At 43.7% G+C, this 142,481-nt stretch overlaps 7 protein-coding genes and 1 long non-coding RNA gene across 17 annotated transcripts in view; 4 read left to right on the plus strand and 4 right to left on the minus strand.

Annotated features, from left to right (window-relative positions):
- tbl1x (transducin beta like 1 X-linked) overlaps window positions 1-7,948 on the plus strand; it is a 32,652-nt gene extending 24,704 nt beyond the window's left edge. For 2 of the 3 annotated variants that reach the window (XM_037539010.1, XM_017723592.2), the window contains exons 8-15: window positions 15-112; window positions 195-255; window positions 1,005-1,126; window positions 1,861-1,935; window positions 2,397-2,524; window positions 2,888-3,053; window positions 4,356-4,457; window positions 6,247-7,948. In XM_037539010.1, the coding sequence (XP_037394907.1) occupies window positions 15-112; window positions 195-255; window positions 1,005-1,126; window positions 1,861-1,935; window positions 2,397-2,524; window positions 2,888-3,053; window positions 4,356-4,457; window positions 6,247-6,273 (779 nt within the window). In that variant the 3' untranslated portion in view covers window positions 6,274-7,948. The remainder of the gene's footprint in view (window positions 1-14; window positions 113-194; window positions 256-1,004; window positions 1,127-1,860; window positions 1,936-2,396; window positions 2,525-2,887; window positions 3,054-4,355; window positions 4,458-6,246) is intronic. The other variant, XM_017723591.2, reaches the window with a different exon arrangement.
- Window positions 7,949-9,191: 1,243 nt separating this feature from the next.
- On the plus strand, window positions 9,192-10,890 carry LOC119263566. Its single transcript, XR_005130357.1, has 2 exons — window positions 9,192-9,371; window positions 9,863-10,890. It is a non-coding gene; the product is annotated as an uncharacterized LOC119263566 (long non-coding RNA).
- A 1,545-nt stretch (window positions 10,891-12,435) lies between these two features.
- Window positions 12,436-16,021, minus strand: LOC108443139. Its single transcript, XM_017723590.2, has 2 exons — window positions 15,691-16,021; window positions 12,436-13,904 (listed from the first exon to the last, which is right to left on the minus strand). The coding sequence occupies exons 1-2, from the start codon at window positions 15,982-15,984 to the stop codon at window positions 12,531-12,533; spliced, it is 1,668 nt and encodes a 555-aa protein (XP_017579079.1). The 5' UTR covers window positions 15,985-16,021; the 3' UTR covers window positions 12,436-12,530.
- A 7,017-nt stretch (window positions 16,022-23,038) lies between these two features.
- On the minus strand, window positions 23,039-43,607 carry gpr143 (G protein-coupled receptor 143). 4 transcript variants are annotated; one of them, XM_017723588.1, is made up of 10 exons: window positions 43,566-43,607; window positions 39,216-39,472; window positions 35,482-35,591; window positions 33,638-33,732; window positions 31,485-31,577; window positions 30,625-30,734; window positions 29,376-29,484; window positions 28,715-28,832; window positions 27,562-27,817; window positions 23,039-23,619 (listed from the first exon to the last, which is right to left on the minus strand). In XM_017723588.1, exons 2-10 carry the CDS (start codon window positions 39,469-39,471, stop codon window positions 23,516-23,518), a joined length of 1,251 nt encoding a protein of 416 aa, XP_017579077.1. In that variant the 5' UTR covers window position 39,472; window positions 43,566-43,607; the 3' UTR covers window positions 23,039-23,515. The 4 variants fall into 4 exon arrangements, with proteins under 4 accessions (XP_017579077.1, XP_017579078.1, XP_017579076.1 ...); XM_017723589.2 differs by lacking the exon at window positions 43,566-43,607 and adding an exon at window positions 42,719-43,547; XM_017723587.2 differs by lacking the exon at window positions 43,566-43,607 and adding an exon at window positions 40,449-40,565 and having other exon boundaries at window positions 39,216-39,716.
- A 347-nt stretch (window positions 43,608-43,954) lies between these two features.
- Window positions 43,955-50,460, plus strand: LOC108443132 (ankyrin repeat and SOCS box protein 9). 2 transcript variants are annotated; one of them, XM_017723575.2, is made up of 5 exons: window positions 43,955-44,068; window positions 45,126-45,390; window positions 46,833-46,912; window positions 48,565-48,672; window positions 49,980-50,460. In XM_017723575.2, the coding sequence occupies exons 2-5, from the start codon at window positions 45,321-45,323 to the stop codon at window positions 50,088-50,090; spliced, it is 369 nt and encodes a 122-aa protein (XP_017579064.1). In that variant the 5' UTR covers window positions 43,955-44,068; window positions 45,126-45,320; the 3' UTR covers window positions 50,091-50,460. The 2 variants fall into 2 exon arrangements, with proteins under 2 accessions (XP_017579064.1, XP_017579065.1); XM_017723576.1 differs by having other exon boundaries at window positions 43,967-44,068; window positions 45,136-45,390.
- Window positions 50,461-63,229: 12,769 nt separating this feature from the next.
- Window positions 63,230-95,586, minus strand: mospd2 (motile sperm domain containing 2). The gene is made up of 15 exons (XM_037539009.1): window positions 95,469-95,586; window positions 95,333-95,390; window positions 89,987-90,142; window positions 88,904-88,990; window positions 86,993-87,147; window positions 82,156-82,216; window positions 81,065-81,103; window positions 80,820-80,944; window positions 77,623-77,796; window positions 70,183-70,301; window positions 67,301-67,394; window positions 67,016-67,112; window positions 65,209-65,338; window positions 63,987-64,089; window positions 63,230-63,750 (listed from the first exon to the last, which is right to left on the minus strand). Exons 1-15 carry the CDS (start codon window positions 95,499-95,501, stop codon window positions 63,619-63,621), a joined length of 1,563 nt encoding a protein of 520 aa, XP_037394906.1. The 5' UTR covers window positions 95,502-95,586; the 3' UTR covers window positions 63,230-63,618.
- Window positions 95,587-96,327: 741 nt separating this feature from the next.
- fancb (FA complementation group B) lies at window positions 96,328-116,641 on the plus strand. 3 transcript variants are annotated; one of them, XM_017723581.2, is made up of 10 exons: window positions 96,328-96,573; window positions 97,683-98,650; window positions 105,643-105,792; window positions 106,018-106,110; window positions 108,780-108,908; window positions 109,346-109,521; window positions 112,192-112,574; window positions 113,718-113,958; window positions 114,851-115,247; window positions 115,956-116,641. In XM_017723581.2, the coding sequence occupies exons 2-10, from the start codon at window positions 97,763-97,765 to the stop codon at window positions 115,959-115,961; spliced, it is 2,463 nt and encodes an 820-aa protein (XP_017579070.1). In that variant the 5' UTR covers window positions 96,328-96,573; window positions 97,683-97,762; the 3' UTR covers window positions 115,962-116,641. The 3 variants fall into 3 exon arrangements, with proteins under 3 accessions (XP_017579070.1, XP_017579069.1, XP_017579072.1); XM_017723580.2 differs by lacking the exon at window positions 96,328-96,573 and adding an exon at window positions 97,302-97,405; XM_017723583.2 differs by lacking the exon at window positions 96,328-96,573 and adding an exon at window positions 97,315-97,385.
- Window positions 116,642-125,534: 8,893 nt separating this feature from the next.
- Window positions 125,535-142,481, minus strand: part of glra2 (glycine receptor, alpha 2) — a 36,020-nt gene continuing 19,073 nt past the window's right edge. For both annotated transcript variants that reach the window (XM_017723578.2, XM_017723579.2), the window contains exons 5-9: window positions 141,553-141,635; window positions 141,151-141,288; window positions 139,131-139,345; window positions 131,165-131,314; window positions 125,535-128,549 (exon numbers count right to left, since the gene is read on the minus strand). In XM_017723578.2, coding sequence (XP_017579067.1) covers window positions 128,274-128,549; window positions 131,165-131,314; window positions 139,131-139,345; window positions 141,151-141,288; window positions 141,553-141,635 — 862 coding nt within the window. In that variant the 3' untranslated portion in view covers window positions 125,535-128,273. The remainder of the gene's footprint in view (window positions 128,550-131,164; window positions 131,315-139,130; window positions 139,346-141,150; window positions 141,289-141,552; window positions 141,636-142,481) is intronic.

The raw sequence follows: 142,481 nt of genomic DNA on the forward strand, positions 1-142,481 counted from the left end.
TGTGTGCTTTGCAGGTAATCTCGCCAGCACTTTGGGTCAACACAAAGGCCCTATATTTGCACTGAAGTGGAACAAGAAGGGGAACAGTATTCTGAGCGCAGGAGTCGATAAGGTGAGGCCTCAGCTCCGCCGCACCTTCCCTTACAGTAAGCGCCGACAACCTGCCAGCGTATTCACACCTGCTTCTGTTTCAGACGACAATCATCTGGGACGCACACACAGGAGAGGCGAAGCAGCAGTTTCCCTTCCACTCAGGTGAGCTCGCCACCACCACCTGCGCAGAGACGCTGTTTGTAATCAGCGCGTTTTCCTGCGCGGCTTCATTAAACCTGTCGTTTATACGGCGGAGCTGAGCAGCCGAGACGTAGTCTTAGGTTTCCTTCTTCAGGTTATTGCTGGAGCTACGGGGCTAAAAAGTACCCCAATGCCAATCTGGCTGAAAATGAGCAGCCTTGTTAGGCGTGGTCTCAGACAGCGGGACAGAAAAATATCCTTTGGCTTTGTTTTTCTCCACCGTGGAACAAAGTTTTAATCCAGCCTTTATTTAAAACGGTGTTGTGTGTCCCTGATTTTGTTTTACCGTTTGAATAGAAAGTTTAGTTTAGTTGCTTTTGTTATGAAAAGAGTTTATTATGATTGCTGTTTAAATTCATTAAATTACACTTGGATGGTTCTTCAGGGGTTCTGTAGTAAATAGTTCTATGTAGAACCATGAACACTCATTCTTGCATAATTTTTTGCATTGGTAAATTGGTCTTCAGTGTTCTGCAGTCGTTATGATGTCAAGCCTGTAAAAACGGAACCCTTTTTGACTATGTAGAACCGTAGGCAGCACGATTCCATCCATGTGAAGAACCACGCATGCATCAGTGTTCATGGTTCTGTATAGAACCATTTTCTTTACTAAAGATCCCTTGAAGAACCGTCTTTAACCTGGCTGAGCTCAGTTATTAGTGCTGGGTTTCTATTGGTCGTTGATCCTGTGCTCTTTTCCCGCTGGTCAGCTCCGGCGCTGGACGTGGACTGGCAGAACAACACCACCTTCGCCTCCTGCAGTACAGACATGTGCATCCACGTGTGCCGGCTGGGCAGCGACAGGCCGCTCAAGACCTTCCAGGGACACACGGTAACAACCCCCAATACTCACCCCGACTGCCCTCTCATCACCCACCCTGACTGCCCTCTCATCGCCCACCCCGACTGCCCTCTCATCGCCCACCCCGACTGCCCTCTCATCTCCCACCCCGACTGCCCTCTCATCTCCCACCCCGACTGCCCTCTCATCGCCCACCCCGACTGCCCTCTCATCGCCCACCCCGACTGCCCTCTCATCTCCCACCCCGACTGCCCTCTCATCTCCCACCCCGACTGCCCTCTCATCGCCCACCCCGCCTGACCTCCCATCACCCACTCCCAACTACCCCATCACTCACCCCTGTCTACCCTGATTACCACCAACACCCACCCCGACTGCCCTCTCATCACCCACCCTGACTGCCCTCTCATCGCCCACCCCGACTGCCCTCTCATCGCCCACCCTGCCTGACCTCCCATCACCCACTCCCAACTACCCCATCACTCACCCCTGTCTACCCTGATTACCACCAACACCCACCCCAACTGCCCACTCATCACCCACCCCAATTGCCGTCCCATCACCCACCCCAATTCCTCCCATCACCCACCCCAATTCCTCCCATCACCCACCCCAATTCCTCCCCTCACCCATCCCAATTCCTCCCCTCACCCATCCCAATTCCTCCCATCACCCATCCCAATTGCTCCCATCACCCATCCCAATTCCTCCCATCACCCATCCCAATTACAAGATCTGATTGTAAATCCTCTTTGCTCTTTCAGAATGAGGTGAACGCCATCAAGTGGGACCCCAGTGGAACCCTGCTGGCCTCCTGCTCTGACGACATGACGCTGAAGGTGAGCGGTCACTTCAGGAATGCAGAACTGACCTCAGTATCTTTGTTGATATACTTCTGTTTCTACTCTGTCATACTTTACTCTAACTTGTCTATCTTTTTATTTCTGTCTAATATGTGGAAGTTTATGTGCAGTTATAAGTACTAACATGGCAATTTTCAGTATCCATCCATCCATCCATCCATCCATCCATCCATCCTCCATCCAACTAACTAGCTATCTTGATAACAGTGCCTTGTGGGCACTGCTGAAGCCCAGTATTGCAGTAGAGGGCATGGTATAAACTGTACATTATGATTGTTATTATAATTCTAAAACCTGGATATTGATTATACTGTAGTATTATTATTATTGTATTGTATACTAGTATAATAACGTATGTTTTGTTTTGCTGTATTTTTAATTGGAATTATTTTTAGTTGTGGGAATTGATCCGTGGATTGTGTGTTGTTTGTCCTCAGATTTGGAGTATGAAGCAGGACTCGTGTGTTCACGACCTCCAGGCCCACAGTAAAGAAATCTACACCATCAAATGGAGTCCTACAGGCGCAGGCTCCAACAACCCCAACGCCAGCATCCTGCTGGCCAGGTGACCCTTCAGCCCAGTTCACACTCAGTCGTCTGACTGATGGAACACAAGCGCCTCTATTTCAGTCCATGTTTCTGTCCAGTAGACATGGCAAAATGTGACCGTCACGTTGTTTTTGATATGTTTCCCCCCTATTGCCAATGAATGAATCTAAGCCTTATTATTAATCCATTATTATATAACATATATATTATATAATATATTTATGTTGTTGTAAACTGTATAGTTTAGCCCTGGAGCTGTAAAAGTTGCAGTGTTTTTAGAGGGAAAATGACATTAAAACAGCACCTTAAGTATCCAAAACCCTCGTTGATCAGTCCTCCTTCTCGATGCTGTGTCCTAATCGCGGGTTTCTGTTCTCAGTGCGTCCTTCGACTCCACGGTGCGACTGTGGGACGTGGACAGAGGCGTGTGCGTCCACACTCTGACCAGACACCAGGAGCCGGTCTACAGCGTGGCCTTCAGTCCGGACGGCAAGTTCCTGGCCAGTGGCTCCTTCGACAAGTGTGTCCACATCTGGAGCACAGCAGTGAGTACAGCGTCCACTGACCATCAGAACCAATGGAGCAGAATTGGGCAGAAAAAGAGTAAAAACTAGCCAGAAACATCTGGACACACATTCAGACTGAAGGTTAGGACGTCCGTTACGTCTCAGCTACGATGATTATGTGAATAATCTCTGACTCGGAGTTCAGTGCAGCCGAACAGGAGAGGAAATATTGTGCAGATTCTAAATGTTCAGTCCAAACCACGTTTTGGCTTTTTAATAGATTTTTTGAAAAGATGGATTATTAGAATTTGAAAGCTGTCGTCTTGTTTTGCAGAAAGAAAATCTATTCTTAATAATTTTGCTGCTTTTCTGATTTTTGACGTCAAAACAAACAAATGCAGAATTTATTTTTTCTAATGTGTGATTGTAATTAGTTGTGAAATTAGTCATTGGCCATTTAAATGTTTGGGCCTAAAAACTGATCATTAGAATGTTTAATATATGTAACACCATTCGCCAGACGTGTCTGATCTTCAGAGTCGGACCAAATCAGACTGAGCCGTAAAACTGACCCAATATCAGGTTCAGCTCAGTTTGGTCAGTTTGTCCAGATCAGTATTAATGTTGTTTTGTTCCAGCCGGTCTGTGAAGCTTCTTACAGCCCGTTTAGTTTGGCGAATGGTGTTGGGTTCATTTCTGGCTGATTCCAGGTTGTTCAGCTGTTCTTCTGTCTCAGCTGCCGACTGAAAAGCTGCTCAGTGGAGACGACAGTTTGGGAATTTAGCGTCGTCTCGTCTTCAGAGTCGGACCAAATCGGCTGTCGGTCAGATGTGACCTTAACAGTGTCCGTTTTCTGTTTGTGGCAAAGTGAGAAGTAAAAACGTTCAGATGGCTCGAGCGCCTCCTACAGCTGTCAGAGTGGTTGCTTAGCAACAGCGTCTCAGTGGAGTGATACAGTGTTTGTGATGTTATGGTGAAATAACAGCAGTTAGAACGCTTATAAATGAATATAAGTAAATATAGTGGTTGTATATGAAAAAACAATACCTTCGCCTTCCTGTGTAAAACGATCAAATTGTAAGTTGCTCTGGATAAAAGCGTCTTATAAACGGCTTAAATGTAACTGTAGGTATTTTGGTGCAGTAACTGAGCGTCACCTGCACATTCTGCTCTTTTAAAGTACAATAAACACCTCGTTTAATATCAGTTTGAAGCGTGAACAGATCTAAATCTCTCTGATGCTGCTGGTTTTTAAAGCGGTCATCTGACGATGTTGATATATTGATATTATTGCGCGTCCCTAATCGCCGATATTGTGTGATGTTTGTTTTCTAATGTCAGAGTGGAGCTTTGGTGAACAGCTACAGAGGAACTGGGGGCATTTTTGAGGTCTGCTGGAACAGCACTGGGGACAAAGTCGGCGCCAGCGCATCAGACGGCTCGGTAAGTCCACTTTGGGCTGCAGTCACTTACCGTTTGTAAATTGTTGCTGCAGTTTTTAAGAAAAAAGTTTTATGACTGTAAATTTTAAGGTTTTTATCATTTTTATCATTTCTCCGCTGTTTGGGAACTCATGAAACACTCCGGTACATTTCCAGAACTTTCCAGCCACCGAATACACAGCATCACTTTCTCTCTCATGAGCCAAACTGGCATTTTAAATAATTCAAATCATTTTTTTATTTGAATAATGTGAATCAATGAAGTGCTGTATTGTAAGTAAGACTTGCTGTTTAGCACAATGAGTTTGATCAAAATGAGAAGAATAAATTGGCGTCTTGTTCCGCTTCTTTTAGTCTCTGTAACTTTGGCTTTTGCCGTCATACATTTGTTGCAAAAGTTTGAACACCCCTGGTTAAATCGCACGTATTGTTGATTTTCTAAGCGAAAAGTGAGTTGACACGTCCTCGACACTGAACAGCTTAAACAGACATCTTTTCTGCTTTTTTAGTGAAATATTTCTTTTTTTTTTTGTTTATTTTTAATATGCAGGGTGAGAAAATCACAGGACACTTTTATTTTATTTTTTACATCTCAAACAAATTGTTTATGCTGAGAAAATCTGCAACAAACACCACCTTCAGCAGCGCATCGTGGAGGCCTGTGACAGCATAAAAAATAAGATAAAACGGTGTCCTGTGACTTTTCACCCTGTATAATAGTTTAATATCAATTAATTTCAAAATAAAATCTAAAATGCACCGTAACTTCTGCAGTCAGTGTTTTGTGTTTTATTTTATTTGAAAACAAATTAACAGAAATTGTGTATTAAAATGTGCAGAAATGTGCACAAGCGTGTTCTCTGAGGATGTGTTCACTTATTTTAAGCTAAAAATCACCTCTACGCTTGAGCAGTGTCCCTTTTGGCACCAGAACAGGTGCTGAATGTTGGTCATTAATATGCATTAGCTCAGTAAAATGTTAGTTTTGATGGGCATTTAACCCAAATGCAAACGTAAAGCAGCTGTAAATGTGTCTCAGTGTGTGCTGATGTGCCAGTAGAGACTAAAACATAATATTAATGAAAACTCAGACTGACTTCGCTCTGCTTTGAGCTTCAGCTCAGCTACAGCTGCTTTTCTCGCATCTCCAGCAGGAAACTTTTCCTCAAAAGTGGAATAGTTTCTTAAGTAAAGTTGAAGTAAGACTTGAAGTCGCTTCTCATTCACCAACGTCTTGTTTGCATTTCCTCTTCCGGCGCCAAGATGTAACTGTATCATTTAAGGTGGAGTCGACTTCAGTTTTGTGACTTTTTAGTGTTCGTCAGTTTCTCGTTGCAGATTAAACGTATCAGGAAACCAGCTGGAGTGACTATAAACACTAATGAGTCCATTCGTCTCCAAATTATCGACGTCCGTCTTAAATCTCTCTCTTTGCCGTTTCGTAGCTACTAGCTGGGCGAGACTGTTGTCTGTGTTGCTATGGTGACCAGCCGTCTGCGCTGGTCTTCAGGGTTAAAGGGTGAATCAGCAGTTCTACATTAACTCCAGCGTTTAAGACCATTTACTGTTAAACTGTGTTGAAGGATCAGCAGAGCTTTATTTTACTGTAGAGGAGGATTATTTTATTATCACCTGCTGATCTGATTCAGCTGTGGAGCCACGACAGGGCAGTAAACTTAGACCGTGTAAAAATACCGCAGTGCGAGTTTTATGAATCTGGCCCAACAGTCAACCTGTCGTTAGTTGTGGGAGTTTCCACATCATTCACAAATTCCACGTTTCTTTTCCAGGTGTGTGTTCTGGATCTGCGGAAATAGACGCCTGCCGGAGCGACGATGGATCTGGAACCTCGCAGCTAAATGCCTTTATTACATCCGAACTCTACACGATCGCACACGACCAAGACGGGGCCATGAAGCAGGAACACGACTACGCCAGGAAGAGAAGAATCCCAAATGTTTAAAACCAAATTGGAAGCAGAAGGGCTCGGAGCAGAGGGTGACCGATCAGACCAGGCCTTGGTCAGGGCCTGAGGGACGGAACCGGCGTCAGTTTGGCTATGATGGCGAAGCTCAAGGAGGTGTTAACCCTGACGTCTCCAGGCTCGTCGGCCCTGCTGTCCTCTGGCAGCGGCAGATCAGTGAGCTATTAGCCAAGCATCTTATTTTCCCCACAGCGCAAGAGGGCAGGAGCGCAAGAGGGCAGGAGCGCAAGAGGGCAGGAGCGCAAGAGGGCAGGAGCGCAAGAGTGCAGGAGCGCAAGAGTGCGCAAGCCGGTTGCGCTGGTGTTCTCGCTCTCGAGCGATTCCTCCTCAGCGGAGAGTGGAACGTGTTTGGAGAGACTCTGGCGGTTTAACCGAGCTGTTCTCCATCTCAAGCACATCATTACTACTGAGATCAGTGAAGAAACTCAGCTGCCGAGTGCTTTTTCAAACTTTTTAGTGGGGAAAAAACTAAATATGTGGTGCCCTCTGGATGTAAATGAAACGAATGTATAGATGTGTAAATTAGAGGAATACACAGATTTTATATACTGTGTATATATGTTTATATGCCGTGTACGTAGTCATCGTCATCCTCCTCCTGAAGCCTCGGCCTCGCGCTTTTGCTAACGCTGCGTTTCTACTGGGTCCGAATTTTGTCGATCCCGTCTGCTGGGCTGCTGGTGAAGTTCATAGCGCAGAAGCTGAAGACGTGTACTGTATTTTATGTGCCTCTGAATCTTGAGAAAACCGTAGTTCTCAGCCCAGGTTCTGTTTCTCACACTGGTTTTACAAGTGAAATAAAGCCTTTTGGGAATGTAGATACACAGATTAGAGCCCTAGATGGCCAACAGGGGGCGCCAATAAAGGAGCCCAATAGACCCACAGCATTGATTTTCACTGATTTTGAAGTTTTTCTTTAAGATGACGTGACCAAATCGGATTGTTTTTTTGTTTTGTTTTGTTTTCTGCAAAGAACATCTGCTTTTTTCTTAATATAATGCATTTTTGTTTGAAATTTGAAATAAAAAATCCAAAGTCTCACCATCCGAGTCCACCATACACCTAGATTCGCACAGCTTTACTGTGTGTATAAACACACTGAGGGTCAACACACTGTTGGAAAACGATGCTCCAAACTAACGACTTAGTCAAAAACGTAATTCACTAGAAAAGTTTGGGTGAAATAAAAGATTTCAGCTCCAAGTTTGGCTAAATTAAGGCAGTAGCTCATCATTTTTAAAGCAATGAAATAAAACTTTGACACGGGGGCTGCAAAAGTTTGGGCACCCCCGATTTCCGTAGTTTTCTGAGTGAAAATAATTTAAAGTGTCCTCTGTGGAGAACAAGCTTCCTCACATTTTAAAACACACCTGCTGTTTATTTGCTGGATTTAAAGTGAAAACATTAGAATAAAACCTGAGACGTGGACTGGACGGGTATCAGAAGATGCACCAGGTCTCAGTCCTTCATTTATATTCTTAATAGATTACAAAAATCTCGTTAAATAAATAAATCAATAAGAAAGATGAAAGAAATGACAAAAATATATAATAAATAAAATTATTAAAAATCTTTATACGTTACCAAAAAAACATTTTTCTTTAAAGGTGGCAGTTTAAATATAAATATATGGCGTTTTTATTTAATATTAAACTCAATAAAGTAAATTTAAATTTGAAATTTGCAGGAAAAATGCAGTGTTTACGTTTCCCTGTTGAGGCTGTATTAACTTATTTTCACTTATTATTATTATTATTATTATTATTATTATATTATCATTATAATTATTATTATTTTTGTTGTTTAAATGAACAAAACCGTTACAAAGAACCTTTCTGAAAAGGGTTCTATGTAGCACCAAAAAGCATTCTTCTACTGTTACAATGTCAGGCTTGTTCCAACAGAAGAACCATTTTGATGCTGTGTAGAACCCTTTTCAAAAACGGTTCTACATAAAACCATGAACGGTCAAAGAACCCTTTGCATGATTGTGCTGTAGATGGTTCTATAGAGCACCCGAAAGGGCTCTACTGTTATTACAAGGTTGACATCGTAACAATAGAAGAACGCTTTTCAAAAAGGTTCTATTTAGAACCATCTACAGCACGTTCTCTGTCAGTGTGAAGAACGCTTTTATCGTGGACAGGGTTCTTTGAGTGTTCAGGGTTCTATGCAGAACCATTTTCTTTACTAAAGAGCCCTTAAAGAACCATCTTTTTTAGGAGTGTAGAAGATATCATGATAGTTCTCTGCAGACGTCGTCCAGACTGAATATATAAAGCCCTCAGACGCTGTGTGCATCGTAAAGAACCCGCACAGAGAGCCGTAAAGAACCCGCACAGAGAGCCGTAAAGAACCCGCACAGCGAGCCGTAAAGTGGCGTAAAGTTCATGAAGGTCACACAGCAGCGTCGGTGACCACGTAACATCACGTCATTACGGTAGAGGTGGAGGAGAACCCTGAAAGAATAGGTGCTTTATAATGACACCGTTAGAATTGGTCAAATGGTTGGTTGAAGTGGTCTGCGAAAGTTTTGGTGCCTCTGGTCAAATGACGTTTTGTTTATTTTCTATGTGACAATCAGTCGAAACATCCTCCTAAAAAATAAACAAAATCTGGTGGAGGGTGGCGCCGTTGCCTCACAGCGAGGGGGGCCTGGGTTCGATTCCCCGGCCGGGCGACCGGGTCCTCTCTGTGTGGAGTCCGCATGTTCTCTCCATGTTCCTCTGGGTTCTCCGGTTTCCTCCCACAGTCCAAAGACATGCAGTCAGGCCTATTGGACATGGTAAATTGCCCCTGGGTGTGAGTGAATGTGTCTGTGATGGACTGGCGACCTGTCCAGGGTGTATCCTGCCTTCTGCCTGATGACCTCTGGCATCACCAGACCAGATGACCACCCCCTGCGACCCTGAAGGAGAAGCGGCTTAGAAGGTGTGTGTGTGTGTGTGTGTGTGTGTGTGTGTGTGTTCAGTAGTTTTTCTTTATTATTTTCTACATGGTAGATTATAGAAGACATCAAAGCTGAAGAGACAGAGCAGTAAGCAGTAAAGTGTTAAACCAGAGCCTGTTTTATACTTCACTTTCTTAGTAGCCACCTTTTGCTTCGGTGACCGCTTTGCACACTCTTGGCGTTCTCTCAGTCAGGTTCATGAGGTGGTCAGCTGGAGTGGCTTTGAGTATCAGGTGTTAATTAATTTAATTAACAGGTGTGCCTGGTCAAGAGTTCTGTACAGAACTCGTAGCTGTTTTGATGTCAGTATTTCAACGTATCTACAATGTAGAAAATTATAAAAATAAAGATAAACCATTGAAGAAGGTGTGCCCAAACTTTTAACTGGTGTGTGTGTGTGTGTGTATATATATATATATATATATATATATATATATATATATATATATATTATATTATATGACCTGTCCAGGGTGTATCCTGCCTTCCGCCCGATGACTGCTGAGATAGGCTCCAGCACCCCCCGCGACACTCACGGAGAAGTGGAAAATGGATGGATGGATGGATGGATGGATGGATAAATATACATGTCCAGTTTTGTTGTTTCCCAGTTTTTGACATAAATTGAAAATGTCTGTTGTTCTTTACATTGTGTGTAAATTTCATGATGGTTGGACCAAAAGAAACGACCCAAAATTGCTTGGAAAAAAATCTGGTTCCATTGACTTCCATTAAAAGTAAAGTAGGTATTTTCCTTCTTCTGTAAAGTTCCCATTTTGGATGTCAGCGGTCTGCATTCTGGAAGCAGCTTGCTTATTGGCTCCCTGACACTGATAAGACTGAATACTCATGTACTGAAACCTGGTACTGGTGTCTGCTGTGTCGATACTCATTATTATTGAAGTAATCTGATTGGTACCTCAAAAATTACTGACTTTCCTGACCCAGCCTTAGGTGTGCCCACTGTCCAGGCAGCGTCCATCTACTGATCTCTTCTTGAACAGCTGCTGGAACGCAGTTCTCTGGATCGTGTTGTTCTGATTGGCTGGTTTAAAGTCCTGCTGTAGCCTTTAAGCTGTGATTGGTTAGTTAGTAATTCTGCCTCTTTTTGGCATCACTGGTCAGATAAACAGCCCTCGCCTGACCTTGGAGCGCCTGAAAGATGGGCTTAGACTTAGCCTTTTCTTTCCGTTTCTATGGCAACGGGAATCTTTTTTTTTTTGTCAGGAGGAGCCGAATTTCCTTTGGATCGCACTAAAACAGCAGTGGTCGTCTTTTTATTGGATTTTTATGTGTTGCTTTTTCGCTGCAAAGTCACTTTGTCCTTTGGCCAGGAGCCCTTAGCGTGTGGGCCGGACTTAATGTCCATTAGTAACTGGACGCCAGCAGGTCAGGATGTGGTGTATCAATCTGAAGGGGAACGTCTGTTTCCAAACTGAACGTGTCTCAGTGTCTCACACTCACTGACTCAAATAAATCACTTTATTTTGGTATTACAAACTGCTGTCTGTTATTATTATTATTATTATTATTATTATTATGATATTTCCCACTGTTATGGGAATCAGAGCCTGCTATCAATATCCAATATTTTTTTGTGTGCACACTTAAAGATCGAGGGTTCTTTAATAAGGAAAATGGGTCTATAAAGAACCATGAACACTCAAAAGAACTTCCGAATGGGCTGTAGATGGTTCTATATAGAACCTTTTTGAAAGGTCCTCTTCAAGTGTCTGCAATATCAAGCCTGTCAAAATAGAAGAACCTTTTTAGAACCTTTAAGGTTCATAGAACCATCTCCAGCACATTCTCCATCAATCTGAGGAACCCTTTCATGAAGCAATGAACCTTTTAATCATGCAAAGTCTTTGACTGTTTATGGTTCTTGATAGAACCATTTTCGTTACTAAAGAACCCTTGAAGAACCATATTTTCTAAGAGCGTCCATATCTGCTGATACTGATTCATGAACATTTATGAAATGTGGAAAGTGGACCTGAATCTGCCGGATTTACAAACAGATATAATATTTAATTCTCTGTCGGATTACGAATCCAGTGAAATCATTTAAATAATGCCTACATATGAATATGTATGAATATGTATGAATATGTATGAATATTCGTTTTTCATGAGCAGATTTAGAATGAAGTCCGTTTCCTCCAGGGCTGGATTCGGCCTCCCTCATTTTTGTATTGATAATATCAATAATTAAGCCCTTTAAGCCAACCATCTAAATCAGGGGTGTCGCTAGGCCAGTTTTAGGGGGCTTTAGCACCTCCTACTTGCTATTTAACCCAATCAAACATATGTACATTATTCATTCAAATCATCAATAGGTTATTCTCATGTTAAATGGTTTAGCTGTGCCACTATGTGTCTAAATTCCATCCAAATCACTGAGTTCAGGAGTTCCAGTCACTTCCATGGCCACAGGTGTATAAAGCCGAGCCCCTCGGCCTGCAGACTGCTTCTACAGACATTAGTGAAAGAATGGGTCGCTCTCAGGAGCTCAGTGAATTCCAGCGTGGTGCCGTGATCGGACGCCACCTGTGCAGCAAGTCCAGTCGTGAAATTTCCTCAGAACCATTAAAGCATGCATAAGGTTCCTTGAGTACCGGTGTCTTTACTAAAGAACCTTTACAAACCACCTTTTTGAGAGCGGTGCATCAGCTGAATGATGCTGTGTGTTGTTTTTAGAGGATCGAGGCTTCATACCTCGTTCCATGGTTTGTGTAAGTCAGATTAAATTAGACTAAAACCAATTAAAAACATTAATCAGTGAATTTGAACTGTGCAGGTTTTATTGTCATTAGTATGGGGACAAAAACATGTTAACTGATAGAAGTACAGTGTACGTAGATTAGCATATGTAAATCAGCTTTGCAAATCGTTGCCGTACATGTTTTTATGTAGCGTAAGCATAAAATGATTACGATGCTATTGGTGATAAATGTATGGATTACTGTAGCGGTAAATGTAAAATCAGAGAGATGAACGCTGTTGAATTGGTGGGGTTCTCCTGATGGTGATGGTGCTCTCCTGCTTACTGCTGTTCACATTGCTTGCAACAATGACCCCAGCTGTCGTCAGTGGTTCTGCACCACAGGTAGCTTTCCCCGTGGTAGCCACACGGGTGGTCAGGCTTGCAGGTTGCATTTGCTCCAGTTGTTGTGATAATCAGTGTAGCACCAGGTGTAGCTTTCGCCATACGTGCCACAGGCGAAGTTGGGACGGCAGGACTTGCCATTTACAGCAATGGTTTTCCAGAAAGGGGAGCTGCAGTAGCCCCAGGATCCTGCCTCTGTGTAACACCAGTAGTAGCCGTAGCCGTAGGTGCCACACGGGTGGTTATTCTTGCACTTCTCACCTTTAGTTGTGATGGCTGAGTACTGGGGCGAGCACTGGATCTGAATTTTCCCTGAGAAACACCAGTAGCCCTTGAGGTCTTCCTGAAAGAGGCAGGGGGTGGTGCAGGAGGGCGTGTATCCGCCCTCCGTTTCACAGAAGTGCTTATCACTCAGACAAAGGTTGCCATTTGCAGAAATCAGTGACCCAGGGGTGGATTTCTCTGGAACCTGCCGACACTGAACCGGATAATCATCATGCAGTTGTTGTCCCGCTTTTTTTGACTTTGGATCATCAACTTTAATCAGAAGACAAGCAGTTTTAGTCTCACGCTTCATTCTCTCTGACTCCTGGAAAAAACTGAGTATATTGTCAAAGAACATTAAATTGCTGTCGTGCTGAACATCTGCAATAGTCTCGCGTTTGGTGGACCTGAATGGCAGTCGAAAGAACTTACTGACCTCGTCAGACAATTGTTTCTCTGACAGCTTTTCCATAACGTTTTTCGGCCTTTTGTCTATGTTACAGTCACCGGTAAAAATATTAATTTCCGTACGGACTTCTGATCCCTGCTGACCTGAGGCCGTGCGATATAGTTCTGTCAGGTCAGAATTCAATTCAGGAACAGACCTCACCGTTATGGTGGTCTCTGGCCTGTTCACACCTATGTAGCCAAAGGAAAATAAATATGGATTATCTTCATCGGTGCGGTCCTCAAAACAGACAGCCGTCCAGATGTGAGTGGGCACGGTCACCCTCTCAAATCCAAGTCTTTCCTCTTGATCAGCTTCCTCTCTCTCTGGTATTCGGTAATTTGGATGGGGGACGGTACCTGTGATGACATAGGCAGTTCCTTTAGGATGATGCTCAAGCTCTTCCTTTAGAAGTTTCTTTAACTCGGCTTCCCAGTTCCACCAGTGGACACGGTTTAAACACGGATCCATGGGTACAGCATTGGTCAGAGTAAATGTTGGCAAACGGTCTTCACTGGAATGGAAACTGGTGGGGTTTAGGTGCCCACAGTCATATTTTGTATATTTGTAGTCACTTTCGACTGCTTGGTGGGAACCTATTTCTCCAGAAACCTGAAGCTCTACTTGCATTTCTTCTGGGCTCAGGTCGCCTTTGATCATGTCAGAACCCCAGGAACCAGGACTGAAATTGAGCTATAAAGGAAAAAGACACCGAAATGACAGTTTATTCACAGTATTTTCTCTTTTTCGTCTCTTTGTTCTCTTTACTTTTCAAAAGACAGTGTATGTCAGTATTACTGATCCTTTTAATCTTTCATTCAATACATTAACAGACGATCTAACCTTTTTTGAAGGATGAAGGAAAAAAAAACTTTAAATTTTATCAAGAAATAAACATTTGATCAAAGCTGTGTTGTTGGCACCCCTTTATTTTCCAAAGATAACAGCTCTGAGTCTCCTGTACACATGGAAACGGACCATTCTTCCATACAGAACCTCTCCAGATCTTTCACACTGTGGACTCTCCTGTTCAGCTCATCCAGCAAGTTTTCTATGGGGTTCAGGTCAGAGGACTGGGGTGACCGCCAAAACCTCAATACTGTGGTCAGTGAACCATTTTGGTGTTGATTTTGAGCTGTGCTTTGGTTCATCGTCCTGCTAGAAGTTCCAAGCTACGGCCCTGTAGGAGCCAAATTAGGCTTATGAATAATTTTGTCTTTATAAATACAACAGAAGCTGGGACACTTTGCAGAATGTAAATAAATGTAAGTAGTAACAGAACGCAATGATTTGTAAATCTCACAGACCCTTATTTTATTCACAATCCAACATAGAACACATACCAGAAGTTGAAAATGAGACATTTTATCATTACATGAAGAGATTAACTCCTTTAGAAGTTGATGGTAGCAACGCATCTCAAAAAACTTGGGACAGGGGCAACAAAAGGCTTAAAACTAACTTTAACTCACATGACTGGGTATAAAAAGAGCATTCAAGAGAGTTTCTCAGAAGCAGAGATGAGCAGAGTTTCACCAATCTGTGAAAAACCGTCAAAAAATAGTAAAACAATTACAGAAAAACGTTTTTGTTCGAGTGTTGCTTACCAATGATTTCTGTTTAGTGAGTCGCAACCGAGGGTCTGAATTGTGAAGGGAAACATGAATCGGATGCTGCACCAGCAGCTTTATGGAGACAACATCTTTATTCCAAACTAAGATCAGATTAACTGGTTATTTCCAGCTGGTACAGACAGCTGGCGTATCACAGCCTTGTGACGAGGTGCTGGGGGTGTTTAGCTCAGGGTGGGTGAGGGTGGTTCTCTCCTCACTCTCGGCTCCTGTGCGTTCATATTTATGAGTGAGGAAGGAGTTGGGGGTCATCAGGGAGCGGTGGCGGTGTTTGATTTGCATACCTTGGTTCAAAGACACATCATCTGCGCATATAGCAGAGTTGAACCAGCGGGGGCGCTGCAGAGGCGGGACTGGCCATGATTTAAAAATGATTTTTTAATGTTTGGAAAGATACGTTCACGTTTTCAGCTGGTATATTTCATTACTACAGAGCAGCATTTCAGCTGTTAATTAAAATGTCAGGGTTAATCATTGATCAATACTCAGAATCAATTTTAGGAATCTTTTTTTATATGAAAGTGCCAGTTTTCAAATCTCAAGAGCTACTTTTTTAGTGTTTATATCAAGTGTTTTAACAAGCTTTTTTCTCTTCAGAATAAAAGAAACTGCATTGAAATATTTTCCTGATCTTAGTAAAACAAACCAACACAAAAACAGAACTGGTAACATTTCTGAGGGCTTTTGTGAAAAGGACGCCTTGTTTTCTTCTGGATTAAGAAAAGTTGTTTGCACTTGCTACTTCATTGTTTTAGTAATTATGATAAAATCAAGTCTTCAGTTAAAAGAAACTTTTCACTTTGTAGTGAAACGTAGAGACAGAGTACTGAAAGAGTGATATGTCTCACCTGGGGCTCAATGAACCATTGCGATGGTTTGCTGAACCGGTCTCCATCCTGTAGGTTGACCTTGTTGAAAGTGTACGCGCTGTACAGGGGGATTCTGTGGTGAGTCGAGTAGAGAGTAGCGTAGTAAAAACTACCTTTATATTTCTGACAGATTTTCTTAGCAGTCTGATCCATCCCGCTCGGCTCGGTCGTCCTGTAAAAATTCACATTACACTCAGCAAAGTCTGTGACGACTTTGGCCTGAGCACCGAGTGCCCTCAGCACCACGCAGACCAGCAGAGGCAGGAGGACCATGTTGCCCAGATGTGTGAAGACCCCACTCGCACGTTCGCTTTAAATACACCGAACCTCTGGGATGGTTTAGTGGGTGTGTATCAGGGGAGTGGCTACACAGGTGGCCCGGAGTTGTAGATGGCACCCCTGAAATAAATCTGCATTTAATTTGTGAAATGACCACAGGGCAGCGCTACAGTGTCATAGTGGGGAAACTCAGCCTCGGGATTCGGGGGCTTGGGTTGGGTTACTTGGGTTTATTGTAGTAATTCAGCAGCCACACATGAGCACCGCAAGCTAATTGTCTTAATTGTCTTATTCTTACCCACATGTGAAAAAACACATATAAGCATAAGATTCTAATTGGATTAAAGCATCACTCATAAGTTGGAACTTCTGAGGAGGACTTGAAGGCACCATGAGCATCGTGACCGTAACTATGCATTTTTTGGTGAAAATCTGGTTGACTTCTCTTTTTTGTAAGTCTTGCACATTTCCACTGAAATATATTTCAGTCAGTGTTATTTAATAAAAATTACAACACAGCATTTTCACTTCTGGTTTTTACCAGATAAATTTTCAGGTTTACACAGTGCAAATACATGCTGTGTCTGATCTACTCAGACCAGCACAACACACACTAACACACCACCACCACGTCAGTGTTACTTCAGTGCTGAGAATGATTCACCACCCAAATATATATATATATATATATATATATATATATATATATATATCTCAGTGGCCTGGTCTTTCAAAGAGGGGAAGCTCATTGTCGGCTTACATCATAAAATGTGTCAATTTATTTATACATAAATTCTGCCCTCCGTCCTATCGTACCAAGTAGGTGTCTTTTCCAGGGACTTGACCAGTGTCCTCTCAATGGCCAGCAGAGCTAGGCTGCTTAGATGACCTTGGCCCATTGTGTTGCGGGTGTAAGACTTCAGCCTTTTGAAACAGGAGAAGCTCCTTTCTACACCCGCAGATGTAGCTCCAACTGTTGCCACTAATGAAAACAGTTTGTACAGCTGAGGCATTGCACCAACTTTGTCCAACTCCATGTCTTTCAGAAAAACCAAGGAATCACACAGCTTTCCCCTGTTAGCCTGTAAGTCCTGATTTGAATACAGGACTTGAAGTTCAGACCTCAGTCTCCCTGAATCAAAGTATTGGCCATCACTTTTCAGGACACTCTGGAATGCCTCCTCTGGAAACACTTCTCTCATGTCATCAAACTTCCCTGGATTGCCTAATTCTAAGAAGCTTTTCCTAATTTTCCTAATTCCTAATCCGAACCTGCTCCATGACATTATCAAGGATGGCCATCTACAGATTTCTGTAGCGCTCCTGGGGATCCTGGAATTGGGAGAGACGGCACTTTCTCACGGGCTCATCTCGTGGGTCTGATGTGAGACCTGCTGCTTTGGCATAAACAGCCTGGAAAGCCCCTCTGAACTCTTCTGCAAAGGGGGACCACCTCCATATTAATACCTATGGATTTAGAATGGGATTAAAAAAACTCTGGTAGGTGTGATGTGTAAGTGTCCTAATACTTTCCATATAGTGTATTTTCAGACTGTAATCTTAAGAATACCTCGAAAGAACTGCACGTCTCACTTGCCTCAGTTAAGGTCAATGTACACGATTTCACAAAAAGAAAGACACTGGACAAAATGTTGCAAGGTGCAAACAACTGCTGACCAAAAAGAACCAAAACGCTCATCTCATATTTGCCAAAAACATCTCGATGACCCCCAAGACTTTTGGGATAATATTCTGTGGACTGATGAGTCAAAGATGGATCTTCTTAAAAGACATTGGTCCCGTTACATCAGACATAAAGCTAACACTGCATTTGACCATGAGAACATCATACCAACAGTGAAACATGGTGGTGGTAGTGTGATGGTCTGGGGCTGCTTTGCTTCTGCAGGACTTGGATTACTTGTCATAACTGATGGACTGATGGAATTCTGCTCTCTATCAGAACATCCTGAAGGAGAACGTCCGCCCCTCAGTTTGTGACCTAAAGCTCAAGCGCAGTTGGGTTATACAGGAGGAGAATGATCCGAAGCACATAAGCAAGTCCATCTCTGAATGGCTCAAAAAATGCAAAACAAAATGAAGATTTTGGAGTCAAAGAGCTGACTTCAGTCACACCGTTGAGATGCTGTGGCAAAGCCTTAAACAGGCAGTTCAGGCTCAGAAACCTTCCAACATAACCGAATTAAAACAATTCGGCAAAAAACATCATCACAAGTTTTCACAAACGTTTGAACGCAGTTATTGTGTGAAGGGTGGCACAACCAGTTAATTAGGTACAGGGGGAAATGGCTTTTTCATGAGTGATATAGGTTTTGAATAAATCTTTATTTTAACGAATGTAACGATCATTTAAAAGCTGCATGTTGTGTTTACTTGTGTTTTATCTTATATTAAAATGAGTTGGATGATCTGAAACATTTGAATGTGACAAATTAGCAAAAACAGAAGAAATTGTGTGTGTGTATGTGTGTGTGTGTGTGTGTGTGTGTGTGTGTGTGTGTGTGTGTGTATTTATTTGCTTTGAACTGGGTAAAAACCAGAAGGGAAAATGCTGTGTTGTAATTTTTTATTAAATAACACTGATGAAATATATTTCAGAGGAAATGTGCAAGACTTACAAAAAGCAGAAGTCAACCAGATTTTCACCAAAAAATGCAGCTTAGAAAATGTGTGTGGGTGTATTTATGGACATACACTGCTCTCAAAAAAATAAAGGGAGCACTCAAATAACATCCTAGATCTGAATGAATGAAATATTCTCATTGAACACTTTGTTCTGTACAAAGTTGAATGTGCTGACAACAAAATCACAAAAATCATCAATGGAAATCAAATGTATTAACCAGTGGAGGCCTGGATTTGGAGTCACACACAGAATTAAAGTGGAAAAACACACGACAGGCTGATCAACTTTGATGTGATGTCCTTAAAACAAGTCAAAATGAGGCTCAGTGTTGTGTGTGGCCTCCACGTGCCTGTATGACCTCCCTACAACGCCTGGGCAGCTCCTGATGAGGTGGCGGATGGTCTCCTGAGGGATCTCCTCCCAGACCTGGACTAAAGCATCCGCCAACTCCTGGACAGTCTGTGGTGCGATGTGCCATTGGTGGATGGAGCGAGACATGATGTCCCAGATGTGCTCAATCGGATTCAGGTCTGGGGAACGGGCGGGCCGGTCCAGAGCTTCAATGCCTTCATCTTGCAGGAACTGCTGACACACTCCAGCCACATGAGGTCCAGCATTGTCCTGCATTAGGAGGAACCCAGGGCCAACCGCACCAGCATATGGTCTCACAAGGGGTCTGAGGATCTCATCTCGGTACCTAATGGCAGTCAGGCTCCCTCTGGCGAGCACATGGAGGGCTGTGCGGCCCCCCAAAGAAATGCCACCCCACACCATTACTTACCCACTGCCAAACCGGTCATGCTGAAGGATGTTGCAGGCAGCAGATCGCTCTCCACGGCGTCTCCAGACTCCGTCACGTCTGTCACATGTGCTCAGTGTGAACCTGCTTTCATCTGTGAAGATCACAGGGCGCCAGTGGCGAATTTGCCAATCCTGGTGTTCTCTGGCAAATGCCAAGCGTCCTGCACAGTGTTGGGCTGTGAGCACAACCCCCATCTGTGGACGTCGGGCCCTCATACCATCCTCATGGAGTCGGTTTCTAACCGTTTGTGCAGACACATGCACATTTGTGGCCTGCTGGAGGTCATTTTGCAGGGCTCTGGCAGCTCCTCCTGTTCCTCCTTGCACAAGGCGGAGGTAGCCGTCCTGCTGCTGGGTTGTTGCCCTCCTACGGCCTCCTCCACGTCTCCTGGTGTACTGGCCTGTCTCCTGGTAGCGCCTCCAGCCTCTGGACACTACGCTGACAGACACAGCAAACCTTCTTGCCACAGCTCGCGTTGATGTGCCATCCTGGATGAGCTGCACTACCTGAGCCACTTGTGTGGGTTGTAGAGTCCGTCTCCTGCTACCACGAGTGTGGAAGCACCACCAACATTCAAAAGAGACCAAAACATCAGCCAGAAAGCAGAAAGGTGCTGAGAAGTGGTCTGTGGTCCCACCTGCAGAACCACTCCTTTATTGAGTGTGTCTTGCTAATCGCCAGTAATTTCCACCTGTTGTCTGTTCCATTTGCACAACAGCTGTGAAACTGATGGTCAGTGTTGCTTCCTAAGTGGACAGTTTGATTTCAGAGACGTTTGATTTACTTGCCGTTATATTGTGTTGTTTACGTGTTCCCTTTACTTTTTTGAGCAGTGTGTAAATTTGCTTTGAACTGGGTAAAAACCAGAAGTGAAAATGCTGTTGTGATTTTTTATTAAATAACACTGATGAAATATATTTCAGAGGAAATGTGCAAGACTTACAAAAAGCAGAAGTCAACCAGATTTTCACCAAAAAAGGCATAAGCTAATAATCCTACAGTTTAACTGAAAGTGACTGCAAGGATTTCAGGTCTCAACTTTTTTGCACAGTGTTAAAGAGGTGAAATTATTCGTTTAAAACATTTTAATATCTTTACAAAAAACAAATAAAAGTTCAGAAGGTAAAACATCAGGTACCATGTTTTTGTACAGTTTTCAATTTAATACAGGTCGAACAGAATTCACTAATGCCTGGTTTCTGTTTAGAACTGATAATGAATCATGACACTCCAAACTCAGCTGCACTAAAATATCTATGAACCCATCAAACAGCATCTGATCCAGACACTAACAACAACATGTACACGTGCATGAAACGCCGGTCAGCTCTGCTTTGGTATAGGATAAAATCTTGATTTTAATAAATGTAACGATCATTTAAAAGCCGCTTGTTGTGTTTACTTGTGTTTTCTTTATCTTATATTAAAATGAGCTGGATGATGTGAAATGTGACGTACAGTGCGTTTTCACAGCATCACACATTTCACTCACCGGCCACTTTATTAGGTAATAATTCAGTTGCTTGTTAACACAAATAGCCAATCAGCCAATCACACGGCCGCACCTCACTGCATTTAGGCGTGTAGAGGTGGTCAAGACGACCTGCTGAAGTGCAGACCGAGCATCAGAACGGGGAAGAAAGGGGATTTAAGGGGCTTTGAACGTGGCGTGGTTGTTGGTGCCAGACGGGCTGGTCTGAGTATTTCAGAAACTGCTGATCTGCTGGGATTTTCACACACAACCATCTCTAGGGTTCACAGAGAACGGTCAGAGAAAGAGGAGTAACAATTATGTGCCAATGTGCACATAATCAATATAGAAATCCTTCCTGGTGCCACAAAGATTTCTTGAAGGAGTTTCAGCCAAAATGACCCTTTTCTGCCCAAAATATATACAATACTCTGTAAAAGTCACCTGAGAAAATGATATTTAAAGCTGTTTATCTGGGCAGTAAGTGTTTATTTGCTCTGAACTCTATCACTAGAATAAATACGAATGGTATTAATACAGTCTGTAGTGATAATGAAACAGTGCTCTCCTTGAGGACGTCCAGTATTAACTGTATTTATCCAACACCTGGTTTGTCTAATCAATACTTCAAAAGATTTAAAGTAAATCAGGTGTGCTGCTGATCTGTGTGATGGCTGGGAGCATCGTGGAGAAACTGTGCTGGACATTGGCCTTCGAGGACCAGGTCAGATTTGCCCTGGTCATATTCTCAGGAGAGAAAATAAGGACAAGAGGCATCTTAGCTCTGTAGTTACACTGGACCAGGGGTCGCAACCCAAATGTTAGCAAAAGTCAAACCACCCCAGGAGCCACAATAGTGTCTGTATTGGCTGTAAATCGCTCTCAGTGTGTGCCAGTGTGCCAGTATAGGCTACCAAATTTATTATGAACGAAGATGTAGACTAACGTTGCTCTGCTTTAAGCTTTAGCTCGGCTACAGCTGCGTTTCTCGCATCTCTGGCAGGAAACTTTTCCACCGAAGTAGATCAGTTTCTTGTAAAAGGTCTCTTCACGTTTGATTTTTACGAGGCTGAAGTCGCTTCTCATTCGTCAGATTCTTGTTCGAATTTTCCTGTCCCACCTTAAATGTTGCTGGAGGCACCAGAATGTAACTTCTGCATCATTTAAGGTGGAACTGGACAATTCGAAACAAGAATCTGGTGAAGGAGGTTCAGGCCTTCGACCAGAATATCGACCTTTTTCTGACTTGAGGCTCGACCCCTGAACGTAGTGTGCCAGTAAGTTGGGGTTGTGATGTCAGAACACATGGAGGTTTGGTTGCCTCCGATTGATCTGCCTAGTCCACAATCTCTGTGTTAATACATTCTTTAAAAAGAGGGTTCTTCAATGTTCTTCAAAGGTTCTTTAATGAGAAAATGGTTCTACACAGAACAATGAACGCTCAATGAACCTTTCCACAATCAGAGGGTTCTTTGAAATGGTTCTACAGATTGATGGAGAATGTGCTATGGTTCTATGTGGAGTCTTTTTCAAAAGTGTTCTCTATAGCACCAAAAATGGTTCTGCTGTTGTGACGATGTCGTGCCTGTAACAATAAGAGAACCCTTAACACATTCTCCATCAATCTGAAGAACACTTTCATTATGCAGAGAACCTTTAGATCATGCAAAGGGTTCTCTAGGTGTTTATGGTTCTTTATAGAACAATTTTCATTACTAAAGAACCCCTGAAGAACCATCTTTTTTAAGAGTGTATATAGAATCGTTTTAAAAAGGGTTCTATATAGCAACAACAATGGTTCTATTGTTACAAGCTTGACGTAGAAACAATAGAAGAATCCTTTTCAAAAAGGTGCTATATAGAACCATCTATAGCACATTCTCCATTCGTCTGAAGAACCAGTTCACCATGCAAAGAACCTTTTAACTGTGCAAAGGGTTCTCGTAGTGTTCATGGTTCTTTACAGAACCATTTTATTTACTAAAGAACCATTGAGGAACCTTTATTTTTATACTATACTAAAGCTGTTCTACCTCCATGGCTTTACCCCTAGATGTGACACTAGTGGGTGTGTCTGGTTTGGGTGTCGGCGTCTTCCTGAATAAATGGAGGAAACTGACGCACCAAATTCAAAATGTGCTCTTTAATGACAATATAAATGTAAAAAATAAGTGACATATATCTTTACAGTCTTTGTAAATGACACTCTTTGGTGAAGAGTTCTACCAACATCTTCTCTACGTTCTCATATCTCCTAACACTGAATGATCTACGTGTTTAGACCTGCGTCTTCCAGCCCAGCTTTAACCTGAAACCCCTGAAAGTCACAAAACCTAAACTGAAACGTCTCGTATCAAATTTACATGAACGATTTTACTCAATGAGCTGTCTCTGAAGATGTTTAAAGGGCTTCCCGACTGCACTTAAATCCGCAGCGTGGTATTATATACACCTCATGTAGTAAAACACAAATGAAAACACTGTGAAACTGACATCCTTCTTGTTGAAGCTGCTGCAACCGAACTAAGCCTGGATATATAGTGAAGGTCTGTTGGACTGAAGAGAGGAGAGGCTGGCGGTTGGGTAGCGTTGGGTTTTTAGCCCTTTAGTGCCTCGCTGAGTCCTCCAGTGACTCTCCTTCTGCGTCTACCTCCTCACAGTCTCGCAGCTCACTCGATATGTGGATCTCAATTGTACTAGACTCTGAACCTAGCAAAACAGAATGGAGGGAGATGACTAGTTAATTTGGAAAGCGTTCATCTCTGGGTTCTAGATTCTCATTGGCATGTTGCCAATTATCTCACAATAGAGTGAACAAAAAAAAACGTTGCAAGTCTGATTTGGCCTGTGAACGTTTTACCCCCAAAACATCACCAGATCCTCTGAAGTTCGAGACCGGTTTGTATCACACTGCAAATATCGCGACACACAGGCTGTCAGTCCTGCACACTGTAGTGACATCACATGAAAGCAGAGCTGCTATTTAACTTGTTATAAACCAGCACCAACTGCTCAAACTGCAGCCTAAATCTGGCAAAGACTCTGAACTACCACACTGGATGGAGCCTCCTGGTCAGCCTCGAAATTCAGAGGATCTGGCAACATTCAAGAGAAAATTGTCCATACAGGAAAGTTCTGAAACATGTTTGTTTACCACATTATGAGATTCATTCATTTTTCCCATTGAGAAAACCAGCTTAGACCAGATACAGATGCACTCAGTGAGCATTTTATTAAGTCCACCTCCTCGTTTCTGCACTCACTATCCATCTTACCAGCTCCAATGACCGTAGAGTTCCACTCTGTAGTTCTACAGTTACAGAGTGTAGTCCATCTGTTTCTCTGATACTCTGTTACCCTGTTCTTCAGTGCTGGTATGAGTAGATCAGACACAGCAGTCCACTCACTGTCCACTCTGTTAGACACTCCTACCTTGTCGGTCCACCTTGTAGATGTAAAGTCAGAGACGACAGCTCATCTGCTGCTGCACAGTTTGTGTTGGTCATCCTCTAGTCCTTCATCAGTGGTCACAGGACGCTGCCCACAGGACGCTGCCCACAGGATGCTGCCCACAGGACGCTGCCCACAGGACGCTGCCCACAGGACGCTGCTGGCTGGATATTTCTGGTTCTCACTCCAGCAGCAACACTGAGGTGTTTAAAAACTCCAGCAGCACTGCTGTGTCTGATCCACTCGCACCAGCACAACACACACTAACACACCACCACCACGTCAGTGTTACTGCAGTGCTGAGAATGACCCACCACCCAAACAGTACCTGCTCTGTGAGGGTCCATGGGGGTCCTGACCAATGAAGAACTACAGTTGAACTATAGAGTGCTCTTATATGGTCAGGGGAGCTGATAAAATGGACATCGTGTAGAAACAAGGAGGTGTCCCTTATAAAATGCTCGGTGAGTGTATAAAGAAAAGTACACTGGATCAAAAATAATCAGAAAAATGAAACTAATAAAGTTTCTGGTGAATTAGTTCCCTAAAACTCTTCAGGTGGTGACGAGACAAAGTTTCAGGTCCAACAATGTTTTGAAAGTTCTCCCTGAAAACTGTACTGAGATTCAATTGAATTACTGAAAACAAAGAAATAACACAACATTTACTGAACCAAACGTCTAAAATCTTTAACTGTCATCATCTTTTAACTTGTTTTAATGGAAAACAGCTGTAATAAACTGTGTGACTCAGACATACATGGTGTAGAATTAGTTTATTGTGTATTTAAGGTGTACAGTTTTACTGGGAGAACCGCATTCATCAACTGATTCTGTTATGACATGTTCTTCAGTGATGCCCAGCCGGTCCTTCATACTTTAGAGGAGCTACAGCCCATTAAAGGTGCAATGTGTAAGGTTGAAGTGGATCTATTAGCAGAAAAGTTCTACTACACGCTTAGAAAAGGAGGGGTGAGGGAGGTGCAGTCAGTCTGCAACCTCACCACTAGATGCCACCAGGTCTAACACACTGCATCCTTTAAGGCAAAGGCTGATTGTTGTAGGTATACAAAGTCACCACATCTTCAAAAAAAGAGTACAAAAGGTTCTAAAATAAAACATTGAAATATGCTTGTAACCCATACCAACCAAGTGGAAAAACAATCGAATGCACTTTAGGATTAAACTTGACCAGACTAAACCAACCATGACTATGACTCCCACCTGTGGTCACTTGTAGTATTTTAAGATCTCCAGACACTTTTAGATGGGTCAAAGATCGGTGCGGCTGCACCCACACCGGCCCACTGAAGAACAGGGTAACAGAGCATCAGCGAAACAGAAGAGCAACCGTAGAACTACAAACTTTCCTTTTAATGAAAATCAATGGAACCAGACTTTTTGTCCAAGTCATTTTGGGCCGTTTCTGTTGGTCCGTTGTTTATGAAATTTCCATACACTGTAAAAAGCAGCAAGTATTTTCAAACTACATCACAAACAACAAATGGACGAAGGTTTTGGTGACTTTTTATAACCACAGCACATCAGTTAACCTCCCAGAGTACAGAGCACAGCCCACAACGTGCTGCAGACAGTTTTGATGGCAGTGCATTAAAAAGAAAAGAAAATGAAAAACCCTTGAAAGATAAAAAGCTCTGTAAGCCCTGTTCACTCCCACGCTTGGCGATAAATCTCACTGATGGCTCGTCCCTGAAAAGATTTATAAACACCAGCGCACGTTAAACAGGGAATAACAGCAGATGCGACGTCGTCGTCTTCCAAACGAACCGTGTAAATTTATTCTGAAAACTGTGAATCGGGAAAATATTCGGCTGATTTTGACCCCCTCTAATTTAACACCCCTTTATGATATTTATGATCATCTTTCTCTTGCAGTTCCAGCATTATGGAGCAGGAATCTGCTGTTCCACAGTGAGAAGCACGGATTATATGCTTTCGTGAGTGTGAAATATCGTCCGAATGCGCTCTTTTGTATTTGGTCCCTTGTAAGAGTCTCGGCAGGATAAGCAGCTTTGGAGTAGTTTTGGTCACGAGACTCCGAGAAAAAGGCCGATTTGTCACGGCTGCTTAGTGTATCCAGGCTTTTAGGAAAAAATAGCACAACACCGATAAAAAGCTTCTGAAACACTGTATAAAAGCAACTTTACACTAACAGGCTGAAGCATGAATACGGATAAAATCACCTGATTATTTTGGCTCCTTCTTTTCTAGCAGCAGTTTGTTTTTCACTCATGTTGAAATAATATGTCAAAGTAACAATATACACACGTTTTCTGACTTATCTTGAAATTATGAGGCATCATACGGCTCTGACGGTTGGTGTACTTGAAATTGAATTGAATAACTCAAGATAATGTCAAAATTGTGTGACAATAAGCCAATATTTAATTAATTAATTTATTTATTTATTTTTACAAATTTTCAAATAATAAGTCGGCTTTTTTTGATACTGCTGCCAAAAGCCTTTCATAACTCCTACATCTAAACCCTTAAAAATGCTACACACTTAGTTGTTTAGAGAAACATTGTGCTTCTGCTTTTTATATATCGCTGCTGTCATAACAAAAACCTCGTACCTCCAAAATGGGAACTTTACAGGAGAAGGAAAAAACCTACTTCACTTTTAATGTAAGTCAATGGAACCAGACGTCTTTCCAAGCCATTTTGGCCCATTTCGTTTGCTCTGTTCATCATGAAATGTACACACAATGTAAAGGGCGATAAATATTTTCAAATGATGTCAAAAACTGAAAAATGACAAAAATGGAGATACAAGGTTTTGTTACAACAGCAGCGATATTTTATATTTTATAGGTTTTTATTGCTTGTTTTTCGAAAGCACAGCAATGTTTACTGTTCTCTAACAGAGCCTTTTCAAACTGGATGAGTTAAAAGCACCATATCATCAATCAGACCTTGTACTGAAGGAGATCTGAGAGCAGAACATCTGTACTGGATCAGTTTGGCCCTCCAGAAAGATCTAAAACAAACCCAGTGGACCTTCATATTCATATATAGCGCTACACGTATTTGGAGTGAGCAGTTTGATCAGGACAGTCCTCGACACCTCAGAGAGCAGCTTTGTGGATAGGCAAATAGGGGAAAGGGAGGAGGGGGTCCCAGTAAGTTCACCAGCCCTTGTAGAAAGGTGAGCCGTGGCTGTGTAGCCACGGGTCGTTACCTTCAGACAAGACGCTGACGGCATCGGACGGCTGGTGGTGTCCGTTTCCCGTCAGCTTCTTGCCCTCCTGAACGTGGCTCTGGTACAGCAACGTGGAGGCCACCATGGTGTTGTAGCCTCCGGCCGTCACCAGCGAGGTGGAGGCCGAGTCCCAGGCCAGCTCCCGCCGCGGCTGCAGGCTCAGATCCACGTCCAGCCCCGTCCAGCCGTGGAAGGCCAGCGTGTTGAGGAAAGCCTGCATGGGGTTCAGGATGCCCTGCAGAAGCACAACCAGCAGAGCTGTGGGACCGTGAAGGATTACACTGCACAGGTTCACGTCCTGGCAAAGTAAATCATTTTAATCTAGTCAAAATATCTGATACTTATGATATTGAATATTTCTCATATGTAATATTCCTTAAATCTGTTTCCAACATTTTGTATTTCTCATATCTGATATTTTAATCAAATATTCAAATAAAATGCGGATATTTGTGTTGTAGTCATGGCGACGCCTGGTTCCCATCACCACCACTGTAAAGACATCTGAACCACTTCACACCAAACCCTCTGAATCTCTCTGTTTACACCTCAAGGATTCTGTTATACACAGAATTTGAAAAGCCTTTGAATATGTGTAAATAAGAGGCACATTCAGCAGTGACTTGTATTTAAACCCTGCCGTATTAAATCCACACAATGGATTACAATGAAGTCTTCTACACGTGTGGCTGCTGCAGCTTGGTGTACACAACAATGAAAGATGTTAGAAGAAGTCTTTTTAAGTGTTAGGCCCGTATTTAGACCCACTTCATCAGGCTCGGGAAAGCCTTCAAACAGAATTAGCTCAGCTGCTGCAGTTACACCACAATGTTCACCACTGTTGTCATTTATATTTACATTCATGCCATTTGGCAATCTTGTCCAGAGCGACTTAGAATTTCTTAATTGTTCACACAGGAAGGTGAAGGTGGTGTTAGGAGTCTTGCCCAAGGACTCTCATTGGTATAGTGTAGGGTGGTTACCCAGGCAGGGATGAACCCCAGTCTACAGTGTAGAAGGCAGAGGTGCTATCCACTACACTAACCAACCACCGTTGGTACGTAAACAAACATTTTGGTACTAAATCTGATCCAGTCATTTAAATGAACCCAGGCTGCCAGGTGGGACCCACCATGATGAACCAGGTGATGAGAGCTACGTTGCGTATGTTCTTCAGCTCGCTGGCTTTAATGTCTGTTTGCATCTCCAGATAAAAGAGCAGGCTCTCATTGATGAGGTTGGGCAGCCAGCTAACAGGAGAGAGAGAGAAATGAGACACTCATCTGCCAAAAGCAATTCGCTGTTGTGGGAGGAAAAACCTCGCATCTCCAAAACGGTAACTTCACAGGAGAAGGAAGTAAAGTATTTTTTTTAATGTAAGCCAATGGAACCAAAAGTCTTTTTTGGGCCATTTTTTTGGCCCATTGTTCATGAAATTTACACACAATGTAAAGAACAAGATGTACTTCCAAAAACTGGAAAACGTCAAGAAATGGAGATACAAGGTTTTCTTCCAACAACAGTGAATTGTTTAGCATCAAACAATCCACTGATTGAGCAGAACGTTGATGGGTATCTTTATCAATACTAACTTTTTGAATACATACATTAACTTTATTGATGCTGACTTAAACATCACCCAAATACTGTGATACGTTTGGAAAATATCATGATGGCAGATTTTTTTGAGTCTTTGGCAAAGCAGAAGCCTTTAGAGTCCATCCACTGAAGTGTGTGTGGGTGGAGAACTGGAACGTAAACATTAAGGACATTCTCGACTGTAAAGGTCTCACCAAATGAAGAACACCAGGAGGATCTTGAAGAAGCGTATTTTGATCTCGGTTCCGAGGCGCCGTTCGTTCTCAGTGTAGATCCCCTGCCGGCCCTTCAAGAGTGATGTAACTGTGGAGAAACGAGAGCAGGCGTAGTCGCTAGCGGCGTGACGGGCGTTTGATCACAGCGCTGTGGTCTAACCCAGATGACGGGGGGCTCTGTATGCAGCTTGGCTGGTCTCACCACTGTCCAGTCAAATCTCAGGGCTGCAGTTACCAGTACTGACTGAACTGTGAAGCCTCTTCTGAAGTTCTCAGATCAAACCCAGGAGGAAAAGAATGCTTGCTTAGTAATTACATCATCAGGTGTCACTTAATGGAAGGGAGATGCTGATGAGGTAATTAGTGAAAGATAGTAGCCTGAGTTTCAACACATTTGAGAAGTTACGACTCTGTTTCGGAGTGTTTGGAAGAAAGTGCTGGACCATGTGGCGTATTAAGTATGGATACGATATTAATTTACATAATTGGGTATGCGAATAGAGGTGTGTAGAGTACTGCATTAACAGTGTCGTTAACGGGGCTCCCGAGTGCCGCAACCATACGTAAACATCTCTTAGATGCCGCGTTGTCTGTTGTTCTCTATCTGAGGTGATACGTCTGTGCGTCCGCCATGTTGGAGAGGTCAAGATCCGCTTGGGAACAGATTCACTCATGTTGAGAGACAAAGAGTCTCAGGATTAAATCGGCCACGACTTCCTTACTACTCCACCAATTTTCACCGAATCTGTTTTGTTGTAAACCTCAGACTCAGACGGATCTGCTCTCGGGAGCTTTTATCACTTTCATAACTGATCGTGCTAATTAGTCGTCCGGACCAGCAGGACAGTGTTCAGTCTGGACCTGATGTGAGTTTAGCGCTCTGGTAAAAACTCAATCAGCAAATCCATCAATGAGTGAATCACTTCTAATATTAATACACAGAGGGACGAAGCTGAAGTTGGCTTCCTATCAGCCGGCTTCTTGTTAGAGTTTTCCCATTCCACCTTAAATGGTGCAGCAGTTACTTTCTGGTGCCTGAAGCTGGAACGGGAAAATTCAAACAAGAAGCTGGTAAATAAGAAGCTGACTTCGTGTTAATGTTAATTTATTATGATTATCTACACAGGTTAAGGAATGTTATAACTATAAAGCATTAACCATCACTGTAAATAAATAAATACTACACAAAGCTGCATGGATTTGTTGTGAATTTGTGGGGTCAACTCACCTGCAGATACAGTGCGAGTGAACAGGATGGGGTTAACCAGGAGAACCAGCAGCAAAGGCGTGTAGGTGGTGACATAGTGTGGGATTGCGTGCTGAAGGCCGTTTTCACAGCTGTGAACAACAGATCAGATGATGGAGCTGACAGGAGAGCTAACACCAGGACAGGAGAAGATGCCCCAGTCATCTGTTAGCACTATTATTGTAAAATACGGTTCCCAACTGTTCCCAACTGGAAGCAACATCAGTACAAGAACTGTGTTTATATTTCTTTTCTGAGCAGCTGCACACCAGCCTAATATCACTATGCGCAATGCCAAACGCTGGCTGGAGAGGTGTAAAGCACTTCTCTATCTGTCAGTCTGATGAACGAGTCTGGTTTAGGCGAATGCCAGGAGAACGTTACCTGCCTGACTGCACTGTGCCAGCTGTAAAGTTTGGTGGAGGAGGGATAATGATATGATTCTGTTTTTCAGGGGTTGGTCTAGAACCCTATATCCAGTTCCAATGAAAGGAAGCCTTAAGGCTTCAACAGAACAATTTTGGGATGCATTCAATTGGAGATTGTGAGCCAGGACCTCTCGTCCAACATCAGTGTCTGACCTCACAAATGCTCTTCAGGATGAATGGGCAAAAATTCCCAACATTCCCAACAGACTCTAACATCTTGTAGAAGCTTCCCAGAAGAGTGGAAGCTGTTAGAGCTGCAAAGGGTGATCAACTCCATATTAACGCCCATGGATTTAGAATGGGATTCATAAAAGCCCCGGGAGGTGGGATGTGTGGGTGCATGTGCAGGACCTCATAGCACTTTGATCTGAGCTCTTTAGAGTGACGTAGAAGTGAAAAAGCCATTGTCTGTACCTGGAGATGGAGGGGTAGTAGAGCATAGCCACGCCTTCCACACAGAGCAGCACAGCCAGCCCCCAGGTGATCATGTGATACAGCACGATGGTGCTTGAGGAAGTCACGTTGCAGTCATGAGAGAGAGAGAGACACAGAGGGAGAGAGAGAGAGAGGGAGAGAGAGACAGAGAGAGAGAGAGAGAGGGAGAGAGAGACAGAGAGAGAGAGAGAGACAGAGAGAGAGAGAGAGACAGAGAGAGAAAGACAGAGAGAGAGAGAGAGACAGAGAGAGAAAGACAGAGAGAGAGAGAGGGAGAGAGAGACAGAGAGAGAGAGAGAGACAGAGAGAGAGAGAGAGAGAGAGAAAGACTATTCAGCCTTCAGCGGAGAGATGAACACAGCGTCTCCCTCGTCTTGTTGCTCAGTACAAAGAACCATTGTGGAGCAAAGACGCCGTTTCTGACGGACTCAGTGATGTCATTTAATTTAAAACTAAACCTGCCTAAAAACAAAACCATCCAACCCAAAAGCTGTATTATAGGTTATTAATAGAGAAAGGATAGAATATTAGTAGTGCTGTTTTTGGTATTTATACTGATAAAATTAATTTTTTTCCCCCAAACATATCACAGAATCACAATAGCAGGGCATGTTTAAGTTCATGACCTCATACTTTATTAAAGTTAATATGTTTGCATTAATAAAGTTGCAAACCTTTGACATATTCTTATATCTGCTAAGCTGGTCAGCCTCAGGTGAGGGCATCAGTCTTTAAATTACTCACTAATCATTATAAACTATTCAGTATCTACTATGAATTATTCAGTATATAATATAATATTCAGTATCTACTATGAGTTATTCAGCATATAATATAATATTCAGTATCTACTATGAGTTATTCAGCATATAATATAATATTCAGTATCTACTATGAGTTATTCAGCATATAATATAATATTCAGTATCTACTATGAGTTATTCAGCATATAATATAATATTCAGTATCTACTATGAGTTATTCAGTATATAATATAATATTCAGTATCTACTATGAGTTATTCAGTATATAATATAATATTCAGTATCTACTATGAATTATTCAGTATATACTATGAGTTATTCAGTATCTACTATGAATTATTCAGTATATACTATGAGTTATTCAGTATGTAATATAATATTCAGTATCTACTATGGGTTATTCAGTATATAATATAATATTCAGTATCTACTATGAGTTATTCAGTATATAATATAACATTCAGTATATACTATGAGTTATTCAGTATATAATATAATATTCAGTATCTACTATGAGTTATTCAGTATATAATATAACATTCAGTATCTACTATGAGTTATTCAGTATATAATATAATATTCAGGATCTACTATGAGTTATTCAGTATATAATATAATATTCAGTATCTACTATGAGTTATTCAGTATATAATATAACATTCAGTATCTACTATGAGTTATTCAGTATATAATATAATATTCAGTATATACTATGAATTATTCAGTATATAAGTTATTCAGTATCTACTATGAATTATTCAGTATATACTATGAATTATTCAGTATATAAGTTATTCAGTATATACTATGAATTATTCAGTATATAAGTTATTCAGTATCTACTATGAATTTTTCAGTATATAATATAACTTTTTCAGTATGTACTATGAATTATTCACTACTTTCAATTATTTAATATCTACTATGAATTTCTCAGAATCTACTTTAAATGATTAAATATTTACTATTAATTTTTAAATAGCTACTGTGAATTATTAAGTACTACTTTAAATCCGAATTTGTTATTAATTATTCAGTAAATAGTGATTACTAGTGATTTTTTTCAGTATCTACCATCAGTTATCAGTAACTGTTATGAATTCATTACTAAATTACTAAATAACTACTAATATTTTTTAGTATCTACTACAAATCACTAGTAATTACTATAAATTCAACTTTTATTTAAAATTATTCAGTAGCTACTTTGAATTTATTCAGTATCTCTTACTAATTAGTCAGAAACTACCACATATTATTCCGTATCCAGGAATTCTTATTAATTACTTGCATCTATTTTTTGAGACCCCTCTTTGTAAATTTTGGCTGTGAAAATTCTCAGATGGCAGTTCGAGCTCCTGTACAGACCTGATCCCCGCAGATCGCTTGACCACTAAGAAGACGTCCACTGCATAGCAGAACATCCACCAGAAGGAGGCGCTGAAGAACAACTGGATCCACATCTGGTGGACATGAGAAAAACTCGTATTGAGCTCAGTTCATAAACACAGTGAGGAGAGAGAGAGAGAGAGAGAGAGAGAGAGAGACAGAGAGAGAGAGAGAGAGAGAGAGAGACAGAGAGAGAGAGAGAGAAAGAGAGAGAGAGAGAGAGAGAGACAGAGAGAGAGAGAGAGAGAGAGAGACAGAGAGAGAGAGAGAGAGAGAGAGAGAGAGAGAGAGACAGAGAGAGACAGAGAGAGAGAGAGAGAGAGAGAGAGAGAGAGACAGAGAGAGAGAGAGAGAGACAGAGAGAGACAGAGAGAGAGAGAGAGAGAGACAGAGAGAGACAGAGAGAGAGAAAGAGAGAGAGAGACAGAGAGAGAGAGAGAGAGAGAGACAGAGACAGAGAGACAGAGAGAGAGAGAGAGAGAGAGAGAGAGAGAGAGACAGAGAGAGAGAGAGAGAGAGAGAGAGAGAGAGACAGAGAGAGAGAGAGAGAGAGAGAGAGAGGTTCAGTCTGCTGTATATAAACAGCCCTACATACATTAACATACACACTAACCTATATACACTTAAATGGGGTTCTTCAAGGATTCTTTAGTAAAAAAATGGTTCTATCTAGAACCTTTTTGGAAAGGGTACTAGCTATCACCAAAAAACTTTTTTATTGTTACAGATTTGACATTGTAACAACTGAATAACCCCTTTTAGTGCTATATAGAACCCTTTCCAGAAAGGTTCTAGATAGAACCATTTTCTTTGCTAAAGAATCCTTGAAGAATCATCATTTTAAATCATCAGCTCCACTGACCGTTCAGTTCCACTCTGTAGTTCTACAGTTACAGACTGTAGTCCATCTGTTTCTCTGATACTCTGTTACCCTGTTCTTCAGTGGTCAGGACCCCCATGGACCCTCACAGAGCAGGTACTGTTTGGGTGGTGGGTCATTCTCAGCACTGCAGTGACACTGACGTGGTGGTGGTGTGTTAGTGTGTGTTGTGCTGGTCTGAGTGGATCAGACACAGCAGTGCTGCTGGAGTTTTTAAACACCTCAGTGTCGCTGCTGGACAGAGAACCAAAAACATCCAGCCAACAGCGTCCTGTGGGCAGCGTCCTGTGGGCGGCGTCCTGTGGGCAGTGTCCTGTGGGCAGCGTCCTGTGGGCAGCGTCCTGTGGGCAGCGTCCTGTGGCCACTGATGAAGGACTAGAGGATGACCAACACAAACTGTGCAGCAGCAGATGAGCTGTCGTCTCTGACTTTACATCTACAAGGTGGACCGACAAGGGAGCAGTGTCTAATAGAGTGGACAGTGAGTGGACACAGTGTTTAAAAACTCCAGCAGCACTGCTGTGTCTGATCCACTCGCACCAGCACTACACACACTAACACTGCAGTGCTGAGAATGGCCCACCACCCAAACAGTACCTGCTCTGTGAGGGTCCATGGGGGTCCTGACCACTGAAGAACAGGGTAACAGAGTATCAGAGAAACAGATGGACTACAGTCTGTAACTGTAGAACTACAGAGTGCAGCTATACGGTCAGTGGAGCTGATAAAGTGGACAGTGAGCGCAGAAACGAGGAGGTGGTCATAGTTTTATGCCTGATTGGTGGTTTCCATGCTTGTTGAGCTGTGAGCCAGAAAACAATGTAAAGTTTCAGCTTTCAGCAGTTTCTTATCGCCTGTGCTAAACGGTAGGAAACCCTTTACAGATGTTTCAATTGAAAAATAATAGTGGAAATGTGTGTATTTGAGTGGAAGATGGACGTACAGCACTGCCCACACAGAAGACCTCTGGCCAGACCTCGCTGGTGTTGGCTGTGGAGATGTCCCCTACAAGGCTGGGCAGGCCGAGCCAGACGGACGATCTAACGATGATTCCTGCACAAACACCACAGCCCAGTTACTGAACACAGTAGCAGAAGTCCTTTCACACCGTAGCCTCTCTTTGCAGGCCCCCTGCTGGATGAATGGAAATCAACATGGGCCTTTTGAATTCATTTAATTAATTAAAATATTTTCCACTGTAACCTGCTATCAGATGAACTAGTAAATGTAATTAGTTTCTGTACTTTAGTATTTTTGGTGTATCTGTACTGAAGTTTCTCCGTTCTGGGCGTCTTTTTCCTTTCACTCCACTACATTTCAGAGTCTAATATCCGACTTTTTCCTCCTACATTTTGAGAAATCTGTCGTTCCTTTTGGTTTCTGTGTGTATAAAAACGTAACATGTCAAAACGAAAGAAGCGCAAAGCCAGAGCGCCAATCAGGGCCCAGCGGTCACTTTGTTTAGAGCTGGTTTTGACCTGTTGGTCATACCGACCCAGTGCAGCACGCGGTTCAACGTCAGCGCAGCAGCGTAAAACTTTGGGAGAGTCTGTTCAACATAAATGATGAACTAACCTAACTTTGTGTAAATAGAGCTCAATATAGAAATATGTCCACATATGCAGTCGAGACTGACGCGGCTTTTTTCTGAATTTCTACAAACACCATTTCATTTTATAGTAAATGAGTTTGGGCTGGTTTATGTTTATGAACAGACGCCTACAGATCAACATAGTAAAGGAGCTCATCTGTGATCCTGAGTTTAAAGCCAGTTTTTATTCAACTTAAACTTGGAACTAAGTTGTAAATAAATCTGAAACTGAAACTTTGCTTGTGTGTAAAAAGTGATTTCAGAGCCACTCGGTTCTCCCTGATGGAAACTGTTTACCTTCAGTGTTTTGTGCTTCTGATCATTTTAATAGACGTCAGCGTCACTAATTAATGACCTTCTATTAAAAGACTGGTTTACCAAGAGAGACGCTGGAGGACTTTCACCTGAAATGAGTTCATGAAGCCAGTCTGGTTATAAAAATGATAACAGGACATCAGAGCCAGAATTCCTCTTTTAGTACTTTTACTTTATACTTAAGTACATTTGAAGGGAAATACTTTAGTACTTTTACTCAAGTGGAGGTCTAAAGGGAGGAACTTCTACTTTACTGGAGGAATATTTTACCTTGGGGGTCTCGACTTTAACTCAGGTACAGGGTTTGTGAACTTTGTCCACCACTGTTGGCAGCCATGGCCCAAAAATAGCTAGTCTAGTGTGGCTTTGTGGTCAGAAACCAGCCATGTGCACAGACCACAGGAGAGGTCATTGCTTCAGCCCAAGCCCCATTGCCGTCAGACAGTTCCTCCGTGGTTGGTGTGTATTTTATATCACTTTCATCTTTCTTCAAGGTCTGGTTCAGCGAGATGCTGGAGTAGTAGAGTTTGTGGACTGGTTTGGTTTGAGATCCATCGCTCTTGATCGCCCTCCTCATCCGGTCAGGACTGTTTCTGAAAATTTGGGGGGCTTAAGCGACACGTCTTCCCCACCCACCCCGGTCACATTATTTGGTTTGCGAGAAGTGAAGAAAAAGTAATTAATAATAACATTAATTTCTCATTAACCCTAATTTTAATCCTAATCCTATCTTAACCCTAATCTTAGCCTTTGGGGAGCACCACAAAATAAAGTATGAAAGTATGTGAAGTGCTTTTAACTTTTCTTCTTATTTATTTTCTTTTTGATTAAATGATTTTAAAAGTATTTGAACATTTTATTTCAAAACAGATTCATTCGATTTTTTGGGGGGTGTAAACCTGTGGACAGGTCATCTGGAAGTGCCACGAGTGCAGGTGTTCTATCTGAACCCGTATGTGGGGCGGACAGACGCTGAGAAGTGATAAACACAGTTAATCCAAAATGTATCTCCTTAAACTTTGCACCGTGAACAGGTTCTTCAGGCTGATGGAGAAGAACGTGCATGAATTCGCAAGAGAAGGTTATTAACTGTTACAAGCTTGACGCCAAAACAATAGAAGAACCCTTTTGGGTTCTATATTGAACCATCCACAGCACATTCTCCATCAATCTGAAGAACCCTTTCATCATGCAATGATCCTTTTAATGATGCGAAGGGTTCTTTGAGCGTTCATGGTTCCATATTGAACCGTTTTCTTTACGAAAGAACCCTCGTTTTTAATAACGTAGGAGTGGAACCTGTGAATCAAGAACACTTATGATGGTCTAAGAACAGGGTATTCGGGGTGAATCTAGAGAAATACATCTGATGTGAAAATTCTCAAATGACGTTGCTATGGCAACGCGAGAAGATGAATCAAACCAAGTTCTACTGGTAGTACATTTCAGCCCGTGTCAGTTCACGGCCCCACATTAAAATCCATTCAAACACGTTAAAACACGCAGGACGAAAGTCCAACAACTAGAAAATCAACATTTTTCTCTTTCACTGCACCTCAAATGTGCTGCGACTGACAGGAAAGCACACTGTGGACCAAACAGGCAGCACTAAGTTAGAACCTAGACTGTGGAACGTTTGGCCGTGTATGGACCCTTGCCTGTTTCTGTACTACGGTTCTGGATTAGCCCTGATTAAACACTCTAACCACAGCCTATCACACAGATATTCTCTTAAGATAATCTTACTTCTTTTTCTAAGATTTAAAATTCAAGGCCTTAAGTGACAAAAATCCTATTATTTACCATCCAGAACCACCAGAGAACCTACACGAGTCTTCTGAGTTCATATGGAATGCTGATGATGGAAAACAGTGGAAAATCTGGAATAATGAGTTTTCTTTGGGGACTATTTTGCCGCACAGCGCCCTGCATGTCTCCCTCCACCATGAATGGAGTTGAAGTTCTCTAAACTCTCATAAAACAGCGTCTCAGTCATCAGGCAGTGAATTCAGAACCAGTTCATGTAGGAACTTTCTGTAGGAGCTTTTAGAGGGACGTCTGGTTCCCATCACCACCACTGTGAGCAGCTCTGACTCTGTAAGGTTATCTAGAACAGAACGTTTCACTCCAAACCGCTCAGAACCGCTCTGATTACATCTCAACCAGTTAATTATGCAGATTAGTTTTCTAAGATTTTCTTAATAAATCCTCATTGATTTCCTATGCAGGCTTTTCAACCCGAACCGTAAATGACGCAGTTTGACGTTGTAATAAATTATTTCCATTATCAGTTTAATCCAATTAGAAGAGCAAAATGGAGGGAAAACACCAAACCAAGCATTTAAAGCAGATTTAGCTAACAAGATCTGAAGACGAGGATGAGGAGCAGATAGACTGGTAAATGTAGGTGCTCACCTTGTCAACTCTCACGGCTTAAAACGTCAACATGAAATTTTAACGAATGTTTCTCAGAATTATACTTTAAAAAGTCCAGAAAAGTTTAATCATTCTTAAGAAGTTATTTGAAGAATGTAACTTTCTTCTTGAGAAGGAAAACACATTTAAGAAGATCTTCTTTCTGAAGACTCTTTCGTGAGTCCGGCTCCTGAATCGCACCGTTTCATTAAGTGGCAAGCTAGAAGTCTATAAGCAGAGCAGAAGCCAGATTAAGACCAAGCCTAGACTGAGAAAGCTTTTCAGTAGTATTTCACCAAGAGTGGAGGAACCTGACTGTTAAAAACAGACAGAATTGAGAAGAGCATCTCCCTCACCTACACATCCCAAGATGTCGCAGATGCTGATGATGAAGAGGATCCTGGACGACGAGGCCGGTTTGGGGAGCGGGTACTGGCCGAGCCGTCTGTAGCCCCTCCGCTTGGGCAGGATCTGCAGGATGGAGAAGAGGAGGCTGACGCTGGCGCTGCCGATGCAGATGGCGCCGAAGAAGACGGGCTGGAAGTTCACGATGAAGTCGGTGGCGGCGTCTCGGTTGGGGCAGCAGAACGTCTCCAGACGTGGTGAGGCCATGCTGTAGGAGAGGACGGGAGAGCGAAGGGACGTTCATTCATTGGGCACGGTCAGAGCATGAACAGGAGGATCACGGGTTGGCCCGTCATGTGCTTCTGCTTAATCCCCCTCCAGCCACGGCCTCAACCGTGCCGCGATTGTAAGCGGCGCTCCAAGAATGCGGCCTGGCATTTCCCCATCCCTCTAATGCTGCTCAAATGCTGCTTTTTTGGCAGGGATCACTGATATTCACCGTGTTTGAAGGCCTATGCAAGGACACAGGCATAAGCAGTGAATAACAAAGTCATAAAGCAACACCGAAGCATTTATGACCAGCTTTTGGCAGTAATGACAAGCTGACAAGATGTTTTATGAAGTAAATAACATCACGTTGGCATGAACTGAAGTGACGGATGTTTGTTCTGTTCATGAAACTGTTTTGAAGCATCTTTGGAGCTTATGAGGCCGAAGCCATGTTAAAATGCCTCAGTTCTGTCTATTATATATTTCTACTTCAGTTAAATTGAGTATATTTCTGTTAAGGAGAACATTTGCATGCAGAAATGCTCATCAGAATATTATAATAACTGTAGTAACTCACAGTACATACATTTTGTACATTCGAACTCAGATAGTGCCAGAAATATCTACTTTTACTGGAGCTGCTTTGACATTTTAAGGCTAACATAGTACTAGAATCTCATAGGGGCGCTAACAGAAACTAGCATTAGAGATGTTTTTGTGCCTTGTTGCTGAGTTTTAACATTTATGGCCCAAAAGTCCAACTGTAACAGTCGTATCCATCACTGGTACTAGCCCTCCTGGTACTTGTCCTCTGGGGGCCGCTACAGATGAAGAAGACTGACCTGAAGTGGCTGGATTATGTTTCCCAACACAGTCCCACAGGTTCTCAGTGGGATTTAAACCCACAGCCGAGGCATCTTCTTAACTGTACGGCATGTTTTATTGTCTTGTTGGAATATTTTGGTCTTTTTCACCTGTAAGTGAACAGAAGTGACTGATAACGCATTAAACGGTTGCTCTACTGCGCACGGCCCATCTGCTTGACCACATGCTTGTCTTTACATGATCCAGACATAGTTTAGACAGTTTTCCTGTAAATATAAAAATAACAACAAGATTAAACACAGCACAAAGACGCTGGGGAATGTGGGCATGAGGCCGGTTTCCCAGATATGGTTCAAGCCTAGTGTTAGACTAGATTGCCGTGCCAATGCCATTTAAAATTCCTTGAAGTCTGGGTTTAGGCTTAATCTGGGTCTGGACGTCTTGTACGTGGAGTTATAGGTCACAGCCAGGCTTTAGTAAAGCAGGGACTTAACCTTCTTCTGCTGTCTGAAGTCAGCCTGAAGCTCCAAGTTCACCTCTAACACCAAAACCGTCTTTCTTGCACCATCTAGTGGCTCAAAGCAGAAACTGAAGTCATAACATGAGCACACTGGGTTAAGATCTGTGCTGCACTTTGGTCTAAGGTGCTCGTCCAGCAACGACAGAAACAAGTGAGAGAACTTTTGTATTGGGTTTGAGCCCCGGTTCTCGGTACACCGGTACCCCGGTGCTAGAGCAGGGCTGGAGTGGGGCTTATGGTCAGACCAGCCCACCTGTAGCTGTATTTCTCCTGCGACACACATATGCCTTCATGCAGAATAACCTTCTCTAAAATCTACACACCTTCGTCTTTTTTAACTCTTATTTATAGGCTAAACTGAGGAACTCAAGAAGGCTTCCCTGCTGGAAAAGGCCCATTGGAAATTCTCTGTAGAGAATTGGCTTCACGGTTTACAGTCGAGACCACTAGCTTTCTATCGAACATCCTCAGATCCCATTAGAAAACCATCAGATGCATTTAGAATCAGCCACTGGTCACCCTGTTAAAAACCATTAGGATCCTTTACACTGTGATATCAACCCACTAAAAAAGTCAAAACACATTACAAGCCCATCAGGAACCAACAGAAACACTTAACGGTTTCTATGGGCTTCCCCAGCAGGTCGCTAGAGATAAAATGAAAACTGGCACAAGGTTTTATTTTGAAAGTGACGGTCAATATGCCACAAACTAACGCTAGTGAGTAAGTAAGGTCAGCATTTCTCACTGCTCGGATATGTCCTCATCCTCTTTAAGTAGCCTTTTCATTCTTCTTGGTGCCACCTCGGGCTTTTGGGCAGTTCTTGCTGCTGCTCTCCACCTTAAATTCTGCAGCAGCTACAGGTGTCTGAATGTAACTGCTACATCATTTCATATAATACTATTTAAAAAAATCGTCTGGAAAATATGTTTGTTTTGCACTCCGGACAGTGCTTGAAAACATAAAGTGCTTCTGAATTAATGTTTAAAAACCTGTAGTTCTGCGCGTTTTTGTTGGGGGGGCTTTTAGTCATATTAAAGAGCCCATATTGTGGGAAACTGGACTTTCATCACCATCACCATCATCCTCACTTTTACTCCTGTAGCATCTTTCCCATGCGTTTCCCCAGCGTTACAATCTATACATAATCAACAATGCATAACACACACACACACACACACACACACACACACACACACACATACACACTCCACGGTTCCCACAGCTAGCGGAGGGGATTTCACTGACCACAGTAAAGTTACCTAACTAGCCTGGAAAGAGTCCTTAGCCATAGAGAAAGTCACACATCACAACTACAGTGCATCACGCAGGAGGCCGGCCGGGAAGCCTCGAAGGCCGAAGATTTCCTCAGCCACAAAGGGGCAGCATTTTCTGGAGCTGAACACCAGCAGTCCAGTCCAGGCAGCTTCATAGCTGTAGTGCGGCAACACCCTGGCGGTCAGCCCAGGCAGCCATGTAGCTGTGATGTAGTGTTGCTTAGGCAGCCGGGCCGAGAGGCCTCGCACCTGCAGCTGAACACTGCCAGTCCAGGTAGCCGCACAGCTGCAACGCAGCTTCAACCAAGCAGCTGGTCCAGGCGTCCAGCGTCCAGCTCAGGCTACATCATTACTGTTTGGCCAGACCAAGAAATCTCTTAGCCACAGCTAGAAAATCACTCTCCCACTACATTGGTGGATATGATGGCAAACTCCATCAACAGGGAAACATCAAAACACACACAAACAACACTAAACAATGGACAGTCCGGACAGTCCGGACAGTCCATACCAACACCTTCTTATACACCTTCCCATTCAGCCTACAGCACTTTAGCCCCGCCCACTCACACTGCAGTTATAAGCGAAGTTGAAAAATGAGCATGTAAAAAATAATTTTACCTTTTTTTTCTTTTGGCGCATCAAACAACTTTATAAGTGAACCTCAGCCGAAAACATAAAATGCAAGAGGAATGTAGGATGAGTCGTTTAAATGTTGTGACAGGAGGGTATTTCATTTTGTAGCCATCATGTATTCAAGAGCTGTTTGTTCATCTAATTTTTGGGTCTTCAGTGGACTGTTGGCCCCCCCGGACTGAGGCCCCTGGTCACTAGCCCGCTGGCTCAGTCAGTAATCCGTCCAAGCTGGTATTGAGACAGAGGTTTAGGAATCGGTTCTCCTCGTCTTTGTGTTGTTTGTACATATCAGACTTGCTCCTGCAGTGCAGTTCAGAAACACTGATGTGTCTTATTGCTGCACAAGTCGAGTCAAGTCAAGTCAGGCCTTGTTATTCCAGATCTATACAAGCTCACAGTGAAGCAAAACAACATTCCTCTGGGACCAGCCCAGGAGCACAAACACAGAACAATGCAACACACAGTGCAGACAATACAGTGCAGTAAATAAATACAGACTTCAAATAGATTCAAAACAGAGCCAAGGGATATAAGAGACAAGCCATAAGAGACAAGACTGAAGTCGGAGGACTTTTCTGTTGAGCAAAACAGATCATACTCACCATTAGAGTCCCCCCTGAATAAACTGAACACCCCACCTGAACAGAACACCAGCACTAAGATAACCACAGCATAATACGCTTTAGAGCTATGGAAACCAGTGATGCTTTAATGGGGAATTCCACTAAATCCTCACATTTGCTGCATAATTAAACGCTTAAGATATAAAATCACTCATTGCTAAGGTTTCAAAATGCTCTGGTGTGAAACGCTCTGTTCTAGATAAACTTACCTAGTCAGAACCGTTCACAGTGGTGGTGATAGGAACCAGACGTCCCCCTCTAAAAGCTCCTCACAGAAAGCTCCTACATGAGATGGTTCTGAATTCACTGCCTGATGCCTGGGACACTGTTTCATGATAGTCTTGGGAAGATGACGTCATTATTTCAGATATAAAGTCGATATTTTGTGAAAATGTGAGATCCAGACGTCAAGTTGTTGAAAACTTGTCATGATTTAGGAACAGTAAGGCTGAAAAACAGGTACCTGGTGGGAACTGCAAGGTTTGATGTACACATGATGAGGAGGAGCAACTCTCGAGTGCTGGTGGAACCGATAGGTCGATGGGCGGGGCTGGGCACTTCTTCAACAAAAAGGTGCAGGAGGAGTTTCACAGGAGCACTGGATGTTCCGGGTAAGGTGTGGCTGCAGTTCCTAAACCGAGGTGCAGGGAGCTGAAAGCGCAGGTTGGACTGTGTGAGGCCTGAAGCTGCAGTGGGATGCTACTGACTCCAGGTGGGTGTCGCTGGTTTAACCCCTAAGCTACTACAGCTGGACCTGTGGATGTAGCAGGTGTAGCCTGTTTGAGAGTTTTTGTGCTTATATCTCCGAATTTATACTTCAGCTCAAAGTAACCGGCCTGAAACTCGACCTCCTGCCCTCAGATGTTCTCTCGACACGCCAGCATTCAGAGACATATCGCGGTCTGAGGAGGCCTAGATTCTAATAATAACGCAAAAAATAGCAAAAATATAATAAATCTATAAAATAGTGTTAATGTGCAGTAAGTGTTTGTTTACCTGCGGCTCAAACTGCACCGGAAAAAATGTAAAGTAATTCATTCTGAATTCTGAGGGGGGCTTTTAATTATAATAAAAAATACCTGCATAACCCAGAGAGGGTTTGGAGTGAAACGGTTCAGACGTCTTTACAGTGGTGGTGATGGGAACCAGGCATCACCATGACGACAACACAGATATAGACACTTTATTTACCATCCAGAACCTCCAGAGAACCTACACGAGTCTTCTGAGCTTATATGGAATGTTGATTATGGAAAACAGTGGAAAATCTGGAATAACAAGTTTTCTTTGGGGACTATTTTGCCGCACGGCGCCCTGCATGTCTCCCTCCACCATGAATGGAGTTGAAGTTCTCTAAACTCTCATAAAACAGCGTCTCAGTCATCAGGCAGTGAATTCAGAACCAGTTCATGTAGGAACTTTCTGTAGGAGCTTTTAGAGGGACGTCTGGTTCCCATCACCACCACTGTGAACGGTTCTGACTCGGTAAATTAAACCAAACCACTCTGAATGACTTTGTTTACATCTTCATCATTTAATTATGCAGAATTTGGTAAAATCATTGTATTTCTTCATGCAACTGCTAAATTATGCCACGTGCACCCAGTTGCCTGAAAGCTTCACCAGGTGTTACACTGAGATCTTTATGTCACGGTTTCTCTGGGAGAGCTTAAAATCTGCAGCCCTGTTTCTAAGCAGACAGCAGCAGCACTTCTGACTGTAACTCTGAGTTTATTTATCTCGGCGCTGCCGGCCTCACTGTGCTAAAGCTTCCTGCAGGTCGGACCCATTGTCTACAGAGGACGTGACATCACTCCCACCGGGCACAGAGCGTAAGAGCTGAGAGCAGACAGAAACCCCGAAAGTCTCCTTGGAGTTTGGACCCTGCAGAGACTCCACGCTTCAGCGGCTCTCGGCCTGTCGTGCGCTAGAGAGAGAGGAGTTTGTGATAGTCGTCGAGCAGGATGTCGGGGCCGCCTCAGCCGAGAGATGGACAGGAAGCTGCTGTTTACTTCTCCAATCCTCTAATGAGTGGTGAGAAACCAGCCTACCCTTCTACTGTGTCTTTAACGGCGGCTCAGTCTGACTGAACTTCTCCATTTGCAAAGGGTGTATAATTAAGTCTGCCACCTCAGTTCCGGAAAAACTGGTTAGAAAGCTGATCAGGGACGTTGGTGTAGCGTAGTGGGGACCAGCGCTGCCCCCCACGCAGCACACCAGTAAGTGTCCTTGGGCTAGACTCCCAATGCTGCATTCAAATAGATCCGTAATGTGATTAAACATTAAGTGGAAAGTGGTGCCCACAACATGATATTAACCTTCGTGGCTTGAGAATTAAGATTACGAGACCCTTATTAGTCCCACACCGGGGAAATTTCACCGCCGCATTTAACCCGTCTGTGCAGTGAAACACCACATACACACTAGTGAGTACACACACACTAGGGGGCAGTGAGCGGTGGGCAGCCCAATCCGCAGCGCCCGGGGAGCAGTTGGGGGTTAGGTGTCTTGCTCAAGAACTCCTCAGTCACGTGCTGTCGGCTCTGGGGATCGACCCGGCGACCTTCCAGTGACGAGGCCGGTTCCCTGACCTCCAGCCCACGTTTGCCCATGAATGACCTGATGATTCACTGTTTATAAGTAGTAAGAAACGCTAATGTATGGAAATGGACATTTTCTGTGCTGGAGTGAAATGAATTGTTGTGCTGCATTCCAGGAAAATCCAGGGGGTGTCCAGGAAAATACAGAGCTCCTGAAGGGATGCGGTGTATTTTTTATTTTTTTAGGTAAAAATTTGGTGAGCACCAGATACTATAAAATTAGCACCTTATATATATATATATATATACATATATATATTCTTCCTTCATCATTCTGTTGAGTAACAATACATGGCGACTTAAATATGATATGTATTTATTATTTATTATTATTATATAATATATTAATTATTATGATTAGTATGAGTAGTATCTGGCGCTCACAACATAGTATTGGGTGCTCACCACATAGTGCCTGATTCTCTCTTGATTGTATTGGGTGGTCACCAAATAGTATCTAGTGCTCATCACATAGTATCTGGAGCTCATTTGATTGCGTTGGGTGCTTACCAAATTGTATCTGGTTCTCACTTGATAGTATCGGGTGCTCACCACATAGTATCTGGAGCTCACTTGGTTGCATCTGGTACTCAACACGTAGTATCGGGTGTTCATCTGATAGTATTTGGTGCTAACTTGATTGTGTTGGGTGCTTAACAAATAGTATCTGGTGCTCTTCACATAGTATCTGGTTCTCACTTGATAGTATTGGGTGCTCACCACATAGCATCTGGTGGGCAGCAGATTTTACACCACGTCCTTTCAGGAGCTCCGTAAGAGAAGACCAAACAGTCAAAGAGGAGAAAAGCTCACTTCAGACCTGATGCTTGATTTGTTTAGTAGTGACGGTCATTTGTTTCCATCTTTCGTTGACAGACACTGAGGCCGACTGGTCACCGATACACGACGCTGCTTTCAACGGGAGACTTCTGGCTTTGCGCAAGCTGATCAACCAGGTCGGTGTTTTAGCCGAGTCAGCACCTGTCCCATACGCTGCCTGTCCAAAAGTTTATAGACACCAGCGTTCCTGCTAAAATCCATGGTATTAATAGGTAGTTTGCAGCTACTTTGCTGCTACTCTTCTGGGAAGGCTTTAGACTAGATGGTGGAACATTGCTGTGAGGATTTGATTGAGCATTAGTGAGGTCACTGATGTTGGATCTTCAGTTCTGTATCACTCCAGCCCATCTCAAAGGTAATGGAGCCCCATCACTCCAGAGAGCACAGCTTCACTGATCTACAGCCCAGTGCTTGGGTTTGGGCATGGTGACCTCAGGCTACTCCAGAGCTATTGGTCAGTGCTTTTCTATGGAGACTGGCCTTAAAGTAGCTGAATGAGAAGAGCTGTCTGGATGCTTTTGGACATGCGGTGTATGTTTGTTTTCAGTGCAACAACACAAGCAGCACAAGAGTTAATGTTTTCCTTTTGGAGAAGGACCAGCAGTAGACACAGCACAGTGGTCAAACACTGACCTTCTGAACCGCATAACTTACTAATTCAATTCAAGAACTGTTACGTAAACTGATCTCAAGTCTAGTCAACATATCAAAACTCCCTCACCATAAGATTGTGTGAGGATATTTTAAGATTATTCTCGTTGTTTCTGTTGTTTTAAGTTGTATGTAGGGAAAGTGTTCATTTCCACAGGCAGATACGTTTGCTTGTATTGAGACAGTACAGATTTGCACTATCTGCTAATGAAATAAGGCACTTTCACACTTTTCACTGGACACAAAGACTTAATAACATTTTTATTGTTGTTAGTAGTTTGTTCTTTTTTCACTTTTGATATTTATCTGGTTTTATGTCATTAAAAACTGCAGTAATATATATATGTATGTATATACCGCTGTTGTCGGAAGAAAACATCGTATCTCCAAAATAGTAACTTTACAGGAGAAGGAAAAAACACACTCTACTTTTAATGTAAGTCAATGGAACCAGACGTCTTTCCAAGTCATTTTTGGTCCATTTCTTTTTGTCCATTCATCATGAAATTTACACACAATGTAAAAAACTGAAGGCATTTTCAGATTACATCAAAAACTGAAAAACTACAAAAATGGAGATACGAGGTTTTCTTCCAACAGCAGCGATATATATATATATATATATATATATATATATATATATATATATATATATGTGTGTGTGTGTGTGTGTGTGTGTGTGTGTGTGTGTGTGTGTGTGTGTGTATTTTTTTCTGTTTTTGACATAATTTGAAATTTGAAAGTGCCTCTTTCTCTTTACATTGTGTGTAAATTTCATGATGGATGAACCAAAAGAAAAAATTCTGGTTCCATTGACTGACATTAAAAGTAGAGTAGGTTTCTCCTTCTCCTGAAAGTTATCAATGTGAAGATATGATATGCAAATAAGCTCTGTTCTGATTGGCTGTCCTGTATTGTGCCGCATTCCGAAAGCAGTCCATGATAAAACACTCCTTATAACTTCAGTGTCAATGGGTGACGAATATGTCGCTGTTGTCGGCCCAAAACCTCGTATCTCCAGCACGGTAACTTTACAGGAGGAGGAAAAGTACGACTTAACATTTGGAATGGAATGGAATTTACATTTCAATGGAACCAGACGTCTTTTTGTTGGCAGGGTGTGACAGTGAATCTGACCACTCTGGACGGAGTGACCCCTCTCCATGCAGCCTGCCAGCAGGGACATACCACATGTGCCCAGCTGCTGATTGAACACGGAGCCAACGTGAGTACTTCAGAGTAACGGGTCATCCTAAACGAACACCTGTCTACTTGTAATCTAACTGCACTCAGGTGAGGCCCAGAGGAGGAGAGGGTCCCCTTTTGGTTCCTCTTATTGGTTCTTCTTCATGCTCTTAGGGAGGTTCCACTTTGGAGTCTTGGACACTGTTTACACCTGGTCACTTCGTGTGTCTGGTACCTGGATGGTGTCCTGATAAGATTTTAGCCACATGTATTTACACTCTGTAGTCAAATTCATCTCCGGATAGTGGGACTGACATCCAGTTGCTGTGGGACGGAATATGCAAATCAGCTCGTTACACGGCAACCAGTTACCGACTGTTTATCTGTTCAGCCTCTTCGTCTGCAGGGTGCTTTGTACAGTCGTGTCTCTCCATGTTGATATTAAGCATTTCATATCATCCCCAACCATGAGAGTCTTCCTCGCCCATCTTCCTCACAGACACGGATCACGAGTTTTAGTTGTTCTGGGAGGAGTTTCTGTTGTAATGGGAGATGTTTTCATTGTGCTGGGAGGAGTTTTAATTATACTGGGAAGACTTGCTTGTACTGGGAGGAGTTTTAGTTGCACTAGGACTTGTTTGTTTGTACTGGGAGGAATTTTGTTTGTTCTGAGAGAAGTTTTAGTGGTACTGGGAGGGATTGTATTTGTACTGGGAAGGGTTTTAGTTGTACTGGGAGGGATTGTATTTGTACTGGGAAGGGTTTTAGTTGTACTGGAAGGGGTTTTAGTTGTACTGGGAGGGGTTTTACTTGTACTTCGAAGAGTTTTAGTTCTACTGGTAGAGGTTTTAGTTGTACTGGTAGAGGTTTTAGTTGTACTGGGAGGTGTTTTATTAATACTGGGAGGGGTTTTATTTGTACTGGGAGGAGAATTCACTAAATTCCTGAATCGCTTCGCTCCGATATGGAGGCATCGTGATTTACCCGTTTAACAAGCTGGTTTTATTCCACAGCTCTATAACCTCAGAACAGCTCCATTAGTTTGCGTTGAAGTGCCTGTAGACCCTGAACGATAAGCCTTAGTATGTAATAAACCTGGAACAGCAACAATCTAGAAAAGGCCCAGTGGAGTTTTAGCCTCATCCATTCCGACTGTTTAAACAGAACTTCAGAGCATGTAAATAACAAACAGAAATAGTTAGAAATCCTTTAACTGTTGATGATTCATGCTCTGCTGTCCAGTTTGGAGCGACTGCGGTTGGACAAAGTTCTGTATGAGTCTCACTTTACAGCACAAGAGCGGTAATGTTGTGATATTCCTCTGCCTGTACCTTCCTCTGTCTCCAGGTGAACGCCACCACAGTGAGCCACAGCACTCCTCTCTCCGTGGCTTCAAACAGAGGCCATGAGACCTGTGTGAGCCTGTTACTCCAGAATGGAGCTCCACCTCAGGGATGATTAAACTCCCCAGAGCAACGTTAAGCCCAAACAGCTCAGTTTGTCTGGGACACGTGACGGGTTTCTGCAGCTAAGGGGAGAGAAATGGAGCTGCGGTCTAATCACGCACAGGCTGCTCACTGTTTAATATTCATTACTTCATCCCGCGTGCTATAAGCTGAAGTCACTGGTTTCCAGGAGCTTCTTTCCGATTTCCTCTAAACTTCACTTCATTGTGTTTCGCGTGTAGTTTAGGTGTTTTATCTGCTAACACAGGAGTGGGAATTTGTGTTATTCACTCATTAAAAGGGGACATGCTTGATTATGTAAAGCCCATTTTCCGTTTTTCTGATGTCTAAATTAATGATATTAAAGTCAAAGTCAAAGTGAACTTTGTCATTCAGAATATGTGCAAAAATATACATATATAAATATATATATATGTATATGTATGTATACTGTATATACACACGTCACTGTCCAAAGGAAAACCAGTATCTCCAAATTGGTCACTTTACAGGAGAAGGCAAAAACACAGTGTAAGTTAATGTGAAGAGATTTTAAATGAAAGTGATTTTAGAGCATTTCTATTGGTCCATTCATCATGAAATTCACACGACCTAAAGGACAGGTGTGTTGAAATTATGTGGAAAAATAAAAATCAATGAAAATGGAGATACATGCTTTTCTTTGGACAGTGACTATATATATATATATATATAAATTTGTAAACAGTTGACCTCAGCAGTGAGTTTATCACAATATACATTAGAATAAAGTCATAATCATAATCATTAGTAATTAATATTCTATAAATTTTGTTTATTCAAATATTAACATTTTTCTTAGCAAATAAACACAAACTACACAAATAAATGTGAAAATGTGTCTTGGGTGCCAGGACTTTTGCACAGTACTGTATATATATATATATATATAGTTTCAAAAATATTGCAGTGGTATTCCTGCGCAGATTAACAGGAGCTGTGAACCTGACGCTGGTGAGGACTGATAAAGTGCTCGAGTGATGAGAAAACAGCTGCATTATTTTAAGAAGTTGATATGAGTTCATATAAATGTTCAGACTGTGTGTTTGTGCATGTTCAGGAGTTCAGGGGAGTCAGGAGAAGCAGTTAGTGACGTTACGGGTGGCCGTTGGTCTGGCTGGTAATCTGCTGAGGCAACAGCGTAACATGAGCTCAGCTGCCGAGTTGCTAGAGAGACAAAGACAAAACACACCCCAAGCTGCCGTGGAGGTAAGCCTGGAGGACGTGGGAGCAGCCCAATGCACCCGGAGCCAGCCAGTCAGACCACGTCTGTTCATGGGACTCCAGCCAATCACACTCAGGAGTAGGCGAGTTCTTAATGAGAGAGAGAGAGAGAGAGAGAGAGAGAGAGACAGACAGAGAGAGAGAGAGAGACAGAGAGACAGAGAGAGAGAGAGAGACAGAGAGAGAGAGAGAGAGAGAGACAGAGAGAGAGAGAGAGACAGAGAGAGAGAGAGAGAGAGAGAGACAGAGAGAGAGAGAGAGAGAGAGAGAGAGAGAGAGACAGAGACAGAGAGAGAGAGAGAGAGAGAGAGAGAGAGAGAGACAGAGACAGAGAGAGAGAGAGAGAGACAGAGAGAGAGAGAGAGAGAGACAGAGAGAGAAAGAGAGAGAGACAGAGAGAGAGAGAGAAAGAGAGAGAGACAGAGAGAGAGAGAGAGAGAGAGAGAGAGAGAGAGAGACAGAGACAGAGAGAGAGAGAGAGAGAGAGAGAGAGACAGAGACAGAGAGAGAGAGAGAGAGACAGAGAGAGAGAGAGAGAGAGAGACAGAGAGAGAGAGAGAGAGAGAGAGAGAGAGAGAGAGAGACAGAGACAGAGAGAGAGAGAGAGAGACAGAGAGAGAGAGAGAGAGAGACAGAGAGAGAAAGAGAGAGAGACAGAGAGAGAGAGAGAGAGAGAGAGAGAGAGAGAAAGGCAGGGAGAGAGAGAGAGAGAGAGAGAGAGAGAGAAAACGAAGCAGGAAAAAAGCAAAACCAGTGTCCTAGGAGTTAACATACTGAACGTATTCCCTCTTCTGTCCTCAGTCTGGAAGTGGAGCAGAGACGGTCTGAGAGCTCAGCGCACCATCTTGTAGTGATATAACAAACAGATTAACATCTAAAATATGAACAGACAAGCAAACCTTCCCTGCTCCAGGATAAGAGCTCAGGAGGCCAATCAGCACCCAACCAACCTACTCCTGAAGATCCAACTTCTCCAGGGTATCTACTCTCTTCTCTTCAGTTGATCTAACCTTAGAGTCATCCATTCCATTAATGGAGAATCATTCTCCTTTTATGGATCCACTCTTCTCCCAGAGACCCATGCTATTCCTGAGGATCCACTCTAATCCTGGAGATCCAGGTTTCTTCTGTGAACTCCTAAGGGGTCCAATTTTCTCCTGGAGATCCAATTTCCTCCAGGGTATCTACCTTACATGGAGAGATCCACTTCTCTTCAGTTGATCTAACCTGCTTCCAGGGAATCCAACCTTATTATGGTTATCCATCCTACTCATAGGGAGTCATTCTTCTCTTATGCATCCACTCTGCTCCTGGAGATCCATGCTTTTTATGGAGATCCAACCTTCTCCTAGAAATCCATCCTACTCCTAGAGATCCAACTTTCTCCTGAAGCACCCAAGGACCCAACCTTCTTCTGAAGATCCATCCTAATCCTGGAGATATAAGCTTCTCCTGGAAACCTGTTATATTCCTAAGGGGTCCAGTTTCCCCCTGGAGATCCAACCTTCTCCTGAGGATCTGCTTTATTTCTGGGTCCAACCTTCTTTGAAAGTCCATTCTGATCCAAAATACAAGTCCAAATACATCCTGGAGATTCAATCTGTTAATGGGGTGATCCACCAGGGTCCAGGATTTCTTGAGAGATCCACTCTACTCCTGGAGATTCATCCTCCTGGTGACCTGCTTTCCAATCCTGACCCATCAGTGTAAAACGTGCTGTGGTAGCAGGAACAGTCCAGCAGAGCCACACACTTGTAGTTGGTGGATGGGCGGAGCCTGATCAGCAACAGCACAATAAACAAGTGATTAACGACACACAAACATTGTTTTTTGCATTGTGATGGTGATGAACTGTAGACCGTAAACCTGATTTCACCTTGAAGAAACGGTCACCTGCATTTTACACGTGATCACAGGTTCACAAGTAAAATGTGAAACAATATTGATCAAATGTGACGAGATGTTGTTTCTCCACGTGATCAGTTACACCTGTGGTGTTACATTTGATGTGATTACATGTAGAAATCTACTTTGACAAGTTACACGAAATTACCTGCATGAGAAACAGAAATGAAAGAATAATAAGAAAATAATAACTGATAAAAATAAAACCATGTGAGGAAAGATAAAGTTATTATCGAGGGTCGACTCGAATTGGTGGTTTTTCCACATATTAAGACAAAACATCTGAAAATCACTATCTCTTTATAATGTTTTGGCTCCGCTTCCTCAGCTCAGCCCCGCCCCCTTGTTATCCACAACACCTGTTTCTTGTTGTGTTAGTTTGTCTCTAGTTTTGTTCTTGCCAGGTTTCGTGTAATTATCACCCGTTTCCAAATGTGTCTCATTGGTTGCAGCCCGCTGACCTCACCAACTGAACCTCATTGAGATCAGGACCGCCGTCCTTCTGCTTTACACAGAATGTTCTATAATAGAGCAGGGAGGACAATAAAAAGCATCCAGTCCAAGACCGGAAGCTCTGGTGAAGCCAGCATCATTGCTCTGGGGCCGAAGTTGCTGTTGTGAGGACGGTACTGAAATAACCGCTTTCTTCTCTGGAAAGCTGGCGAGACGTTCGGCTCCTCCCAGCGGTGAGGTTTCTGACAGCAGAACATGACCCTCTTCTCTGGCTAGTCTTTGCTGATCCTGCTCAGATCCCCTCAGGTGCTGGCATCCTCCTGGGCTACACCGGAGCGTGGCTAGCTTCACCACTGGAGCATGACGCTTCGTTTCTTCTCGGGGCTGCGAGCTGAGGCCTGCGCTGGGGTCAGTTTTCTCTGAAAGATGCCTGAGGGCTTCTCTCCGGGGTTCTCCAAAGCTGGGGCTGTGAGAGAGGAGGACATGAGGGAGAGAAGGAAAGTCTGAAACCTCCCACCAGCTCTGTCCAAGAGTCCTCCATCAACACTCTTAAAAAAGAAGGTTCTTCAAGGGTACAAATAAAGAAAAAGGTTCTATATAGCACCAAAAACCCTTTGTGTGGTGGAATGGTTCTTCAGATTGATGGTCAACCTTTTTGGGTTCTATATAGAACCATATATAGCACATTCTACATCAATCCGAAGAACCATTTCACCAGGCAAAGAACTGTTTAATCATGCTTTACTTTGAGTGTTCATGGTTCTATATAGAACCTCTGTCTTTACTAAAGATCCCTTGAAGAACCATCTTTTTTACGTGTGTCTAAATACAGCACTAGAACTCAATTGGCTCCATTTAAAAAAATGTCAATAACAGGTTCATTTGTTGGAGGATGTACTTTTTACGTCAGATTACACAAAGTTTCATCTTTGAAATTTAATATTTTTAAATATTTTAAAATATTTCATATGTTTCCAAAACTGTTGTTGCACAATGGTTTTAAGTACATGTTCTTCTTTTCTTGTAAACATAATTATCATCATCTGTCGGTCAGTTTTAGGGGTCACAGAGGTCTTGATGCTGGTTAAGCTGAAGTAGTTCGTCCTCCGTCACCAACGTTTGTGAATATGAGAACTATATTGGATATAAACACTTTGACACTAAGTCAAACTCTTTGACTCAGAAGTCTTCTTCTAAGGAACGTGTTGGTTCCAGAGCTCCAGCACAGTGCAGGTACGACGGCTTTCCTTCTAACACGGCATAAATTAAAGCGATAAACAGACGTTCAGTAGATCTGAAACATTCTCAATACCTGCATTCATGCACTTTACTTTTGCCCCAGTTGGGAGGTTCAGTGTTTTATTATCTACTATTATATTAATTTAGAAATACTTTTTGAATATAATAGTGGTGGATGCTTTTTCTGCAATATAACTTTACAATTATAGCAAAAATATAAACATTTAAAACCATGATATGAGCTTTAAGTGCTGTTTATCTGATGGGGGCAGTTTCGGTGTCTAGCAGGTCTTCCAGGTGGTTCTTAGGAGACACATTTTCTCTGTAGATTTTCGTCATTTTTTCTCGTTCCCTATGCGAATGGATGATCTTACATCTACAACCCCACTTCACAAAAAAACGTGATGCTGTGCAAAATGTAAATAAAAACAATATTCAATAATGTGCAAATCATTTAAACCCTATATTGACTTAAAATAGTATATGGTGTATGGATAATAGTATACCTGGTGGTTGATTTATAACAGGTCAATAACATGACTGGGTATAAAGAGCATCTCAGAGAGGCGGAGTCTATCAGAAGTAAAGATGAGGAGGGGTCACCACTCTGTGAAAGGCTGCACCATCAAATAGGGAAATAATTCAAGAACAACAGAAATCACTGCATGGGCTCAGAAACACTTCTGAAAACCAGTCTGTGATGCAAATGCATATTAAAACTCTAAAACACAAAGAAGAAACCAAATATAAACAGGATCCAGAAACGCTGCCACCTTCTCTGGGCCTGAGCTCATTTAAAATGAACTGAGGGGAAGTGGAAAAGTGTCCGGCGGTCCAACGAACCAACATTGGAATTTCCTTTTGGAAATCATGGACACTGTGTCCTCTGGGCTGAAGACGACTAAGCTTGTTACAGGGAGACATTAGTCACATGGTATGAGTGATGTGCACATCTGTGGAGGTGCCATTAATGCTGAAAGATATATACAGGTTTTGGCTAAATACGCTGCCATCCAGATGACGTCTTTTTCAGAGAAATCCTTATTTCATCAAGACAATGCCAAACCACATTCTGCATGTATTACAGCAGCATTGCTGTTAAAATAGCCCAGGCACTAAACTGACCTGCCTGCAGTCCAGACCAGTCACCACTGAGAACATTTGACAGGTTATGAAATAAAAAATACGACAAATGAGCTCCTGAAACTGATGAGCAGCTGAAATCCTGCATCAAACAAGAACAGAAAACATTTCACTGTCAGAGCTGCAGCAGCGTCTCCTCAGTTCCCAAACACTGACAGAGCTGTTAAAGACGAGGTGATGAAGCTCAGCGGTAAACAGACCCCGTCCCAACATTTTTGGAATATGTTGTGGACGTAAAATTCAAAATGTGCCTATATTTTTCAAAAAAGCAATAGAATTTCTCAATTTCAACATTTGATATGTTTTCTTTGTAGCATTTTCCTTTAAAAATATGGTTTACTTGACTTGCAGATCATATTTATATTTAAATTCTGCACATCGTTCCACCTTTTTTGGAAATGGGGTTGCAATCTCAGAAACATCACCTGAAAAATGAAATTAAACTTAACGGTCATTTTGACAGGAAATTAACTAAACGAACAGGGGTCTCTGACTTCTGCACAGCACTGAATTCTGAACATCCTTAATTAGAAAGTTACAAAAACATGAATTAGACCACAAAGAATGTTCTTCACTGCATTTCCTGCAATTTCTACCAAAACTCTAATCACATTGTAATCATAATTGCTTGTTATGACGGCGCAATCACAGAAAATAATTAGTTCTCTCCGTCTGCATAAACAGCTGATAGTACGATAATATTTCTGCACCCCTGGACCCCGTCCCAAATCAAAGCTCAATCAAGCCGTTCCTGGAGAAGTCATCTCGAGAGTCACTTCAGGATGGAGATAATCAGAGGAAACAGAAACCAATCAATGGAAGAGAGGCTGAAATGGGAAGGGGTGTCTGGGAGGCCTCAGCTGCATGGAGTCCCATTTCAGCATAATAAAAACATTTATTAACTTATCAATGTTCTCATCTCAGCCACAACACATTGAGAGAACGTTCATCATGATAATTCCGTGAAGTAATATACTCCAATACAAATCTGTATATGTGACGTCATTGGCAACAGCATAAATTAAACCTGGTGTCCTGGTTCAGGAGGTCTGTGCCGTCCACAACAATACAGTCAGTGTCCAGCAGGTGGTGCTGGTATGCAGCAGTTACATCCAACAAATCTTTAAGAAGGCCAGTGAGTCGGTGAGTTAAAGCTCGTTAGGTTCCTACAGTCTGCTGTAGTCCAGACAAGAATGGTCATGGGTCCAGCAGGAGTGTTTATAAGAAGTGGATCTGTTGCTGGGCTTAGGGGTCCAGAAGCCTTGTAGAAACTGGACCTGTGGTTATTGGGCTTAGGGGTCCAGAAGCCTTGTAGAAACTGAACCTGTGGTTATTGGGCTTAGGGGTCCAGAAGACTTGTAGAAACTGGACCTGTGGGTATTGGGCTTAGGGGTCCAGAAGACTTGTAGAAACTGAACCTGTGGTTATTGGGCTTAGGGGTCCAGAAGACTTGTAGAAACTGGACCTGTGGGTATTGGGCTTAGGGGTCCAGAAGATTTGTAGAAACTGGACCTGTGGTTATTGGGCTTAGGGGTCCAGAAGACTTGTAGAAACTGGACCTGTGGTTATTGCGCTTAGGGGTCCAGAAGACTTGAAGACACTGGACCTGTGGTTATTGGGCTTAGGGGTCCAGAAGACTTGTAGAAACTGGACCTGTGGTTATTGGGCTTAGGGGTCCAGAAGACTTGTAGAAACTGGACCTGTGGTTATTGCGCTTAGGGGTCCAGAAGACTTGTAGACACTGGACCTGTGGTTATTGAGCTTAGGGGTCCAGAAGACTTGTAGAAACTGGACCTGTGGTTATTGGGCTTAGGGGTCCAGAAGACTTGTAGACACTGGACCTGTGGTTATTGGGCTTAGGGGTCTTGTGGTTCCTTTAACTGAAACCAGACATGTGGGATGAAAGGTTCTGTTGTCTGTCCATTTGTTCCAACAGCAGATAATAGGAGATCAGAATGGGCTCAGTGGTCAGTATTTACATCATTGACTTTTATTCAGTCAGTTCATGGATATGTTTCGGGTGATCCAGTGTGGCCTCAGGTTGTGGACGGCTGCCCAGATTGTCTCAGCCGATGCTGATTGATAGTGACAAATCACCCTGCAGTGCCTGAACTGCTGGAGGCCTGAAAGACTGAAGAGTCGTAAAACAAAGCCCAAGATAGCTGTTCACGGCTTCTTCTCCGCAACACGACGGTTAAATAAAGCTCCTGAAATTCATAAATAAAACAAAGCTGTTTACCAGCACAGTTCAGATTTTTATAGGAGTGAGGGAAGAAAGTTAGAAATGAATCAATAATCTTTGTTATGTTCTCCGATGTCTGGAAGGTATGAACTATGATAAGAATAAGAACGACCCACTGTGACCTACTTCTTGCAAAGAGGTGGTAGAAAACAAGAAAACAAGCCATCCTGCAGCATCAATACCGGCATGTGCAGCTCTTATTAACTCTATTGATCCGTTTGCTTCCTCTGAACTAGCATCTAATCTGGCGTCTCCTGAAACCTCCTCCACTCTCGGCTCACCGAGCTGAACACGCAATCAGCCTGAGCTCCACTGATTGAGAACATTGAGATGGTCTATTATAGATCAAGTGGATCTTCATCTGCTTACAAACAAGGCAGTCACTGTCAGCTGCTGAAAATTTGTTCATTCATCCGTTCGCTGTTATTCATTTTTCAGCACCACAAAAAAAAGCAGGAAAGATATATTTAACAGAAAATTACACAGAAGCTTCAACAACGAAATAGAAGTTCAACTCATTAAACAGTTCCACCCTCCAAACAGCTGTGCTCCCAATAAAAGCTGATCCCAAATGTGACCCTGACATTAGGCTTCAGACAAGCAGCTACCGTCTCACACATGAGCATCTGAAAGAGCTAGAGTTGATATTTCTGAGCAGGTTAGATGCAAGACAACGCACTTGAATCAGGAACGAGAAAGTAAAAGGAAAAACAAGAGTTTCTAAAACTGGAGCCCAAAAAAAAAAGTGCTTAAAAGCTACAGCAAAAACAAGGCTCCTAACAATCACCTGGAAGAGCTGGTCGACCCCAAAACTGCCCCCAACAGATAAACAGCACTTCAATCTTTGATCTCTGAGAGAGAGGAGAAGATCAAGCTGCTTCAGATCTGAAAACATCCACAGGTGTTTCTGTCCATCCTTCCACTGTGAGAAGACCACTCAGCGCTGTGGGTCTGAAAGGACGTGTAGCTGATCAAGAAGAACCTCACTGAGAAAAGGAGACGGACACATCAACCAAAGAAGCTGGACGATGGACTGACCGCCCCAGAGTCCAGACCTCAGCACCACTGAATGGGTTTGATTAGTTCAGAAAATCATCAACCAGCTTCTCAGACTGAGCTTTGGAGGCGTGTCTGCAGGTTCTTTGAGGAGCTGAAAGTGAGGCTCCTGAGAAGAATGAAAGCTAGAATGAAGAGATTAGATTTAGTTGTTGAGGCTTCTTGTTCTTGTACTTAATGACTGTTATGGCTGTAAATAAAGGGTGGTTGGTGACTATTGTACTGTACTGTGTACATCCACATGGGGGCAGTCGTGGGCTGGAAGTTCGGGAACTGGTCCTGTGACCGGAAGGTTGCTGGTTCGATCCCCAGCACCAACAGTCCATGACTGAGGTGTCCTTGAGCAAGACACCTAACCCACAATTGCTCCCCGGGCGCCGTGGATAGGGCTGCCCACTGCTCCGGGCAAGTGTGTTCACTGCCCCCTAGTGTATGTGGTGTTTCACTTCACGGATGGGTTAAATTTGGAGGTGGAATTTCCCGGTTGTGGGATTTAAAAAGTATCACTTAACCTGCCACTTCATTAGGTCCACCTCCCTTCATCCACACTCATTTGATCAGGTTTATGCACTTTGTGTTTCTACAATGCGGCTGTAGTCCGTCTGTTTCTCTGGACCATTACTGAGCAAGCATTATTAGGGTGGTGGCTCATGTTCACCCCAAAGTGCATCTATATGGTAAAAGGAGCTCATTAAACAGCCGATAAATGTGGATACAAGGTGGGTGGACCTCATAAAGTGGCCACTGAGCGTGAGCTGTACACATACACAATGGGCCACGAAGAATTAAGGCAGCTCTGAAGGCAAAAGGGGGTCCAGCCTTTTACTAGCAAGGGGTACCTAATAAAGTGGCCAGTGAGTGTAGAAAATAAGACTAATAATTGTGCAAATGGTAATTCAGTACAAAAGTGTGTGCAATTACTTTACTAATGCTTGTTGATATAAAAACGTGCAGCATTTAACGATACAGTGCACTGCGCTTTTATTTTATACTGAACTCACAAAAAAATAAATATGGTGGGTCGCGCTGTCGCCTCACAGCAAGGAGGGCCTGGGTTCGATTCCCGGGCCGGGCGTCCAGGGTCCTCTCTGTGTGGAGTTTGCATGTTCTCCCCGTGTCTGCGTGGGTGGAAAAATAATCACACTAAACAATTAAGCATCACACTTTACTGTAGGGCACTGTCCATAAGGCTACATGACAACTACGTAAGCTTGACATATCAACTGATAGAACCCTACATAAAGGTTTATATATACTTATTCCAATAGGCGTCATTCGTTATAAAGTTTACATTAGCCAGTTTTGATCAAAGTTAGCTAGAGTAGTGTTTATGACCTGATGCCTATTGTAATAATCATTTATAAACATTTATGTAGTGTTATGTCAGCTGTCAAGACAAGCTTATGTATGTGTTATGAACAGCTCCCTACAGTAAAGTGTCACCAGTTAAGTACATTTTATTCTTATTATTTGTTGTAATTTTAACACTATAAAGTTTGGTCAGTAGGTAACCGCTCAATCTCCACCTACAGGCGCTCTGAACGCTGTCGCTTTAGTGGCTCCCTTCTGAAAGATCCGCAAGAATTAGGGCGTGCTTCATGTAAATGATATGTAAATGAGGCGCTGGTAGGCCGGCGCTTGAACGGATTCACCGTTTGAACCAAAATCTCTGCAGGTAAGAAAGAAGCTGAGATTTTGGCGCAACTAATGAATCCGCTTTGGTGCGTGAAATCAAGCGCCGGCCTACCAGCGCCTCATTTACATATCATTTATCATTTACAGAGCACAGATTATTAAAATCAATTCTGTGTTTTCTTACGCCACTTTAATGAATAAGGGCCACTGTGTGTGTCCGATACTTCATTTATTCTTTCTCTTTTATTTTGTGACCGCTGGACCTTCTGCTACCCAGGAACAGCTGAACTGGCCCCCAGGGGACCAATAAACCTTGCTGTACTCTGAGTGGGCGGAGTTCATGTCTCTGTTGTGCAATTAGCAGCTGATGTACTGCTTTTCATTATGCACTGGACTTAGATTCAAACACGAGCCACAGAAACGATGCCGGGCTTTACAGCGACGGTGGAAAAGGCTCCGAAGTGACCTTACTTAAACTCAGGGCTGGAGCTTTTATCTCTACATCCTTTCAAGAGGCAAAAGGGTTCACTGTGGTCCACTTATAGAGCACTTAGAGCCCAGACAGCGGCGGCAGCACCTTCTGATGGAACCCAGTAACGCATACGTTGTGCACTCTTACGAGCAATTTCCTCTGAAAGATCTGGTTCTCGATATAAAACGCTGTGCGCTGCTGAAATTGCGCGCTTGAAGGAGGCCGAGCTGGATAGAGATGGTGATCGATTTTGATCATGTCTTGCTGACGGAGACAGAGACTTCAAAGGAGAATCCCACCAACCTTTCAAAGAATTATGCACAACTCAGTGTGAGGTGTAAAGAAGATTCAGAGCAGTCTGGTGTGAAACAGTTCAGATGTCTTTACAGTGGTGGTGATGGGAACCAGGGGTCGCCATAACAACACAAATATAAACATTTTTAAAGTCAATTCTTAACAGAGCATTTCACTCCAAACTGCTCTGAATTATTAAACCATTTAATTATACAGAAAAGTACCTCCCTTGTGCTTCCACTCACTGGCCACTTTATTAGAAACACCTACCTTGTGCTTCCACTCGCTGGCCACTTTATTAGAAACACCTACCTTGTGCTTCCACTCGCTGGCCACTTTATTAGAAACACCTACCTTGTGCTTCCACTCGCTGGCCACTTTATTAGAAACACCTACCTCGTGCTTCCACTCACTGGCCACTTTATTAGAAACACCTACCTTGTGCTTCCACTCGCTGGCCACTTTATTAGAAACACCTACCTCGTGCTTCCTCTCACTGGCCACTTTATTAGAAACACCCACCTCGTGCTTCCACTCACTGGCCACTTTATTAGAAACACCCACCTCGTGCCTCCACTCACTGGCCACTTTATTAGAAACACCTACCTTGTGCTTCCACTCACTGGCCACTTTATTAGAAACACCTACCTCGTGCTTCCTCTCACTGGCCACTTTATTAGAAACACCCACCTTGTGCTTCCACTCGCTGGCCACTTTATTAGAAACACCTACCTTGTGCTTCCACTCACTGGCCACTTTATTAGAAACACCTACCTTGTGCTTCCACTCACTGGCCACTTTATTGGAAACACTTACCTTGTGCTTCCACTCACTGGCCACTTTATTAGAAACACCTAACTTGTGCTTCCACTCGCTGGCCACTTTATTAGAAACACCTACCTTGTGCTTCCACTCACTGGCCACTTTATTAGAAACACCTACCTTGTGCTTCCACTCACTGGCCACTTTATTGGAAACACTTACCTTGTGCTTCCACTCACCGGCCACTTTATTAGAAACACCTACCTTGTGCTTCCACTCACTGGCCACTTTATTAGAAACACCCACCTTGTGCTTCCACTCACTGGCCACTTTATTAGAAACACCCACCTTGTGCTTCCACTCACTGGCCACTTTATTAGAAACACCCACCTTGTGCTTCCACTCACTGGCCACTTTATTAGAAACACCCACCTTGTGCTTCCACTCACTGGCCACTTTATTAGAAACACCTACCTTGTGCTTCCACTCACTGGCCACTTTATTAGAAACACCCACCTTGTGCTTCCACTCACTGGCCACTTTATTAGAAACACCCACCTTGTGCTTCCACTCACTGGCCACTTTATTAGAAACACCCACCTTGTGCTTCCACTCACTGGCCGTGATAACGTACTTAATATCTGCATATGAGCTGTACAAGTGCACTGAACATTACACATAACGACTGTGCAGTGAAATAACAAAAAGAGCATTTTATTTTTTTTATAAACCTGCATCTTCAATTTGTACAGTTGATCATAAAGTTCTATTGCTAAACAATTACTATACAAGCTACATTACATCTGATATAAATTACGCCGTTACTTCATGATGAATAACAAAAATACATTATTATGCCTTCAATCACAGGTAAGCTCTGCTCTCTTTGGTTAGCTCCGAGCACAGAGCCAGAGGATGCTGTTTACCCAGCATGCCCGGCGACATGTGGCAGTGCGTGCACGGGAACGGTCTCCGTGATGGTCTCCATGGTGACACAGGCATCCTCGGTAGCTGACTGGCCAGTGTTTTAGGGCGAGCTCGTATTAGCTGAGCGTGAGGTTCTGAGGCCTGCCGGGGTTACGATGTCCACAGCGAGTAGATGGTGAAGGCCATCAGGATGGACACCAGCACCAGGAGAACCTTCTGCAGCCACAAGCACGCGTCCAGCTTCTGCTCCAAGCGGGAGTTACTGACCATGAGGCGCATCAGCTGTGACAACAAAAGGAGAAGTGAAGGGAGGAGCTTCTGAGAGATGCAGCTAATATTGTACTGCAAGGCAGTAGTCGGTGCACATCTGGAGGCCTACATCAGTTACAGTCCTTACAGCACATCCTTCAAATCACACATGACGAGTCTAAAGGAGACAGATAAAGCCTGCAACACTACAGCGGGTTACGTAACGGGGCGCTGTACGCTCCTGCGGTCAAAAGCGTCAGTCTACTTACTGCTGTCTGAAGGTCCTGGGTGTCACCGGTAGGCGTGCTGGACAGACTGTCGCTCGGACTGCTCAAAATAGACTTGGGACTCTCGAGAACATGACACCGGAGCCTGGAGCAGAGAAACGTTTCAGCAGAACGTCAAACAAAACCACAGGACGGTCCGTCAAGGAAACTCCACTGAATCACAGTTTAAAGAAGCATCGAATCAAATTTACCAGCCCCCCCCAGTGGTCAGGACCCCATGGGCCTTGACCGAACAGGCTGTATTTGGGTGGTGGGTCATTCTCAGCACTGCGGTAACGCCGATGTGGTGGTGATGTTAGTGTTGTGCTGGTGCGAGTGGATCAGACACTTCAGGAGTTTTTAAACACTGTGTCCACTCACTGTCCACTCTATTAGATGCTCCTACCTTGTCAGTCCACCTTGTAGATGTAAAGTCAGAGACGACAGCTCATCTGCTGCTGCACAGTTTGTGTTGGTCATCCTCTAGTCCTTCATCAGTGGTCACAGGACGCTGCCCACAGGACGCTGCCCACAGGACGCTGCCCACAGGACGCTGCCCACAGGACGCTGTTGGCTGGATATTTTTGGTTCTCAGTCCAGCAGCGAGACTGAGGTGTTTAAAACTCCAGCAGCACTGCTGTGTCTGATCCACTCAGACCAGCACAACACACACTAACACACCACTGCTGAGAATGACCCACCACCCACACAGTACCTGCTCTGTGGGGGTCCATGGGGGTCCTGACCACTGATGAACAGTGTAACAGAGTATCAGAGATTGATGGAGAATGTGTTGTAAACAGTTCTAGGTAGAATCTTTTCTACACGGCATCCAAAAGCTTTTATTGTTATGATGTCAAGCTTGTAACACTAGAAGAACCCTTTTGGGTGCTATTTAGAACCCATTTCAAAAAGAATAGAACCATTTGGAGCACATTTGTGCACATTTTCATGATGCAAATAACCCTTTAATCATCCTGAGGGTTCTATGAGTGTTCATGATTTCTAGAAAGAACCATTTCCTTTACTGAAGAACCCCTGAAGAACCATCTTTTTTAAGAGGGTAGTGTGAACGCAGGGTTAGTAGGGCAGTTCTACTTTTTCCAGTTTATTAACTGTATCTGTCAGGAGCTTCTGCCTTCACTTCCCGTTTTGTTCTAGGTGGCACCAAAAAGGGTTCTTCTGCTGAGCTTCCAGCTGTTGTTTGGCCTGTGGAGAACCTCACCTGTGCTCCATGATCTTTGCTTTTGGGACGTCCTTCCAGAACTGAGCGAGTTCAGGGGACCCGGCACCAGCACCCGGCTCCATCTCCGCAGCCATGACCAGGAACCGGTCCTGAGGGGACGCCTGGAAACCTGCCCACACAGACACGTACACGTTTACATATTAGTTCAGTATTAGTTCGAGAATTTTATTCAGTATTTCATACATTTAGAGAACAACAAAGTCATTAAATGGTCGATAAAATATTGTTACCTTGACTTTTAATCTGTACTTTTTAAAGAAAGATTTATATTCATTAGAGAGAGATTAATATTAATTAAAGAGAGATTAATATTCATTAGAGAGAGATTAATATTAATTAAAGAGAGATTAATATTCATTAGAGAGAGATTAATATTAATTAAAGAGAGATTAATATTCATTTCATTAGAAAATTTGTAGACATTCCTCTGATTTTAAGCAGCAGTGTTTTTTGCGGATCCTCCCAATCTAGCTTTTGCTCACAGGGCCGATTTGAACTGGAAGCTGTTCTTATCGGAAATCTTGCGGAAGGAATTAAAAGAAGCAAAAAAAGACAAAAGCTTTGGAATAAAACACAGGAGTGATCTGAACTCCCAACATTTCAGTAGGTTTTCCATCCTGCATCAGCGGCTGCAGGGACGGGTTAAAGGGAAACCTCTGATGTCTCAATTCCCTCGTGAGAGGAGCAGGTTATTTACTTTAGGCGCTGGACAGGCAGATGATTATTTTATCACTCTTAAATTATTAATGAAAAGAGAAAAAAAAAAAAGAGAGAGAGTGAGAGAGAGGGAGGGAGGTAGGGAGAGAGAGAGAGAGAGAGAGAGAGAGAGAGAGAGAGAGAGAGAGAGAGAGGAAGAGACAGAGGAAGAGAGACAGAGAGAGAGAGAGAGAGAGAGAGAGAGAGAGGGGTAGGTAGGGAGAATGAGAGAGGGAGAGAGAGAGAGAGAGAGAGAGAGAGAGAGAGAGAGAGAGAGAGAGAGAGAGAGAGAGAGAGAGAGAGAGAGAGGTAGAGGTAGAGGTAGAGAGAGGCAGAGAGAGAGGTAGAGAGAGGTAGAGAGGTAGAGAGAGGTAGAGAGAGAGGTAGAGAGGTAGAGAGGTAGAGAGAGAGAGGGGGGTAGGTAGGGAGAGAGAGAGAGAGAGAGAGAGAGAGAGAGAGAGAGAGAGAGAGAGACAGAGAGAGAGAGAGAGAGAGAGAGAGAGAGGTAGAGAGAGAGAGAGAGAGAGAGAGGTAGAGAGAGAGAGAGAGAGGTAGAGAGAGAGAGAGAGAGAGAGAGAGAGGTAGAGAGGGGGAGAGAGAGGTAGAGAGGGAGAGAGAGAGGTAGAGAGGGAGAGAGAGAGAGAGAGGTAGAGGTAGAGAGAGGTAGAGAGAGAGAGGTAGAGAGAGAGGTAGAGGTAGAGGTAGAGGTAGAGGTAGAGGTAGAGAGAGAGAGAGAGAGAGAGAGAGGTAGAGGTAGAGAGAGAGAGAGAGGTAGAGGTAGAGGGAGGGAGGGAGAGAGAGGTAGAGGTAGAGGGAGGGAGAGAGAGAGAGGTAGAGAGAGAGAGAGAGTTAGAGATTTAGAGAGAGAGAGAGAGGTAGAGAGAGAGAGGTAGAGGGAGGGAGAGAGAGGTAGAGGGAGGGAGAGAGAGGTAGAGGGAGGGAGAGAGAGGTAGAGGGAGGGAGAGGGAGGTAGAGGGAGGGAGAGGGAGAGGGAGAGGGAGGGAGGGAGGGAGGGAGAGAGGGAGGGAGAGAGGGAGGGAGAGAGAGAGAGAGAGAGAGAGAGAGAGAGAGAGAGAGAGACTGTTTGTACCTCCGTGCAGTGAGACGATGATGTCCACACTCGCTCCCGCCTCACAGCTGCTACTGCTGGGTTTCACGCGGTATTTCTCCGGGGCCGTAGTCCGGACCTGGACACAGAACGGGTCAGCGTTAAGGGGGTTTACACCAGGGCCGATCCAAATGGTAGCCCTGACGTCACTACTGGACAGCACTCAGCGCTGTGTTGGTATCGGAAAAGAAAACGGTATGTGCTTTGATATCAATCAGCAGAATCGATCATATCCAGCTGGGGGCGGAGCCTCCACCACATGCTCACCTTGAACGCCACCTGGTTTTTGGTCACATTGTTGAGGATGATGAGACATTTCTTCTCTGTGTCTCTTGAGCCAAAACTGAGCTCCTCAGCTGGACTGAGAGAGGATAGAGAGAGAGAGAGAGAGAGAGAGAGAGAGAGAGAGAGAGAGAGAGAGAGAGGAAAGAGGAGAGAGCGAAGAGAGAGGAGAGAAAGAGAGAGAGAGAGAGAGAGAGAGAGAGAGAGAGAGAGAGAGAGAGAGAGAGAGAGAGAGAGAGAGAGAGAGAGAGAGAGAGAGAGAGAGAGAGAGATAAACATGCATAACAACATACATTAGCTTATCGCTGCTGTCAGAACAAAACCTTGTATCTCCAAAATGGAAACTTTACAGGAGAAGGAAAAAACCCACTTTACTTTTAATGCAAGTCAATGGAACCAGAATTTTTTACAGGTAATTTTGGTTTGTTTCTTTTGGTCCATTTTTCATGAAATTTACACACCAAGAAAAGGCCAACAGGATTTTTAAAATTATGTCAAAAACTGAAAAGTGACAAAAATGGAGATACGAGGTTTTCTTCCGACAGCAGCGATGCATTCATACGTGTATATGAAATGGCCTGGTTTGACAGCAGATGCAGAGGCAGCAGGGTTTTGCTGCAATAAGATCTGAATCGGAATCCCATTCTTCCAAAAAGCGGTCGTAATGGAATTATTCACTAGATTTTGGAGGGGGAAAAGCATCTGGCCATCACATGAAAGCTGACCCAGAACAGAGGCAAATCCGACAGCTAAGAGAATCGCTGAGAGGCCCTCTCTGAACCCTTCACACGCCAACGATGCATTCTGAAAACTCCTAAAGCCTGGCGAGAGGATTAAAATTCCTGCCTGCTGTTTGTAAGAACTTTCCAAACGCCTGGAATTCCTGCAGCCGTTCCAACTTCCTTCTTCCATCAGGCTGTCGTGTCATATTCATGGCGAGAAGCCTCTCTGTTGTTCCGGACAAGCCTAATTAACAATCATGCAAACAAGCTTCTCACTTTAAATCACACCTTATCTACAACAAGCACTCAGCAGATAACATCATACCTTTGATCACATCAGTGATGATTATTCCACTGATGATCGATCAGGTGGTCCTTATCGCTTTTAGTCTTCTACTAATGATTTCAATAAACTCCACAGTATTGACTGTTCTAACCTTACAGGCTTATTTTTTATTTATGACTGTTTATTTTCATCACTTTGAGTGGCTGCTTGTAGATTTCTCTCTTCTGTGAAAGAGCTCTACTGATGTGTGAGCAGAGCAAACTGCATCCCCCATCAAACAAGTCCAGACTGTTTTAGAAGCAACATCTTACTACTTACGGAAAGTTGCAGCAACTTCCTTAACTCAGCACCCAAACCACGTTCAACTTCATGCCCACAAACACTACAAGCCGTATGCTTATTCCATCTCTACAGCCTGTCCACTATCCCAACATTCTCAAGGCTTGAATTAATATTCATTAATAAAAAACGCGACCCGTGAAACCGCCTCCCGGTCCCCGCGACCCGTGAAACCGCCTCCCGGTCCCCGCGACCCGTGAAACCGCCTCCCGGTCCCCACGACCCGTGAAACCGCATCTATATATAGATGTACACTACCTATAGCTTGTACACTACGCTTTTCAGTCTGTAGACTACCTTTTCCCCCCTACAGCCTGTACGGTACCCACTGATCTAAAAAATGTATACAACAGCAAACTCTCCTCCATCCTTACAGTCTGTACACTAGCCCTCTACCCTGCATCCCTACAGTCTGTACACTAGCCCTCTACCCTCCATCCCTACAGTCTGTACACTGGCCCTCTACCCTGCATCTCTACAGTCTGTACACTGGCCCTCTACCCTCCACCCCTACAGTCTGTACACTAGCCCTCTACCCTCCACCCCTACAGTCTGTACACTAGCCCTCTACCCTCCATCCCTACAGTCTGTACACTAGCCCTCTACCCTCTACCCCTACAGTCTATACACTAGCCCTCTACCCTCCATCCCTACAGTCTGTACACTGGCCCTCTACCCTCCATCCCTACAGTCTGTACACTGGCCCTCTACCCTGCATCCTTACAGTCTGTACACTGGCCCTCTACCCTCTACCCCTACAGTCTGTACACTAGCCCTCTACCCTCTACCCCTACAGTCTGTACACTAGCCCTCTACCCTCTACCCCTACAGTCTGTACACTAGCCCTCTACCCTCTACCCCTACAGTCTGTACACTAGCCCTCTACCCTCTACCCCTACAGTCTGTACACTAGCCCTCTACCCTCCACCCCTACAGTCTGTACACTAGCCCTCTACCCTCCACCCCTACAGTCTGTACACTGGCCCTCTACCCTCCACCCCTACAGTCTGTACACTAGCCCTCTACCCTCTACCCCTACAGTCTGTACACTAGCCCTCTACCCTCTACCCCTACAGTCTGTACACTAGCCCTCTACCCTCTACCCCTACAGTCTGTACACTAGCCCTCTACCCTCTACCCCTACAGTCTGTACACTAGCCCTCTACCCTCCACCCCTACAGTCTGTACACTAGCCCACTACCCTCCATCCCTACAGTCTGTACACTAGCCCTCTACCCTCCATCCCTACAGTCTGTTCACTAGCCCTCTACCCTGCATCCCTACAGTCTGTACACTAGCCCTCTACCCTCCATCCCTACAGTCTGTTCACTAGCCCTCTACCCTCCATCCCTACAGTCTGTACACTAGCCCTCTACCCTGCATCCCTACAGTCTGTACACTAGCCCTCTACCCTCCATCCCTACAGTCTGTTCACTAGCCCTCTACCCTCCATCCCTACAGTCTGTACACCAGTCCACTGTCCATCACCCTCATACTCAACGCCCTTTGTGGCTGCTTACCTCACATGTAGTAAAGTGCCTTTAAAAGTAGTCAGGGGTTTCCTGGCCCCCCTCAGCCGACTGGAACTGTCCTGCCTTTCCAAATCGTCTGGCTTCACTCCATCGTCTACAAAGTTGACCTGCAACACAAACGAGGGCAGAATGGTCAGATCTGGCCACAGATCACAAATTTCCCCCTGTATCTCCTTCAGTAATAAAGCCCATACTGTATACAATGTTCGGGGTATTTTGGGTGAAGATGCCACAATATGGAAACATTACTCAAGTAGACTGTAGGTAGGAACTCAAGGCCAAAATGCCAAGAGGACAATTCCATATGCTTCTCACCGAGTCCCACAAACGACATGGTAATCCTAAACACAACAGTGCCCTCATTCAGAGAACGGCTGTCAGTACCAGTTGGAGAAGTTTCACTTCAAAGGTCCTCAACAACCACAACAGTCAGGAGGCCCAGACCAAAAGCGCTGAACACGCACTTGCATTGTGCTGCAATAGCAGAAGTAGGACAGATGAGGGTGAAGTGATACTTAGATGCTGAAACGTAAGAGGGTGGAGGAACAGATGGCAGCTGTGCCGGGGGGGAGGAAATGTGCCATAGGGAAAAGGTCAAAGGTCATCCGCGCCAACGAGTCGGCAGGCGTGACCGCACTGCGGCCGTATACAAGAAACCGTGCTTCTCTTATAATCACCCAGTTTGAGGGACTCTCAAAACAAAGGCTCCTAATTTGGTTCGTGGCTTGGGCTTGCAGCTCTAGGGAAAATCTTTGGTACACAACTTCTGTATCACATGGAGGTTCTCAACACTTTCATATACCTCATTCATAGAACCGTCCACGGACAGGTTCTTCAAGAAACCCAAAGCGGTTCTTCAGTGGCGCTGCTGTATGGCAAAGCAGCCCTTTAGAACTAACAGGTGCCGAAACGTGTGGGACAAACAAAAACAAAGCCATTCGAGTTCAAAGCCATCAAGGATTTTTATTCAGCATTTGATTCCAGTCAAATGCCAATGTTAAATATAGCAGGAAATCACTTCTTCATACAAACTTTCAGTTAGAAAAGATCACAGGTTTCATCCATACAGAAAAACGTGTTTTACTCAATCAAGTGTTTTAATTATCTGAATTATTAGTGTTCTGTAAAGAGAGATTAAGCAAATCATCAGTAGAGCACAAATCACTTTCTGTAGTCTTTGGTACGTCAGCATATGAGATTCCATTGCAGCATCGATTTGAGGAAAATCAACAAGAAGGAAACAAAAGAAAAGTCCCTGTTGCATAAATGGTGGTCCAGACATGAATAATCCAAAATGAAATGGACATAAAAAACAAAACGCTTAAAATAGATGAACTAAGTGTTACATGGCACTAAACTTCCCTTCTTTGACGACAAAATAAAAGCTCATGTAGAGTTTTAATGCTGAGTTGGAGTGTTAAAACGAAGATGTAACACTAAATAAGCAGCTGGAGTGTCTAAAACCTTCATACTTCCCTTTGTTAAAAAAGGCAATTTTTAAAATCTGGAAAAAATAAAAAAAATAAAAAAAAGTTGCTGAACTTCAGCATTTAGCAGGAACAAACAGGCATCATCTCAGATCCCTTAATAGGAAAAAGACACTTGATTAATGAAATGAATAATTACTTCATCAGAAACACCTTCGTCAGTACATCATTTGCAGAGAAATGCATTGATTCATAAACAATCAAATCTAGGACTTGAGGTTATTGCTTTTAAATCATTAGCTTTAAGCTGCTACATTTGAATCAGCTCTTGAAATGGAGGACAAAAAGTGAAGAAAAACGTGAACGGTAGGTAGACGTCCTGCCAGGTGTGGTGAAATGAGATGGACGCTGGAGACGAAGGTGGTGCATTCACGACCCAACAGTGCGGAACATCTCCGAGGCCCTAGCAGCCCTTGTTTCAAAACAGAGAGAGATAAAATTAGCTTGAGAAAAATCGGCCAAGGGTGATGCATCTAAATCTTACGGCATTTGTGCTGGAATCTCCCAGGAGAACTCTGCAAAACAAACAATTCATAAAGCACCTTAAAGGGGAATTGCTCAGATGTAAACACAGGCGTTCAGGGTGGTTTAGTGTGAAACGCTCTGCTCTAGAGAAACAGAGTCAGAATCGTTCACAGTGGTGGTGATGGGAACCAGACGTCACTGTCTTGTGATAGTTTTGGTTTAAGATGCATTTTAATTCACTTATTTTCGTGCATCCGTGGCAAAGCGTACATGAAGGGCATTGTGAGGCAAATAGTCCTGAAAGAGGACGCATTTACTCAGATTTATGCCTACACCATCGTACCATACCATCGCCAACATCACTCGTGTAGGTTCTCTGGTGGTTCTGGATGGTAAATAAAGTGTCTATATCTGTGTTGTAGTCATGGCGACGCCTGGTTCCCATCACCACTGTAAAGAAATCAGAGTTAGTCTCTCTACATTTAACCATTTCGTATCAAACCACTCTGAAATGACCAACATCTCAAGGAAAATTGGTGGATTTGATGTGACCCAGTATTTCGCTGCTGTTGTAAGAAAACCTTGTATCTCCATTTCGCCGTTTTTCAGTTTTTGACATTATTTGAAAGTACCTCGTCTTTGACACGGCGTGTAAATTTCATGAGGAACGGACCAAAATAAACAGCCAAAAATGACTTGGAAAGACGTCTGGTTCCATTGACTTGATTATTAAAAGTAAAGCAGGTTTTTCCTCTTCTCCTGTAAAGTCACCATTCTGGAAATACGAGGTTTTCTGAACAGCGATTCACAGAAAACAAAGCATTTAGGTTAAAAACTGGGTTCGACATGAACATACATGTTTTGTTTTCAGTGCAATCGAGGTGACCAAGCATCTACATGAACGTCTAGATAACTGGGAGCCCACATGGCCTCTTTTTCCTCACCAGAACATAAAAAACTAAACAAAAAAAAAAAAAAAAACAAAAAAAAAAAAACACAACAGTATTAGCAGGACAGTGGTGGTGAAACCCAAAAGCTTCTGCCACAGCTGAGAAACTTCAGAAGGAGATTGGAAAATTTCCCATTTTGAGATAAAACCCTGAAAGGAGATGCTTTCTTGCTTCCAACTTTGGAATTTAAGCAAGACTGGAGATTTTCCAACTCTGAGATGCCTGGATATTTTCCAACTTTGAAATTTAATCCAAATTGGAGATTTTCCAAATTTCCAACCATGACATTTAGCCCAGATTGGAGATTTTAAAACTCTGACATTTTGAACTTAAACTGGAGGTTTTCCAACTTTATTTAATCCTGATTGGATCGACTGAGTTACCCATTTTTAAAATCTTGTTCAAGTATAGCTGCCATGCGTTGGTGTCTCTTGATTAATTTAATCTACACTGTAAAAAGTCTCATCAGATCTGCTTAAACATTCTTTCATGTGGTAACAAGTAAACTCACTGGTTTTATTCAACCTAAGCAAATACACTGAATTAGTAGTTGAATAAAACTAGTTAAACCGATGGGCCACTTCTTACAGTGTAAGCTTGTCTTTCTTTCCTGAAATCCTCATCCGAGAGTTATATCCAGTGGTCCCAGTGGTCCGGTGGTCCCAAATGCACCACCTACTCTTCGTCATCGTAGTTGTGATCAATGTATGTTGGTTCTGAGGCTCAGAGTTCATACTGAAAGCATGCAGGCGAGTTTTCATCAGCTTCATTTTGTGGCATGACGAGCACAATCAGAACATGTGACTAGCTCTGTGCCAAAGAATCACACATAAAACCCCACACTGGACGTTCCTCATGACGGCTGCGAGAGCTTCACTAACAGCTTACAAGCTCAGCGATGTGTCAGCTTCACCCTTCACACACAAACACAGTCACACGAATGGACACCTCATCGTTTCTACACTCACTGTCCACTTTATCAGCTCCACTGACCGTTCAGTTCCCCTCTGTAGTTCTACAGTTACAGACTGTAGTCCATCTGTTTCTCTGATACTCTGTTACCCTGTTCTTCAGTGGTCAGGACCCCCATGGACCCTCACAGAGCAGGTACTGTTTGGGTGGTGGGTCATTCTCAGCACTGCAGTAACACTGACGTGGTGGTGGTGGTGGTGTGTTAGTGTGTGTTGTGCTGGTGCGAGTGGATCAGACACAGCAGTGCTGCTGGAGTTTTTAAACACTGTGTCCACTCACTGTCCACTCTATTAGACACTCCTACCTTGTCAGTCCACCTTGTAGATGTAAAGTCAGAGACGACAGCTCATCTGCTGCTGCACAGTTTGTGTTGGTCATCCTCTAGTCCTTCATCAGTGGCCAAGGGTCGCTGCCCACAGGACGCTGCCCACAGGATGCTGCCCACAGGACGCTGCCGGCTGGATATTTCTGGTTCTCAGTCCAGCAGCGACACTGAGGTGTTTACAAACTCCAGCAGCGCTGCTGTGTCTGATCCACTCAGACCAGCACAACACACATCAACACACCACCACCACGTCAGTGTTACTGCAGTGCTGAGAATGACCCACCACCCAAACAGTACCTGCTCTGTGAGGGTCCATGGGGGTCCTGACCACTGAAGAACAGGGTAAAAGGGGGCTAAAAATGTTAATAGTTAATAGTAATTTAATAATTAACTGAGCATAATAAATATAATAAATAGTGACATTATTAGATTTTAAATACATTTTTTTAATTCTTGAAGCCCAATTCACTTTAACTGTGCCTGACCTTCACTGCTACTGCTAGCCTGTTAGTTTCCAGACTGCATTTTCAACACTACAACCTCCTCCAGTCTGCAGGCAGTGTTTACATCACTGTAATCCTTCCTGCAATTATAGTCCCTCACTGAGGTCAGTCGTACTGCCCTGCCTGCCTCCAGCCTACAGAGATAACGCCAGACTGGGTCAACAGTCACAGCACAGCCACACGTCAGCACAGAGGGGCTGAAGGTTCGAGCTGAAGGACAGCAGTGATGATGAGGTTTAGGGCTTTAAAATGTCACTGGACGTCATTAAAAGCTGGAGTGGCTCGAATTGACTGCTTCCAGTACAAACCGCACAGACTAAACTCTAAATTACTGGACACGTCTTTTCCACCGGAGTTCATTACACAGCTAATCATCGCCTAATCGCTGAAGCCTGCGCTGCTTCCGTGGCTTAAACTGAATAATTTACCATGTTCACCGTTCAATGTAAATCATATTTGGGCAAATTCAGGCTTTAAGTTTATTTAGAGTTTATTTTTCATGAGGAATTTCAACTAAACTGTACATCTAGAACAATCAGTGGGACGGCTTCCTCACAATCAAGACACACACACACACACACACACACACACACACACACACACACACACACACACACACAAAAAAGAAAAAAAGGACAAACCATCCGCCGTGTAAAAGGACCACCCCCACCCCTTCGGATCCTTTAACATTTCTATTATCGATATTTTCCTCCCATCTGTACACGAGACTCGCACACAACAGGAGCTCATGGTCAACCAAACAAGCTGTGAGCAGAGCATGTAGACCTACAGAAGAGGTGGGTCTATAAAAATCACGTGCGCTGTTCACTGCTGCGGACAGTTTAGCGCCAGGTTTGCGGTCGTCCTGCCACATTGAGCTGGTGTGAAATGCAGTCGTGGCACAAAACAGTAAAGTTTCCGCTTCTGGTGGGTTGGGTGGCTTTTAAGCGAACCTTGGGCTGGAGGTGTCTGCTCGACCTGGCAACGCTGCTCACCCAAGATTTTATAAATAAATACATACCAAAAAAATAAAAAAATAAAATATAATAATAATAATAATAATAATAATAATAATAATAATACAGATGACACCGATACGTTGAAAACAGGTTTGATCACCAGAGAGGGGTTTCAAGTTAATGCAACCGGAAATTAGATCTTCCCATCTGCACCACTATAGAGTTGAAAGGGTTTATCTACGTGGAAACGTCCTAAAACTCTAGTTGCACTCTTGTAAACAGCAACACTGCAAGTTTCCTAGTCTTCACAAAATCACCGGCTGTGACGGTCTTTTAAAGTCTTTTCAGTCTTCTAGTGTCTGCTTAGCATTAGATTAACTTCTTGTACTACAACCAAGAATTTCTTCCCTGTGCCGTTTTGAAGAGGTTACTTGTTGTATGGGGGTGACAGGCTTAAAAACAGGAAAACTGGGCACTGGCCACCAAAAAACAAAACATTTTCCATGTGTGGCTTTAAAAAAAAGATAGTATGACTGCTACATCGCTGAAGATGAGCTGATCACGTGCTGTCAGTTTTAACAGAACCAAGTAAAAGAGGAATATAAAAAAGGGGAACTCCAAAATGTCTTTATCTTAAACATGCACAAAAATATTTCCTTATCTGGCTCCACTCGCATATGAACCTGAGTGAGCTCCCATTCTTAATCCATAGGGTTTAATATGATGTCGGCCCACCCTTTGCAGCTATAACAGCTTCAACTCTTCTGGGAAGGCTTTCCACAAGGGTTAGGAGTGTTTATGGGAATTTCTGACCGTTCTTCCAGAAGCGCATTTGTGAGGTCAGACACTGATGTTGGACGAGAAGGCCTGGCTCACAGTCTCCACTCTAATTCATCCCAAAGGGGTTCTATGGGGTTGAGGTCAGGACTCTGTGCAGGCCAGTCAAGTTCTTCCACACCAAACTGGCTCATCCACGTCTTTATGGACCTGCTTTGTGCTCTGGTGCTCAGTCATGTTGGAACAGGAAGGGGCCGTCCCCAAACTGTTCCCACAAAGTTGGGAGCGTGAAATTGTCCAGAATCTCTTGGTGCTGAAGCTTTAAGAGCTCCTTTCACTGGAACTAAGGGGCCGAGCCCAACTCCTGAAAAACAACCCCACACCATGATCCCCCCTCCACCAAACTTTACACTCGGCACAATGCAGTCAGACAAGTACCGTCTCCTGGCAACCGCCAAACCCAGACTCGTCCATCAGATTCCCAGACCGAGAAGCGTGATTGGTCACTCCAAAGAACACGTCTCCACTTTGTTATAATCCCACTGACAGTGGACTGTGGAATATTTAGTAGTGAGGAAATTTCACGACTGGACTTGCTGCACAGGTGGCGTCCGATCACGGCACCACGCTGGAATTCTCTGAGCTCCTGAGAGCGACCCATTCTTTCACTAATGTCTGTAGAAGCAGTCTGCAGGCCGAGGGGCTCGGCTTTATACACCTGTGGCCATGGAAGTGATCTGGAACTGAGTGAATACTTTTGGAAATATTGCGTATCTGACCAAGAATGCTAAAACAAGTGTGGGACGTGAGCAGCCAGACAGCTCAAAACTGAAGCAGGAATGGGAAAAACCCACTGTGACTTGACTGAACTACATTCTAATGCGATGTCAGATAATCTGGCGCTAACATGGCTTTCAGTGACTGGAAGCTAATATTAATAGTCTGGGGAAAAAAGTCCAGGCTGGTTCTGGTTTGTGAAGCAGCTCGTACCTTTTTGGGTCGGAGGGCTAGCTCGGTGTTGAAGCTGGACTCCAGGCTTTCCTTACACTCAGACTCCGTATCCTTCACCTCGCTCTCGTCTTCGCTCACGATCGGCCCATTTTCGCTGATTGGCGACTGGAAGTCGTCGTCCGGGAGGGGAGGGTAGCTGTACTTGAACTGGTCCTACGACACGAACAGGACACTCCAGTTAACACTTCACTCACAATTCAAATCAGTTATAATGCATCAGCGTCTTCAGTCCCGCTACAGTGATGTTCTACCTGGTCCAGCATGTTCAACAGGCTTTACTGTGAAACCTACACTGATGGTTCTTCAAGGGTTCCTTAGTAAAGGATGAGCATAGGAACCACAAACACTCAAAGAAACCATGTCTTGATTAAAGGTTCTTTACGTGGTCAAAGGTTTCTTCAGGTTGAGGGATAAGGTGCTGTGTTTTTGAAAAGGGCTCTATACAGCACCAAAAAGAGTTCTTCTATTGTTATGATGTCAAGGCTATAACAGCAGAACTCTTTTTGGGGCTAAATGGAACCCTTTTTAAAAAGGTTCTACATAGAACCATGTAAAAAGTCTCCATCAATCTGAAGAAGCCTTTAATGACGCTAGGAACTCTTTAATCACGCAAACGGTTCTATATACGGTGTCCATGGTTCTATATTCAACCACTTTCTTTAATAAAGAACCATCTTATCTTAAAAGTGTGTAGGCTAAATATGATTAATAGTAAAACGACCACCATTGCAGTTTAATCAGGAAAAGATTTTTCACATGTCCAAAAATCTATTGATTTTTATAAATATTTATTTTTTATATAACCATTTATTTACTTGCTTTAAGATCAGGCATATTATTCTAGAATAAATAACATTTAAATTCAATTTAAAAAGTAATTTTATATATATATATATATATATATGCGTGCTTTGGTACTACAGTACGGACTCTAGCAGCTGAATGTTGAATACGCTGAAGTCTATTTAGAGCTTCTCCAGGAATACCAACGACAAGGGAATTGAATCCAAGCATGAGGTTGTGAACGCAATTCGGTCAGTACCATAAATATACTGAACTGTCCTTGTGGTTGAAAAGCAACCACTCCTTCCAGAAGCCTGGGCAGAAACGAGAGTTAAGAAATCAGTCAATAGTTACTGTTCATTAAGGTCAAGGCCACTTTCTAGAGACCTGGACTGATTGCTGCATTAATCTGTGGAAACTGTTACTGGGGTTCCACAGGGCTCTCTCCTTGGGCCAGTGCCTTTTACTGTGTATATTAAGGAAACAATTACAACTAAAACCATTTTGGATGTCTAAGTAAACAGATTTTGTACATTAACAATAGTGTATTATTCTAGGATGTCCCTAATATGAATATAATCTAATAAGAGACAATTTTTTAAAAATATATTGTCACCAAAAATATTTTTATTGGCCAAAACATTGAACAATACGTAGACATCAATACTGCTTTTCAACACTAACAAGATAAAGCTGAGTGCATGTAAAGCCCACAGCAGCTTCTCTGAGGCTGGAAAAAACTGTGCTGAATGTTTTTCATCCAAGTGTCATTCATCTCATATGGGAGTCTCTTTCACTCAAGCTTTCGGCTGAGGCAGTCAGATGCTGCTGAAACTTGGTAAACACCAACAACGAGGGAATTGAATCCAAACATAATTTCAGTCAGTACCATAAATATACTGAACTTTAATACCCTGTCCTTGGGGTACGTAGCTGAAAAGCAACCACTCCTTCCAGAAGCTTGGACAGAAAAGGGAGATCAGAAATCAGTCTAAAGTCACGGTCCATTAAGGTCAAGGCCAGTTTCCGGAGAACTGGACTGATCGCTGCAGTTTGACAGGTCAAAAGAACAAATCCAGTCTCAAGGGATTTTCTAATGCGGGACGACAGAGGAGAGCAGACCTTGAGAACTGAGGTTGGGGAAGGGGCAAGATGGGGGAGGGGTTTATACTGATGCTGCATATGATGAACGAAAAAAAACCCCAACACTGCTGAACACTCAGCTGTTAATATACCCAAATAACGTGAGGTACGTGTTGTGGGACAAAACCTGTGTGTGGAAACTGAATGATTGTGCCGTTATGCTGTAACACTGGGGGATCTTTCAGATTTAAGGAGTAGTGGTTTTTGCTTGGGGGGGGGGGGCGGCACGGTGGTGTGGTGGGTAGCGCTGTCGCCTCCAAGCAGGGCCTGGGTTCGATTCCCCAGCCGGGTGCCCAGGGCCCTTTCTGTGTGGAGTTAGCATGTTCTCCGGTTTCCCCCCAGACAGTCCAAAGACATGGTAAATTGCCAATAGGTGTGAATGTGTCTGTCTGTCTGCCCTGCGATGGACTGCCGACCTGTCCAGGGTGTATCCTGCCTTCTGCCAGATGACCGCTAGGACTGGCTCCAGCATCCCCTGCGACCCAGAAGGAGAAGCGGCTTGGACGATGTGTGTGTGTGTGGTTTTGATTGGGAGCCTCAAATCAGTACATCCATCTTACCCAAAAGGGTTCTTTTGCTTTCAAACACCTTTTTTTGGTTTCTATCATTTTTAGCTACATGCCTCAGGCTTCAAGACGTAATTAATGGGTAGGCCGAACTGCAGGGCTCTTAATACGTTATGGTAGCTGAACCAGACTTCACTTACTTTATGCCATATTCTAGTTGGATTAGTTTCACCAGAGGAGAAATTGGTTCGGCCAGTTCATAAAGAATAAAGGGTCTGTGTAATTTCCCAGACTTTATCAGCTCCACTTACTGTATAGCTGCTCTCTGTAGTTCTACAGTTACAGACTGTAGTCCATCTGTTTCTCTGATACTCTGTTACCCTGTTCTTCAGTGGTCAGGACCCCCATGGACCCTCACAGAGCAGGTACTGTTTGGGTGGTGGATCATTCTCAGCACTGCAGTAACTCTGACGTGGTGGTGGTGTGTTAGTGTGTGTTGTGCTGATATGTTAATTATTACCATCACTAATATTAATTAACCCTAACTCATAACCTTTAATAATGCAAACACTTTGACTTGCCTAATGTTAAATTATTTATTAAAGCAAATTAAATATCATGATACTGTGATATTTGTTAAACACAAATATTACCAAGTCTTATTTTTGTAATGAAATTTTACCAACACTAAACGAAGCCTTTCAAAATATTAAGATTGTATTGTTCATTTTTTATTTTTCCTACCGTTCCTCCCATGTGGGGGGGGAGGTGCTCAGGGCTGATGAAGGTCTGGATGTCAGCTTTGGACACAAACTTCAGCTTGCTGATGGCTTCCGGACCCAACCACGTCTTTACTATCTTCCAGGCAGCTGTTAGAGAAAGATATTCAAGTCACAACAGCTGGATGGAGGAAATATTAAAATGAAAACAGAAAAAGTTAAAATAGGAGAAATTTAGACTCAAATCTGCAGAGAAGAAACAACTCTTACCGTTCATAATCCACGGCATCTCGACAATGATCATTTTGGCTGAAAAAGGACAGAATGAAATCAAGAAATAACGGTTATACATCATCAGTTATGCAGCATATTATAATCTGAAATCTGAATTTTTTTTCTTGCTTAATTTTTTTACATTTTGTTATGTTTAGCAACATTTTCAATTTTTTCCCCCATTTTTCACTTATTTTATTTTTCTTTTAATGTTTTCTTTCATTCATGCTCGTTTAATGTTCACTCTATAGTGAAACACTTGTGTAAATATATATTTTATTATATAAACAGCACCATTAATACTTAGCAACACTTCATTTTGTTTTAAAAATCAGTTTTGCCAAATTTGTAACTCTATTTCACCACAAGTATTTTTTTTTCACATTTTAAAACACCTAGAACCCAATTTATTCTTATTAAATTGTTAATTAACTAATAATAATAATAATATTAATAAAAGTCACTTTTTCACATTTTAAAACACCAAGGATCAAATTTAATTACCAAAAAACAATTAAGTTCATAAAGTTTATGACGGAAGTGTCATTTGGAGACCGGCTGTAACCAAAGCAGATGAATAAGGTGGTATAACGAGCACGAAACCAGAAGCTGGGAGCAGAGCGAAAGCGCCGCGGCCTGAAGGGTCATTATTTTCTCATTGTCCAGCTGCAGGAACAGCTCTATGAAAGCCAAATGAAGCCTGCGACCCACACCGTCCGCACTCCGCGGTTAAAGAACGTTCCAGGTCCAATCTTCTGGAAGAATTTATCGTGAAGGCTGTTCCAGCCTGAGGAAATACATTATTAAAGCGTCATCGTCTGATTAGGCCGATATATTCTCGTACGGTTTGGTGTTTCCATTATTTCGCTCACTTGTTTATTACAGTGTTTTTCATCAGTATGTAAATTGGCACTGCGGGAAACAGACGGAGTTCCTGGTGACCTTGTTTGTTTTAATGGAGCAATCTCGCACTTGCGGTGCCGGGATAATGAGGAGGAAAGGTGGCAAAGGTCACTCTGGAAATGAAACATTCCCACCGTTCAAAGGAAGACGGCTAAAGTATGAGGAAAACAAGTGAATGCACTTACACAGAAACTTCGGGTAGTACACTTTGAAGCAGTTAATGATATACTTCACAAAGTCCATGTCCTGCGAGAGAGAGGGTGGGGAGAGAAGAGTGAGAAGGAGGTGAGTGAGAGAGATAGATAGAGAGAGAGAAAGAGAGAGAGAGAGAGAGAGAGAGAGAGAGAGAGAGAGAGAATAGAGAGAGAGAGAGAATAGAGAGAGAGAGAGAGAGAGAGAGAGAGAGAGAGAGAGAGAGGGGGGGGAGAGAGAGAGAGAGAGAGAGAGAGAGAGAGAGAGAGAGAGAGAGAGAGAGAGAGAGAGAGAGAGAGAGAGAGAGAGAGAGAGAGAGAGAGAGAGAGAGAGAGAGAGGGGGGGGGGGGGGGGGAGAGAAAACAGAGAAGACAGAGAGAGAGAGAGAGAGAGAGAGAGAGAGAGAGAGAGAGAGAGAGAGAGAGAGAGGGGGGGGGGGGGGGGAGAGAAAACAGAGAAAACAGAGAGAGAGAGAGAGAGAGAGAGAGAGAGAGAGAGAGAGAGAGAGAGAGAGAGAGAGAGAGAGAGGGGGGGGGGGGGGGGAGAGAAAACAGAGAAAACAGAGAGAGAGAGAGAGAGAGAGAGAGAGAGAGAGAGAGAGAGAGAGAGAGAGAGAGAGAGAGAGAGAGAGAGAGAGAATGAATATGAGTCACATGCTGGCTCAGAGCGAGTTTTAACGATGAAAGGTTATTTTTTTTGTTATTTATTTATTTTTAATGGCCATTCAGTGAAAGCTCCGTTTGGCCAAGCTGTGATATTCACTGCCTCAGGCTGTGAAATGACCCACTTCACACCAGCAGAAACTCTGTCACAAGTTCGGCTGAACTGCCTTAGGACCGTTAATCCAGCGACTTCGGTCACAGGAACAGAGTTTCGGCTTCTGGCGCAACAGGAAGTTTCAAGGAAGTAAGCCAGATACACCAAAGCGAGCACACCATGCAGTGAAAACCACAAAAACAGGCTATTTTTGACACCGCCTGTTCGGATCACCAGCTACAAGGTCATTCCTACTTCTGGGACAAAGCTGCCCTTGTATGCAGACCTACGATTCAAAGCCCTGGCATTAAAGGATCCGTAGCGCTGTGGTCGGACCAAAACCTCGTATCTTCATTTGAGTCGTTTTTCTGGTTTTGACTTATTTTGAAAATGCCTCTTGCTCTTTACATCGTGTGTAAAATTCATGATGACTGGACTAAAAGAAACGAGCCAAAATGACTTGGAAAGACGTCTGGTTCCATTGACTTCCATTAAAAGTAAAGTACGTTTTCTCCTTCTCCTGAAAAGTTCCCATTTTGGAGATACGAGGTTTTGATCCGAGAGCAGCGGTATCCTGATTTTTCCAGTCCATTTGTGACATTTCTGTAATTTTATGTGCCAAAAACAGTCATAACTTACTTCGACATGACCTTTCTCTGTCCCTTAGAATTAAACGAGCTGTTTGCTAATGCGCCTTTAAGACCGACATATGTAAATGAGGTATGTTTTGATTGGCTGCCTTGTATTGTGGCTCATTCGCGCGGAAACACTCCTTATAACTTCAGCATGAATGAGTGGGGCTAAAATGTAAAGTGAATAGTTAATTTTTACACGACAATTTTTAACCGTTTTGACCCCTTGAATTAAACGAGCCATTTGATAATGTGCCTTTAAGACTGAAATACGTAAATAAGCTCTGTCCTGATTGGCTGCCTTGTATTGCGGCTCACCCGGGCTGAAACACTCCTTATAACTTCAGCATAAATGCAGCTAAAATGTAGAATGAATATGCAAATTTGTCAGGTTTCCAGAATAACTTCAATATAGTAAGTACAATATTTTAAAAAAAATTAAAATTTGTATAAAAATGGTAAAAAGTCCTGCAGCAGGGGTGCAAGACTTCTTCTTTCGGCTGCTCCCTTTAGGGGTCGCCACAGCGGATCATCTGCCTCCATCTTGCCCTGTCCACTGCCTCCTCTACTTTCACACCAACCATCTCCATGTCCACCTTCACTACATCCATAAACCTTCTCTGAGGTCTACCTCTTCTCCTTCTACCCGGCAGCTCCATCTCCAACATTCTTTGCCCAATATATCCACTATTCCTCCTCAACACATGTCCAAACCATCTCAACCTGGCCTCTCTGGCTTTATCTCCAAACTGCTCCACCTTCACCGTCCCTCTGATCTGCTCATTTCTAATCTTGTCAAGACTAAATCTGTTAATTAACAGTAAAATTACGTCATTTTCTCACAAATTACAGCCATTTCATTTCTTAGAAATACTGAATTCCAGTCCAGCTGGTGCTAAAACTAAAGAAGCCAACTCAGACACCAAGTCTTGGCAGATCTACTACATCTGGGGAAACGGAGTAAATGTGGGTTGTGGCTTTAACCACCCGAGGATTCAGCAGGGCATCAGGGCGAAAGAGCAACATCCACCATCAAACCTCACTCAGACGGAGGTTGTGCAACACTGCTGCTCCGACTGACCGGGTGACCTTGATCTTTGTTCTCCATATCGGCCCACGGGAGACTCCCCAGAGAACACCACTTCTGCTCTGCGCCCAGAGAAGCAGGCTTTTATCTCTGGTTCTAGGTATCAGACGGGTCTGCTGTTTTCTCTGGTTTTGATAACTGAAGAACAAAGAACGTGTCGATTTCTCAATGAAATTCAAATATAATTCTCAATAAATGCTCAAGAGTGACCCGACAGCCAGTGCTGCCCCGTGTCTATACGCTCACTGGCCACTTTATTAGAAACCAGGGCATGAGCCAAGTTTCAACCGGCTGATAATTCACAGCATTCTGATGACGTCACGCTTTTACCCTGTTCTTCAGTGGTCAGGACCCCCATGGACCCTCACAGAGCAGGTACTATTTGGGTGGTGGGTCATTCTCAGCACTGCAGTGTTAGTGTGTGTAGTGCTGGTGTGAGTGGATCAGACACAGCAGTGCTGCTGGAGTTTTTAAACACTGTGTCCACTCACTGTCCACTCTATTAGACACTCCTACCTCGTCGGTCCACCTTGTAGATGTAAAGTCAGAGACGACAGCTCATCTGCTGCTGCACAGTTTGTGTTGGTCATCCTCTGGTCCTTCATCAGTGGTCACATGACGCTGCCCACAGGACGCTGCCCACAGGACGCTGCCCACAGGACGCTGCCCACAGGACGCTGCTGGCTGGATATTTTTGGTTCTCAGTCCAGCAGCGACACTGAGGTGTTTAAAAACTCCAGCAGCACTGCTGTGTCTGATCCACTCAGACCAGCGCAACACACACTAACACACCACCACCACATCAGTGTTACTGCAGTGCTGAGAATGACCCACCACCCAAACAGTACCTGCTCTGTGAGGGTCCATGGGGGTCCTGACCACTGAAGAACAGGGTAACAGAGTATCAGAGAAACAGATGGACTACAGTCTGTAACTGTAGAACTACAGAGGGGAACTGAACGGTCAGTGGAGCTGATAAAGTGGACAATGAGTGTAGAAACAAGGAGGTGGTCAGGATGTTACGCCTGATCGGTGTGTGTGGAGGAACAAGGGAGGGGTTTCTGATGAAGCGGCCAGTGAGAGTGTGGGTTGATCATGCAACACGCAAGACGTTTTCAAAGGAAGTTCACACAAATGCAATACATATACACTCAGAGTTACCTTCAACTTCCTATCAGGGAAATCCACAACAATAAGGGGAAAAAAGGGAAATAGTGATGTCATGCAAACTTCATACTGATAACTGATACATAATGAATCTTAAATAATTGTCACAATACACAATGCATGTGATATGTTGGCAGAGCCATGGTGCATTAGTGGTGTCACATTTAAAAACAGCCACTATAACAATCAACACAACGACTGACGTTTCACACCGTGCTGCACCAAACCCGATTAAAAAGGACCAACTGTGCCCTCTCCGTAACGGAACGGGCAGCTGCTCCGTGCTCTTTAGCTACTGACAATATCCATGATGTGCTCAGGAATGCTTATCATGTGTCATGATAACAAAACCGACCACAATCATGTAAAACAGTCACGTCGCCCACCCCTCCTGATAACCCGCGCTTAATGCTGAATAAAGAGAGGCACATATTCAGTGGTCCGGTCAAAGGGGTCCGTTAACGCCTTATTCAGATCTGCGGATGGTTCCGACTGGGTTTCTCGCTTCATCCGCCTTGTGCCATCGAACCGGGCCGGTTCAGTTGGAGGGAGAGAAGGCCCGCAAGCGGAGAGGAGGTGGTCCAACACGGACGTCTTGCGGAGAGCCGACTGAGGCCCAGTCGCTCTAAGGATTACGCCGCCGAGTTGGATTGACCAACGGGATTAGGAGGTCAGTTTAATCTGAGACGTTAAACACTGAGCAGCATCTACAGCTCACACGGCTAACGAGGGAAGACGCACGCCGGGGGTCCTCAAAGATAAATCACGACAAACATCCAATATGACAGATTAACAAACCTGGCCGTCTTTGAACTGGCAGAGATCTGCCGGCAGGGAAACTCAAATTAGGATAGAGTGAACAGATCGGCTCCTAAACTGACCCTCTACTGTACTCACAGCATTCAATCAATCAACCTGGGTTTAGTCTCAGAGTATGCTGAGGGTGAATCTGTTCCCACGGGGATCCTGACCTTGAACGTGGAAGACGGCCAGATGTATGGCCTCAGGTAGAGACCAGACAACGTAGGACCCCAAACCGGACCCATCGATTACATTTGGGTGCGTGTCTTTGTGGATTTTTCACCAAACTATCACTTTAATAAGAAGCAGCTGAAAGTAGGTTTGGTTGGGGGGTTGGGTGGTTGGGTGGTTGGGGGGGGGGTGGGGGGGTGGGGGGTGTTTACTCACGATGTTGCTGAGGCCGGACTCAGACATGTCAAAGACGACCGTGAGGGGCATGCCGGGCTCACGTTTAGCGTAGCGCTCCAGCCAAAACGCCACGTACCTCTTCTTGTCCACAGTTGTTTTGGCGTCCTTAACGTGGAGCTTCACTTTGAACCAGACTGAAAACATAAAAAGAAGCTATGAATCAAAGCCCGAGCGATAAAACCGGCCAATCGTGAGGACACATTTATCACCAATAGCAAATGTTTTCTAAAAGGTTTTACGGGTCGAACGATACAGATGTTTTCAGGTTTGACCTTTTTTTTTTATTCTTTGATTTTCAAGCTCATTTTTCTGTTTCTCAGAACCGAATTGCAATCGTTACTCCAAGGTTAGTTACTGAAGTCTCAGTTCTGCTTTGAACCAGTCGTTTTTCTGTATGATACAATGCAAAAACTTCTAATTTGCTGCTGAGCTATTTGACAGAAGGCCAAAGAGGAAGCGGTGAGTTTACAGGATACAGCAAAGCCTGACTTTGTATAAACAAGCAATAAACAGCATTTTTAGGTCACTTATCACTACATAGTTCTTCATCACATGGTTTGTCATGTGTTTCTGCAAAACTGCCAAGAACTTCCCTTCTGATCACCACCTCCACAGTTAGAGAACATTCAGAAAAATCTGAGGGTCTGATTCAAAAGACACGTCTTCCTCTAAACCAGCCTGATGGTTTCGGTTTGTGTGTTACTTTTTCCACGAGATCAAAAACTTGCTGGTGATTTAGGAGAAGTGAGGTTAAATATCACCTCTTACTAGAGATCTGTGCACGACTGTTTCCTTCAGTCCCGCTCCCACAGCAAATCGGAATCATTAGTCCCGCTCCCGCCCGCACATTTCCGCCAAGGCTAACTGACATCCATCTGACGCAGTCCAATCACAAACACATTATTCCCTGCTGAAATAGCACGGCAGTCGTGGTCAGCAGGGTCACCGTGAGAAACTTCACCAAATGCCATTTATTCACCATTTAAACAGACAGCAGGATCTAAACCACAGAGCTGTTATTTTTGGTGCCTTTGCTGGGCAGCGGTGGCCGTCGGGCCGAAGGCTCCGCCGTGTCTCTGAGCTACTGAGAATCATAAACATTTGCTTTACAGTAACTTGCGGCACGGGACTAATTTGCAGAGTTGCACGTGGGAGCAGGTAGAAAGATAAATCAAGCAAATTAATGAACAGACTTGTAGCTTGAGAGGCTAGGCTAACGCTAGCATAACATTAGTTAGCAGGCTGAAGGTTCCAATCCAGCTAACCGATGCTCGAATTACACTCGTTTACAGGATAAAGACTCAGTAACTGGCACAATGTGTTTCTGTTATTTGTCAATGAGCCACTTTCGTGTGTGGTTTTCTTCAAAAAACCTACATAAAGCTAATTTCTGCTAGCAGCTATATGGTGTTTTCCATTGTACATCAGCATCGAGCTAACAGCTTTCTCCCCTCCAAAACTGGGATTAATACGGGTAAACAAAGCTTGTGACAGACTTTCATGTCTACAGTAACTTACAATAAATATATGAACTCAAATTTGAATATTAGTGGATTCGCCTACAATTAAAAAAAATAACAGTAAAGCAGCTAAAAAGGAGTGAAGTCATTCTAAAGACTAACTGGTGTTACTTTTAGTTTAATTTGTTTGGACCAGCGTTAATTTAATCCCAACACTAATGAATGTTTTAGACAGAAGCTATTTGGGGGGATTTTAGGAAATCTGTAACCATTTTTTTATGTTCATTTTCACTAAAATGATCTGTTGAGTGTTTCGCTATGGTACTTTGTTGTCGCCCTGTTTAATATTTTTGGGTGGGTGTCATTTTTGACCATTTTCTGCCACATAAGAACTTCCACGATTTCCAGAAATCCGTAAATCCAAACGTACAGAGTTTGTTGTCCTCTTTGTCATAGCCGTGGAGGTAGACCGCTCCAGTCTCGAACATCCACCTCGGAATACTGCTCTCCGTGAGGTCTGCAAAAAACGACAACAGCGTCCAGTTAAAGACACGGGCAACATCAAAGCGCTCGCTCGCTCCGTATCGCAGGCCCTCGTTAAAAATCACAGGCTAATTATGTTTCTCCCAGCACAGTTAACAGACGCGTTCGCCAAGTCTCCGTTTAATTCAATTTATACTATAGCTGCTTCATGACGTGCGCGTCTTTTAATGAGTTCTCTGTGGCGGAAGCCGTTTAAAGTGACCTAGATAAATCTGCGGCGCTTCCAGAAGGAAATGAATTAAACGCAGACAATGGGCACGATTGTCTCCTCGCTGCCTATAGAGAATCTCGCCGCTCGCAAACAATACCCGCCTTCAGAAGAAGTCTCCGAGGCTTTGGACGAATCCTGCTGGACAGGGGTTTTTTTTTTCGTAACACTGCTGTCACGAGAAAGCGCCACGACTTTGTTTATTCTTTTAAATAAGAGCGACATGGAATAAATAAGAGCCTAAACAATGGAAGTGGAAGCAAAATCAAGCAGTTGAGATGTAAACAGAGCTGTTCACAGTGGAGGTGATAGGAACCAGACATCCCCCCTTTAAAGGCCCCCTTACAGAAAGCTCCTGGTTCTGAATTCCCCGCCTGATGACCGAGACGCTGTTTTATGAGAGTTTAGAGAAGATTTTGGTCTTAAAGATTTTTGGCCAGAGTGTTGTGAGACAAAATAGTCCCCAAAGAGAAGTCAGATTTCCAGATTTTCCACTATTTTCCATCATCAACATTCCATATAAGCTCAGAAGACTCGTGTAGGTTCTCTGGTGGTTCTGGATGGTAAATAAAATGTCTATATCCGTGTTGTAGCCATGGCGACGCCTGGTTCCCATCACCACTCTTAGTATCAGTCTAAGTTTCTCCAGAGCAAAGCATTTGCTTTAAAAACGCTCTGAATGACTTTGTTTACGTCTCAACAACCAAATTATGCAGAAATGCTGAAAATCTGAAATTTCCGCAGCCCTTTAGCCCAACGTACCATTCACGTTATACTCCTTCCGCCACTGTAAACTCTCGTCGATCATCTTCAGGGTGTCGTCCACGACGGAATGCCTCCAGGTGAGGTAGCCATCGACCAGCGCGTCGTCCTTCATCAGTCTCTCCACGTCTCTGGAGTCATATTTGTCGGCCGAATCTGAAAAATTGGGTCATTATTGATTAGGTTAGTGCTGTACAGAGTATTATTTATATATTATAGTGTAGAATAGAACACATAGTACAGCCAGATGTCCTAGAACACGGAACAGCTGCACGGATCACACGTGTTTTCCTGAAGGTCTTTTTTTCCCCTCTTTATAGCTCACGCTGATTTTTGTTCACTCAGTAAGTTATGCTACCTCTTTCACCACAGGGCCGAGCGGTTCTGAGCACGGAGAGAAACCGTTCTAGTGGCACATGGATCAACATGGAACGCTTAGAAACCGGAGATTAAGTGACCCTTATTAGTCCCACAATGAGGAAATTCCACCTCCGCATTTAACCCGTCCGTGAAGTGAAGCACCACATACACACTAGTGAACACACACACTAAGGGTCAGTGAGCACACTTGCCTGGAGCGGTGGGCAGCCCAATCCGCAGCACCCGGGGTTTAGGTGTCTTGCTCAAGGACACCTCAGTCATGGACTGTCGGCTCTGGGGATCAAACCGGCGACCTTCCGGTCACAAGGCTGGATCCCTAACCTCCAGCCCATGACTGCCCCACCGTGATGATGACCCTGTGCTCAGGGCCACGGAACCGTTTGGTGGGATGATGCATTTACATAGACGAAATTCCACTGATCCTCTCTTTTTCCACTCCCAGTCCAATTCACTGATTCTTCCCTCCTTCTTTAGTTACACTTTGTAAATTAGTTCATTCGCTATAAAATTATTTATTTCAATTTCATCAATTATTTTTTCCTCTCTCAACTGTTGGTAATATTTGTCCAAGTTTATTCTCCAAAATAAAAGTCTCTGCATTTAAAACCTGTTCGAGAAGATGAAAAACTAGCTAGAGCTTTGTTTTTGTAGGACAATAATCTGGGTCGACCAGCAGTGGCGTATAGTCAGTGGGGTGCTGACCTTATTAAGCTAGTGGACCGATATATGCTGCTCTCTGGGCACTGCACCAGCACATCCTGCTGGAACCATAAAACACATGAACTGAGCAAATAAAAAGTCCAGTTCTCCACATAAAAGGAAGGGCTTTTCAAATCCACCTCGGAATAAAACACTAAACCATCAGCTAGAAGCTACATACCATTTTCCACTGTACATTAGTGCTGCGCCCGAGGGCGATCCCTTCCAACTCCAGGCCTCCAATACAATATTATGAATTTAAAAAATCATTTAATACCAGCGGAACATCTTCACTAATAACTGTTTTAAGTCTAAGATAAGCCAAAAGTTGAGTCTTCAGTTTGAGGAAGAGGGAAAAAGCTCCTTTATTCCAGCATCAGGTGGCACAGGGTCTCGCGAGACCCCGACTGCGCAAATACAGCGTTCCAAACGCCAGTTTATGCCGTTTATCTGGGGTAGTTTGATGTCCCCCCACCTTACGGCTCAAATTTTGATATTAGCTCATCCTCTAATAGGTCCATCTCTTCGTCCATCCGTTTGGCCATCGCATGATGAGCTCACTCCTCAAAACTGGTGTCAACAGGTTTTTACCAGCCTGCTCTACCTGTCAAGGTCAACCTGCCCCTCTTCACTGGGTCAGTAGGTACACACAGGCCTCTCTGAGAACCCAGCGGCTGTCCAGTGTCTAGAATCTCCTATGCAGACAGACTGATTCATATTCTCCGTTAGGCCACACCTCCTATGTGTTTTAGATGTTGTAAACGATGAATCGATTTGATTACTGATTAAGGGAATATCTCGGAAAATCTCGGTCATTGGGGTAAAGCTAACAGCTTTTTCCCCTCCCACATGGGATTAATGCGCTCAGTCCTGGGACAAACGAAGCCTGTAACAGACTTTCATGTTTACAGTGACTTACAATAAATATCTGAACTTAAAGCTGAACTCTGAATATTACTGGATTCCCCCTGTAGCCCTTTAACAGTCTGCTGAGCTGCTTGTTTAACAGAACCACACATATACATACAAACATATACACATATACATATACACACACACACACATATATATATACACATACACACACATATATACATATACACACACACATACACACATATACACACATATACACATACATATATACATACACACACATATACATACACACACACACACACACATATATGCACACACACATATATGCACACACACACATACAGACACACACATACAGACACACACACATACAGACACACACACATACAGACATATACATACATATATACATACACATACATACACATATATATACACACACACATATACATACATATATACATACACACACACATATACATACATATATACATACACACACACATATACATACATATATACATACACACACATATACACATGCATATATACATACACACACATATACACATGCATATATACATACACACACATATACACATGCATATATACATACACACACATATACATACACACACATATATGCATGCATACATACATACAGACACACACATACACACACATACACACACACATATATACACACACACACACATATACATACATATACATACACACACATATACATATATATACACACACACATATACATACATATATACATACACACATATACACACACACACACACACACACATATATACACATATACACACACACACACACACACACACACACATTATATATATATATATACACACACACACACATATACACATACATATATATATATATATATATATATATATATATATATATATATATATATATATATATATATATACACACATACATACACGTTTATGGGCTGTAAAAACATTTATGGGCATATTAATGAGATTATGTGCATCAAAATGTGCAATAAAACTGAATACGGTCTGTTTTAAAGCTTCACTTTATTCCTAAAGTCAGATTGTGTCGAGGTTTATCTGCCATAACGCTTAAAATTAATACATCGTTGCTGTCGGGACAAAACCTTGTATCTCCATTTTTATCGTTTTTCAGTTTTGGACATAATTTGAAAATTCCTGTTACTCTGTACATTGTGTGTAAATTTCATGATGAATGGACTAAAAGAAACAGCCCAAAATGACCTGGACAAATGTCTGGTTCCATTGACTTCCATTAAAAGTAAAGTGGCTTTTTTCCTTCTCCTGTAAAGTTCCTGTTTTGGAGATACGAGGTTTTGTTCTGATATAATACATTAATAAGTAACTATACACAAGTATTAACATATGATGTACTGTGCTTTAACGTATATGAATGGAGTTAGATCGTCATCACTGCTGTTAATGCGAGGGGAGCTTTTACACAAAATACATAAATCTAAATATAAATGAATAATTCATGCAGTTACCGAATGGCTTGGCTTATGATTGGGCATGTGAACTCTGATGGAATAAACTTCATATACATGCAGGAATAAGAGGTTAAACATCATCCTATATGCTTTTTCAGCCGCACCCAATTCGACAACATCTATTTACTTTGATTCAACTTGTAAACCAGCTCTGAAAATTTCCTAGACTGACCAAACTGACCATGCAGCCAGACTTCAGCCCAGTAACTGCTTTAGGAAAGTTCAGCTGCCCCTATGTTAAGTATATAGGCTTACCATTAGCGCAGGGGGGGGGGGGGGGGGGGGTGGGCTTACTACTGCTGTCCTTGCAAACAAATCCCACTCTTACGTTAAGCATTAGAGGTCTAGCTGGACCATAACAGGCACGGATATACGTCTCGGTCCAGGACGTCTGCCTTCAGTTGGAGATTGCTGGGTCTTTGAAAAGAAATGCGTGTAATTCTATGTAAAGATGTTGCACTGAACGGCGGCCGTACTGTCAGGACATGTCAGTAGAGTCAAATTAGGTGCTGGGCTGTTTTCAGTGACCTCAGTCCAAACACCGTAAAGAGGAGTTCTACTGATTCTTCAAAATTTCTGCATAAAATAGTTGAGATGTAAAGTGAAAAACTCGGCTCTAGAGAAAGTGACTGTTCACAGTGGTGCTGACAGAAACCAGACGTGCACGTCTAAAACTTCCCTCACACGAAGGTATTATATGAAACACTTAGACACTGATCATATTGTAGTACTGACAATACGTAGTACTGACAATAAGTAGTATTGACAATAAGTAGTACTGACAATAAGTAGTACTGACAATAAGTAGTATTGTAGTAGTATTGACAATAAGTAGTACTGACAATAAGTAGTACTGTAGTATTGACAATAAGTAGTATTGTAGTAGTACTGACAATAATAGTACTGTAGTATTGACAATAAGTAGTATTGTAGTAGTACTGACAATAATAGTACTGTAGTATTGACAATAAGTAGTATTGTAGTAGTACTGACAATAATTGTACTGTAGTATTGACAATAAGTAGTATTGTAGTAGTATTGACAATAATTAGTACTGAAAATAAAGCTGACTTGACTTGAGGCAGCGTTAAGAAGGTTTTGGCCCACAACATTCATGCCAAATGAACGGCAGAAAGCTTGTAAGGCGAAACGGTCACCTCATATAAAACCTCAGAACACAGCGCAGGTTGTTCTGGAGGTCGAATGAACCGGCTGTATTGGTGCTGCAGGCATGTCGACCCCTGGTTCCCATCACCAGCACTGTGAAGAAACCAGTCAGAAAGCTTCTCCACAGTGAACCCGTTCACACTGGACCGGTCCGGCCTCTGTTTACTCCTCAACCATGATGAAAGCTCAGCTTGACCAACATGGAGTTCAGGCTTGGCTTTGACTTTCCCCCCTTTAACCCTGAACACCAACAGCTGGTGGTGCAACACCATGTTGCATCACTGAATAACGACACCTCCACCTAATCAGCGCGTCACTGAGCAGAGGAGGTCGACAGCACTCAGACCTGTGTCCTGTATGTCCCTGTATTCCCCCCCAGCGCTCATTCCAGCGGCAGCCCGGCGCCACTGCGCTTACATCCCCGTAGAGCCAAAGCCAGAAACCCGCCGTTAAGCGGGAAATGTTGTGATGCTGCCACAGCGCGCGCAGCTCCGCCTCGAAACCACCGAGAAAACAAACTTCACTGACAGGACCGGCAGCGGCTCCAACGGCCGGCTCGCCGCCGTGTCAGTGGAGCGACTCGGAGCCCTAATAAGCTGCTATTAGCGCCGATATTAGCGCCGATATTCGCTTTACTGCCCGTCTGTTCTGACCAGCGGGGAAGTTCGCGGACAGCTCACCTTGAACGAATTCCTCCTTAAACCTCTGGCGCGTTTCTCGGATCTTGCTCCCGGCATCCTGTCCGGAGGGGAGAGGGGGTTATTGGGTGTTTAGCGGGTTGAAAGCGGCATGTTGGGCGATTTAATGCTCGATTACCTGCTCCGGGTCAGTCTGTCCGCCGTCCGCCATGTTAGCTCCGCTCTGACTGGGCAGAGTTTCCTCAGCGGACAGGCAACTGCGGCCCGCCGGGCGCCATGTTGGCTCCCAAACTTCTCAACGTCGTTCACAATTTTGCCAACATATTTATTACAAACATCTAATATCCAATAATCACCCATATTATTTATCATTATAGTATGAACGACGGAGCCCCTGCAGTTACTACATTTAATAAGCTGTGGCCTAAATGTATGAATGTGGCTAGGTGTTATTAAAAATAACCAAAAAGTCACATAAAGGGCTCCATATCTAGCTGATATGATTTGTTTAGGAAAATAAAAGTAAAAAAATAAATAAATAAATAAAAATTTAAAAGACGTTGCCTCTGGAAACGGCAGCCCACTGGACGCCATCTTGGCTCTGGACACCTGAAACTAGCTGGTTATGGTGGAAACTGAGGCGCAGCGACATGTTGGCTCTAAAAGGTGTCCGTTTGGGTTTCTGCTCGTTTTGTTAACGTTTTGACCACGCGTGTCTGTTTTCCTGCGTGGAATTGAATTGGCTGATGTCTGTAAAGGGAAATAAATAAGACAAAGTGTCTAGGTGGAAGTGGTCAGCTTTGTATGGACTCCATGCTGGTCTGGTGGTGCTGGTCTGGTGCTGGGCAGCCCATGGATATACCAGTAAACCAGCCTCCTGAACACAGCATGTGCTGGTTTTGGCGGTGACCATCATAGCAGCCTTCATTGCCTCCAACCAGCATAGCATTCAAAACACACCACTAGTTTTGCTGGTCTGCCACAAACACTGTATGTCTTCAGTATCCAATGAGTTTGTTTGGAGCCCCGACTTTTAGAGCGCTTGGGTGTAAAATAGTTCATTATACTCCTGTTTCTCTACAGTGACAGGAGCCAGGGTTCACCATGTAAATAAATACTATTTGCCTCATTACAACATCCAGCACGTCTATGTAGCTAAAGCTATCTTAAAGCAATGTCTCAGGCATCAAGCAGTGGATTTATAACCAACTTTTTAGACTCATTAAACTTTTCAGACGTCTGGTTCCTATGACCCGCCACCGTGAACAAACAATTCTGACTCTGTAAGTATCTCTAAAAAATGTATTTATATAGCGCTTTTTACAACAGGTGTTGTCACAAACGCAGTGATTCGTGGACACCATACCTTATTTCGTGGCCTCGATATAGCATAGGAGGCCTCACCTGAAATCCTAAAACGGATTTCAAACCACTCTTAATTACTTTCATCTTAACCATTTAATTACGCTGATTTTTTCAAAACTTTTTTATTTCCCCTTTTAAAAAAAAAAAAAAATCTATATACGGTTTACTCTTATTTACAATCGTTCTGCTTGTGTGAAAAATATGAAGGGCCCAGAAATCCTAATGTCTAATTTTTAAATACATTTTTAAATTCCCATGCCGTTAAAAACTTTGTGAAATTTGGGGGACAATATAAAGTACCTGTCTCTGGCTGTTTCCGAAACTGCAGCCCGCTGGGAGCCATCTTGGCTCCGGTTTCCTGAAAGTGGCTGGATGAAGTGGAAACAGCAACTTTGCGAGCGCCATCTTGGCTCTAGAGACGCCAAAGCGGTTCCAATGTTGTTAATTTTGAGTCGGGGAACAAAATGATCCGTTTAATGCGCTGTAATTTATGGAACTACGTCCTTTCGCGGTTTAACCCGTCAGCGCAATTTTAATGGAATCAACGACTTTTACAAGAGGAAGGCATCGATGAAGCGGAGCGGCGTCGCCATTCCGGCTCAAACCAGTGCTGTAGCTTTAAGGAACGTCATGACGTGGCGCCCCTCTCACGTGACACAGCGGCGCGCTTGGCGGGCTTCGTTATGTCAGTGAAAGCAAACGGAGCTCGAGCCCCCATATTTATGTTGAGGTAACGTGAAAAATATGAAGGTAATGTATAAAATATCCCCACATATGATATTATTTACACATATTTTCTCACAGATTTCAGCGGAAAACCCGTTTTATACCTTGTTTGCTGTGTTTTGGTGTCAGTTCACAAGGTTAGCTGTCCAATAAGTCACAGCCAGTAACACCAATTTAGAGCATTATTAAGGGTGAATAAGTGTAAATATATTAATATATTGTTATTTTTGGAGGTGCTTTCTACTTTACTGGTTGACTTGTTGATTAATCCCATTCACACTTTTCTCGCCTTTTCTTGCAGCGTCTTTGATCAAAGAGCGTTCTTGATGCTATTAGACTTTAACGTGAACTCAGAGACTTTAAAACTTTAAATCAGAAGCCATGGCGCCTGAGCAGCAAATCCGAATCACCTCCCTCTGTGGAAGCCTCTTCGTCTTCCAGCGTAGGCGCATAAGTCCAAAAGGTTCCGAGATCACATTCTGGAGGATGGCCTTCGGCCAGGACTCTGGTGGCTTCTTCAACAAGGATGGCCGGATCAGCACCGTGTACAAGAGTGCCTCCAGAGATGTTGACATAGTTCATTGCACCTCAGCTGTGGACATCAAGACGAGGCAGAAGGTGCCTTGCATTTTATTGAGGCAGCGCAAAAAGGCGAGCCAGGGCTTCAAGTACATGCTTTACTCTTTGGATGGCTCAGCCAGCGGCAAGCTCCACGTAGAGCTTGTGCTGCCTTTCGAGGTAGACGACCGTGTCTTGATATTCCATGGGCCCACTTTGGTGTGGAGTCACGAGGACAGGGTCTTCTACACGTCCTCAGAACTTGGTGGGGTGGTAGAGCTCCCCGTTCGTTTGAATGTCAGCTTCATTGGAGAGTTGCCTCTTTGTCAAAGAAGAATAGGCATTCTAGGTTTAGAAAAACAATCATCCGGGGAAGCCACCAGGGGAAACAAAGTCCTCCTGTACTTGCTTGAGGATGGCAGAACCTTCGGCGGGATGTGCCTTTTGCCTGAGGCCTACAGCTCGGTCGTTCGATGTATGACGGTGCTCTCGGCCAAAGAGGCGGACGGGTTGCTGAGGTCTACCGTCCTGGCCGCCACTTGCAGGAAACAGCTGGTGCGTTTTGAGAACGGGTTACCCGAAGATGTGTGTGTTCTCCCATATGAGCACCCTCGGAGCATCCGGATTGTCCACGTCGGAGATGGTGGCTGCATCATTGCTGTCGTTTTCGACCATGGCAATGTGTGTGCAGTGTGGAAAGACAGTTTTAAGGTAGGTTTTCGCTTTTAACAGCAGAGCCTGCACTGTAAGCTCGGGTAAGCTGAACGTTCCTAAAAAAGCTGAGGAAGCCAATTGCCTTTTAAAAGTATAGTTTAACGAAAACGAGTTAGAATAATTATAATTTTTGTGTTAGTTTAACATAAACGCATGTTTGTGCAAATTCAAATTATTTTTAAGCTCCGTTCACATTACAGGCCTCGTTGCTCAAATCCGGTCTCCTGGTCACGATGATTCGTACTCGTTTACATAAGAGACTCATATGTTGTTAATGTGAACAGGTCGGCGTCCTGAAATGACCCTCATGAGCTCCTCCTACTCGGTGACGTCACGTGACTGAATCACTGCATCATCAGCACAAACTAACGAGCAGAACGAGCTTCGCTGAGAAGATCATTAACTCTGATCAGCTCTCAGCTTCATTATTAGAGCCAGACGGAGGAGGAAAAGGTGAGATGAGCTGCTTTTCCACGGTTTACAGGCTTTAACGGGGTGCTGTTGCCATGGAAACGCTGAATGATGGCACATGCGCAGTCGGAAAAAAGCACATGAATTCCGATCTGAGGGTCACATTAAGGTCACATGGCCACAAATCGGATACGCATCTGATCTAGGACCACGCATGAAAGTGGCTCAGGTTGGATTTGAGAAGATCAGATTTGTATCCACACCACCCTGAAAACACCAGGTCTGAGTCACATTACGGCTGAAATCAGATTTGAGCCACTTCAGCCTGGTAATGTGAACATGGCATAATTTTAAGTTTTTGAAATTTCAATTTAATCATACGTTTCTTTGGGCAATTAAGAAACTTTGTCTAATTAAGTGATATGGACCACTTTGCCAAACACCAAAGGGTGAACCCTTAGTGTGAATGTGGTCATCCACCAACACAGACCCCAAATCACCAGCAAAGAGAACAATAACCTGCAAGTTTAGGCGACAACACAAGGTCAGGCAACTGAATAAAGCGTATTGTTGCTGTGTCTCCAAAATATTAACTTTACAGGATAGGGGAAAAACACTCTTACCTTTCAATGGGAGTCAATGTAAAGAGATGTTGTTCTAAGTGATTTTATGGCATTTCTATTGGTCCATTCACCATGAAATTTTTACACAATGTAAAAGACAGGCGGTGTGTTGAAATGATCTAGAAAATGAAAAATCAACAAACATGGAGATGCATGGTTTTCATTGGACAGCAACGATATAAGAAAAGCATACGCCTGAGGAAAGGCAGCCTGGGTGGATTGAAAACACACTGACGGCGAGTAAAACATTATAGAGCTTTTTAAATGAAACAGTAGAAGCCGTATCGCCCCCTACGCTTCCTGTAGTGTATTACAGTCTGTCAGAGTGACTGTGTGGATCATATGAACATTATAGAGCTTTTTAAATGAAACAGTAGAAGCCGTATCGCCCCCTACGCTTCCTGTAGTGTATTACAGTCTGTCAGAGCGACTGTGTGGATCATATGAACATTATAGAGCTTTTTAAATGAAACAGTAGAAGCCGTATCGCCCCCTACGCTTCCTGTAGTGTATTACAGTCTGTCAGAGCGACTGTGTGGATCATATGAACATTATAGAGCTTTTTAAATGAAACAGTAGAAGCCGTATCGCCCCCTACGCTTCCTGTAGTGTATTACAGTCTGTCAGAGCGACTGTGTGGATCATATGAACATTATAGAGCTTTTTAAATGAAACAGTAGAAGCCGTATCGCCCCCTACGCTTCCTGTAGTGTATTACAGTCTGTCAGAGCGACTGTGTGGATCATATGAACATTATAGAGCTTTTTAAATGAAACAGTAGAAGCCGTATCGCCCCCTACGCTTCCTGTAGTGTATTACAGTCTGTCAGTGCGACTGTGTGGATCATATGAACATTATATACCTTTTTAAATGAAACTGTAGAAGCCGTATCGCCCCCTACGCTTCCTGTAGTGTATTACAGTCTGTCAGAGCGACTGTGTGGATCATATGAACATTATAGAGCTTTTTAAATGAAACAGTAGAAGCCGTATCGCCCCCTACGCTTCCTGTAGTGTATTACAGTCAGTCAGAGCGACTGTGTGGATCATATGAACATTATAGAGCTTTTTAAATGAAACAGTAGAAGCCGTATCGCCCCCTACGCTTCCTGTCGTGTATTACAGTCTGTCAGAGCGACTGTGTGGATCATATGAACATTATAGAGCTTTTTAAATGAAACAGTAGAAGCCGTATCGCCCCCTACGCTTCCTGTAGTGTATTACAGTCTGTCAGAGCGACTGTGTGGATCATATGAACATTATAGAGCTTTTTAAATGAAACAGTAGAAGCCGTATCGCCCCCTACGCTTCCTGTAGTGTATTACAGTCTGTCAGAGCGACTGTGTGGATCATATGAACATTATAGAGCTTTTTAAATGAAACAGTAGAAGCCGTATCGCCCCCTACGCTTCCTGTAGTGTATTACAGTCTGTCAGAGCGACTGTGTGGATCATATGAACATTATAGAGCTTTTTAAATGAAACAGTAGAAGCCGTATCGCCCCCTACGCTTCCTGTAGTGTATTACAGTCTGTCAGAGCGACTGTGTGGATCATATGAACATTCTAGAGCTTTTTAAATGAAACAGTAGAAGCCGTATCGCCCCCTACGCTTCCTGTAGTGTATTACAGTCTGTCAGAGCGACTGTGTGGATCATATGAACATTATAGAGCTTTTTAAATGAAACAGTAGAAGCCGTATCGCCCCCTACGCTTCCTGTAGTGTATTACAGTCTGTCAGAGCGACTGTGTGGATCATATGAACATTATAGAGCTTTTTAAACGAAACAGTAGAAGCCGTATCGCCCCCTACGCTTCCTGTAGTGTATTACAGTCTGTCAGAGCGACTGTGTGGATCATATGAACATTATAGAGCTTTTTAAATGAAGCAGTAGAAGCCGTATCGCCCCCTACGCTTCCTGTAGTGTATTACAGTCTGTCAGAGCGACTGTGTGGATCATATGAACATTATAGAGCTTTTTAAATGAAACAGTAGAAGCCGTATCGCCCCCTACGCTTCCTGTAGTGTATTACAGTCAGTCAGAGCGACTGTGTGGATCATATGAACATTATAGAGCTTTTTAAATGAAACAGTAGAAGCCGTATCGCCCCCTACGCTTCCTGTAGTGTATTACAGTCTGTCAGAGCGACTGTGTGGATCATATGAACATTATAGAGCTTTTTAAATGAAACAGTAGAAGCCGTATCGCCCCCTACGCTTCCTGTAGTGTATTACAGTCTGTCAGAGCGACTGTGTGGATCATATGAACATTATAGAGCTTTTTAAATGAAACAGTAGAAGCCGTATCGCCCCCTACGCTTCCTGTAGTGTATTACAGTCTGTCAGAGCGACTGTGTGGATCATATGAACATTATAGAGCTTTTTAAATGAAACAGTAGAAGCCGTATCGCCCCCTACGCTTCCTGTAGTGTATTACAGTCTGTCAGAGCGACCGTGTGGATCATATGAACATTATAGAGCTTTTTAAATGAAACAGTAGAAGCCGTATCGCCCCCTACGCTTCCTGTAGTGTATTACAGTCTGTCAGAGCGACTGTGTGGATCATATGAACATTATAGAGCTTTTTAAATGAAACAGTAGAAGCCGTATCGCCCCCTACGCTTCCTGTAGTGTATTACAGTCTGTCAGAGCGACTGTGTGGATCATATGAACATTATAGAGCTGTTTAAATGAAACAGTAGAAGCCGTATCGCCCCCTACGCTTCCTGTAGTGTATTACAGTCTGTCAGAGCGACTGTGTGGATCATATGAACATTATAGAGCTTTTTAAATGAAACAGTAGAAGCCGTATCGCCCCCTACGCTTCCTGTAGTGTATTACAGTCTGTCAGAGCGACCGTGTGGATCATATGAACATTATAGAGCTTTTTAAATGAAACAGTAGAAGCCGTATCGCCCCCTACGCTTCCTGTAGTGTATTACAGTCTGTCAGAGCGACTGTGTGGATCATATGAACATTATAGAGCTTTTTAAATGAAACAGTAGAAGCCGTATCGCCCCCTACGCTTCCTGTAGTGTATTACAGTCTGTCAGAGCGACTGTGTGGATCATATTTTCTCCCTTTAAGCTGCGTGTCTATTGAAAGTATCATCAGCTATTAAACAACTTTGAGCCCTGTTCAGTAGATCCAGACCTGATTTTTGGATCTTGCATCATCATTCCCCCCCAGTACTTCAAATATAGTAAAGAAATGGTGTTTCTTTTTGGCAGCAACCACAGAAAACATTGCTTCAAGGCAAGACACAGTAGAAAATTTCAGCACTTAGGTGCTTCCTTCTTTAGCCAGCTCACGTCCACTGAGTTTCCCTATCTGCTCGCGTATTACATCATGCCACTCGGCGGCGGCGCTCATGCCGGTTGTTTACAGCAAACAGCTCATTTTTTTAGGTAACGTAGTACTCAGGGCTCCTTTTTTAAGCTTTTCCTCTTTCAAGCCAACCAAGGAAAGATATTACAGGACAGAGACGTGAAAGCTTTCTCGAGAGCAGAGTGGTTTGAAAGTAGCGGACGGCGTCTGAGTTTTATTCTGGTCACATTCTCGGATTCCGGGTGTACGTGTTGACCGTTCCGTCCCCTGAGCCCAGGTTCTATATGAGAAGCGTCCGACCGAATGAGCGTCTGAGTGCTAATGCATGTCTTCTGACAGTCCCCTGATGGCTGTAGATTGGGGAAAGCTTCAGTAGCCTCCACCGCTCTATTTTCTGATCATAAACCGTGGAAATATACAGTCTAATGGGTTAAACTGAATGTGTTTTTCAAAAAAATCAGATTCCCCTTCTTACCTTAAACGTAGCTGATCAATCAAGACTGACCAGTTGGAGGAGCCACACATTCAAGAGAATCAACAGTAGAGTCACATTCACCAAAAGGTCTACTATCTATTTAGGGGATCTTGCAGAAGTGTGAAATTACGTAGAATTACGTTTTTTTTTGGTTTCTCTAAGGGAAAATAAGTTCACCCATCCTCTACAGCGAACACACCCAAATATGGCATTTTTCTGCCAATTTTAGTGCACGACTGGTACTCATTTGCAGAGTTTTACATATTGGGGAACAAATAAAAGTCATTTTATTTAGTTTTTGCAGAATATGATCATATTCAGCGAATAAACAGCACGTAAATGCACAAGTGAGTTCTCTGTACAGGATGTGTAATCTTATTTTCACTGAAACATAAAACAGACATTATTTTATTTGGGAGGAGCAATGAGAGACACAGACTAGCTACCTATCTGGATTCAGGAGTAACCTTGGTGCGCTGATGGACTCTGATCTCAGCTTTATCAGTCATGTCAAAGCAGTTACTAAGTCAGCATTTTATCACCTTAAAAACATCAACAAGATCAGGGCTGTAAAGCAGACCTGGAGAAAATCATCCACGCCTTTATTTCCAGCCGGATTGAGCACTGTAATGGTCTCCGAAATGGACGCTCCAGCGGCTGCAGCTGATTCAGAAAGCAGCTGCCAGAGTCTCACTAGGAGTAAAAGAAGGAACCCCTGTTACTGCACTATAAACGTCTTGATATACATCAGCGATATGAGCTGATCAGAACTCGGATCATTAGGAAGTGGTCAGTCGGTCCTGCCGAAGGTGGAGACTAAACATGGAGAAGCAGCGTTTTGACACTATGCTGCTCTTAAATGGACCCCAGTGGACAGAGAGCTTTAGAAGAGCCGACATGGACACTTTAAACCAGCCAGCGCTGCATTTTCTCACTGTATTTTATTATTTGTGAAGCACTTTGAAAGACAGCAGTATGAAAGGTGCTCTATAAATAAACTTGCCTTTTAAAAAAATCAACAAAACATGTCATTTGACTGGGGGCGCCAAACTTTTGCATAGGACTGTTTGGTAATTTATCTTCCTACAACATGCAGCACCTCCCTAAAATGCAGCCAATACAAAGTGATGCATGAAAACCCTCCAGTTTTATTTGATACAGCCCCTTTGTTTTCTTTGCCACTTGCTTTTATAGAATCTTGGGCATATTAGTGAGGTTGGTGGGGCGTTGCCTCACCGAATTGACCCCCTGATGCTGCATGTTTTTGTGTCTGAAGTTTGCTTCATTAGTTTTAGCACTGGGTCTGGCCTCAAATGATCAGTAGACTTCATTATGCGGTTTCTGACTCTGTGACACACTGAGTGTGTTTGCATGCACTTAATAATCCGATCAACACGTTTACATGCTCTTGAGCAATCTGATAATGAGCGACTCCGAGTCAACATGAGTCAGACAGCAGTCGGATTTCTGCCCTGCAACCAGCCGATAAACTCACAGCAGAAGACGCGACAAACGCAACATAAAATGTAAACATTATTTTAAAAATCAAAACCATTGCGCCACTTTACCTGAAAATATGACCATGCATCAGATAGAAGATGAAGAATATTTAAATCCTTAATTACATCAAGCGTGTAGTCGAGGGTTTTGCTGCATCTCGCTTATTTCTGGTACCGTCGTCTGTTTTCGCTCATGCTCAGACTGAGAAATCTGAAAGAAATCAGAGTCAGAGTTCACAGCACTGAGGAATCTGATTACTGAGCTAAAATCCAGCCTCTTTATCAGATTCTTAATCAGATTTCTAGGCCTTACTCCGATCTAAGAAATCAGTGTGCTGTTTACAGGGCCCTTTCAATGATCAGATAACTGCAGAAATCAGATTATGATTGGATTATTGAGAGCATGTAAACACACTCACTTATGTATAAATATGGACTAATGTACGTTAGTAAGGTACTTTATCAGGTAACGTTCAGAAATCTGAGTTCTTTACCATGAACTGTAGTTATTTTGAGTTTGGCGTAGTGCACCGTACTGAAAAAAATGCTTTTATACGAGCCGTGGTCAATAAAAACGATCCACCCAGCACGTATGCTGTACATAAGCCTCCTGCCTGTGTTATTTAGAGTGATGTTTGTGTCATTTACCCCACCAGATTGCAGACTGCTGGACGGGGGTCAGTGACCTGCTGGTGGATGACTTTGTGGGCTGCGGATCAGAACAGATTCTGCTGCTGTTTGAAGATGCCACAAAAGAAGTCCTCGGAGAGTTCCTGCTCACTGACCTCTGCGGTGTCCGTTACTCGGTCAGTCAGCCGCATTGGTCATGCATTAGTTTTGGTCCATGTGTAGATGCCAGGTAGACCTACATGGTGTACTTATCTTAATGGTATTGTGGTTACAAGGAAGGTGTTTCTGATAACGTGGCCTATGAGTGGAAGCACAAGGTTGGTGTTTCTAATAAAGTGTACATACATACACTCTCCATGTAAGTGTGATATTGGCGTAAACCACTCTCTGTTTTCTCACAGCGTGGAAGAGTGGAGAGTGAAGACCTAGATCAGAGTGATCCTGCCCAGGAGAACGTTGTTCTGACGGTTAAAGCTTTAGACACCAGACTTCAGGTACGCTGGACCCACTTCTCATAAGTCAGGTCTGTTTAAATAGACTCAGACGTACTCATGTGAGTTCTGGCAGTGATGCATGACAATATACGATATTCAGGCTTCAGGATGGTTTAGCTATGCAAATGTCCTTTAATTCATGTTTATAGATAACAGTGTGCCATACAGTGTCAGAAATCACACAGACAAGTCTGTTATGGGTTACTTATACAGCAGTTATTACCGGCCACGCGAGCTGATTGGTTGAGAGGTGTTCTAACTGCTGTTATTTCACCATAACATCACAAACACTGTATCACTCCGCTGAGATGCCGTTGCTAAGCAACCACTCTGACAGCTGTAGGAGACACTCGAGCCATCTGAACGTTTTTACTTCTCACTTTGCCACAAACAGAAAACGGACACTGTTAAGACCACATCTGACCGACAGCCGATTTGGTCCGACTCTGAAGACGAGACGACACTAAATTCCCAAACTGTCGTCTCCACTGAGCAGCTTTTCAGTCGGCAGCTGTGACAGAAGAACAGCTGAACAACCTGGAACCAGCCAGAAATGAACCCAACACCATTCGCCAAACTAAACGGGCTGTAAGAAGCTTTACAGACCGGCTGGAACAAAACAACATTAATACTGATCTGGACAAACTGACCAAACTGAGCTGAACCTGATATTGGCTCAGTTTTACGGCTCAGTCTGATTTGGTCCGACTCTGAAGATCAAACACGTCTGGCGAATGGTGTTGGGTTCGTTTTCATTTAGCTGCTGTATTAAAGCAGTAGAACACTCAGAGTGTGTTATCACCAATAACATCATGGCTGTGATGATCTACGGCCACCAAATCAAAGCTGTGATGTTATTTCGCGATAACACGCAACCTCGAGTGTTCTATTGCTTGATTACCAACTCCTTATAAGCTACTAAAACTTGCCCTTTAGTCTGATTTACTCAATCAGTCATGTCCAATCAATCTCAAACGGGGAAGGGAAGCACTTTGTCTAATACGATAACGAAACAATATTTTAAGGGACTTTGGACCATTCTCATTGGTCCATCATGGGATTTCCACTCTAGGGGCGTCAAAATTCGACATTGAGACATTTGATATCTTTGATATTTGTCATTCGACTGTTTAATGCTTTCGGCTCCTAATGTGTTCTGCCCCAATTAGTTACTGACATCACAAACGACACCTACCATACGAAATGAAACAAATCAACTATTTATATTGCTTTTAACTCTTTAACAGACTGCTTATTTGCACGGTTACACACATTTCACATTGTAATCTGAAGCACAGGGTGATTACAGATTCACCCCAACTGTACAGGTTGCAAAGAGCATGTTAATCAATCACTGTGTATCCACAAGGGGCATCTGTATCGTTTAAACATGACTGTGAAGATAAGAAGTAAATAAACTTGAGGTCGTCAAGACTTTATGCACCCATTCCCCAGAAATCAAGCACTTTAGGCAAAGACTCAAAAATGTCAACAACATCTTCTGGCTTCTGATGATGAAGGTATAAGATCACCATCGTGCTCTTTTTAAAACCTGTGTAACCACAGAGAAGCACATTACAGGTAATCAGCCTGCAGCTGTGCTTTCTGCAGCTCATTGACTGTTAGCAGCAATTTCCCTCCACTGTTTGTTTATGTTGGCTTGTGTTCTTTGGCTCCTCTTATCTCTCCAGTCGTGTGCATGATGTTAAAAATTGTAAATGTTTCATTGCGTTTTTAATATGTAAACACATGAGCATTTCTACAGGTAGCATGTGCGTACTGTGAGTGGAAGCACAAGGTGGGTGTTTCTAATAAAATGTCCAGTAAACGAAAGTACAAGGTAGATGTTTCCAATAAAGTGGCCAGTGAGTGGAAGCACAAGGTAGGTGTTTCTAATAAAGTGGCCAGTGAGTGGAAGCACAAGGTAGGTGTTTCTAATAAAGTGGCCAGTGAGTGGAAGCACAAGGTGGGTGTTTCTAATAAAGTGGCCAGTGAGTGGAAGCACAAGGTAGGTGTTTCTAATAAAGCGGCCAGTGAGTGGAAGCACAAGGTAGACGTTTCTAATAAAGTGGCCAGTGAGTGGAAGCACAAGGTAGATGTTTCTAATAAAGTGGCCAGTGAGTGGAAGCACAAGGTAGGTGTTTCTAATAAAGTGGCCAGTGAGTGGAAGCACAAGGTAGATGTTTCTAATAAAGTGGCCAGTGAGTGGAAGCACAAGGTTGGTGTTTCTAATAAAGTGGCCAGCTAGTGGAAGCACAAGGGAGGTGTTTCTAATAAAGTGACCAGTGAGTGGAAGCACAAGGTAGGTGTTTCTAATAAAGTGGCCAGTGAGTGGAAGTACAAGGTAGATGTTTCTAATAAAGTGGCCAGTGAGTGGAAGCACAAGGTAGGTGTTTCTAATAAAGTGGCCAGTGAGTGGAAGCACAAGGTAGGTGTTTCTAATAAAGCGGCCAGTTAGTGGAAGTACAAGGTAGATGTTTCTAATAAAGTGGCCGGAATGGAAGATGCTGATGCTGGTGAATAGGAAGCTGGCCATGTTTATTAAAAGGTTATAAAGACAAATTAATGCAGTTAATAGGTTTTGTTGTGACGGTGATGATGTATATGGTTGTATTTGGGGTGCCTGGGGGGACTTTTTCAGGGATGTCTGTGTGTTTTTGACCTTTCAGAGCGGCCTGGCCTTCCTGCAGGAGCTCCAGAGAGATCTGAGTGTTAAGGAGCGAGTTCTGCAGCAGTCCGTGACGGCCCTGGCGGATCTGGTGTCAGACAGAGAGCACGTCCCACCGCTTCCACAGCAGGTTCGAAGCTGTCAGCTCAGATACACGTGATGCATATAGTGCACAATAAGAGGCAGCGACTGTTTTATCCATATATGTGCCTGTAAATGTCATGTCAAAGGGTTCTTTGCATCGTGAAAGAGTGCCTCAGAGTGATGGAGAATATGTTGTGGACGGTTCTATGTAGAGCCTTTTTGAAAAGGGTTCTGTATGGCACCAAAACAGGTTCTTTTATTACTACAATGTCAAGCCTGTAACAATAGAAGAAGTCTTTTTGTTGCTATATAGAACCATATACAACACATTTTTCATGTATCTGAAGAACCTTTTCACCATGCAAAGAACCTTTAATCATGTAAAGGGGTTCATGGTTCTATATAGGACCGTTTTCTTTACCGAAGAACCAGAGTGTACAGCAGGTTGTGACTGGGTCTTGGTGGCCTTTGACTGTGTTTCAGGAGGGGCTGGTGTGTCTGTGGGATGAAGAGAGTGAGGAAGAGGAGGAGGAGTATGTTCCGAATGAGAAGATGCAGATGGAGACTGAGGAACGTCCTCCTGAAGTGAAGAGATTCTGGCACCGAGTCGTCGGGGAAAGCTTGATCCTCGGAGTTCTCTTCACATCAAACACTGACCCGTACGTACTGGAATAAACAAACATACCGAGTGTTTCCTCTTATCCCAAATGTAGACACACACCGGTCAGGCGTAACATCATGACCACCTCCTCGATTCTACGCTCACTGTCCACTTTATCAGCTCCACTTACTGTATAGCTGGTCTCTGTAGTTCTACAGTTACAGACTGTAGTCCATCTGTTTCTCTGATACTCTGTTACCCTGTTCTTCAGTGGTCAGGACCCCCATGGACCCTCACAGAGCAGGTACTGTTTGGGTGGTGGATCATTCTCAGCACTGCAGTAACACTGACGTGGTGGTGGTGGTGTGTTAATGTTGGTCAGATGAGCTGTCGTCCCTGACTTTACATCTACAAGGTGGACTGACAGGGTAGGAGTGCCTAATAGAGTGGACAGTGAGTGGACACAGGGTTTAAAAACTCCAGCAGCACTGCTGTGTCTGATCCACTCTCACCAGCACAACACACACCAACCCATATGTAGGTTGTAAATGGAAGTGAAATGAATCATTCTGAAATCGGATGAACCTTTTCAGTTATGCTGTCTTACCATCTCCCATCGCTGTACTGTTGTGGTCCTAAGCGCTGGTGTAACTGCTGCTCTGAATGCTGACCGGGTCTTCAGATCAAGCTCTGATTGCAGTTCTGTCCCAATGATGGCCTGAAAATCGATCCCACATATCATAGCACTGTTCCGGCCTGCGCTATGGGCTTCACTCAGCTCGATGTCTCGTCGGCTCGGAAATCGAAGCTTTTAGCCCGAAGAAAGAACCGAGTGTGTCCAATGAAACGTCCTTGCTCAGCTTCGCGCCGGTGGACGGCGTGACGTCGTATTATAATCACTGTGATAAATTACGTCCCGATTCTCTTCTCTGAGGGTGTGATGGGCAGATTTAGAGCGATTAACGTAGGAACTGATTAGCTGATTGGATACTGGCTCATTACGTCAGTCTCTACTTTATTTTAAGGAGTAACTTATTTGCTTGATTAAAAATAAAAATAACGTGCTGCATTGTCTTGTGAGAGAAAAATAAAGGGCATCGGTACACGGCGGACAGCATCTAGCAGCCGTGTCATCGTTGCTATGGTAACGCCGCCCAATCTAAATAGATGAGGATCAAAGGAGATCAAAGGAGAGCTTTAGCGTTATGTATATACTCAAGTTATTTATTTTTAGCTCACTTAAATCACCACTGTTTCACAGCAAAGTGTGAGAGAAGTCTCCGTTATGGAGTTTGTGTTCAGAAGTCTGCCATTCCAGACTGGTTACCATGGTAACAGACTATGAAATAGTCGCCTTCCCAGATCGCTCTCTCTCTCTCTCTCTCTCTCTCTCTCTCTCTCTCTCTCTCTCCCTCTCTCCCTCTCTCACTCCCTCTCTCTCTCTCTCTCTCTCTCTCTCTCTCTCTCTCGCTGTCTCTCTCTTTCTCTCTCTCCCTCCCTCCCTCTCTCACTCCCTCTCTCTCTCTCTCTCTCTCGCTGTCTCTCTCTTTCTCTCTCTCCCTCCCTCCCTCTCTCACTCCCTCTCTCTCTCTCTCTCTCTCTCTCTCTCTCGCTGTCTCTCTCTCTCTCTCCCTCCCTCCCTCTCTCTCTCTCTCTCTCTCTCTCTCTCTCTCTCCCTCTCTCCCTCTCTCTCTCTCTCTCTTTCTCTCCCTCTCTCTTGCTCTCTCACTCTTGCTCTCTCTTGCTCTCTCTCCCTCTCTCTCTCTCTCTCTCTCTCAACCTCTCTCTCGCTCTCACTCTCTCTCTCAACCTCTCTCTTGCTCTCTCACTCTTGCTCTCTCGCGCTCTCTCACTCTTGCTCTCTCGCGCTCTCTCTCTCTCTCTCTCTCTCTCGCTCTCTCTCTCTCTCCCTCTCTCTCTCTCTCTCTCTCTCTCTGTGTGTAACAACCCTAAGCCCTGTCATGCTTTATTTTAGGCCACATATCTAAAGGAGCTCCAACCTGCCATCCAAAAACAGCGCAGTCTCCAGAAAAAGCTTCACTCTTCTAACTGTTCTGACACTAAAACTGCGCTCAACTTTTGTCTGAAACCCTTTATTTCAAACCCAACAGCAGCTTAGCTGTTGTGCCTATTGTTCCACTAAAATTCCTAATAATATAACGTTAAAAAATAAGTAAACAAAGAAAGTAGAAGAAACATAAATCGGCACCATGATTCTCAAAAAACAAAAAATGACATAAAGCAAAGCAATAATGCCTTTATAGGGATTATTCCAACCAGCCAATAAACTCAACGAAGAAGACGCGGCGTAAACGTAACGTAAAACATCGTGAAAATATGAACAAACATCATCCAGAAGACGAAGAATATTCAACTCCTTCACTTCGCGTTTGGATTCAGTGCCGCTCCAACAGCGTTTGGCTGCGTCTCGCGACGTCCACCATCTGATCTCGCGCATGCGCAGACTGGGAAATCCGATAGAAATCGGAGTAAGAGGATTTCTTAACCAGATTTCCAGATCGGAGTGTGGTGTTTACACCATTTGAATAATCAGATAACTGCAGAAATCCAGTTGTGATTACTGAGTGCATGTGTACACACAAAGACTTCGCCGAGCCACTGTTAGTCAGCTACTTTGCTGTTTGTAACTTTATTACCTCTTTTCCATCATTTCCGGTTATAACTAACAGTTTCTCTCTCGGCCCTTATGTCCTGTTCTGTCTCCCAGGTCGGAGGAGAACGTGACTGCATCCGTTCTGTTGGAGCCAAGTGGTGGTGTGGCGGCCAGTGTAGTCCAGAGCCTGAGTAAAACCCTGCCGTATCCCGAGCTCCTGTCCACGGCAGGCCTGGACCCTCCTGCTGCTAAAAGAAGCAGGATGCCTGCTGGTGTTTCGGAAGCCCACAGACCCCCGCAGCTGGCGGTGCTAACGGTTACTGACCTCACACCACTGCTGACCTCCAGCAGGGTCACCTGCTCCATCCTCCTCCATTCTCCAACATCTAAACCAGGACCTGCTGTGCACCAGTGCGGTCGGGTCAGTCTGGATATAAAGGACGTGCTCCAGGGGGCGCTACAGCCTCGCCTGCTGACAGACTGCAGCGTAGACTCGGGTAATGCGCGCATGTGAAATTACAGTACAAGGTAAAAGTTTGGACACTCCAAGTGTCCACCAGAGGATGGACTAGAGCGACTGCCTAGGTCCAATTAGAGTTAGACTCCAGCACCTGCACCAGAGCTGGTTTAGGTCACCGTCACCTAAATGTCGTGAAATATTGGTCAGTCTGATGTCGATAATTTGTCAATAAGCAGTCGTCTACAAATATCAGTACACCAGCACAGTGTGCAGAGGTTGGTGTGTTGGTGTCAAATGACGTGTTGATTTTCTAAGTGAAAATAAGTGAATCGTCCTCTAGAGAGAACACACTCTTAATGCAGTTACTGTTTATTTGCTGTATGTTAAAAAACAATGTGGCTTGCGCAAAAGTTATGCCATGTTTTATAGTTTTTTTTCTCGAAAATTAGCAAATAAATAGGAAATATGAATTTAATTTTGTTCCCTATAGGCTCCATGTGTCAAGCACAAGGCCTGTGGGCCAGATCAGGCCCGCAACGCAATCCTATCTGGCCCGCAAAAGTAGTTTAATTTACTCTTAATATTAGCTGGTTTCACAGTGTGCTGCACTACAGTCCCCAGCATGCACTGCAACATAATGTGCACTTTGACTCTCCTACCCCAGCAACAATCTATGGGACAGTAGTTAAACATCAGTTCTACTCAATTCCACACCAGTCATATCACCAGCCAACGTGAACACCGAACGCCAGCTCAGCAGCTCGGACACTGACCACACGTCTCCACGAACCTGCAGCAAAGAAAAGACCCCAGGTGTCTGGTTCATGCAGAGGTTTGGGTTTGGGCCGAGCACCTCAAGTACTCATGTAATATTTCAAAGTCTACAAGTGTCTGAAGTTTTCTTGCATGTTTTGATTAAACAATAGCACATGAATTAAAATGGAAATAAAGCAGATTTGATGAGTTTTTTAATGAGGCCCTTTTATTAGATGAGTTTGATCCCCCTGCTACTTATTTGCTTAACCTTCAAGTTATTTTCTCTTAGAAAATCAACAAAACATGTAATTTGACCGGTGGTGTTCAGACTTCTGCATACAGCTGTGTAAGCCTGCCTCAGAGGTCACTCCTGAAAATCAACACTGTGGTTAATTGTATGTGACCCCTAGTGTCCATGTTCTAGATGAGTCCAGGGAGGACCTGCTGAGCCTGCTGGCAGCGTTTGAGCCCCGGCTGTTCCTCATCGAGAGCTCAGAGCACACGGTGGTGGACGTGTCCGTGTGGCTGGTGGACAGACTGGGGGCTAAACCGGTGGGAGTCAGTCCTCAGTACCTGCTGATTAAGTCTACACAGCCGTCCTCCGCCCTGCTCTTCCACTGGCAGCCCTGCGGCCCCTTCCAGGCGCTGCTCCGAGTCCACGGCAGGTGAGAGCAGCCGGGGAACCAGCCTGGGGAGCTTTTCCTTCTTTTCCTTAGTCTGAACTCTCATCGAAAACTCAAAATACACTTTAACTGTGCTGTAATTACACTGATCTCCTTGATTATGGCTGATTGACGTGCTGCTATACAGTTTAAATTGAGGCTGCTCTGATACAGAACTGACGATGGCGCCAGTCATGTGTTCAATATACAATAAGTATATGCCATTCATTCAGTCTTAGTATGTTGTTGATATTATTATTATTATTATTATTATTAATAATTATATATATATATTCATGATCCATTCATCTTGAAATTTATAAACAATGTAAAGGACAACTTAGTTTGAAAAACGTCAAAAATGGAGATACAAGGTTTTCCACCAACGACAACGATATATGTGTACGTATAAATAAATTATATATATATATGTGTGTGTGTGTGTGTATGTGTGTACACACACACACACACACACAAACATACATACATACATGCAGCACTGCTGTGTCTGATCCACTCGTACCAGCGCAACACACACTAACACACCACCACCACGTCAGTGTTCTGTGAGGGTCCATGGGGGTCCTGACCACTGAAGAAGTGGCCATGATGTTACGCCTGATCGTGTGTGTGTGTGTGTGTGTGTGTGTGTGTGTATAATAATTCAAATAGCAGAACTAATAAACTAGTTAGATTAGACAGAGTTTGTATCTCAGTGTCGGCCGATTCTTAGGGATCAGGTAGCGGCATTCAAAGTTTAGGGTCTGCAGTTTGACCACAGTGTCTGAAGTTGTAACTGATTGAAACGAGTCAGATTTGTGTCAGGAAGTCACGTTGCGCTGCTGCTGTTCTGTAAGCTGAGTTTAACTGAATAAGTGCTGGGTTCTGTTTGCAGTGGTCAGTTTGCTGTTTTGCGTTTCTTGGACTCCCTCTGTGAGTTTCTGCCGGCCTCTCATAACATCCAGCCCCTCAGGAGCTCTGCTCGTCGGGGGGGAAGCCAGGACCCCGCCTCATTTCTGGGAACAGAGATTCGGATGATAAAAGAGGGCGTGGCCTCCCTCCTGCGTGACGGACAGGATAGACGGAGATTTGGGGTCGGGACTTGGAGGGACTCCACCTCTCCAGAGCGGCTCCACCGCTGCAGGGAGGAGTGGCAGAGAGAGCAAGAGAGAAGCAGCAGGGTGCTGCACCCCCTGGTGGACGCCTCGCAGTACCGCAAGCTGATGGACAACCTGATTCAGAAGCAGCTGGATGGGGACATCGCCGCCCTAGTGGAGGCACGGAATAGTGAGGTAAAGGACCAAAAGCGCGATTGATGGCCATATTACTTTTTACTTATTTATGACCTGGAAATTCCATATTGATGTAATCAGGATCAGGGAAGCCTTTCAAGATGTTTTTAACACAAATTATGATGTTTTCTTGATGTATTAATTAACTTACCATATTAAGCCACTGGGGTCGATCTGATTACTGAGCTAAAATCGAGCCTCTTCATCAGATTTCTTACTCAGATTACTGCGATGTAAGAAATGAGATTGTGCTCTTTACCTGACCATTTGAATAATCAGATAAGTCAGATTGTGATCGGATTATTGAAGTGCATGTAGACGCACTTCAGTTACACGCCCCTACAGTTCTCCCCTTGTTTTGATGTCAATAATAGTTTGGAAAAGAAACCTGTCAAATCATTATTTAGGCAAAAGCTGCTCTTCATGCGAAGGAAGGTGCTTTGATAACCATGAGGATAAATAAAAACATTAGAGCTGCTTTACGATGAACTGAAACACAGTGATTAATTCTCATGTCACTGAAAAGCAACAGTGCCGAGAAAATGTGAAAAGAAAGTGGGGTGTCTCCAAACTTTTGACTGTCTGGTCTTGCATCATCCGACTTTAAATGACTCATAAGCGTGTAATTCTGTCTTCGTGAATAATTGGAAATGGATTATTGAAATGCAATTAAAGCATTATTATTAAATTGTCCTAATCTGTCTGTAGGGCTGAAGCTGGTGAGGGACGACGCCCCGTCTTCTGGTCGCCACGGAGACAGGCGGTGAAGTCCGGTCCTTGCTGAGCGATTTTTCTGCCTCTGGGTTGTTTTTACGGTGAGGCTGCCGGCAGCGCGGACAGGCTCTCTGCCGTTTCCCCTGAGCTTCACGGCTCTAATACTTCACCGACATTTTTCTGAGAAAACACTTAAGCTGCCCTCGGGACTCGGGCTGCTGGAGACGACCCCGTCAGCTCTCGTTCTGCTGCGTGCCATCCACCACACGCACACAGGGCACAGATGGTAAAGCGATGGCTTGGCGAAAAAACATATTTACCCAGTTTTTCTGCCTTTCCTCAAATGCAGTGGATCACTTTAGTGTCTGAAATTTGCTTCTTTGGTTTTAGCACTGGAGCTACGAGACTAATGCAGTTAACAAGTAATGGAAGCCTATAATCCACCAACTAGTGCGACGCTGTTGCCTCAAACTGTATCTGTAAAAGATGTGACTGTTGTTTCCGACGCTGTATGAGGCACTGTGGCCTGTAAGGGATGCACCGATCCAGCTTTCGCTCCTGATACCGATTCCGATACCCGAACTAAATACTTGATACACAACCAATTTCTTTTTCTTCCATTTAAAATCTGCATACCTTTATAAAATACGCAGTGACAATTAAAGAGTTTAATCCAGAAACATGATGTATCTGCTTTATGAAATCTTGGTAATTAAGGACTTTTAAAATTAGGTTTCATATTCAGCTATATTCTTCTGATTCTTCTAGGCACCTTATTATCTTAAAATCACCCCAAAGGTTTAGTGTTTTAGTCTACATTAAACTGGGAAAAATGTAAAAGTCTGAAATTGATGGTGAAGCTGCTTTATAAAAGCCCTCCTGCACAGCGCTTTTATCCTGACGTGTCGTGGTAAAAGGGTCTTTTATTTTGACACACTGCATCACTTTGTGGAGAGACACAAGGCGCATTTCGCGCCTGCAAAGAAACGCTTGTTTCTCTGAAAACGGGTTTGCCTGCAGTTTGTCTGTCATTCATAATCATTATCTGTTTACAGATCATTTCTTATAGATCAAATAATGTGTGCTTATAAACAATAAAATACGCCTCCTGTAGTGTATTACAGTCTGTCAGAGCGACTGTGTGGATCATATGAACATTATAGAGCTTTTTAAATGAAACAGTAGAAGCCGTATCGCCCCCTACGCTTCCTGTAGTGTATTACAGTCTGTCAGAGCGACTGTGTGGATCATATGAATATTATAGAGCTTTTTAAATGAAACAGTAGAAGCCGTATCGCCCCCTACGCTTCCTGTAGTGTATTACAGTCTGTCAGAGTGACTGTGTGGATCATATGAACATTATAGAGCTTTTTAAATGAAACAGTAGAAGCCGTATCGCCCCCTACGCTTCCTGTAGTGTATTACAGTCTGTCAGAGCGACTGTGTGGATCATATGAACATTATAGAGCTTTTTAAATGAAACAGTAGAAGCCGTATCGCCCCCTACGCTTCCTGTAGTGTATTACAGTCTGTCAGAGCGACTGTGTGGATCATATGAACATTATAGAGCTTTTTAAATGAAACAGTAGAAGCCGTATCGCCCCCTACGCTTCCTGTAGTGTATTACAGTCTGTCAGAGCGACTGTGTGGATCATATGAACATTATAGAGCTTTTTAAATGAAACAGTAGAAGCCGTATCGCCCCCTACGCTTCCTGTAGTGTATTACAGTCTGTCAGAGCGACTGTGTGGATCATATGAACATTATAGAGCTTTTTAAATGAAACAGTAGAAGCCGTATCGCCCCCTACGCTTCCTGTAGTGTATTACAGTCTGTCAGAGCGACTGTGTGGATCATATGAACATTATAGAGCTTTTTAAATGAAACAGTAGAAGCCGTATCGCCCCCTACGCTTCCTGTAGTGTATTACAGTCTGTCAGAGCGACTGTGTGGATCATATGAACATTATAGAGCTTTTTAAATGAAACAGTAGAAGCCGTATCGCCCCCTACGCTTCCTGTAGTGTATTACAGTCTGTCAGAGCGACTGTGTGGATCATATGAACATTATAGAGCTTTTTAAATGAAACGGTAGAAGCCGTATCGCCCCCTACGCTTCCTGTAGTGTATTACAGTCTGTCAGAGCGACTGTGTGGATCATATGAACATTATAGAGCTTTTTAAATGAAACAGTAGAAGCCGTATCGCCCCCTACGCTTCCTGTAGTGTATTACAGTCTGTCAGAGCGACTGTGTGGATCATATGAACATTATAGAGCTTTTTAAATGAAACAGTAGAAGCCGTATCGCCCCCTACGCTTCCTGTAGTGTATTACAGTCTGTCAGAGCGACTGTGTGGATCATATGAACATTATAGAGCTTTTTAAATGAAACAGTAGAAGCCGTATCGCCCCCTACGCTTCCTGTAGTGTATTACAGTCTGTCAGAGCGACTGTGTGGATCATATGAACATTATAGAGCTTTTTAAATGAAACAGTAGAAGCCGTATCGCCCCCTACGCTTCCTGTAGTGTATTACAGTCTGTCAGAGCGACTGTGTGGATCATATGAACATTATAGAGCTTTTTAAATGAAACAGTAGAAGCCGTATCGCCCCCTACGCTTCCTGTAGTGTTTTACAGTCTGTCAGAGTGACCGTGTGGATCATATGAACATTATAGAGCTTTTTAAATGAAACAGTAGAAGCCGTATCGCCCCCTACGCTTCCTGTAGTGTATTACAGTCTGTCAGAGCGACTGTGTGGATCATATGAACATTATCGAGCTTTTTAAATGAAGCCGTATTAGTTTGTAAGCAGTTTTGTTAATGTAAGCCTGGCTGAAAACACTGAAACGTGAGAGAAATCAAGGCCGGCGTTTCTAAATAACTTCGTCCAGCAGCTGCTGTCTGAAACCGAACTGGGCAGAAAGCAGAGCGTGACAGCTTGGCCATCAGACAGGCTTCTGGATGGTGGGTGGTAGTGTGCCCCAGAGGGGGGCGCTGTACCGTAGCCAGCTGCTGCTGAGCCTCCATCTGTGGGCCTCACTCACTGCAGTTCCAGCTGAGCCGTTCTTTCTTTCTCTCAGCACTCATTCCATCCCTCCTGCTTCACTCAGGTGATGACGCTTTAGCAGCGCTTCCCTCAGGTGCTTCACTTCCTGCAGGAAATACTGCTTCTTTTGGACACACGCTGAGGCAATTAAGAAAGAGCCCCTCTCGCTGCGGAATGGGCCGACATTTCCATTGTAATGGGCTCCGAATATATTCCTGGCCTGTCTCCAGGAACCTATTCAGTGGCAGCAATTTACAAAACCTGAGACTCTGCTGTGGGCCTAGTACAGGAGAAAGCTCAAAACCAATTAACAGTCACCCAGCATGGTCCATGAAGCTTAAAATGTTGATTTGTGAACGTTTATTATGCAACGTTTTATTACCACAAGACCAAACTGCGCGTGCAAAACCCAGAGACCACCGTTTGTTTATTTAATCTCAAGTCAAAACTGCAATTCATGTTTGGGGAGATTAGACATAAGATGACCTGTTTGCATGACTAAAGTGGGAAAAAGCCAAGTTTCCAAAACTGGGGTTTCAAAAAAAAACTCTTAAAAGCTCCAGAGAAAATGAGGCACCTAACAGCCACCTGGAAGACCTGGTCGACCCCAAACCTACGCCCATCAGATAAACAGCACTGAGCGCTTTGATCTCTGAGAGAGAGGAGAAGATCAAGCTGCTTCAGATCTGAGAACATCCACAGGTGTTTCTGTCCATCCTTCCACTGTGAGAAGACCACTCAGCGCTGTGGGTCTGAAAGGACGTCTAGCTGATCAAGAAGAACCTCACTGAGAAAAGCAGACGGACACATCAAACAGAGAAGCTGGACGATGGACTGACCGCCCCAGAGTCCAGACCTCAGCACCACTGAATGGGTTTGATTAGTTCAGGAAATCAACCAGCTTCTCAGACTGAGCTTTGGAGGCGTGTCTGCAGGTTCTTTGAGGAGCTGAAAGTGAGGCTCCTGAGACGAACGGAAGCTGGAATGAAGGGAGAGAGAGTCTCGCTGACCACTGATAAAAATAAACTGATATTACATTTAGTCGTGGCAATTTTGTTGCTCCTTTTTCCTGATGAAAACTATGATCTACATTTTGGAGAATGATGAAATAAAGAGGCGTCTCTGACTTTTGTACAGTCCTGTACGCTCTGTTCTGATTGACATTCGAGCCTGAGGATCTCTTTACTGGTAATCTTCACATCCTGCCCCGTCCTCCTGTCCTCCTCAGGATCAGACTTGATCCGCCTTGGTTTGAGCCGGTGTTCAGATCTGAGTAATTCAGGGTCTGTTATATAAAGCTTTGTTTCGCTCAGAGACACAGATTCGGATTCCTCTGCAACGAATTAACAAATTTATCGCATTTATTTATTTATATGTCTTCTCAGCTTGTTCTTGTGTCTTCGCTGGCTGGTTGCCGGGGGTGTTACCATGGAAACCATAATGTCTTCCAGACTGTCTGGTGCGAGGGTTGACGTATGAGGAGCTTCATTTCCTTGAAAACAATTAAGAGCCGGTGCGATTCATAACGGAACAGAGTCTTTATGCAGTGTCTGCATGCGTGAAGCATTGCTTTCAGTTTCATCAAAGGATTCTGAGCAAGCAGAAATGCCTCACGTTGGTCAGTCCGGTCTTTTAATCAATAGAGTGCAATAGAAGCAAATATACAATAAATGGAAATGAGACCAAACTGGACCAAGATGTCCTTGTGTGCTAGGCAGGGTTGGGGGATATGACCATATTTTATCGTTATTGTGATGAATTACTTTACAATATGCTTTTCTGAGCATTACTGCGTTCAGCTTATAAAGAACACTGACTGACAAAGTCCCATTACAAAGAGCACAATTCGTCCTGTTTGATTGGATTTAGTGCAGTGAAATACACTATATGGCCAAAAGTAAGTGGACAAGGTTCCTAATTATTGAGTTCAGGTGTTTGCCACATAGATCTCCATAGACAAACACTAACTGAAGAATAGGTTGCCTTGAAGAGCTCAGGGACTTTGCTACCAATCAGTCTGTGAAATTTCTACCCTGGTCAACTGCAAGTGCTATTATTGTGAAATTAAAGCATCTACAAATAACAACTGCTCAGCCAAGAAGACTGTCCTCCTTAGATCACTCTGTTCCAAACTGCCTCTGGAAGCAACATCAGCACAAGAACTGAGCATCAGGAGCATCATGAAATGGGTTTTCATAGCTGAGCAGCTGCACACAAGCCTGAGATCACTGCGCAATGCCAAGTGTCAGCTGGATGGGTGAAAAAACGCTGCCACTGGACTCTGGATCAGTGGAAACGTGTTCTCTGGAATGATGAATCAGCTTCACTATCTGGCTGTCTGATGGATGGATCTGGGTTGGGTGGATGTCAGGAGAACGTTACTTGCTGGAATGCAGAGCCAACAGTAAAGTTTGGTGGAGGAGGGATGATGAGCTGGGGCTGTTTTTCAGGGTTTTGTGAAGGTGATGTTCATGCTACAGTACGAAGACATTTTGCACAATTATGCACAATGCTTGGAAAAGACCCTTTCCTGTTCCAATGAAGATCATAAAGACAAGGTTTGACGAGTTTGGTGTGGAGGAACTTCAGTGGCCTGCACAGAGCCCTGACCTCACAAATGCTCTTTTGACTGAATGGACGCAAATTCCCACAAACACACTCCAAAATCTTGTGGAAAGCTTCCCAGACGAGTGGAGGCTGTTGCAGCTGGTCCTGCAGGGTGTAATTTGTAACCAGGCCATTTTTAACCAGCCCATAAACTGTCTGCTTATTTTCATATCCATTGGTTCCAGTGAATTCAAGCGTTTTAAAGTATGTCATCATGTGATGTGATACTAGTGTTTTCATCGGCTGTTTCATGAAACTTGTATCACAGAGTTGCGGCTTAGTTTCAGATGAGTTGCAGGACGCTTTACATTGTGTGACTTAAGTGCAATTTGGTTTCAGGTGGGTTTCATGCAGCTAAGGTTGTGTGAAAGTTTCACCATCTAAAGCCAGCCAAGCTAAGATATTCCGTCAGTCTGTCTCATCTGTCTAATTTACTGTTACAGCGCAACAGCTGCAGTTTCAAATTTACCTTCTGGTCATATTTTAAATGTTAATTTATAAAATTTAGCACCTGGCTTCAGTGCCTGCTGTGCCACCTAACAAAATAAAAAGTAAACCTTAAAAACATTCAACCTCGAAAATGTATAACCTCTCAAGAAAAAAGTTCCTTCTGTGCTAAATATGTGGTTTCTGTGATTACCTAGAGATGTTAGTGCGACGAAGACACTTGACATCAAGGTCCCTTACAGTGAAGGGCGAAGGGTTTTGTTATTTAACATGCCTGCAGTGCATAGATCCACCTCATCCTTACACGTGTTTCGAGTTTGTATATTCATACGCAGAAACAAAGATGTGTAAAATTGAAATTGATAAGGAAAAGAGTATTTAGTCACTATGTTAAAATTACTTACACGAATCAGGCGTGACATTATGACCTTGTTTCTACGCTCACTGTCCACTTTATCAGCTCCACTGACCGTATAGCTCCACTCTGTAGTTCTACAGTTACAGACTGTAGTCCATCTGTTTCTCTGATACTCTGTTACCCTGTTCTTCAGTGGTCAGGACCCCCATGGACCCTCACAGAGCAGGTATTGTTTGGGTGGTGGGTCATTCTCAGCACTGCAGTTACACTGACGTGGTGGTGGTGTGTTAGTGTGTAACTGTAGAACTACAAAGTGCAGCTATACAGTAATTGGAGCTGATAAAGTGGACAGTGAGCGTAGAAATGAGGAGGTGGTCAGGATGTTCTGCCTGATGTACATGTACAGGTTAAAAATAAGACATGAAGTTCTATGTAATAATGCTGTAAAAATAAAATGTTCCCATGCAAATGACATCTGCTGTCAGTATAAAAGGTGCCACCATTGGTGTATTTCAGCAATAGAAATCACTTGAATGGATTCATCTCCACTTCTACACCCCACACAGAGGTCATGTGCTACAAACGAAGCAGAGTTACACGTCTAGAATTTACATTTGAGCATCAAGACGAATCGGACCTGGATTTGGAACAGCATGCTCTGGTCAGACTCTTTTTAAATAATTCAGCTTGTCGTGTTTGGAAAACAGGAGAGTTTGAGCCCAAGAACATCCACGGTGAAGTATGAAGGTGGGAGCATCATGATATGGGGAGGTGCTTCTCTGCAGACAGTACTGAGGCAGTAAACACCTTCAAGGAAACATGAACGGAACGATGTGCCGAGAGATGCTAGAGGAGAATCCGGGGAAGAATGTGGATGTTTCAACAAGACAATGACCCCAAACATACATTCAAAATAACTGCTTTCCAAAAAAGAAGGTGGAGGTGCTTATATGGCCTAGCCAGTCTTCCGACTTCAATCCCATTGAAACTTCCTGGAGGAGTTCATCAGACGGACCCTGGTAGGGTGACCATAGTTCGGTTTCAAAACAGAGGACACTGGGCGCAGGGTGGTGGCATGGTCCGGATGGACCCCCGCAGTGGGTGGAAGGTTGCAGTGTTTGTGTAGGGCCTGGGTAGGTAGTTGATAAATGTATCCACAAACGTGCAACTTGGAATGTTATTGAACTTTAATACATGAACAGCTGTTTACATAACACCGTTTCTTCTCATGGCCATGAATCAAAATCAAATGAAGAAATCAGTTGCCATTAAATGTCAGTAGACCAGGGGTACACAACTCCGGTCCTGGAGGGCCAGTGTCCAGCACAGTTTAGTGGCTTCCCCAGTCAAACACAGTTGATTCAGGTGTGTTTGTGCAGGCAAATCTCCAAATTGTCCTGGATGCCGACCCTCCAGGACCAGAGGTGTGCACCCCCTGCACTAGACACTTTTCGGTCCTCCTGATGTGCTCAGGTGTGCTTCTAGATCACTAGCACCTTTTTTTGACCCTGACATGTACGCGCCAGCTTTGCAGGTCATGCATTCTGCTGCCTGACCGAGATGAAAACATAAATTCTGTAATTCATTCGTGAATTTATGTTTGCCTTTGGACATTTTTATGCCATTCAGGCCACAGCTCTGCCTGTCAGCTGTTGCTTTGGTGCTGGAGGTAATGAATAAGATGCAGTTTGACCGATGTTGGGATGAAGGGTGTGTATGTGACCGGCCAGTGGTGGTGGCAAGAAGCAGATTGATAGAAAAAGGTCAAACCAGTTTGTACACAATGAGCGGGCGACTGTGGAAAGCAAAAGCCCAATCCTGATTATTTTTGGCGATCTAGAAATCCCGACAGGAGCCATTTTTTAGGTCCCAGAAAGAGGACATGTCCGTGAACAAGAGGCCGGTTTATGAGGAGTCTGGCCACTTCTTATTTCCCCTGTTATATTAAGTCAGCAAAATAGCAGAGGGCGCCCACGAGTGAGTCCTCAATGAATGGGAGTGAATGGAGCTCAACGGCTAAAAACGAGCAGTTAAAATAGTTTCTAATCCCTGAACCAGAACTTTCCTTTAGTTTTAGACAGTAGGAGGACGAGTTTCACTAAAAAACAGAGAAATCTCTCCTGTTTGTTTCCTTTATTCTACAGTAAACGGGTTTTGGGCAGCAGGAGGCGGGGCTTTACTGCTAGAGCGGGATGATTGACGGGCGAGCGGAGCACCTCATTGGCTGTTCGCGCTCACTGAGGTCATGAACGCACATGAGACTCCTCATATACTCCTGTAACTCGAGTTTAAAAGCTCTTAAATGTGTTAAAATGTTTTACACTGTTCAAGAAATGAAGGAATTCTTTTACATTAAAAATGTTTCAGCGTTTATAAACTGTTTTCACTCAAAAGCTCCATATCAACCCATTCATTTTGGACTCGCTCAGGAGCGCCCCCTAGTGTTTGAGAAACCCGGAAGACATTACGGTCAGCCTAGACCTGGTACGGTCAGCCTAGACCACATGTGTCAGGCTCCAGTCCTTGCAGGCCAAAACACTGCATACTGCCTCATTAAACACCCCTGATTCAGCCCATCAGCTAATTAGCAGGGCCTTCATGACCTGAATTCGGAGCGTTAGATGAGATTAAACGCTGATCTCTGCAGCATTTTGGTGGCCTTGGGGAATTGAAGACAGTTTGCTAAGAGTCATGGGAAAGAAATAAACAAACAAAAGCTAATTACATCTTTAAAAATAAATAACGTTATTCGTTTGTTTTGTCTTAATACTTTTCCTATGTTGGTTTTGCTTTTCGACCACATCTTTGTTTATGCTGGTGAACACATATTTATTTAAAGTCAGTCTGAAGTGAATAATATGCAGTGGAGGCATATTAAACAGCCAAAACAACAGTTCCCCTCACTGTACAGCTCATTTCAGATAACGCTCTAAGTTTTTCATTTTCCTTTGTTTCCCACCTCCATTCCCCTCATAGGTGAGCCTTCCTGGGCTTAAACGACCACATTGCTGAGGAGAATCAGCCGTTCGGTGTTTGCTCCTCTCTGACGTCCAGCAGTGGCATTTAGAAAATGTTCAGGCAAGTAATAGGTCAGCAGGTAGGATGAAAAATGTCGGGTATATGTGACATTTTATTAGCCTTGTATTTCCAGCCACTTCCCTGGAGGGCGTTTTCATGTTCCACACAGCAATTAAACACCAGGAGACACATTTCGCATTTGTGACTACAAGGTTTACTTTCACGTGTTGTTGAAAACACCAGCCGTTTTACTTGAGCGGTAAAAGAAATGCTTTTGAACGTTGCATCAGAAGTGTGAGGAAATAGAAACGCATCCTACTCAGCGTGTCTCGTCTAAGGCTTAAGGGTTCCAACAATCGGGATGCTTTGCTCGCGGCCTTGGAATTGAACTTCACACGTCCCGAGGATTTAGTGAACGAGCACGCAGGCGTTTCTCTGCCTAACGAGAGGAAGGACTTGTGACGGAATCCGTACAAACTGTCAGAAGCCAAAAGACAACAGTATAAAACCCATAATCATCCTTTTGTATGAAATCTCGTAAAAATCTGGGCTTCCCTGTCGTACAAACCGATGGAATGTTGTGTTTGAGGCTCATACAAATAGTGTGGCAACACTGTCACATCAACATTTGGCCAATAACTGTGTTTACAGTGCACTCAATAAGTAACTGGACAGTGGCTCTGAAATGAAACCGTACAGAATGTCAACATTTTAAGAGGGTATTTACATTCATATTAGGTGAACCACATAGGAAATACAGCCCTTATAGTTCCTTATAGGGAACCAACAATAGTTGGTAATAGACTGTCGTCATTGCAGCATTAGTTCATGCACAAGAGAGCCAAAGAAAAGTTGATTCACAAATATACAAATAAATCGATAACAGCCAAAACATTAACTGATTAAATGGTTAAAGTGATTTAACTGTGGTTGGAGTAGTTTAGTGGGTAGCACCTCTGCCTTCTGCACTGTAGACTGGGGTTCAAGCACCCTACACTATACCAATAAGAGTCCTTGGGCAAGACTCCCAACACCACCTTCGCCCAACCTGTGTCAAATGATTGAATTGTAAGTCAATCTGGAAAAGAGCGTCTGCCAAATGCCATGAATGCAGTAGAGAGGCAGTCATGGGCTGGAAGGTGGGGAACTTGCCAGTTCGATCCCCTGAGCCAATGGTACGTGACGGAAGTGCTCTTGATCAAGGCACCTAACCCCCAACTGCTCCCCGGTCACTGCGAATAGGGCTGCCCACCACTACGGGCAAGTGTGCTTACTGCCCGCTAGTGTACGTGCTCACTCGTGTGTATGTGGTGCGGGACTAATAAGGGTCACTTAATAAATGTAAGTGGTTTACTGTGTAAAACAAACAAACTAGATAACAACCACAAAAAATGCTGTTTTTAGTCTAATGTATATGCAGTTTGGGGGCGTTTCTTCCAAAGGGTGGAGCCAACAAGGACTGGCTAAGATGCACATAGTTCAACAAGTGGATGTTCCGGCACTGGTGATGCAGTTTCTGCCCATTTTTTGTTATAAATTGTCCATTTTCCATTAATTTTACACTACGTCTAGAATAAAAGAAGGCCGGACTGTCGATGTGTGACCTGTGGAAGGGAGTACTGCCCAGACCCAGGGTTCTTAAATCTGTGATCTGAGGATCCAAACTTGGACCCAAAGAGAAAGAGGAGCTCTTGTTTCATCAGTGGAGAAATTTTGGTTACTTACTTCTTTTTAGAGCTCAGAAGTGCCAAGATGTCATTCCTGTTTAACGAATCAATATTTTATGGTCACTTTGATGTGGAACGGTAATGGTGGTGAAGTGTCAACCATGATAAACCAACCGAAAATTGCTTGTTCATTCTGCTTATTAATGCGTCCACGCCGCTCTAACTGGCCCTGTTTTACATAGCGTCGTTGGTCAGCGCAAGACTTTGTGCAGAAGATAGTATTCATGCTCATGTTTATGTGGTCAAATCATAGCCCAGTGTTTAAGAAACACTAGGTTAGACAGTGGCAGCAGAATTTCTCCTCGTGTTTGCTGGTGCAGGCAGACGTGTCACTGTGGAACTGAAAGCTTTGGAACCCACTCTCGATTCCCGAATGCCTGGAATTAAGGAAACGATTCTTTTTGGGATCGACTGCAAGCCAGACCCACCTGCTTCATCAACACTTACCTTAAAAAAATCTCCTTCCTGATTCACCAGTTTTCACATTCTCATTATCAATAAACCAGCTTTTCTGCTTAAAACAACTCGTTTCTTTTGCAATATTTTGACTTTTTTTTAATTCCTGGCTTTTAATTCCAGGTTTTTAATGCACATTTTAAAACTGGCAAAAATGAAGTGGACAGAAAATCCACAACTAATGGCAGACCTCAGAAGCGTCTCTAAATCTAGAGGCTACAGACTTCCAGAACTCATTGGTCACAACCGGATACTAATTGGGACGAATGAAGACTCCTATTCATTTTGGTCACTGTGATTGTTTCACCAAATATAGTTATAAATGCCCTTCATTTACATCCTGACCTTAAACCTCACAGTCGTTTCACTTCATAGCCAATGTGCCACTGTCCAGTTACTTCTGGACTGCGCTGAGCTTGGTAAGGAACAGGTCTTCTAAATTACTCAACATGTTCTCCTTCGCTTCAGCGCACTGGCTGCCTTTGGAACGTTCAGCATCATCGTCCAACAATCGTCCACCCATTCTGTTCATGCTTTTATCCCTGATTGAAAACGAGACACCTCCGCAGAAACCAGCCTCCTCCCACACCGAGCTTTTCCTCGTTTGCTGTTTCTCCGCAGAAGCGCCTTTTCCGAAGCATGCGCGGCCGCTACACTTTGGCGGCGGTCCCGTGTCGGATTATTTTGTAAGTGATCCAGTAGAAGATGTTGAAGATGAGGAAGGCCAGAGGGAAGGCCGCTCGGGAGATGGTGTCGATTCTCTTCGCTCTGTCCACGAACTTCCTCCTGTTGTGCTCGGCGTCCTTCAGGATGGACGGCTGCTGGACGGCATCAGCCGTGGCGCTTTTCACCGCCGCACCGTCTTTCATGCACGGAGCCATGCTGTAGCCGGAGAAATGGAAACGTCCCTCCCTCAGCTCCTCCTCCTGGACATCCACAGAAAAAAAGAAGAGCCATCATTCATTCGTGACGGGACACGAAAACAGACAAACAGAACAGGAAAATCACACCGATGCCACAGGGCATGCCGTGTTAACGAAGACGCTCGCTTGGCTAATTTGCAGTGAGTTCTTAATGAGCGGAATGAAGCATTTGTCTTTTTCATCCCCTCTTTACTCCTTTTTGGCTGAAATGAGCCAAACCGTGTCCCAGGTGTAGTGCCCCAAACTTTCCTGTAGGGGTGCGGAAGTTCCTCGCTACAAATTAGTGCAAGTCGCCAACTGAGGCCTTTTCATTTATTTAACCATCCAGAGGAATCCCCACGGACAGCCTGACACACTTTTCAATAACACGGACTGACCTCGTTGTTCGCTCCTCTAATGCTGTGTTTATTACGGTTTACCTAAAAGAGGAGAGATGATTTTTTCCGCAGCATTAATTCCAGCGTCTCGCGTCCAGAGCGGAGCTCTTAAGAGGAGCTCAGCCTTGCCTGCTTCATTTGCATTCAGAATACCCTGCAAGCGCCTTTAGGACGTCGGAACGCTTTGCATAGACAGACTGAATTAGTTCAGACTGCAGTCCTACAACTAAAAAAATATGGAATACTCAGATTATGTTCTGATCTATTAAAGCCCAAGGCATTAATGGAGATAATAATAAGGAAATATATACAACATTTTTTAAGTGAAGTTGAAAGGGGTTTCATTTTTAAATAAAAAACCTTTTTCATGTCACTACTGAAACTGAGTTTTAGTCTATAGGTGGAGCCTCGTTTTAGCCACTCCCTTGCATTTCAGAGCCAGAAGTGGGGCTCCATCCCTGTCCCTCATGACCACATGGTGAGCAGTTAGATCCCATTGTTTTGAAGGAAATGTGTTCCAAAGTTGGGATAGTGTAGTGGGTAACACCTCAGGATTCTGTGCTGTAGACTGGGGTTCAGTGCCCCGCCTGGGTAACTGCCTACACTATACCAGTAAGTGTCCTTAGGCAAGACTCCTAACACCTCCCTGTGTAAAATGATCAAACTGTAAGTCGCTCTGGATAAAAGCGTCAGCTGAATACCGTAAATGTAAAATCTGAAAATCGGTGTGGAGCATTAAGAATTCTCACTACAGCGGCACGTTGTCTTCAGTTCAGTAACGTTTTTGTTTCAATGAAAAATCGGATTTTGTGTTTTTACAGCTGTTCAAAGCTGTCTGCTAGTCATGTACTGGCTGTTTGTTTGAGTTCTACTCAAAATTAGATAAAACTGCCACCACTGAAACATTTGATAAAGTTTTGGATGCATTATTAATTTATTTGGAATGATGAAATGGAACGTTGAGCCATTTGGTTGTAATTAATATAAACATCTGAAGGTATAGGGTCAGTCAAAGCAAAAGGAGTTAACAGTCCAAAATGTGTTTTCATCTCTGATTTCGTTCAGTAGAATGATCCATACACAGTGCTGTGCAAAAGCCAGACCACCGTATACGTTTTATTTTCAGCAGATATTTCTGAGGAGATCAGATATAAGATAATCCACTTGTATGAGAAATAAGTTCTCAAAACTGGGTTTCAAAAAATGATCAACAGCTACAGAGAAAATGTCTCCTAACAACCACCTGGAAGACCTGGTCGACCCCAAAACTGCCCCCATCAGATAAACAGCACTGAGCGCTTTGATCTCTGAGAGAGAGGAGAAGATCAAGCTGCTTCAGATCTGAAAACATCCACAGGTGTTTCTGTCCATCCTTCCACTGTGAGAAGACCACTCAGCGCTGTGGGTCTGAAAGGACGTGTAGCTGATCAAGAAGAACCTCAGTGAGAAAAGGAGACGGACACATCAAACAAAGAAGCTGGACGATGGACTGACCGCCCCAGACCTCAGCACCACTGAATGGTTTTGATTAGTTCAGAAAATCATCAACCAGCTTCTCAGACTGAGCTCTGGAGGCGTGTCTGCAGGTTCTTTGAGGAGCTGAAAGTGGGTCTCCTGAGAAGAACGGAGCTTGAATAAGGTAAAGAGTGACTCACTGACTCTCACACAGCTGAGATTAGAGTTAGTTATTGAGGCTTTTCTGTAATTTTCTGTCTCTGATTCTTTCCCTGGTGTTGAATTTGTATTTAATAGCCATTTTCACTGGCAATGAATAATGAAAGGTGGTCTCTGACGTTTGCAGTACTGTACACTGATGCCGCTTCGCTCCAGAGGTCCACACAGTTCATTATTAAGCCAGAGACTGCTTTTGATTGAGTAAATTATTCAGCACTTTAGAGTTAATGCTTCCCTGTCTGTGAGGATAATGCTTATCCCTTTTAGCCGGCACCGCTCGATTTAGTTTTTGAACAGCGACAAATTGACTGCCTGCCAAATGATGGCGACTTGCATCATCAGAAGACGCCTGTGCTGCTCCTCACTCAGGAGAGCCGACGGCTCAGAGATCTGCCGCAGCCTTTCCTGCCTTATGCAGTGCTGCACTGATGTCCGCACCTTGTCTCTGGACATTAGTGTTTGTACACTGATTCCGAGCGTTGCTGGTGTTGGAGAGCCGTTTCGGCGTGTCAGCTCTGGCTGTTTGGACTTGGCTTCTGTTTCACGTTATTAGATCAGTGTTGGTACCTTGAGATTTCGCTTTTGCCTTCGTTTCAGCCGGAGGAACTCTTTCTGTTGCCTGGATACAAAGTTCACTCCCGCATATTCCAGCAAAGCGGCGAAGACAAACAGCAGACACACCGCCATCCAGATGTCGATGGCCTTCACATAGGAAACCTGTACGAGGAGAAATACCAGTTTAGTACCGCAGTCTCAGAAATAAAGGTACTAGACTGTGTCTGGGTCAGTTCCGCTCTGTCACTGGGGTGGAACCCTCAAGGCTCCATCTCAGTACCTTTAGTCAGGAAACATAACTGAACCATAATCCACTGAAATGATCTGTTCTAAGCTGGACTGACTCCACACATCCCGCCTCGCCTCCAGGCTTTTACTCTACTGCTCTGTTTTAAAACATTCGGTTATGAAAAGGAACAAATACCAACTTTTCACCTGGAGGAACTGATTTAAGCTCCACAATCAGACCTTAGACCTGCCGTTGGAGCTTTGAGGGAACATCTACACTGTTTGTACCTTGATGAACAAAAAACGTACCTGAACAGAACCATTTCTAACAGATTCTGTACATTTCTCATGCATGATCTTTCCACAAGAACCTTTAGACGTTTTGACCTGTTATTGTTTTGTTATACATTCATTTTACATTACATGATCACTGAGAGTCCATCTGAAATCAAAATCAACTCGTACCGGCTCCCTGGTCATATTAAAGGGCCCATATCCTACATTTTTCTTTCTTTTTTCCAACCAAAAACATGCTAATTTGATTTTACATGACCACTCTCCAACGTCTCTTTCTGTCTTAGAACGTTACTGTGCCTTTAAGTCGTGTCACCTTCCCATCTGTTCGCAAGATCTCCATCGATCACACGATGCTGCCAAGCTGCGCTCTTAAAAAGATGGTTCTGAACACTCAGAAGAACCATTTGCATGCTTGAGTCATCCTTTGCATGGTGAAATGGTTCTTCAGATTGATGGAGAACGTGTTGTATATGGTTCTAAAAGTTCTGCACATTCCTGCTATCCACCACAAGAGAAGCCAATCAGGAAGTGACCTGATTGACCTCACCTGGTCCCCATTAAAAACACCATAATCCCCCCTCCACCAAAAACTTTACACTCGGCACAATGCAGTCAGACAAGTACCGTCTCCTGGCAACCACCAAACCTAGACCGTCCATCGGATTTCCAGACGGAGAAGCGTGATTGGCCACTCTAGAGAACTCGTCTCCACTGCTCTAGAGTCCAGTGGCGGCGCTTTACACCACTGCATTCCACGCTTTGCACTGCGCTTGGTGATGTAAGGCTTGGATGCAGCTGCTCGGCCATGGAAACCCATTCCATGAAGCTCTCTATGCTGTTCTTGAGCTGATCTGAAGGCCACATGAAGTTTGGAGGTCTGTAGTGATTGACTCTGCAGAAAGTCGGTGACCTCTGCGCTCTATGCCCCTCAGCATCCGCTGACCGCTCTGTCATTTTACGTGGCGTCCACTTCGTGGCTGAGTTGCTGTCGTTCCCAATCGCTTCCACTTTGTTATAATCCCACTGACAGTGGACTGTGGAATATTTAGTAGTGAGGAAATTTCACGACTGGACTTGCTGCACAGGTGGCGTCCGATCACGGCACCACGCTGGAATTCACTGACCTCCTGAGAGCGACCTATTCTTTCACTAATGTCTGTAGAAGCAGTCTGCAGGCCTAGGGGCTCGGCTTTATACACCTGTGGCCATGGAAGTGACTGGAACACCTGAATTCAGTGATCTGGATGGGGGAGTGAATACTTTTGGAAATATAGTGCATGTTGTGCTTGTGAATAAGATGCCAGTGGATAAGATGATAGGACCAGGGGTTCCATGTAGAAGGAAATTGTTCTTCAGATTGATGGAGAATGTGTTGTATATGGTTCTTTTTGAAAAGGGTTCTTCTGCTATTACAAGCTCGACATTGTAACAGTGGAAGAACCATTTTCAAAAAGGTTCTGCAAAGATTTACAGCACATACATATATAGCACATTTGGGGAAGATATCTCGTTGAAAAATACTTTTTCTGACCAATATTGTGGCTCTTTTTATGTCCATGAATACCAACATATGCACTTTTAACCACTCACTAGAGGCGTGAAGGCTGAATATATTGTGCCAGGCTGCCAGTTAGTTGAGGTTGTGATGTCACAGCACAAGGGTGTTCAGTTGCTTTGTTTAACCTGTGAGCTTCTGAGGCACAACGGGACCATTAGAGAAGCTCCCCTTTCACTTCCATTCATTTCAGGGCATCTTCAGTCCAAAAAAGGCACATCTGAGCCATTTACATCACAATATGACCCTGTGCTTTGCTGCAGAAACTGGACTGCCTGTCCTTTGGTCCACGTGGTCAGTTGTTTGAAGACTGACCGATTGATTGAACAAATGGATTCAGCTGTGTTTACAGTGAAAACCTGCAGCCACACCAGCGCCGACTGGACGCCCCTGCTTTGTAGCTTCAATATTAACCACACGCATGTACATGAAACTAAACTCGGCTTCTTATTTGAATTTTCCATTCCACCTTAAAAAGTGCTGGAGGAGTTTCATTCAGGTACGTTATAAACACAGTGAGCTTTGAAGAAGAGCAGCTTTAATCAGCCACCGGAGCTGCTGTTCTATTACACCACACACTTCTACACTTCATCTACTACACGGATGAGTGCACGTCTAATGCTACCACACTCTTTAACCTTATCTAGTGTGCTAGTATGCGGTTTGGGGCGCAGCTGAAGTAAAACACAGGCTTCACAATCACTTTATAACAGGGGCTTGTAATCTTATCCGCAGAGGGCTGCAGTCGCTCGTTCCAAGAGAGCAGGAACTCACATGATCATTTGTTTGAAGACTGACCGATTGATTAAACAAGTGGAATCAGCTTGTTTACAGTGAAAACCTGCAGCCACACCGGCCGACTGGACACCTCCTGCTTTATAGCCTCGAAATGAACGTTTTTTCCTGGGAAAGTGCAGAACTTGGAAGACTGTGCTACATTTCAAGTAGAAGCTTCTCAATAATGTAAACAGCAGAGTGGGTTCACTGGAAAAGAACAGTAGTAGTAATAATAATAATAATAATAATAATAATAATAATAATACTTGTTTAGTCACAATTCGTAATATTAAAAAACTTTCCTAAAGTGGGTAAAAACATTTTTTAACCTTTTTGTCATTTTTTAACATACTTATTACTATTATTTATTTAATATATGTTTATTTATTGATGTATGAGTTTAATTTGATTTGTTTTACTTTGATTGTATAAACATAATAACAGTAATAATATTAATTTACTGTCACTAACACCCAATCATGGCGGAGGAATGCCTGCAGGATGTTGTGAGACAAAAATAGTAGTAAAAATAGTAAATAAAGTGTCTATATCTGTGTTGTAGTCATGGCGACCCCTGGTTCCCATCACCACCACTGTACAGACGTCTGAACCACTGCACACCAAACCCTCTGGATCTCTCTGATTACACCTCACACTCTGAGTTATGCAGAAAAATAGACAGAATTCCCCTTTAAGGAGCACCAAGAAGGCAAGTGGCTCCTTTAATTGAAGGAGGCCTTCTGTGATACGGTGCCGTGCTGAGCGATATAAGCTCCTCCATTCATATTTCAGTCAGTGAACTATCTCCTCCTGTGATAACGTCTCTGCTGACTGAGACTGATCTCTGAGCCGAGAGCGAAACTCCACTCGCGTTGAATGTTAAAGCAAGTCACATCAAAATGCTGAGCTTTTAAGAATTCATTTTTCTGTGGGATTCAGTTTCACTGAATTATTTTGTATGCTATAAATAACTGTGCTTCTTTATGCCATACAGTTACTGCTTTAGACATGTAGACCTGCTGGTCCGTTTAATTTATATGGTCATAAGGATGTGGACACCCATCTTAAGTATTGTTCCTGAAATATCTGCCCTGCTAGATCTGCCCCAGTCAGCTGTAAGTGTTATCATTGTGATATAGAAGTGACAACAGCTCAGACCACAGTGGGGCTGCCGAGTCCTGAAGTGCTTAAAACTCATCTATCCTCTGTGGAACTCACTACAGAGCTCCCAACTGCCTCTGGAAGCAAAATCAGCACAAGTGCTCTGCATCAGAAGCTGAAATGGGTTTCCACGGCTGAGCAGCTGCACACAAGCCTAAGATCACTATGCGCAATGCCAAAGTGTCAGCCAGAGGGGTGTAGAGCGGCACCACTGGACTCTGGAGCAGTGGAAACGTGTTCTCTTTAGTGATGAACCAGCTTCTCTATCTGTCAGTATGATGATGAATATGGGTTTGGTGGAAGCCAGGAGAACGTTACCTTCTGGAGTGCCAACAGTAAAGTTTGGTGGAGGAGGCATGATGAGCTGGGCTGTTTTTCAGGGTTTGGGCCCCTCAGTTCCAGTGAAGGGTGATGTTGATCACAGTTATCTGCTTCCAGCTTTGTGTGAGCAGTTTGGGGAAGAACCTTTCCTGTTCCAGCATGACTTAGCCCCAGTGCTCAAAGCAGCTCCATAAAGACCTGATTTGATGAGTTTGGTTTGCTTTATTGCAGTTTATCGCTTAAGAGTTAATAAGGCTGGCTTTACTTTCATGCAACTTTAGTTGCTTGAAACCTACATGCAACTAAATTGCACTTGCATAACATTAAGCATCCTGCAACTCAGCCATAAAAGTTGCAAGCATCTCAACTTCTGTTTCATGAAACAGCCAATCAAGAAAAAGGCATCAGAAATCAGCAAACGCAACAGAAGATGGTTTATTTGGTGGCTGGAAATGAGACTTCGCCACTAAAGGCCACTTTTAGGGCTTTTCATTTGTAAAAATGCAATTTCAGACTAATCAAGACCTTTTAAGGAGCTGCAGACACCATGAGCAGAGTCCGTATTTCCAGCATAAACGTATCTGCTCTTTTCTGTCTACCCAAACTGCCTTCACTAGCCTCTTTCTTTTGGCTCATGCTCATTGTTTGTCTGATAAGTCTGGGATTTCCCGACTAATCGGGACTTTGATCACAGATCTGATGAGCTTGTGAGGAAGCCAAGTTTTCTCCATCACCTCTCCTGTGGAGTCGCGCTACGTCTGAGGGAAAATAGCGCCTTCACGGCTCTAATGCTCCATTATGCTGCTGCCACGTCCGCCCACGCTCATCTGCATACGCTATTATATATCTCCAGTTTGTAATCAAAGCATGGCATGATTAAGGCTTTATTGGCTGTCGAGTAATGAGCGCCTTCATTTCCGAGCGATCACTTGAAAATCAGATTAGCATAATGACACATGCATTTATTTATTACAGTTATGGCTGTTAAATTGAATTCAAGGGCAAACCGATGATTAGGCTGGGCACACTAACCGCCACGCTCATGCTTCTGATCTGTTCCGAAAAGGTTAAGTGGAGCTGACCATCAAAAAACAATAACAAACAGACAAAAGCAGGAGAACCGTCCTCTCAGCACATCGAGCCTTTTGTTGCATTGAACGTGAGTCCGCCGAGTCCTCTTCGCTAAATATTCAACAGCATGCGCTCCTTTGATCCGAGTTTGTGACGTAGCAGAGGACTCGTGCAACCCAGACTGTGGGACTTGGCCTGATTGTAGGGAGATGACTCACTGCTCCTGAAGTGGTTCTCACGGGCTTTGGAGTAGCAGAACATTTCAGCCCAAATCTCAACAAAGAACAGCTCTAGCTCCTACAGTCAGTCAAAGAAGTCTAAATCAGTCAAAAAAGAAAGTGAAAAATCTTGAAAATGGAAGTTGAAGTAGATGGAAGTAGAGCCAAAATGTACTTTCGGGGGAAAGTAAAACAGAAACAACGTACATTTCTAAATCGGTAGCTCCAAATACAGAAGGAATGAGAAAGACTTACAGCACGAAGGACAATTTACTGAATCTGAACATCAAGGGTTCTTTGGTTGTATGTAGAACCAGGAACCCTATATAGAAACGTTTTGAAAAGGGTTCTGCATAGCACCTTTTGGGTGGAGCACATTCTCAGAGCTAGAGCTCATCTGAAACGGAATGTCGAACTTTCAGAATGTTAATGGAAATAATGTACGTCGTCCTCTCTGGACCAAAGAACATAACATTCAACGCCATGGGCTGTTGTGGTTTAGTGGGTGACACCCACATCTGTGAAAGCACTGCTAACACTGAACACATACTGGGGTAACATATCGATGTCAGAAGAAAACTTTGTATCTCTATTTTTGTCGTTTTTCAGTTTTTGACATATTTTGAAAATGCCTGTGGGTCTTTACATTGTGTGGAAATTTCATGATGAATGGACCAAAAGAAATGACCCAAAATGACTTGGAAAAAATTCTGGTTCCATTGACTTCCATTAAAAGTAAAGTATGTTTTTTCCTTCTCCTGTAAAGTTCCCATTTTGAAGATACAAGGTTTTCTTCCCACAACAGCGATAGGCTGCCTTCTAGACAACATCTTTTTCAGTGATGTCTGTGCTTTAGGTCCAAAGCTGATGTAACATAGTAGTAAATGTACTCCTCTCTCAACTTTTTGCAATATGTTGCAGGCATCAAATTAGAATTAACATGTATTTGCAAAGAAGAATGAGGTTCAAAAGGTAAAAAAATCTAATATTGTGTTTTTTTTCTCAATGTAATACAAGTCAAACAGAATTGCTTGTTTGAACAAACTCTGTACAGTTGTTTGAATTGGCCCCAAAAGCACTAGTTTATTAGGGTTCTACGATTGTGCATGGTTCTAGCTTTAAAACTGCGACCTGTGAAAATGTCACAAAAAACATGTAGAATAACAGTAAGAACAGTGAACCGCTTTGTAACCATTCTTAAATTCCAGTGTAAAAAGCCTTTTTCCAGAGGTTTTTATAAACACTGCAGCTAAATGAGTGCTGGACTGCTGTGAACATCGGTTTTTGTCTAGCCTTGAGTTTTTTGAAACCTTATATATGGGAAATGGGAAACATCGAGTTCGAAAAGTCTAATTTAGCACAGCATTAGCACCGCTGCCCTCTCGGTGACGCTAAAACCCAACTCGGACAATAACAGGTCATCAGCTTTGTCCGGAAAGAGGAACGAGCGTTCCCAAGCCACCTGTTCAGCTTGGTGTAAGTGTTCTATTACAAATAACACTGTATTGATTGTATTGACTGACGTTCGGAAATCACGCTTAAAGATCAGCGGCTCACAATTTTACGCTTCGTTCATTAACAGAGTGCTGGCTGAGTTTCCGATAATTACACACTTAATGACTCCTTACACAGACGGTCAATAGTGAACAGCGTGAATATGCAGATTAAGAACACGGAGTTAGGCAGCTGTAGATCAGACGTAAAGAACCGAAGCCTCACAGGGATTAAAACACTTCTACACGCTCTGAGAAAAATGAGACACTAGTGAATTAACCTCAATCTCTCGAAAGCCTCGGAGGTCCCAGGAGCGGAACGCTTGGTAAAAGAGTCCCAGTGGGAAGCAGGTTTGAACACCAGCTGTGCTAGATGCCGATGCTTCGGTCGTACACCTAGAAGCCATTTATATCTGATCGCTTGGACAACTTCAGTTATTAGGGAATTTAGGACAGTAGCTATTGAAGAATAATATGCTGATATGTGTGTAAAGTAAAATGCAAACAAACATTTATAAATGTACTTTGGGACGCATTTGAACAGGATATGTTCAGGATATGTTTTAACTCATCTATACACTCATTCTGGAATAGACGCCTCCAGCCTGCTTCTAAAAAGTTGTGATGGGCAGTTTAGGACTGGAGGCATTGTGAAATGTCCAAAAAACAAATTAAACAGGTTAATCTGACAATTTAAAAATTTGCTAAAACAGTTAAAAACACAAGCACTGCTCACTGCTGCTCATCTCGCTCTGACTCGACTCAACAAACTGATGCTGTTGTCATGGTAACGTCTACACTAAGCGGTTCTCCACGCATGCACATCATTTTGGATCGTTAACGGATTTTGATCGTACCTTGGGCAGTGATGCTCTGGAGCCGGAGCTTTGTGTGGTCATGGTGAGGACAGTGGTGATGCCCAGGGCCACGCGGGCAGGAGCAGCGTCCATGTTAATCCAGAAGGAGACCCAGGAGAGGATGACGATGAGCAGGCTGGGGATGTACATCTGGATCAGGTAGTAACCCATCTGCCTCTCCAGCTTGAACTTCACCTCAATGCAGGTAAACTTACCTGGAAGCAGAGCACAAGGAACCAACTGTTGTTTATTGGTTTGGTGATCAATTCAAACAAAATTCCCATGAATTGGGTCCTGACTGGCTGGTGTGGGTCCTGACTGGCCGGTGTGAGTTCTGACTGGCTGTTGTGGGTCCTAACTGACTTGGTCTGAGTTCTGACTGGCTGGTGTGGGTCCTGACTGACTTGCTGTGGGTTTTGACTGGCTGGTGTGGGTCCTGACTGACTTGGTCTGAGTTCTGACTGGCTGGTGTGGGTCCTGACTGACTTGCTGTGGGTTTTGACTGGCTGGTGTGGGTCCTGACTGACTTGGTGTGGGTCCTGACTGGCCAGTGTGAATTCTGACTGGCTGGTGTGAGTCCTGACTGACTTGGTGTGAGTGCTGACTGACTTGGTGTGGGTCCTGACTGGCCGGTGTGGGTCCTGACTGGCCGGTGAGGGTCCTGACTGGCCGGTGTGGGTCCTGACTGGCCAGTGTGAGTTCTGACTGGCTGGTGTGGGTCCTAACTGACTTGGTGTGAGTTCTGACTGGCTGGTGTGGGTCCTGACTAGCCGGTGAGGGTCCTGACTGGCCGGTGTGAGTTCTGACTGGCTGGTGTGAGTCCTGACTGACTTGGTGTGAGTTCTGACTGGCTGGTGTGGGTCCTGACTGGCCGGTGAGGGTCCTGACTGGCCGGTGTGAGTTCTGACTGGCTGGTGTGAGTCCTAACTGACTTGGTGTGAGTTCTGACTGGCTGGTGTGGGTCCTAACTGACTTGGTGTGAGTTCTGACTGGCTGGTGTGGGTCCTGACTAGCCGGTGAGGGTCCTGACTGGCCGGTGTGAGTTCTGACTGGCTGGTGTGAGTCCTAACTGACTTGGTGTGAGTTCTGACTGGCTGGTGTGGGTCCTGACTGGCCGGTGTGAGTTCTGACTGGCTGGTGTGGGTCCTAACTGACTTGGTGTGAGTTCTGACTGGCTGGTGTGGGTCCTGACTGGCCGGTGAGGGTCCTGACTGGCCAGTGTGAGTTCTGACTGGCTGGTGTGAGTCCTGACTGACTTGGTGTGGGTCCTGACTGGCCGGTGAGGGTCCTGACTGGCCAGTGTGAGTTCTGACTGACTTGGTGTGGGTCCTGACTGGCCGGTGAGGGTCCTGACTGGCCAGTGTGAGTTCTGACTGACTTGGTGTGGGTCCTGACTGGCCGGTGTGGGTCCTGACTGACTTGGTGTGGGTCCTGACTGGCCGGTGTGGGTCCTGACTGACTTGGTGTGGGTCCTGACTGGTCGGTGAGGGTCCTGACTGGCCAGTGTGAGTTCTGACTGGCTGGTGTGAGTCCTGACTGACTTGGTGTGGGTCCTGACTGGCCGGTGTGAGTTCTGACTGACTTGGTGTGGGACCTGACTGGCCAGTGTGAGTTCTGACTGACTTGGTGTGGGTCCTGACTGGCCGGCGTGGGTCCTGACTGACTTGGTGTGGGTCCTGACTGGCCGGTGTGGGTCCTGACTGACTTGGTGTCGGTCCTGACTGGTCGGTGAGGGTCCTGACTGGCCGGTGTGAGTTCTGACTGGCTGGTGTGAGTCCTGACTGACTTGGTGTGGGTCCTGACTGGCCGGTGTGGGTCCTGACTGACTTGGTGTGGGTCCTGACTGGCCGGTGTGAGTTCTGACTGACTTGGTGTGTTCTAGTGTTTGGTGGTTAGCAGCATCGTGTTCTAACTTGTGTTCTAGTGTTTGGTGGTCAGCAGCTTCGTGTTCTAACTTGTGTTCTAGTGTTTGGTGGTTAGCAGCTTCGTGTTCTAACTTGTGTTCTAGTGTTCTAGAGACCTGTGTTGTAGTGTTTGGTGCAGTAGCCCAGCTCCTTCTCCTCCCTCATGATGAACTGAGGAAGGGTCAGACCCTCCGCTACCTGCACAGGCCCCTCGTCCAGCCACTCGAAGATCAGGTCGTTCATGGTGTAGCCGACTGCAGAGCGAAGCAACACATCGTTATTACGTTCCTCGGGGCCGTGACGCCAGCCTTATGGACTGCACTGCACTTCTGATCAAGCTCAAAGGAAAAGATTCAGTTCAGCAAAATGTCATGAAAGTGCTTCATTACTCAAATATCTGAGAGGATCTGTTCCCACAGGAGAACGTTAAAGCTCATCACTCAGCAGGCCGTCATCAGCGCGTTACTGCTGAGAGAGGCGCTCACCGTTCGAGGACAAGATTAAAGGCGATTACGTACAACTCTCCAGCTGCATGGTACAGGTCTGAACGTCCATCGGGAAGTTCTTCAGATCCATCGGGCAGGACAGGATTAAGGTCAGCCTGCAGAAAATGACCATTAAGCACTTCATTTTCAGGTTTGTGTGAGTGCAGTACCGTCAGGTCCAAAAATGTTTGGACAGTGACGAAATGATATGTTAGATGTTATTTTGGGTATCACAGCATATCGATGTTTACATTAAACAATGAACATGAGCTCAACATGCAGGCCTTCAGCTGTAATTCATTTAATTTAAAATGGAAAAACTCCTTCACAGCAGTTCAAGAACTTCTCCAGGAGGTAAGCATTCTGTGTCAAAGTCACGACAAGACAGTCAAGACATTGCCTTTGGTAAGCTGCAAAGACAGAAAAACCAGTTTAGAGTTTGGGGGGGCAGAGGAGGGTTGGGGGGGGTGTCTAAGAAAAGCCTGTACAGTTCTGGGACAACACCTTTTGGACAAATGTCACAAAGATCCACTTGAACCAGAATGATGGGAAGAGTATGGAGAAACGAAGAAGCTGCTCATGATCTAAAGTAGACCACCTTATCTGTGAAGCATGGTGGAGGTAGTGCTATGGTGTGGGCATGTGGCTCTCGATAGAACTGTGTTCAGTGAGGATGTGGCTGCTGAGAAAAGCAGGAGGATGAATTCTGAAGAGCATAAGTCTTTATTATCTCAGGTTCAGCCAAGTGCTTCCAAAATCATTGGACAGCACTTCACAGTGCAGACTGACTTGGACCCAAAGCATACTGAGAAAGCAATCCCATTCCACCCCTCGCCCCATCCACTCACACCTACCCCAGTGTTTAGCGTGTTCACGTCTAGGGGTGGGCATCCCAAGTCTTGTTGAGATAGAGGGGTGGGGTGAAGTTTTGGGGCTACATGGTTTTCCAAAGGTTTTTCAGA

The sequence above is a fragment of the Pygocentrus nattereri genome, chromosome 6, assembly GCF_015220715.1.
Source record: "Pygocentrus nattereri isolate fPygNat1 chromosome 6, fPygNat1.pri, whole genome shotgun sequence".
In the NCBI taxonomy this organism is placed as follows: domain Eukaryota; kingdom Metazoa; phylum Chordata; class Actinopteri; order Characiformes; family Serrasalmidae; genus Pygocentrus; species Pygocentrus nattereri.

Coding starts and splice junctions, on each gene's coding strand:
- LOC108443132 (XM_017723575.2), top strand. CDS start 45,321: ATGTCGGGGCCGCCTCAGCCGAGAGATGGACAGGAAGCTGCTGTTTAC. Junction 46,913..48,564: donor TGCGCAAGCTGATCAACCAG/GTCGGTGTTTTA, acceptor TTTTGTTGGCAG/GGTGTGACAGTGAATCTGAC. Junction 48,673..49,979: donor TGATTGAACACGGAGCCAAC/GTGAGTACTTCA, acceptor CTCTGTCTCCAG/GTGAACGCCACCACAGTGAG.
- fancb (XM_017723581.2), top strand. CDS start 97,763: ATGGCGCCTGAGCAGCAAATCCGAATCACCTCCCTCTGTGGAAGCCTC. Junction 106,111..108,779: donor CTTTAGACACCAGACTTCAG/GTACGCTGGACC, acceptor TTGACCTTTCAG/AGCGGCCTGGCCTTCCTGCA. Junction 112,575..113,717: donor AGACTGCAGCGTAGACTCGG/GTAATGCGCGCA, acceptor TCCATGTTCTAG/ATGAGTCCAGGGAGGACCTG.
- gpr143 (XM_017723588.1), bottom strand. CDS start 39,471: ATGGCCTCACCACGTCTGGAGACGTTCTGCTGCCCCAACCGAGACGCC. Junction 31,578..33,637: donor AAGCGATCTGCGGGGATCAG/GTCTGTACAGGA, acceptor GACTTCCTCAAG/CACCATCGTGCTGTATCACA. Junction 29,485..30,624: donor CACTCGCACTGTATCTGCAG/GTGAGTTGACCC, acceptor GTTTCTCCACAG/TTACATCACTCTTGAAGGGC.
- LOC108443139 (XM_017723590.2), bottom strand. CDS start 15,984: ATGGTCCTCCTGCCTCTGCTGGTCTGCGTGGTGCTGAGGGCACTCGGT. Junction 13,905..15,690: donor AATGGTTCATTGAGCCCCAG/GTGAGACATATC, acceptor TTTCCTTTATAG/CTCAATTTCAGTCCTGGTTC.
- mospd2 (XM_037539009.1), bottom strand. CDS start 95,501: ATGGCGGACGGCGGACAGACTGACCCGGAGCAG. Junction 95,391..95,468: donor GACAGACTGACCCGGAGCAG/GTAATCGAGCAT, acceptor CCCTCCGGACAG/GATGCCGGGAGCAAGATCCG. Junction 67,395..70,182: donor GGCACTTTACTACATGTGAG/GTAAGCAGCCAC, acceptor ATCCTCTCTCAG/TCCAGCTGAGGAGCTCAGTT.